At 37.4% G+C, this 144179-nt stretch overlaps 2 protein-coding genes, 2 long non-coding RNA genes and 1 pseudogene across 5 annotated transcripts in view; 4 read left to right on the forward strand and 1 right to left on the reverse strand.

Annotated features, from left to right (window-relative positions):
* The first annotated feature begins 297 nt into the window (after positions 1 to 297).
* PLAA (phospholipase A2 activating protein) lies at positions 298 to 39890 on the forward strand. Its single transcript, XM_045780819.2, has 14 exons — positions 298 to 846; positions 7025 to 7218; positions 17956 to 18056; positions 18147 to 18267; positions 20452 to 20619; positions 21082 to 21217; positions 22898 to 23067; positions 26362 to 26519; positions 27215 to 27434; positions 29619 to 29690; positions 32898 to 32966; positions 36131 to 36232; positions 37597 to 37761; positions 39154 to 39890. The coding sequence occupies exons 1-14, from the start codon at positions 698 to 700 to the stop codon at positions 39717 to 39719; spliced, it is 2391 nt and encodes a 796-aa protein (XP_045636775.2). The 5' UTR covers positions 298 to 697; the 3' UTR covers positions 39720 to 39890.
* On the reverse strand, positions 29689 to 52145 carry LOC148108597 (uncharacterized). The gene is made up of 3 exons (XR_015727450.1): positions 51950 to 52145; positions 46094 to 46153; positions 29689 to 29932 (listed from the first exon to the last, which is right to left on the reverse strand). It is a non-coding gene; the product is annotated as an uncharacterized LOC148108597 (long non-coding RNA).
* On the forward strand, positions 52144 to 115255 carry CAAP1 (caspase activity and apoptosis inhibitor 1). 2 transcript variants are annotated; one of them, XR_015727448.1, is made up of 7 exons: positions 52144 to 52449; positions 56345 to 56545; positions 57321 to 57405; positions 58719 to 58794; positions 77083 to 77156; positions 101797 to 106854; positions 107225 to 115255. XR_015727448.1 is itself a non-coding variant. In XM_045780821.2 (6 exons), the coding sequence occupies exons 1-6, from the start codon at positions 52144 to 52146 to the stop codon at positions 102141 to 102143; spliced, it is 1089 nt and encodes a 362-aa protein (XP_045636777.1). In that variant the 3' UTR covers positions 102144 to 115255. The 2 variants fall into 2 exon arrangements, 1 of the variants encoding a protein (XP_045636777.1); XM_045780821.2 differs by having other exon boundaries at positions 101797 to 115255.
* LOC148108598 (small ribosomal subunit protein uS8 pseudogene) lies at positions 64341 to 74163 on the forward strand (annotated as a pseudogene).
* Positions 115256 to 141964: 26709 nt separating the features above from the next.
* The window catches only part of LOC123781293 (uncharacterized), a 6063-nt gene continuing 3848 nt past the window's right edge, over positions 141965 to 144179 (forward strand). Inside the window, exons 1-2 of the long non-coding RNA XR_015727451.1 lie at positions 141965 to 142580; positions 143655 to 143888. This is a non-coding gene — a long non-coding RNA (uncharacterized LOC123781293). The remainder of the gene's footprint in view (positions 142581 to 143654; positions 143889 to 144179) is intronic.

Raw genomic sequence — 144179 nt, forward strand, 5'->3', positions numbered from 1 at the left:
CAGGATTTAAGGCAAATGACTGATTACAACTTGGTCCCTAGCTCTCTCGTTGTAACTAAAAAACAACGTTTAGCTTGTGAAAATCTCCAGAGACTGCAGAGTAGGCTTGGGGCAATCTGGGCTAAAATGCCCTGACACAACGACCTAAGCAATCTTTTTCAACCACAAGAGAGCGCGCAGCCCCTCGGATCAAGATTTAAAATATCCGGATTCGGCGCCCCTGCGGCTCGGGTCCCACTGGCGCGTGGCATTGTGGGACTTGTAGTCCCGGTCCACATCTTGCACTACAGTTCAGCCAGGACTCGGAGACGACTCGGGCTCGGAAAGGACCTGGATTGGGGCGATCGGGCGAAACGGCCGGACGTTAGCTTTTCCTTGGCTGGCGGTCCGAGGCGCGGGAGGGAAGCGAGCTTCAGCTCGGCGTCAGCCTCAGCAGCCGGGACGCACACGCTTTGCGTCATGGCGGGCTGAGACCGATGATGAATTCCGGCGTGTATGTCAGGGTTGCTGTGTCACTCGGCCCGTTCGGCGCTCCCCTTTCCCGTCGCCCTTCCGCACCGGCTCTCGGGCTCTTCCGGTCCTCAGCGGCCTCTCACCTGCAGGCCACTCGCCCGCCGCGCTCCGGCGCACCCCCGGCCTCCCCTGCGGACTGATCTCGCGCGGTGCCTGGGCCGCGGGAGCCGGACCGACGAGGGCCATGGCGAGCGGCGCCGCCAGGTACCGGCTAAGCTGCTCTCTCTCAGGTCACGAGCTGGATGTGCGGGGCCTGGTATGCAGCCTCTATCCGCCGGGGGCCTTTGTGTCCGTGTCCCGAGACCGCACTACCCGCCTCTGGGTCCCAGACAGGTGAGCGCTGCGAGTCCGGGGGCTCCCACCACCCACCCCCGCCTGTGTTGCAAGCTTCCTAGTGCTGATGGGAAGAGAGGGACGTTCCCTGCTGTTACTCTTCACTCTCCCCGGCCTTCACTCCAGTCCTCGTTCCCTCCCAGTTCTGAGAGCACTGGTACTCTGGGCGCACTGTGTAAGAAACCTGTGAGATATAGGTGGAAAGAGCACCGCTTTCGGGTAACAGACGTACATTCTTGTCCTAGCGGATAATAGAGACGTATGTTCTTGTCCTAACTTGACCACTAACGGGTGGGTGACCTTGGACGAACCTCTTATCTATTGGGCGATGATTTCCTGTGTTTCTTTTAGATTTGAAAATTTATTTGTGCTAGGTGCACCACCCCAAATGAGACATTGTGAAACATCTGACATGTAATTGAAGTAAATCCTCTTCTTTCCCTAGAATTTGCTCTGTAGTTTTCCCTCACATTTAATTTTTGAGAACTTTTAATTTTTGAGAACCTTAGTTCTGAAAAATTGCGTGGCAGAAAGTTGCCTTGGCTGCTCTCCTTATTGTCCAAATTAGAGTTTCTTAGTCTGGAGTGGGCCGTAGTGTGGGGTGGGCCTAGATGGAGGGAATGAAACTTTTCCCATGTTTTGTGGATGTGTAGGGATGTACTGTTTTCTTGAGAGAAAGCCCATTGCCTTCAAAAGATTGTCAGAGGGATTAACCAAAAAGATAAATTAAGGAACAGAAGGTTAAGCTCAGGTCCAAATCAGGTTCAAGGGGTCAGTTCTGATTTGGCTGGTTGTAACAGGAAATTTATGACCCAGGAGACCGCTTTCAGTTTAGAAAGAGAAAACTTCAGATGATTTGCTTTGTTCTGTAGTAAGTCTCCCATTAGTATGGGTTTCCCTCAGAGTTTGGGTAACCATGCATAAATTCAGATGATAACTGTTGGTTGGGTGCCTCCTATTTGTTTACAATCCTGAAGAAGAATAAGACAACAGACAAGTTCCCCGTTTTCATGGAGCTTTCTTATAGTCTGGGAGGGAAGGTGGATCAGAAAAATGTAAAATAATTATTCACTGGCATGTGTACTATGAAAAAAGCAAATATAGAATTGAGGGAAGGGATGTTAAAGGAAGCCCCTCCGAGGAGGGTTTTGTTTTTTAAAGCTGATAACCAAGGTGGACCTGGTCATGGGAGCAAGGAATGAGGAGGGATGAATTCAAAGAGCTTTGTAGACATTAGGAGGATCAAGCACAGAGACGCTGGATTAAGAAAGAGGCAAGTCCCTTTGTGCGGGAGGGAATGAGCTGTGAGGTGAGGGCGGGAGCCAGAGGTTGGCTGGAACCAGATGCTATGGTATGAGTGCTGTGAGGAGTAAGCAGAAGCCTTCAGTGAGTTTCATGCAGGGAGCAGCATGATTTGATTGACCTGTTGAGAAGTTCTTCTAGCTGCTGGAGGAGATTGGATTGCCAAGGAATAAATGTGGAAATCTGGAGGCTTTTGCTGTAGTGCAGCCAATACATGATGATAAAACAGACTAGAAATATTGTAGAGCATATTGAATTGGATGAGATGATCTCTAATGGTCTCTTTCTAAGATTCTGTGATATTCCAAATCACTTAGTAACACTAACACCTAACTTTTTGTGTATTCGAGTGTCATTACTGATTAAGCTTATATCTTTAAAATTGAGTTCAGTAGAAGCATATACCTAGTAGGATATAAACATTGCAGTAAGGAGTAACTAAAGTATGCCCGCTGTCATAGTCAAGTCCCGTCATTAAACTTCACGTGTTTTGTAGGACTCTGCTAACTTTTGTAGCTTAAATCACTGGAGCATTTGCATTTTCCAGGAACTTCAGGAATTTGAGGCCGAAATCATCTATTTGAAAAGTGGTGTTTTTTTTTTAAAGATTTTATTTCTTTCAGAGAGAGAGAGAGAGAATGAGCACAAGCATGAGTGGGGGGAGGGGCAGAGGGCAAAGCAGACTCCTTGCCATGTGGGTCTTGATCCCAGGATCCTGGGATCATGACCTGAGCCGAAGGCAGACATTTAACCGACTGTGCCACCCAGGTGCCCAGAAAAGTGGGGTTTTTTTTTTTAAACTCATGTTTTTGGTTTTGTGTTCGAAATCATTCATGAATTTATTCAGCTAACACTCATTGAGAGCCTGCATTGTGCCGCCCGCAGGAGTGGATAGTGGGTGATTAGCGAGATAAGATTGTTTTCTCTCCGATTTCCAAATGCTTAGAGTAGGGCATCTCATAGTCACTGGGTGATGAGTCTTTTCTACACCCATATAAAAAGTGTCCTCAAGGCTGACATCCTGACAATTTCTATTTCATGGTATGGTAATAAAGTTAATAAAGTGCTGTAAATGCGGCCAAATAGTAAATGAAAATTGTTTTCCCGTGTACATTGTTGATGGAGTTCTTGATCAGGGTAGTTAGTATACAGATGGCTTGGGACTGCTGGGGGAATTTAATTTAGTTTTAGGGAAGCAAAGTAGTTCTATTCTAGAATGCACTAAACAAGATACTGTGTCTTTCGCAAAAGCCCATTGAAAATCCAGAAATTCTCTGGGCCTTCAGAAGACCCTTCAGAATGGAGACATTATTTTTTGGTTAGACACTGAACTGAACCAGTCAACATGCCATTGTTTCAGACTGCTTCAGGCCTCTCTGTAAGCGCACTTCAAATTAAACAATTTCTCAAGTCGGTTACCAACTGTTGCATTGCCTTTTGAAAACTACCCATATTTGAAAGATGCAACTTCAGGTTTAAGGTTGTGTTTTAAATCTTCCCTGACCATGCTGAGGTTGAAATGATTTCTCCCTCATGTAAACACTCAGCACTTTGAGTCCTAAGTTCAGTTAGTTCCATGGGGTTTGTTGAGAAATCAGAGCCATTCTCTTCTCAACTCCAATTTCCCTTTCTTGGAGGCAAAATTTTTCTCTCTTTTAACTGCTTATTTTTTGTATTTTACTTGCACATCTATGTATAAAGTGCTTTATTGCTATTTCTTTTTATTTTAAAAATATTTTAGGCATTTTTGTTCATACTATGGAGTATTTAGCTCTCTTTCTGCCCCCTAACAATCCCCATCATATATGCATTTTTTCTATGCTCTAACCCTTGTAGTTAACCTTAATTTAGATGAAATCAGTATTTTATGACTGCACAGTCTATTTACACCGGAGCTGTGAAATAAACTATGATAACTTTTCCTCAACCATTTTATGATCTCCCTGTTGCTAGTAAGTGCCCTCTTTTAGGTTTTCATTTGTTTCATTTTCTATGTATTTATCACCAATTCAACTTCATATTCCTAGCTAGTTGCCTAAATCTCTTCTCAAGAGCTTTAGACACCCTGGATATTTTAGTTTCATCTTCCCGGCAATGAAAACTGGTCTGTCTACGTCTGGTGCACAACAAATCCAGCGATCTGCCTTCATTTTGCTCTCTACAGTTCCCTCTTTTGGGCCTCTTGTATTGGATTTCTGTTATCTGTGTCCTTTTACTTCTTAGTTTTCTTTCCTGGTGACTTACTGGAGCATATTCTTCAGGAACTTCCTGAAATAAAGTGCATTGGTGATAAATGTATTAGACCTTGCAAGTCTGAAAATGATTTTATTCTGCTTGCCACTTGAATAAAAATTTAAATGTTTGTACTACCGTTCTAATTCCCAAATAGTTTTCCTTCAGAATTAAGGAGCCATTGCTCCATTGTATTCTAGGCTTTAATGTTACAATTGAGAAGTCTGAAGCCAATCTGATTCTTGAGCTATTATTTTTTTCTCTCTGGAAGACAGTGTATATTCATGCATTGTTCTGGGCCATTAGAGGGCCCTTTAATGTGAAAACTCATGTCTGTAAGTTCTGGGACATTTTCTTAAATCAGTTCTTAGGTTTCTTCCTCTTGATTTTCTCTGTCCTTATTTTCTGGAACTTTTAATTCAGATATTGAACTTGTTTCTGAATTTATTTTCCCTCTCTCTCTCTCTCTGCTGTATTCTCTCAGAAATTGCCTTGACTTTTTGTGAAATTATGTTCCTGTTCCATGGTTGCAATATATCTCTAAGAATGATAGTGATGATTTTTTTAAGTTATTTTTTTCTTAGTGGTCTGTTTCCTTCAAATTGGTTTTTTCCCCTCCCTATTTATTTTGATCACTATATTTCATGGTGAAGAGTGCTTTCCCCATATGTCTGGTCATCCTTGTTTTGTGCTCATTGTTAAGAGTGGAGGACCAAAAAGCTCCTGGGAGGGTCTCCCCATGGTTGGGGCTTGCTGGCTGTGAGCTTCAGTGTAGGGTTATCTGGCTGGACCATTTCATTGGACTGATCTGCCTGGAGAATGACTGCCCTTGTGAAGGTACCGGTTCCTCATACCCCAAGTCTCAGCTATGCCTTGTGTCCTTCCAGTCAAAGATTTTCAGCTTTTCTGGGTGCAAGACGGGCAGTTGTCTGGCTGGGATATATAGCTGCTTCCCCCCCCCCCCTTAACACTGGTATTAAGTATTTTTTTCCATCAATTCAAGAAATATTTAATGCTTACCACATATAACATTGTGTTAGGAACTTGGGGGGATAAAAAGAAGAATTAGATCTGGATTTTGCCTTTCAGAACTTCATAGACCACTAAAGAAGATGCACAGAAACATCTATAGTAGGAAGTGCTAAGAGTCACAAATAAGTAGATTTAGCGGTTTATATAATATAGATTTTTAAACACATCCTATCTTTTGGATTTCTGTAGGCCTGTTGATAAAATGCTTTCTAAAAGCGTATTTAAAAAAAATAATAAAGTGGATAAGTTAAAAATAGCTACTACCAAATACCTTCCTTTGAGGGTTTTTTCATATGATTTGGCCTCCAACTGATTCTGAAGATTTTCAGTAGTCTTCCTTATTCTAGTTCCTACCCTTTTTTTGTCCCTATTCATGGGTAGTGCCGCTAATATTCTTGAGCTTTTTGGGGATTCATTGGCAGACTGGTCCTCTACTTTGCCTAATACCTACTTAGAACTCAGTTTTCTCAGGTCTCCTATAGCCTTTGCTATTTTTTAATCAGCTTTCAGTATTCCAAGTTATATTCCTGTTTCTTTTTCTTCTCATTCTCCCTGGCCTTGTGGGTTTATGCTTTTCTTTGAAATGTGTGTGTATTTATGTTTATCTGGGAGTCTTTTATATGCAATTGTCCTGTCTCCTTCCACTACATTGTAAACTTTTTGATTTAGCTTGAGTCATGGATATAATTCTTTATATTCCTCTCAGCAGCTAACTTACTGCCTTCACATAGTATATTGTAATCTGTTGTTTGACTTGTTAGGTCAGGCAGTGATGCTGAGTGACTGATGAATAAAACAAATTGATAACTAACCTAAATTCATTCCTTCCTTCCTTCCTTCCTTCCTTCCTTCCTTCCTTCCTTCCTTCCTTCCTTCCTTCCTTCCTTCCTTCCTGGTAGGCTCCATGCCCAGCGTGGAGCCCAACACAGGGGTTGAACTCATGACCCTGAGATCAAGACCTGAGCTGAGATCGAGAGTAGGACGCTTAACCAACTGAGCCACCCAGGCACCCCAGAAGCTGATAATCTTTCTAATCCCAAGACATTTATTAATATGCTGTGTCTCTAGAACAGTCGTTTTTATATCCCTGTATTCCCTTGGTTTGCATATTGAAGATGATTGATGGTCTAGCTATTTAGATATACATACTATACTAATGGGTACTAAATTAATATTTCATAGTGTGAAAATATACTCCTTGTGTTTAAGGCTTCTCGATAGTAGATTCCATTATTCCTAATTGCATGAATGTTTCACTTCACTAGGGATTTCTGAGGGTGACAGTCACAGATGAATATAAATAAAGATGGAATATGAGAAAAAGCCATTTATGATACTTGTTTCCCTCTCTTTCCTCCTTTTTCTTTCCCTTAATTAACATACTTTTCTCCGTGAAGTACAAATTAAACTTTGAATCTGATGTGAATCTCAATAGTAGCTAATAAAATTAGATATTTAATATTTAACTTAAAACAATAGATCCTTAAAGTAACATGTACTGTAAAGTTCAACCTGAACACTAAAAGAAAATGAGTACTCTGACAATTCATCTCATGTCCTATGCTAAGTCAGGGGCCACATGTATGTCTTATTAATTATCATGTCTTTCTAGTCCTAACAGGGGCTTTACAGAAATGCACTGTATGAGTGGCCACTCCAATTTTGTATCTTGTGTATGCATCATACCTTCAAGTGACATGTACCCTCATGGACTGATCGCCACTGGAGGAAATGACCACAATATTTGCATTTTCTCACTGGAAAGTCCAGCACCACTTTATATACTGAAAGGTCACAAGAATACTGGTGAGTATAATGCTTTGTTTTTTTTTCTATTTGAAGAAGTTTCATCCTTTGGAAAATAAAATTCACATATCTGCATTCCGTACTATTTATTGTTTGTTTTATCTATGGCTATAGCTTGGTAGTGAAAACCTTTTTCAATCGTCATCATTCTGTAAATTCTCTGTTACAGATTTATTGTTGTCATCAGTAAAGGTTGACATGCTTATATATGTAAAAAGTAGTGTACCATTACAAAAGGAAGAAGTCGTATAATTTTAATTCACTTTGTGGTTTTGGTTTTTCAACTATTTTGTGCAAGGAATTAACATAGGAAGACTAAAAACATTTCTCCATCTTTTGGTTGTTATATCTGTATTTATACAGCAGATCGAAGACCAAGAACAAATGTGTTTAGGGCCTTGATATCATAACTGAAGAATATTCTGAATATTGTTTTCTGTGATTTGTGTATATTTCTGATTGATGTTCCTGGATTTGTGTGTGGCTTCATGGCTCTTTGTTATAAAATGATATGCTTATTAATCAGTGCAATATGTGTACCTATTTTATGTCTGGATCTGTAAGCAAATAGTATGGCCCATCAACACTTTAAACTTAATTCCTTTAAAAAAATTTGTAAGATGTTTTGTGCGTATGTATGTGAAATCTTTAATACAGAGTGATACAGACTTTTTAAACTTTATTAAGGAAGTCTTGACATGTATATAAGAGTATAAACACAGTATTTTATAAGTAGTTATATATAAAAGAGAATAATGCTCTTTTCCACCCACGTATTTACATAGCGTTATATGTATTGTCAGCATGCGGCCTGTCTTGTTTCATCTATCCCCTCTTCCACAACATTATTTTAAAGGAGATTTCCAATATACTGTTTCATTTGTAAATACCTTAATATGTAGCTTTAAATTAGGGTTTGGCAAACCTTTTCTGTAAAGGGCCAGATAGTAAATATTTTAGGCTTTGCAGGCCATGTGGTCACTTTTACAACTTTTCAACTCTGCTGTTGTGTACAAAAGCAGCCATTGACAATAAATAAATGAATGAGCATGTCTGTATTTCAATAAATCTCTATTTATGGACACTGAAATTTGAATGTCATAATTTTCACATATCGGGAAATATCTTTCAGTTTTTTCCCTCAATCACTTAAAAATGTAAAAACTATTCCTAGTTTGTACACTGTACAAAAACGGGTGGCCCATAGGCCATAGTTTGTTGATCCCTCTAAAAGATAAGAATTTTTTTTTTAATAATCATTACGCCTAAAACAAAACCTAATTTCTTATTATCAAGTATCCCATGAAGGCTCAAATTATACTCAGTTGTCTCATAAATGTTTTTTTACAATTTGAACTGTGACTGAACTAAGGTCCACATGTCTTTTCATCTATGGGTTTCTTTCCTTTTTTTTCCCCCTCTCTATTTGAAACCAGCTAATTTATCCTGTAGGCTTTCCTGCAATCTGAACTTTGCTGATTAAAGCCTCATTGTTTACTTTTATATGTTCCTCAATCCCCTGTATGTCTTATAAGCTATTAGATCTAGAAGCTTAATTCAGATCAAGTTCTTGGCAAATACACGTTATAGGTAGTATTGCATACTTTCAGCTGTAGCACATTAAGAGGCACTTAACATCTCTGTGATGTTAAGATTAATTAGTAGGTTCAAGTGTTGTATCATTCATTCATTTTAAATTCCCATCAGTCTTTTATGTAATGGTTTTTAGCATGTATTGATGATCACACACAGATCTAGTATTTCATTAAGATTTGCAAGATCTATGTACTCTAATTCTACCATTATTTTTGCATTTATAAGCTAGCATTTTTTTAAATATAGAATTTTCTCATATCAATTCTTTGGTTACATGGGAGACTTTTATACAGGGAAGGCAGGATAAATGCTCTTTTACAGAGTTTCAGAGTGAGCAGGTTTCCTAGCATCTTTTTTTTTTTTTCTTTTTCATTCTCAAATTGTCCCATATTTGACCGTTGGAAACCTCTTTAAATTGGCCCTGGTGGACTTTTGATAAGACCTTTAGCAATCTTCCTTGCTTTTGGTACTACAGAATGTTCCAGGTTCACTTTATGCATTTCTTCTTCTAGACCTGAAATCAGCTGTTTCACCAAGAAGCCCTGTTTTTTGCTTTTGTTTTTTTAATGGGGCAATAATAACTGGAAACCTCAGTTTGGGCTGTAATGGTGTTCAACAGGAATTTTTTAAACCTTATCTTGTTCTATAATTCTATAAAATATATACAATTTCAAAGGAAAACAACAAGGTATGTTCAAAGAAGTCTAGATTTAGTCTGTGTTGCCTTCTTGCACTATCTTTTTCCTTATATTTTTTATTAAATTTGTTAGCGGATAGGTATGTATATTTATATTGCTCCTTTATATATAAAAGATAAAAAGATACTATATGAAATTTTCTGCCTTCCTCTTTTTGCTTGATAATATTACCACCTTGGAGATCTCTTTATTATGCTATATAGACATCTTCTTCATTCGTTTTTACAGTGGCATTTTTATTCACTGTTTAGCTAGCTGTGCTATGGTGATTCTAGCTTATTCAACTAGTCCCCTATTGATAGGCATCTGAGTTTGCAATCTTTTGCTAGTACAGATACTGCCATGATAAATGGCTCTGTACATATGTCATTTCTTTCTCTTGGAAGTGTCACTTAGGTATAATATCCATTTCTGGATCAAAAGATAAGTGCATATATGTTTTGTTATAAGTGCAAAGTAGTTTTTTGTTGAGTATTGTGGAGTCCCTTCATTAGTTGTAACTTTTTCTGCATTTCCAGCAGCATCATGAGTCCCTATTTTCCTTACCGATGGAGTATGATGTCAGATTTTTAGATTGTTGCCAAAATGATAAGTGAAAAGTGAAATTTGCATCTCTCTTTTTATAGAGAGGGGCATCTTCCTATATGGAAGGGATTTTTATCCTTCTTTTTCCTGTGAACTGTATTAAAAACTCTTGCCCATTTAATACAGGGTTACTGGCCATTTTTGAAATCCTTAATTAGAGTTATTAACCCGTTGATACAAATCACAGTTTTTTTCCCATTTTGTTATCTTTTTTACTTTGCAATTTTTTTTGTAGTGCAAAAGTCAATTTTTATGTAATCATGTTTGTCTTGATCTTTTACGGTGTTATGAGATCTTATAGAAATCTGTAGAGTAAAAACTACTGTTTCAGTTTTGTAGGGTGTTTTTTTCTGCCTGATTTATTTGTACTTTATTATAAGGTAATCTTTTGTTATTTTGTTAGTTTGCTTGATGTTTTAGAGGCCAAATATTATTTGTTTTTTTTCCCCTCCTTTGATACCCCATACCATGCTAGTGAATTTAGCTGAAGAAATTAATGATTGACATTCTTATATTATTTTTTGGTCAGTTTTCTAGTCCAAATCTTATTTTCTAGATAGTAGAGTAGTACTATCTTTTAGTTGATATGTATAACACTTCCCAGTTACATTATAAGTTGTGATTCTTTTTTTTTTTTTTAAGATTTTTTTATTTATTTATTTGACAGAGATAGAGACAGCCAGCGAGAGAGGGAACACAAGCAGGGGGAGTGGGAGAGGAAGAAGCAGGCTCACAGCGGAGGAGCCCGATGTGGGGCTCGATCCCACAACGCCGGGATCACGCCCCGAGCCGAAGGCAGACGCTTAACCGCTGTGCCACCCAGGCGCACCTATAAGTTGTGATTCTAAGTAATTTTATCTTACATTATATGATATCGTAAGGCTTTTCTCCCCTACCTATTCAAAGCTAAGTGCTCCCTATGCTTATTGAAAGAGATTTATTTTGTTATTCGTCCTTTCTGCCTGATCGTGAAAGAAATTTTAAGAAAGAAGTTTTCTGATCTCTCAAAATAATGTTTCTCTTGAATTATATGTTACATTGATCTCTGAGAGAATATAAAAAGCATTCCCAATTACAACTGTCAAGGTGAGACATTTAGAAAATTGGAATTGGCAGCTAATTCTTCTTATGAGAGAACCTCCTGTTCCCACAGATTTAAAAACCGAACGTTATTTTGTAAATTCAGCTTGATTCACAATTATCCGTTAGGAAATACATGGTATATATTTTTGGAGGTAAATTATTATTATCTGAGAAATAAGTTTATCCAAAAGAAAAAAGTTTTTAAAAATTAACCATTTCCTGAAAACTTATGGTTCTTTGTTTTTAGACTGGTTCATGAATAATGTATTAATATAAAATCAAATGGTTAAATTTACTACTCTTCTGGACATTTGAGTTTAAAGAACAACTGAGGATGCATAACCTTTAAGTTGATTTTTTTAAATTTTTAATTATTTGAAAAGGAACTTTTCATATAAATGGAAAATTTTACTTTGATTTCAATATTCAGATACAGTAATCATATTTTTATGTGTACAGTAATCTGTTTCGGTCTTTGTCCCTATGACTAAGCATAGGTAATACTTTACAGATCCACAGAAGGTATTTTCTGTTTCAATTACCAAGACTATTTCCTGATTATCTAATTTTTTTCATTTTAAAGATTAAAATCATTTCATTTCATTTCTCTGAACTTTAGTTTCCTCATCTGTTAAATGGGAATAACAGCAGCCCTTAGTTCCTGGGGTTCTTGTGGAATGTAATGTACTTTTTATGGTGTCTGGCACATGGTAACGACTGTGTGTCTCTTAGTATCATCTAAGCAAAGGTTTCTGCTTCTTTGCAGAAGCTCAACACCAGCACCTGTTTACAACTTCATATTTTACATACAAATCCTATTTTCCTTTTGTCCTACTTGCTTTTCTACTTGTTTTTAGTTTTATTATATTATATATATTTATGAAAGTCACTTAAGATTTTTTTGGAGTAGAGTAGGTAACAGAATTTGGGGAATGTTTGTTTAAATGTAATCAGTACATATATTGTTCTTAAATTATATTCCTATCCAGGTTAAAAATTGTTTTTTCCTAAAGTTAATGGCCCCTTTTCTTCATTTCCATATTTTTCTGCATAACTGTAGCTGATATTTTACAAGGGTTGCAGGAAGTTTCCTAAATGCCTGTTACATTTTTCAAATAGTCTAACACATAATGAATCAGAATAGGCTAAGTTATGTTATAGTAACAAACACTTCCCTGATCTCAGTGTCATCACACAAGAGTATTTCTCACTCACTGTACATAGTTATCATGGATTAGTGAAGGGAATCTGCTCCTGGAGTTTCTCAGGGACCCAGACTGATTGGGGGCTCTCTCTTACTATATGCTTCTGGAGTTTGTTGTAGCAGAGAAAGGGCAGTGTGATTAATAATGCATTGACTCTTGAAAGCATTTACCTGAAAGTGTCAGCCACCATTCATACTGTTGACTAATGTGTGCATCATTGGCTGTGCCTAACGTCATGCACAGAAAGGGCAAGCTACCACAGTCTGCCTCTGGTTATCAGTTATTCAGCTTGCTGTCCCTTATGCAGGCAGAACATACCCACCTCTCTCTCAGTGTCAGACAAGCCAAATTTCTCATCCAGTTAGAGCATCAATCCCAAAGTTAAGAATCTCTGGGTGATAGATATTGTTTTAAGCATGAGAGAGGTGGTGCTCAGGTGTTTTGACATCAGGTCCAGCCCTCTCTTGAAGTCAGAGATCTGTGGGCTAAAAACACAGGTTCTCTGTCATCCATTCACCCAGTTATACAGTTGTGGAACTGTAGGGTAATCAGAGCCAACACTGCCATTCAGAAAAGGGAATGGTGCAAGACAGCAGTTCCTAATCTGTAGTCATATTGACATCTAGACGGGCGTCTGTTTCAAGAACTTACCTACTTGGAGAGTGAAGAGATTTTTGTGATCTGGTCTCTCTGGTCTCTAAAAGGGGTTCCCCAGTCCATTATTCTTCACAGCTCTCCTTCAGCCTTCCTGAGTATTCTTTCTTTTCTGTTATTCTCCTTGGTCACCTTGATGCATACCCTCCTTGGAGACGGAACAACATTCTCAGCTTGCCTTCTGCCTATAAGATTTGGTGCATAGGGGTCATTTTAAGTCTTGAACAGTCACAGACTTTTTTTTTTAGTTCTTGGCAATGCAACTCTCTTATTAGGCTTCTTGCCTATTTGATTCCAGTCAGACCTCTGTGTCAATAGCCATACCCTCAGCTGTAGCCTGATTTGTTGTATTTCTCCTCCTCTCTCCTTTCCTCTTTTCCTACCTGCCTTTCCAGATATTACTACTGAAGCCTTGAGCCTGTCAGAGCTCATTGGGAAAGCTGCACCCTCAGGTTCTTTTCCTTGAGCCATTCACCGAGCTGAAGGCATTTATTTTCATGGTGACAGCCTAATTTCCTTTGCTTTGAATATACTTAAAATCCATTTAGAAATGTTGGCACTGTGCATGCTGGTCGTGTTTTTGATTTGTTCCTCTTGCATGGCTGAGTTTCATTTGTCCTTTGCTGCTAAATGGCCTTCTCAGGTTTGTATTTTATCATTTGGGGTTGAGAGGCAGTTGGCTCTTCTCACCCTGCAAGTCCCTAGTTTCTTTTTTTTTTTTTTTTTTTTTAAAGATTTTATTTATTCATTTGACAGAGATAGAGACAGCCAGTGAGAGAGGGAACACAAGCAGGGGGAGTGGGAGAGGAAGAAGCAGGCTCACAGCAGAGGAGCCTGACGTGGGGCTCGATCCCACAACACCGGGATCACGCCCTGAGCCGAAGGCAGATGCTTAATCGCTGTGCCACCCAGGCGCCCCAAGTCCCTAGTTTCTGAACTCCATTCCTGCGTGAGAACCAGCCACTTCTTGATCTCATTCCATTCTTTTAGTACTTAGATGTAACTGATAGCAACTGACGTCTATCACCGAAGTCCCATTTTCCAACCTCTTTCTTTTGAGCTACGAGTCTATATCTTGTCTTGGGTTATTGCCGGCAGCAGTTTCACCAGATGCTCCTCACTGCGTAAGGGTTACCCCACTTCCGTTGTCTGATGACAGTGTCCTCCTCACTACCTGCCCATTAATCTAATGCCATTTTTAGGTTTTTGTTTCAGCAGGGCCTCACTTGTGCTACCAGTTTCTGAATCAGTCAGGTAGGCTAGGTGACCTTGTAATAGACAATTCCAGAATTTCTGGAGCTTAACACAAGAAAAGTTTGCTTTGCTTCTTACAGATCTAGTGCAGTGCAGCAGGGGGCTCTGCTCCTTAAAATTATGCAGGGATCTGGGGTGACAGAGGCTTCATCTCAATACGTGCTTTCACAGACACTGTGAAAGACACTTTCACAGCAGCAGGGAGGGAACATGGATGGCTTAATCGTGTACCTGTCCTTAAAGTTTCTACTGGTGAATAACATTTCTGCTCATTATTCAATGCCAGAACAAGTCATGTGGCATGCCTAAAGCCAAAAAAAACTGGGCAAGTTCAGTATTACCATTTGTTTAGAAGGTAAAGAGCAGAAAATATCTGATGAATATCACTAATGGCTACCACACACATCACAATATTTATGTGTTCCATGTTTTTCCTGGAAACTTACCTCTTCAGGCCTGCTGTTGGATTGATGCTCTGGGCTGATGTCAACCCTGTATTCCCCTTTGCCAATATATTTCCTAGAAAAAATTCCCATATTTTTATCATTTTTAGCTTGCACTTTCGTTTTGGTGTGATAAAGCTATTGTAGCTTCTTAAGAAAGCTGCGACATAGGGCTATTTTAAATATATTTGTATATTAGAAAATGGCTTTATTCTGTCCTTACATCTGGTTGTTAAGTTGGCTAGATGTGAAATCCTGTGTTAAAATCATTTAATCATATGGGGTGCCTGGGTGGTTCAGTTGTTAAGCGTCTGCCTTTGGCTCAGGGCATGATCCTGGCGTAGTGGGATCGAGCCCCATGTCAGGCCTCTCCGCTGGGAGCCTGATTCTTCTTCTCCCACTCCCCCTGCTTGTGTTCCCTCTCTCACTGGCTGTCTCTCTCTCTGTCAAATAAATAAATACAATCTTTTTTTTTTTAATCATTTAATCTTAGAATTTTGACGGCATTGCTCTATTGGCTTTTAGTGTCTAGTGTTAACTGAAGAGTTTGATGCTGTTCTGATTTCCCATCTTCTATGAGACACACTGCTGGTCCCCTTGTAAGCTTTTAGGATCATCTCTATTTCTGATGTAACAGATTTTCACGGTACATCTCTGCCTCTGAAAGTACCTTAAATTTGGCACCTTTGTGGGTTCATTGAATTTAAACATTTGTGTCCTTCACTTTCGAGTCTTTCTTGTATTATTTCTTTGTCCCCTCTGCCCTGTCCCCTATTATCTCTTTCTGGAGTCCCTTTCATTGGATATTGAACATTCTGAAACTATTTTCTGACTTTTTACACTTTTTTCATTTTTTGCGTCTTTGACTTTTTAGTCTAATTCTCTGGGGAGACTTTTTTTTTCTAGTGCCATTTTGTTTTGGTTTGGTTCTTCTACTTTTAGCTTTTATTTTTCTTGTTCTGTCACTAGCTTTTCTTATATAATATCTTAACCTATTTGCAAATATTATAGTATTCATTTTTTGTTGTTTTTGTATGTGTTTTTACTTCCTTTTTTTTTTTTAAAGATTTATTTATTTATTAGAGAGATAGTCCTGGGGAAGAGAGAGTGGCAGAGGGAGAGAGAGTCTTAAGCAGACTCCAGACTGAGCGTGGGGCTTGATCTCATGACCCTGAGATCCTGACCTGAGCCCTGAAACCAAGAGTCGGATGCTTTAAGCAACTGTGCCACCCAGGCACCCACATCTTTTCTTTTCTTTTTTTTTTTTTTTTTTTTGGCTTCCTAAAGTTGGATTTGTCTCTTCTGGATTGCCTACCCCCTTCCGCCTTATTTTTGTGTTTCTTTGTTTTGATTTTTGTCTTTCATGTTGGAGACTTTGATTAAATGCTTGTTGATATTAAATTGGCTGCTCATATCTAAGAATAAGATATAAAGAAGTAGAATGAAAACTTTTTAGCTTGTGTAGATAGATTTTGGTGATTGGTGGGCTTCATTAGAAGGCAATCTGGTGGTGGTCTGACCTTTTAGATGGGACACCTCACACATGTCCTTATCTGAAGTTCTTTAGCATTATTCAGCCTTCTAAAGCAGAACTCTCCTGTCTCTTGCCTGGGTGGAGGGGAATATATGCATGGCTGCTGGTATTGTGGGAGAAAGGGATGTAGATTTTCCATTTATTTCCCTTGTGTTTCATGAGCTTCTTATTCCAGACCTTTATTTTGCCCAGCTGCCTGAATCTACAAATTGTGCTTCAGTTTCTCTAGAGAATAAACCTTCAGTTTTCTGCAGTGGGTGAGGATGTACTTTCCTGGCAATGTAGGCTGAAAGGAGAGATCTAGCATTTCAAGTCCTCTTCCTAGCCCCATTCTCCATCTAACGTAGTAGCTGGATATTGAGTCTCATGAGGGTTCCCTGATGGGAGTCACTCTTTCTAATCTCTCTCTGTGGGTGTTTAAATTATGATCTCCTCCATTTTGCTAAGTCAGTTATGTTATTTTCTGTTTTCTTTGTCCTTGTAGAATAATACCATTGGTAGCTTTACTGTGAACAATCTGCCAAATTTTTTTGAAAGATTTATTTACTTGAGAGAGAGAGCACGAGCGAGCAAGCAAGGGAATGACTGTGGAGAGGGGCAGAGGGAGAGAATCTCTAGCAGACTCCCCACTGAGCTCGGAGCCTGACACAGGGCTCAGTCTGAGGACCCTGAGATCATGACTTGAGCTGAAAGTGAGCCGGATGCTCAACTGACTGAGCCACCCAGGCGCCCCAACAATCTGCCATTTTTAATCAGAACTCTTTTTTGTTTGTGTTTTTTTAGATAATTTTTCACGTTTAATTTTTAGCTTGTATAATTTTATATTAAGATAATAAGACATTTAGTTACCTATTCCATTACTGTTGAATATTTAGCTGGGCTCCAGTGGTTTGTGTGTTTTTTTTGTCATTTTAATTAAATATCTTTATAAACAGCATTTTAGAATCATTTGCATTATCTTTCTATGTGGTTTTTATAACCAGAAGGCATTGTGCAACCCATTTGATCCTGTTCCCTCATTTTACAGGTGAGGAATCAGAGGTTATCCCTTGGTCAGACAGTCCATAAGTAGCACATCGCACTTGCACCCAGACATTCTGGCCCAGGGTCTGCTCTTGATCGCTGCACTCTTCTGCATCTCCATTGAGTTAAGCCTTAAGTGCCCAAGTTACTGTCAGTTCAAAAAATGTTTAAAATTGCGGTGCTTTGTGGGTGCCTGGGTGGCAGAGTCGGTTAAGCATCTGACTCTTGGCTTAGGCTTAGGTCTTGATTTCAGGGTCATGACATCGAGCCCTGCGTCAGGCTCCATGCTCAGTGTGGAGTCTGCTTCAGATTCTCTCTCTCTCTCTCAAATACATAAATCTTTTTTTTTTTTTTTAAAGATTTTATTTATTTATTCGACAGAGATAGAGACAGCCAGCAAGAGAGGGAACACAAGCAGGGGGAGTGGGAGAGGAAGAAGCAGATTCCCAGTGGAGGAGCCTGATGTGGGGCTCGATCCCACAACGCCGGGACTACACCCTGAGTCGAAGGCAGACGCTCAACTGCTGTGCCACCCAGGCGCCCCTCAAATACATAAATCTTTTTTAAAAATTAAAAAATAAAATTGCAATGCTCTAATAACTAGCAAGGTTGAATATTTTTCTATATAACATTGTATTAACTAATGCCTTTTTCCCCTTTAGTTTGTAGTCTTTCATCTGGAAAATTTGGGACATTACTTAGTGGCTCATGGGACACCACTGCTAAAGTCTGGCTGAATGACAAGTGCATGATGACCTTACAGGTACAGTAGTAGTTCTGTGTGAATGTTCTACATAATAATTAAATGTGATGATTCTGTGGCAACTTAAGTTAATTCCCATTTCACTCACAGGGTCATACAGCTGCAGTATGGGCAGTAAAGATCTTACCTGAGCAGGGCTTAATGTTAACTGGATCAGCAGACAAGACTATTAAACTGTGGAAAGCTGGAAGGTGTGAGAGGACTTTTTCAGGTAAGATCGGAGTAGACAACATTTATAGCCTCATCACTTCATATTCACTCCAATGGTGTTTTCTCAAAAGCTTAGAAGCTTGAAATGGTATTTGAAAAACATCCAGTGTATTTGAACCATTTAATTTGGGTATATGTAACTTTTCTGACAACTAATATTTAAAATCTTTTTTTTTTTTTTTTTAAAGATTTTATTTATTTATTTGACAGAGATAGAGACAGCCAGCGAGAGAGGGAACACAAGCAGGGGGAGTGGGAGAGGAAGAAGCAGGCTCATAGCGGAGGAGCCTGATGTGGGGCTCGATCCCACAACGCCGGGATCACGCCCTGAGCCGAAGGCAGACGCTTAACTGCTGTGCCACCCAGGCGCCCCTAATATTTAAAATCTTTTAAAAGACATAATGAAACCTCTCATAAAACAACTAGATGTTGACTAGTAAATGGCTAATTGATGAGCTTATAATATGGTATGCAATTTGTTTTTGGTTTAACAAGTTCAGCGTGAAACTTTCAAGCATAAACCTTATTGATGGTGGGTCACTACTGTTAATTTCATATATGGAGGAAGATACCATTAGTGCTTTTGTGAATTTTGAAGTACATTATTTAGTAATAACAAATTTCAGGCTTATGTTGGGATTTTAGGTGGGTAGTCTTTTTGAACCTCACCTATTAAATAACTCCTGCACTGTGGCATCTGCTGACTAATACTCGTATTGATGATTTATTTGTGGAGCAGTTAAATTTTTGGTGTGAATTTTTTTTGTTGTTTTTCCTCTCTTTTATTTTCTCCTTCAAAACTGATCACTAGTCTGGATAATACTTCAAGAAGTCCCTTTGTGAAGATAAAACTATCTATAGATGCACACGTTGTAACTAAGCATCACTGTGTTCCTGCTTCCATACATATAATATATGTTATCAAGTTGTTATTAATCTTCAGTAGCTAATCTAAAGCAGCAAATACTGAACATGGAATTGATTCCTGATCTCCTTTATTAGGTCGTTAGCTTCAGAAAATGTTCTCTCCTTAAAAAAAAAGTAATATCTTCTGCACTGCCTCAATTAATATTGAAAGAAATTGACTTTTATGAAGTTTTTAAAAACATTTTAAACTTTTTTATTAATGGATTATATGTATTTTTCTAGTTACATAGTTAAGAATAATGAAGTTTATTCCATAAAATCTTGCCTTATAAAAAATTGGTCATTAGTTTTTATTGTATCATTTTAATGCTTGCATTTATATATATTATGAAATGTTTCTGCTGATTTAAAGCAGTAATGTTTGGTTTTATATTTGTGTTTGGTTGAATCAGGGGAGAAGTTATGATTTGTTGGATCAGAAGAAGTGGGATTATTGGGGCGCCTGGGTGGCTCAGTTGTTAAGCATCTGCCTTCGCCTCAGGTCATAATCCCAGGGTCCTGGGATCGAGCCCCGAGTTGGGCTCCCTGCTCGGCGGGAAGCCTACTTCTCCCTCTCCCACTCCCCCTGCTTGTGTTCTCTCTCTCGCTGTGTCTCTCTCTGTCAAATAAATAAAATCTTTAGAAAAAAAAAAAAGTAGGATTATTGCAGGCAGGAAACTCGAATTCTTGTTTTAGCTTTTCCACTAGTTGTGTGGTTTCAGATAAATTAATCTCTCTTAACCGATTCTTTCATACTTTAATAAAGTTTACTTTTCTATAATAGTTTTTATTTCAAATCTTTAAATAATTGAAATCTTTTTTATAATTTAATTTTTTAAATTTTCATTAGTGCCTTATAAATATTAATTTCAGTATTATGTTTTGAGAAATTTAGGGGCTATTACTCTTTGTCATGTTTGAATGTTTTGTATGTTATGAATTACTCTTGTTATTGGGGACGAAAAGTTGAAAATGAATTGTCAGGTAAAAATGAAGAATTTTTGGGATCAGAATCTTATTTCTGGAGAGCTTCAGGAAATAATTTGGAGAAGATAAGATAAATGTAAAATAACTTCTGAAGGCTGGTGATAAAAAATATTGCCAAACCTAAAATACAAAGTTTGGTTACCAGACTTTTCTACAGAAAAAACTTAATTTCTCTGCTTTGAAAATCAGTTATTACTACTCACTGACATGTTTTATAATGTTAGTTAAATACATAGATCCATCATTGAAATCATCCATCTTACTGGTTTGTATTATTCTTCTTTTCATACAGGGCATGAAGACTGTGTAAGAGGTTTAGCAATTTTGAGTGAAACAGAATTTCTTTCCTGTGCAAATGATGCTAGTATTAGAAGGTGGCAAATCACTGGCGAGTGTCTTGAAGTATATTATGGACATACCAATTACATTTATAGCATATCTGTCTTTCCAAATTGTAAAGGTAAGATTAGCATACATTACATATTTAAAATTTTATATCGAGTATTGTTCCATTCCATTCTTGAGGTATGGGTAGGAATGCTAATTATCAGTTTACTAACTGTGATTTCAATAATGTAGTAGCTTTATCTCATTAAGGATCTTCTTGTAAAGGAGAAAATTGTGTGGTCATCTTTATATTAATTCACATTTGATGGTTATGACAAAAAGGTTTTGGGTATTTGAGGAAAGACTTTGTATAATTTATTGATGCAAAGTGCATAGTATGTAAGGTGTGAAATACAGAAAATGTGATTTTTGAAGTTGTATATGGTATAAGTGACAAATACATAAAATGTAGAACTAATTTTAAAATAGTTTGGGGTTAAAAAAAATCCTTATGCCTGCCTGGGAAGGTGATATGTAATACATGTATTTAATTTTATTTATTCAAACTAATTTTTCCTATGTTCATTAACTTTAGATTTTGTAACAACGGCAGAGGACAGATCTCTGAGAATCTGGAAACAAGGGGAATGTGCTCAAACAATCCGACTTCCGGCTCAGTCTATATGGTGCTGCTGTGTTCTAGACAATGGTGACATTGTGGTTGGTGCGAGGTATTTATATTCTAGTCAGTCAATAAATATCATGTGTCTAGGCCTTTGGTAGACTCTCTAGTGTACAGAGATAAGCCATAAGGGAACTTCAGGTGAATTGGGAGACCATATGTATATTTCTGGACTGAAAAACCAGTACTGGGCATGACAACTTTTACATTAATGATACGTGATATATAACACTGGTGTCGTACTGTAGGTTGTGCAGTCAAAACATTGAATGTAAAAGAAATTGGAGAAGATAGAGATTAGTGTGGGAAAACTTTCTGAAGAAGAAGAAATTTGAATTGAATATTGACAGATAAGGAGTAAGAAGGGAGATGATAACTTCTGTCAAAACAAGTGGTATAAAGTGTGGCATGGGCACGAGAGTGTGTGTGGGAAATGAAGGAAAATGGTGGAGGACTCATGCTGGGGAAAAGTGGGGAATATTGGTAAGGTAGTAAGGCAATAAAGCAGAGCATAACTATGGAAAACCTTGAATGCCGGGCATTTTTTAGATTCTGTGCTTGAGGTAAGGGGTTCTAGCTTTTGAAGAAGTGACATAATTAAAGCATAACCTGCGAATTATTACATTTGTAGGTTGGATTTAACTAGTGGTGACAGTGGGCAGGAGAGCAATTTAGAAAGCAGTTACAGTAATAGGGATGTGCCATTATGAAATATTATCCCCACAGTGCTAATAGATAAGAGGCCAAAATACGAGATATTACAGAGGAAGGATGATCAGAAGAAGGATGAAAGCATAAAGCTAACTTTTGATGATTGCATTAATAAAACTGGGGAAGTGAGAGGATTGGTGTGGTGCAGAGGTGAGGACCTCAGTTTTAGACTTCTGAGGTCTGAGTGGGGGTGAGCCACACTCATGCCAGTGGATCTGGTGTGGAAGGCAGAGAGAAAAAGAAAGCAGCAGCAGGGATAGAGGGTCTAATAAGGGAGGTGATTTACTTTTTGGCTGGGTCAAGTGCAGATTTGTTGGCTTCATTATTCCCCCCCACCCAAGCATATTTAAAGTTGAAGAAAAATAAACAAACTGAAAGGGTGAGGTTCCTGTTAATGGAAGGTTGAGTAAGAAACCAAGTTCTCTCTAGAATTGGGCAGGATTAATGCATTTGAAAGTGGCTAACTTGCCCCTCCTACCCAAAACTAGAGGTTGGGGTTGCTGTCTAGTCCAAGGCAAGGCTGGTTTTTTCTTGATTAGGATTACATCACTAGTTAATCAGAGTAAAGACAGACTCCGTGTTTCCCAAAAAGACAGATCATGAGCATCTTCTGTTTTCTAAGCTTTATGGTGGGTATTTGAATCCTTTGTAAAGTAAACAAACCCTCTGCCCTTCTTTATACTCTCGTAGCTATGTAATACTGACTTGAAGTGTATGTTTTGTCTCTAGATTTTTATGATGGTAAATGCTTGGAATTCAAAATTGTGTCAAATATGTATTTCTCTGTCCTTTGCCAGTGACTTTTCCCTTAAATTATCTTTTTTCTACCCTAAACATGGCTTTAGAAAGCAGCAGAGGATAATGTGTGAAGTCAGCATAGTGCTCCACTCAGCCGTAAATACATAGTAATGTGTCTCATATTCACAAACACAGATTATTTTTGCTTTGGATCATTCAGGTGTGATAATGTTCATGCACTGTGGCAGTGACTTCATATCAGTTTGTTTTTTCCTTATAGTGATGGTATTATTAGAGTGTTTACAGAATCAGAGGATCGGACAGCAAGTACTGAGGAAATCAAGGCTTTTGAAAAAGAACTCTCTCAGGCAACCATTGATTCCAAGACTGGTGATTTGGGGGATATTAATGCTGAGCAGCTTCCTGGGAGGGAACATCTGAATGAACCTGGTAAATATTTCAGTGTATATAGTAGTAAAAAATGCTACCATGTTTGCCTTTGGGAATAATTAGAATGATAAGAAAAAAGAGGTGGTTCTGCAAGTCATTAAGTGTTATTCTCATTGTCAGGGATTTTTTTTTAGAATTTTTACTGTTATACTTAACCACTGTGAGAAGCCATGTTCCTGCCTCTGTCTCACAGTTTTAAAGACTTTGAACTAAACTCCTCATAAACAGGAATCTTGTTTTTGTTTTAAATAAATGTCCTAATACTTAGCTCATGTATAGTAGGTACTCAAAATCATTTAATACTTTTTGGTTGGTTGGATTCTCTGAGAGAGGTTGTATAGACTAAAAATAAAAATGAGTTCAAAAAAAGCAATGTCTGCTTACCCAGTTGAGGATCATTTGAGTTTAAATCAGAGGGCAGTGGTTCTTTCAAATGAAATCTACATACATGCCTGATCTGTTATATCACTGGTTCTCAGAACTTCATCCATAGACCCTTGGGAATTCTGAGAGGCTTTCAGAATGTCCATAAAGTCAAACTAGTTTTATAACACTAAGCTGTTATTTGACTTTTCCATTGTGTTAACATTTGCACTTACTGTCCAAAAGCAGTGGTGGATTAAAAAAACCCCAAAACTGCTGACTCCTTAGTATACAAACAAGGCAGTGGCACCAGACTGTTCTGGTAGTTGCTGTGCTCTTCCCTGGCAGGTAGTTGTAGTTAAAAAAAATAAAAAGCCATTTGCCCATAAGAATGTCCTTGATGAAGTTAACATTAAAAATTAATTTTACTACATCTCGACCCTTTAGTACATGTGTTTGTTAATATTCTAGTTGACAAAATGTAAAGTACAGATAAAGTACTCCAGAGTACTTTGGAGTACCATGGTGTTTTGAGGATAAGTACTTGTGCATTCCTCTGAGTTTCAGGTTGAACTTTTTCCTGGAATGCCATATTTATTTCAAAGAACAACTAACTGTGGTTATTCAAGCTCGGGTTTAGGGCAGACATTTTTTTGTAAAAGAACAAAGTGACCATGTCACTTTAAGGAAAATACAGTATTTATTGCTAAAGATAAAATTCAAAACTCTCAAGTGAAAATTGAAATTTTGGAAAATTTGTATCTGCTACCAGGAGTTTGTAAGATAGACCAATGGATTTTAGTGTTTAATAGAGCATAAAAAAATGCATTGATATGATTTCAAATTCTAAAGTATAACCTTTAAAGACCTTTTATTTGTAGAATATTCACATTTTTCTGAAAAGGCTATTAAACTAGTCATTTCTCTTTGAATTATATTATCTGCATGAGGTTGGATTTTCTTTATATACTTGAAACAACAGATTGCAACAGACTGAATGCAGAGGCAGGTATGGTAATCCAGCTGTTTTCTATTAAGAGAAACAGTAAAGAGATTTATAAATACATAAAACAATGCCAGTCTTCTCAGTAAATTTCTAAAACTATTCTCATTTTTCATTAAAATATTATTTATTCAGTATGTAATATATGTTATTGTTTTCCATTAAGTGAACATATTTTACTTTTTAATTTCAAATCCAATATAAGTCAATTGATATAACCCACATTAATAAAAGTTCTTTGGGCTTCTGAATAACTTTTATGACTGTGAAGAGATCTTGAAATCAAACGTTTGAGAACTGATCCATTATGCTGTCATGTTTTTACTATTCTTAAAATTCTTTATAAAATGTAGTCTGTCATTACAGACACACAAACACACACATACAGTAAATATTTACTAAGTGCCCAGTGTGTTCCAGGCATTGTTCTAAGCTCTTGGGAATGCAGCAAATAACAAGAGGAACAATAATCTCTGTTCTCATAAATTTATGTTCTATAAAAGTAAATAAGTAGTGATGTAAGTATGTCAGATAGTGATAAGTACCATGGGAAACAAAGCAGGAGTTGCGGTGTTTTGTAATTTTAGATACAATGGTTAGGAAATATATAATATTTAGGATAGTGTTAGTTGCTGTAACTAATGTTTTAGATAAACTCTAAAAATCTCAGTGACTTAATACGGGAGAAGTTTATTTGTTGCACATTCAAAGTTCAGTTGATGGCAAGGTATGCTGAGCATGTTTGTAGAGCAGTTTTGCTCCTCGTGGCCATTCAGGGACCCAGGCTGATGAAAACCACCATCTTCAGCATGGAGCTTCCAAGGTCCTCTTGTGTAGAGACATTCAGCCATCGGACAGAATAAAAGGGGAGGGTAGAGGATGGTGGACTAGACCTAGAACTGGCTCATAACACACCCGCTCAGATTCCACTGACCACTTCTTGGTGTGTGGCATCTAGGAACTGCACCTTGCTATAGCTTCAGTCACAGCTCTCCCCTATGGAATAGAAGCGTGAATCTCTGGAGGACACCTGGCTCTCTCTGCCATGGAAGGCTTTGCTGAGAATGTGACATCAAGTCGTTAAGGAAGCAAGGGAGCAAATCTTGCCAACATCTGTGTGAAGAGTGTCATAGACAGAATTAAGAACCAGTGTAAAGACTCCATGGCTGAAGTGGGGAGATGGGTTGAGGGGAGGAGTAGTGGAAGGTGAAGTCAGAGAGGATGATATATTTGGCCTTGTACCTCATTCCAAGGACTTAGGCCTTAACCAAGAGATGGGAAGCCATTGAAGGGCCTCCAGCAGAGGAGTGGCAGGAGTGCGTTCAACTTTTGAAAGAATTTTTGTGGTTGCTGGGTTGAATGTAGACTTTAGGGAGCCCCGGGGCAAGAGTAGGAGGCCATTAGATCAGTCCAACTGAGAAATGATGGTGGCTTGTACCGTTGGGTAACGGTTTTTATTAGATTTATTAGAGATGGCAAGAAGAGATAGTTTTCTAGATCTTTTTTAAATTTGAAACAGATAGAATTTGCTGAAGGATTGGCCATGGAGGTCAGGGAAATAGGAATCAGACTCTTGTGTACTTTTTGGCCTGAGCAGCTAGAAGAATAGAGAGTCATTTACTAAAGTGAAAGTGTTGTCAGAAGATATTAAGTAATAAAACTTCTTTTATTTTTAGTGGTCTGGCTCCTTTCCAGTAGAAACATACTTTTTTAACCTTCCTCTGTTTATACAGGTTCCTTTTAAACGTTATTTTCTTTTGGGCCACTTTCCAGTAGAGTAACATTTTAAAATATTTTAATAAAATTTTCATTAAACCAAATACATACTCTATTTTATGTATAAATTTTAAAGTTAAAAAATTTTTATCTAAGTGGCTTTGAATTTTACTCGCTATTCTACCTTTGATTCTTAAATATTTTATTTTAAGGTACTAGAGAAGGACAGACTCGTCTAATCAGAGATGGGGAGAAAGTCGAAGCCTATCAGTGGAGTGTTAGTGAAGGGAGGTGGATAAAAATCGGTGATGTTGTTGGCTCATCTGGTGCTAATCAGCAAACATCTGGAAAAGTTTTATATGAAGGGAAAGTATGTCAACTTCTACTTTCTAATTACCATTTATCTTAAAGCAGTAGACAAAGGTTTTCTTTTCCCTTTTCCCCATGCTAATAACATTTTCTTTGGTGTTTGACATTGAAAAATTCATTTCTATGGAGAAGATTTCCTCTTTTCCCTGCCTTGAAATTGATTTTTAAAAAAGCTCTTTCCATGTAGGGGAGCTGCATTTGATAGATTAGCCACTGTTTGTCTTTGGGTACTTACCAAGCATAAGCTGTCCCAACCATTTTGAATTAGAAGCTTCTGTGCCACCTTTCACCTAATGCTTTATGCCTCGCTATATTTAACTTGACAAGATAGGAGGGACCCTGCAGGGCAGTGCTTATAATGCCAGCATGTTTTGCTGAGTGGGGCATGGTAACAGCTAATACCTTTTGGCCTCGAGATCAACCAATTGGAAACCCTCCTTTGGCCTTAGAATTAATGTGTAGTTGTAATACATCCCCTGCCTCCACCCCTAGTGAAATGCTAATCTTGCAGCACACGTAGATGGTCGCTATCAATCATCATATGCCAAGTGGAAGATTTTAACATTGCACTTAGGAGAAAGTTTAAGTGTTATAATAATTATTTTAAAAAGGACATATAATATCTGTGATATATATGTCATTAATATGAACAGATAAGTTAGTAATCGTTTATCTCCTTTTGTATTCCTATTGAAGGAATTTGATTATGTTTTCTCAATTGATGTCAATGAAGGTGGACCGTCATATAAATTGCCATATAACATCAGTGATGATCCCTGGTTAACTGCATATAACTTCTTACAGAAGAATGATTTGAATCCCATGTTTTTGGATCAAGTGGCTAAATTTATTATTGATAACACAAAAGGTCAAATGTTAGGACTTGGGAACACCAGTTTTTCAGATCCTTTTACAGGTAAGTTAGGAAAGTCTTCTGTACTTTCATCAGTGTTGGTTGATTTTTTTTTTTTTTGCTTTTGATGTGTTTAAACATCCATTATGATTAGCTATTTAAATAAAAACCAAGATCTAAGATCTATAGCAGGTTTTTACTTTAAATTCATATTTTTAAACCTCAAATTATATAGTAATTCTGTATTTATAGAAACAATTGTATGTCGTTCCTTTTAAAGATTTTGTTTATTAATTCATTTATTTTAGAGACAGACCATGCAGACAGAGAGAGACCATGCACACGTGGGGGGGGGGGTAGGAAGGGGCAAAGAGAGAGGAAGAGAATCTCTCTTTTTTTTTTTTTTTTCTTTTGAGAGGAAGAGAATCTCAAGTAGACTCCATGCTGAGTATGGAGCCTGACGGGCTCGATGTCACAACCCTGAGATCATGAACTGAGCTGAAATCAAGAGTCAGACGCTTACCTGGCTAAAGCACCCAGGCACCTCTTTCCCCTTTCAAAAATACAGCCACACTGTAAACTAAACAAAATTATGAAAATTTAATTTAGTCATATGAAATGAAAAGAAACTCAGAAGTTCCTTTATATAGTTACTCCTTTTAAAAATACATATTTTGGTTAATTTTAGTAAACAAATTCTTTTACGCATGAGGCTAAATTGGTTAGTTGGGCATGAAATCTAGGATTGAACTATGGGTAGTTTTAGTTTACATGTGATTTGTATTCCACATAGTGATTTTTAAGTCAGTTGTGTGTAACAATATGCAGTGTCTAAAATGTTATAAATGGGGACTCGAGGGGAGGCAGGGAAGGGCAAAAAAAAAAAAAAAATGTTAAAAATGGTATTAGATTCTCATACCAGTCCATAGATTGTAATCCTAGTAGTATTAGTCTGAGTCCTTTTTCCTAGGAAATGGATTATAATACTAGTGCTAGCCTGAGTTTTGGGTCCTAGGAACTGAGACCATGGTACAGGAGGAAATAAAATACTTCCTTTTTTCTTAGGTACAGGGCCGGCTCTAAGTAAAATTCTGAAATTAGCACTTTATTGCTAATATTTTCCTGTTGTCATTTCTCCCTCCATTTTCATGTGCTAATGCTCTTCCTTGTTTTACAAGGATTCCATATCCCTTCCTTTCTTCTTCCCTCACAGATACTTCATGCTCCTAAATTATCTCCTCTTCCTCTGTTTCAAAATTCCATTGCCCATTCACCTAGTAAAGTTAATGTCACCTGCATGTTGACTTAAACAGAATTATCAGACTGACTCACTACTGAATATAAATGATGTAACCCGTCCCAATAGTTGCACTTGACAGAAAAAAAAATGTGTTTATTATCTGGTTATTCTGTTGGTGGAATTTCAGACCATAGTACAAAAGAGTGAACATGATTATATTCTTGTGTCAGCTATTTTGGGGAGCGGAAGACAGATATTAGAGCAGCTGGCTTCATCTGGAAATCTTAACTCTCGCTGTTTTTGCTCTTCTGAATCTCTAACTTTATAAGCATCCTTTTATATATATCTTTTACATATATCTTATTGTAGATACCTCTGATTATTTCCCTAGAGGTACTAACAAAACATACATTCACACACATCACACATTTGTAAAAGTATAAATGGAAATCTCTTTCCTTTGCAGCACTCATCGCCTTTGTAATTCTTTTCTCCAGTAGGTTGTAAGCTTTAGTGGGTACAAGCAATCTTGTTCCCTGCTGGATCCCAGCACTGAACGCAGTATTTGACGCATGAGTTAATGAACTCAGGGGTTCTCTAAAAGATTAACATTTGATGCCTGTGGTTTTGATAGCAACAGCAACAGTAGGAATTCTAGTGAATTTGTCTAGGAACTGGAACTGATTATATGTGTATATTATTTAGGTCACAGACCAGCTGTAATTTCTCCTTTTTTATTTGAATTTTTAGTTATTTTAATATTTAAAAGCAGTGCTAACACCTCATAACGTAATAAAGTTGAGAAAATGGAAGAGACTCACTGAAATTTTAGTTTCTTAGTAGTTTTTCCTGCTATAAAACTGCTGACAAATTTCTGTTATTATATCATGTGACAGCTTTGCTCTACTGTTTTTTCTCCAAGCTTAGTCTTCTAATGTAAGCATTGTGCTGTTTATGAAATTCAAAATTTTGGCATACTTCAGCTTTTCCTTTGTTTGCATGCGTAGGTGGTGGTCGGTATGTTCCGGGGTCTTCATCAGGATCTTCTAACACACTGCCTGCAGCAGATCCTTTTACAGGTGGGATGCAGTTTTGATAATTAATCTTTCTTCATTTAATGTGTAGCATTTTGCCTTATATGACTTTATATTTTGGAGACATCATCTAATAATTAATAATTCCCTTATCTATATTCCGATTTTGATGGATCTCCTCTTCTTTAACTTCTAATTTTTGCTTTTTCCTGGAGTATTATGTAGTTTTTCTCATGACTTTTAAATAACATATTATTAGAACTCATCGTTTTCTCCAGTGGTCCTTCCTGCAAGGAGAGCAAGAGTCATTAAGGGCATAGTTTTTAGAGTCAGATAGATCTTGGTTCAGAATCTGGCTCTACCACTTACTTGCTATGAGAAATTGGCAAGTTGCTTAACCTGTCTGAGCGTATTTTTTTTATCTGTGAAATTAGATAATAGGGGAACCCACCAACCAAGACACAGCATGAGTGCTGTTACTGGCGAGATTCTACTGATCACAAGCAAAGAAGGAGCCATGTGAGTCCCTGATATTGGATGAAGTGGTGCAGTCAAGAAGTCTGTTCAGGCATATTTTGCCTTAGCGTGGAAAAGACACAGTCCACCCAGGATTAGTCTTCTAATCTGTGTTATTAATGGCCTTCGTGAAGCCCTGGAAGTGTTGGTGTATCTCTTCACAATGACTTTATTTACCAAGGTATGCATGCCTCAGCATCAACACTACTGGGAAAACATTGCCAAGCTTGGACTTTAATGCAGCAGCAGAAGTCTCTTTTCAGAATAGCTTTTGATGTATTTTATGATGCTGTTGTTGGATCAACAGCCAGAGTTCCTGGACAATATACCCAATTTGGGAAGAGGTTCTTGGCGCTTATGGAATCCACTGGCCTTGCCAACATAGATTCCTGTCTAAACCATAAATTGGACCAACACACAACCTTCGGTCACTATCGTGAACTTGCGACTCGCTCTCAGTGAGCTGCTTCTCTCCTGTGAATGAATTGGTGGCACACATGCCCATAGCTGCACCCTGTGCATTGGTAACCAGTATGCTACAATCACCGTCTGTCAAGATCAAGCTAAATGTTGCGATGGCACAATGGCTATTAAGGAAACCTTTGATGACATAATGCAATTTAAAAAGGTAGTAAAGATCTGAAGAGTAGATAAGGTGATGACTTACTCAAACATAGTGATGCCCTGAAACTTAGAACAATGTAGTTCTCAGATCTCATTAGCAGCTTTTTCTTGGAACACAAAGAAGCTACCAGCAAAATCAGCAAAATCAAGAGAACTCCTGGGGCCATCACCACTGGAGCATGTCTCACTGTTGCACAATGTCAGTAACTCAGAAGATTCAGTGATTATGGAGATATGCAAGATAGCATACTAAACATCCAAGAGAATTAGGGAGTTACTAGGATAACTGAACCACACTATTATAAAAAAATAGATAACAGCACCTCCCATAATAAGATGTTATGAAAATTAAATGGTATAGTACATGTGAAGTGTTTAGCAAAATGCCTGGACTGTATTTAAGCCCTCAGTATATTTTAGTATATATTCTGCCAATTTTACCAGTAGCACTGGGGCAAAGAGTTTTTCCCATTCAGCTTACAGCTAAAGGTCAATCTTAATTCTCTTTTCTTTTCCTTACTTATGTGCTTCTCATATTTCTAATGTCAGTTAGAATCATCTGGGATGCTTGTTTAACTCATCATAAGGTCCTTCCCACAGAGATATTCTGATACACTAGGTTGTTGAGGAGGTAAAAATTACTCATGCTCTGATCTCTCACCCATGGATTCTAATTAAATGTTCTTTGTTGCTTGGTTAGCTGTTAGATAATTTTAAAAGCTAAGTTTCTAAAGTAAAGCCAGTTTGGAGAACCATTAGGCTGTTACGGGTAGGCCCTGGGAATCTGAATATTGAACAGGTGACTCTCATCCATGTAGGTTGGAGAACCACATTTAGAAAAGTGTAGGATCGTACTTTGCCTCATAATTAATGTCTTGGGCAAGTTATTCAGCCTTCTTCTAAAATATTGTTAATAATAATGGTATCTAATTGATGCTTAAATGAGTATATAAATATAAAATGCTTAGCATGTGGGGCACCTGAATGGTGCAGTCCGTTAAGCAACTGGCTCTTGGTTTCAGCTCAGGTTGAGATCGCAGGGTTATGAGATCAAACCTGCCCCCGGCTCCACTCCCAGCACAGAGCTTGGGTTTCTCTCCCTCTCCCTTTGCCCCTTCCCCCTACATGCATGTGTGTGTGTACACACACACACACACACACACACACTCTCTCTCTCTCTCTCTCTCTGTCTCCTACAAATAATAAATATTTTTTAAAAAGATGCTTAGCATGCTACCTAGAATATTAGTAAAAACTCAACAAAGCTCTTATTCTGTGTTCTCCATTACTTTAATCTATTTACATCTGCAGTTTTGGGGTTTTTTTTCTTTTGTATTGTTTGCTTTTTCTGTATGTGTTACACCAGTTACACCAACTCCTAGATAATTAAATTCAGAGGGGCTGGAAAAGTAGCTCATCTTTCTTCTTCCCACAAAGGCTGATCCAGGACTCTGAACATTTCCACATCCTGCTGATTCTTTCTCTACACTGGTTTTTCATGTTCTTTTTTTTTCCATTTTCAATGAAGTATCCATAAGTAGGATCTCAAATATGAGACAGAGCTATTATCATAGTGTCCCTAAATCTCACCTACTCTCTTTTTTATTTATGTGTCAGCTAAAATCCTCTCTATTTCAATAGAATAGTGTTCACATTTATTTTTTTGTTGTTTTTAATTTTTTAAGGTTTCCTTTTTAAGTAATCTCTGTACCCAGTGTGGGACTTGAACTTACAACCCCAAGAGCAAGAATCTAATGCTCTACCGACCGTGCCAGCCAGGCACCCTGTTCACATTTCATTATGGAAAACTTTTCATTTCTTCTCTCCAATCACTAATGCTTTTTCAATTCATTAGCATCTGTAATTATAACGTATAAGGCATCTAATGTTTATTTTGTAATTTGAGAACTACTTTTAAGACTAACGTTTATTCGTCACCAACTATATGCCAGGTACTATTCTAAACAAATTTATAGCCCGTTTATTATGCATATGAAGATGCCATTCTGAAGTGTGACTCATAATGAAAATAAGTTATTCTATGGAGAGGGGAGCATTTTGAACTTTAACGTGCAGTTACCTTTGCTTACTAGATGTGTTCTTGCATTTTAGGTGGCGGTCGTTATGTGCCAGGGTCTGCCAATATGGGAACTACCATGGCTGGAGTTGACCCATTTACAGGTACACACTTTTCATTTCTTTTTCTTCTTCTTCTTTTTTTTAAAGATTTTTAAAATTCATTGAAATTTTTATTTAATGAAAGATTGAGAAAACTGGTGTCTTTTTCTTGCTAGACAACTTTTCATATAATAGATCAAGACCAAACTTCTTGATCTGGCTTTGAGAGTATTCTCAGAATTGTGTCATACTACACATTAGACTCATGTAGAAAGCCTTAAAAAACCCCATCTCCAGAGATGCTCACTGAGTCTATTGCTCTGTTTGGGGCCTTGGCAAGTATAGTTTTTATAGTCTTCCAGTTGGATTCTAATGTGTAGCCAGAATTGAAAACTGCTATTCTGGTTTTCTCATTACCTTTATAAAAACTGAGGTTTTTTGCATCTCTCCTTTGTTCATTCTTAATGTATTGAGAATGTTATTCAGGGACGCTTGGGTGGCTCTGTTGGTTAAGCATCTGCGTTTGGCTCAGGTCGTGATCCCAGGGTCCTGGGTTTGAGTCCTACATCGGGTTCCTTGGTTAGTGGGAAGCCTGCTTCTCCCTCTGCCTCTGCCACTCCCCCTGCTTATGCTCTCTTTCCCTCTGTCAAAATATATATAAAATCTTTAAAAAAGGAGAATATTATTTACCATGCTACATGTTGTTCTGTTTAAGAGGACCCAGAGAAAAATTTGCTTTTGTGATTTAGGCCTATGCTGTCTGGCCTTATCCTGAGCAATTTTTCTTTTTTATTCTTAGTATCTTGCTTAGAGTCTGACACATCTTACTTGTTCATCATTGTTGAATATAGGCAGACATGCTTCCCTCTGAATTGACTGTTCTTGCCATATGTTTTCCCTTACTTGTTACTTTTTATAAGAGCCTAATATATCTGAATATATATGTTCTTGACTATAATAAAATATATACTTATGAACCCAGCACTCTACTTAAGAACTAACTTAGTATGTGATTTTTGTAAGCTATTTTTTCATTGCAAAAGTAACATTGACTGGCAGTATTGAAGTATAACATAATGATTAAGATTGAGGACTCTGGAGTGAGAATGCTTAGATTCAAATCTCAGTTCCACTGCTTTTTACCTGTTTTGCCTTGAGCCAGTTATTCTGTTTCTGTGCCTCTATTTTTCTCATTTGTGAAGTTGAAGTAATAACTACCTCTTGGAGTTGTTAAGAGCTTAAAATTATGAAATGTATATAAAGCACTTTATACAGACTAAATGCTTAGTAATTGTTAGCTGTACCTGTTGTATTAGAAAAGAGTCTAAAGTTTACCGTGCTTCCTGCCGTTTTTCAGAAGTTACAGTTTTTAATAGTTTGGTGTATATACTGGACCTTATTATATCCCTTAGTCCAACTATTGTCATCTCTTACTTAAATGAAGTAATATCCTCCAAATTGGTCTCTCCATGGTCCATACTGCAGCCAGCAATCATTTTACAGTCGAACTTTATTATACTCCTCCCCCGATTAAAACGCTTTTAATGGTTTGCCATTGAATATTTTTTCCTGGCTTGTATCACCTTCCTCTCTGCCTTTCTTCTGCCCAGCCGTACTGGCCTGTGTCGGTTTCTTGAGCATCCCATGCGATTTTCTGCCTCAGGAGTATGGTGGATGCTGTTCTGTTTTACATTACTTGAGCCCTTTGCTTTGTTATTTAGACCACAAATTACTCTTTGGCTTTTTCCTCTGTTTTCTTTTTTTATTTAATTTTGCAATATAGTATTTATTAAATCAAATTTCCCGGACATTCACATGTGCCCTTTGCTGGATCACCTACTCTATCGTAAGCTCACATTGCCCCTTATGCTTTTCCATCTTGTTTTACTTAATTGTTTGGGCGGTATTTCATTTGCATTCTCCTTACCACAACTAGACTCTAATGACCAGGACTTCAGGCAATGTCTGTTAGCTCCTCTTTGGTGATACCAATAAATATTTTATGTTTTATAAGCAATTAAAATTAATTTTGTGTATTTATCTCATAACTTAGTCTTTACCTACCTTATTCCTATTTCTGATATATTCAGAAAATTAAAATGTTTTATACATATTTTTTGCAAAATACCATTGGAACAAATATAAATAAAGATTTGGAATGCAGGTAAAATATAAATTGGGTTTAAATTATGCTTTAATTGAAGTCGCTTTAGTCACTATGTATTGTGCTAAATTTTCATCCTGTGCCAGTTGTTTGTCAGACATTGCATTTTGGTTATTATAATAGGGACTTAGGAAGTAAAAATGTATGGAAGACTAGGACCCTTTCCCTTCAGGAAACTACATCTTGGGGGGATTTATTAAAATGGTGGAGATCATATGGTCTTAGTCTTTCTCTGACTGACTGACTTCACTTAGCATAATACGTTCTCTAGCTCCAACCATGTCATTGCAAATGGCAAGATTTCATTCTTTTTTATGGCTGAGTACAATTCTATGTATATATATACACCACATGTTCCTTAAGATTTCACTCATAATGTGGAATTTAAGAAACAAATGAGCAAAGGGGAAAAAGAGAGAGAGTCAAACCAAGAAATAGACTCTTAACTATGGAGAAGAAACTGATGTTTACCAGAGGGGAGGTGGGTGGTGGGATGGGTGAAACAGGTGATGGGGATTAAGAAATGCACTTGTGATGAGCACCAGGTGATGTATGGAGGTGATGAATCACTGTATTGTACACCTGAAACTAATATAACACTTCATGTCAACTAACTGGAATTTGAATGAAAACTTACAGAATAAATTAAATGATGGAGAAAATGACAATGCCTACTATATCATTTGGAATAAGCAGTAAAAGACATGAGAAGAAAGAGATCAGTATGCTTTAAGATGGGAATGGAAAGTTTCATAATTGTTATGTATTCTTTGGTCTTTTAAAATTTTATAATTTAGATAGAATCATAAAAGTATGAGAGATATAGAGAGTATGAAATGGAAGACTTTTGTTTTACATTTAAGCTCCCGGTCCAAAAACTAAAATTTGTTATATCAACAAATACAAACCATATATAAAATCTTAAGATTTTCTTTTTTCTGAGGTTGTTGTATTGCATGTACTGAGTAGTTACATATCTCAATAATTGTGAAAACAAAGTCATACAATTAGAAAAATCTCAGTTTTGTCTACTTCTTATGATTTTCATCATCTTCTGTTCTAGGGAATAGTGCCTACCGATCAGCTGCATCTAAGACCGTGAATATTTATTTCCCTAAAAAAGAGGCTGTCACTTTTGACCAGGCAAACCCTACACAAATATTAGGTAAGTGCATTTTAATTAAATAGTTTTCTCACATATCCATAGACTCTTTGCAGTGCACTCAAGACTGTTTCTCCTCCTCACATGAGCTAGGAACTGGGTGCTTACATGATAGAGACTTCTGTTGTGGGATTACACAACTGCGTCGACTACAAATACACAGTCTGATAATGGACCCTTAATACTTGCAAGAAGCCTTATACAAATATAAGGTAAATGCTTTATGATGATTTTAATGGAAAAAAAAACTAAAAGGGAAAAATACAAATCCCATTCCCTAAGATCTTAATGTTTTCAGGAAAAAAAAACAAATGAGTAAAGCATTTAAACAATAAAAATTTTCTCTTAAAAAAATTAGTGGCCCTTAGAAATATTGATAAAAGGCTGTTCAAATTGTCCATTAAAAATGAAACTGCTCAGTTGACTTTGAATGCTTTTTCTGTTAACTTTTACTCTCAAATCAAAATGATAGGTGTTTTTTGGACTGAGAATACTACCTCTGTTTGCCACTACTATTTCATGAGAATTGAGATAAGCTAACAACATATACACCTCAATATAAAACGTGGGATTTTTTTGGTCAGAATTAACCTTTATACCATCTTTATAAAAATCATTTGTAAGGGGTGCATGGGTAGCTCAGTCAGTTAAGCTTCTGACTCTTGGTTTTGGCTTAGGCCATGATCTCAGGATTATGAGATCGAGCCTCATGTTGGGCTCCACACTCAGCCGGAAGTCGGCTTGAGAGTCTCTCTCAAACCCAAACCCCGGTCTCTCACCGTCTGTCTAAAATAAATAAATCTTCAAAAAAAAATTGTTTCATGAAGTGTGAATATGGTGACAAAAGGCAGTATTTCCATTAAGTATGTTTTTAAAGTAATGTGATATCAAAAGTGCATATGGAAATAAGTCAAATTAAATATAAGCAGACATTTAATTATTCAAATTAATTTATTAACAATCATAGAAGTTGACATAAGTTGTCTAAAAGTTGTTATAAACTTTTTCTTTGAGAAAATAGAGGATTGACTTATACTTGGGTATAATGACATGATATTGCTTTGAAAACCAAAATGATTACAAGTATGATGTACTTTAAAACTTACTTGAAGCAGGAAGTTTCGTAAGATCTTAGAAAATAACAGGTAAAATAAAAATCATCATACCAACCTTTCTTTTTCTCTACTGTGCTCAACTAAAAATTCACAGGCCTTATCCTTATTTTACGGTGCTTGATAATTGCCATGAAAAGTCTTACCTTCCCCATGGTGTATGGTGGAATAGTATTGTTGAAAATTTTGACATTTTTATATTATATCTGGCTAATTATAGTTAGAGAATTTTGAAAGTTTGGGTTTGGGTTCTAGGTAAACTGAAGGAACTTAATGGAACTGCACCTGAAGAGAAAAAGTTAACTGAGGATGATTTGATACTTCTTGAAAAGATATTGTCTCTCATATGTAATAGTTCTTCAGAAAAACCCACAGCCCAGCAACTACAGATTTTGTGGAAAGCTATTAACTGGCCTGAAGGTATGGAAACAGTCTTTAAAATGTAATTGGAAAGCAGTAAGTATATCTTTTCATTTCTATCAGTATTACTGGTGTTTCTAGATTGAGTAAAAGTGACCCTGGGTAGTTGTAATTCATAGTCTTGATTTGGTCATGTGCCTTATGACAATCTGAAGGGAACGTAATGATCCCCATACATGTACCATTTTATGTACCATTTCAGAGCATTTGTGGATCCCCTGTAAACCACCCAAGAACGTTTTGTGACCTCTTAACCCCGGGCTACAAACATTTGCTATAATTATTTTTTTTTAACTCACTTAATTCTTTTTAAATTCCAAAAGTGTCCCCTCCTTTACTAGTTTTTTTTTTTTTTTTTTAAAGATTTTATTTATTTATTTAACACAGATAGAGACAGCCAGCGAGAGAGGGAACACAAGCAGGGGGAGTGGGAGAGGAAGAAGCAGGCTCCTAGCGGAGGAGCCTGATGCGGGGCTCGATCCCATAACGCCGGGATCACGCCCTGAGCCGAAGGCAGACACTTAACCGCTGTGCCACCCAGGCGCCCCTCCTTTACTAGTTTTTTATGCTATTGATTAGAGAAGAAAAATCATTTGTCCTGCTTAATATCCCATATTGTGAATTTGGAAGATCACTTAATGTGTTCCACTATCTCCGTAGTTCCTGCTAGACATAATTAGATTCTGGTCCAATAGATTTTTTGTTTTAGGTGAATATCCTTTATAAATGATGCTGCATACTACCTTTATATCACAGGGCACATAATTTCTGGATTCCTTACTTTTAGTGATGCTAAGATTATAGAGTGGATTCATTCAGATGATGTCTGCTCCATCCTTTGAGTGTAAAGCTTACCAACCTGTAAGCATCCTATTAGCATTTGTCAACAAGAATTCTATTAAAAAAAAAACAAACAAACCTTCCCTCTTAGGGCGCCTGGGTGGCTTAGTCGGTTAAGCGTCTGACTCCTGATTTCAGCTCAGGTCATGATCTCAGGGTTTTGAGATCTAGCCCCAAATTGGGCTCTGCACTAGGCATAGAGCTTCCTCCCTCCAACCCAGTCACGTGCACACTCTTCTCTCTCTCTTAAAAAAAAAAAAAAAAAAGCTTTCCCTCAAGGATTTATTGAATACTCAGTATGTATCAGGCTAGATAATAACCCATTTAAATTATCCTTAAAGTGTATATGATCTTGTAGCAATAAATCTCTATAAATAAATATAAAAATTTAACAAAAGTTTTAGAAATATATATAGTTTGTAAAGCAGGCACATGGTTTTTAACATTTTCTGAAATGGTTGTGTGTTAATGAAATAAGATTCTTAAAACTGAGTGACAGTCATGGGAATTTTCTGGGTTTTTATAACATTAATGAATTTTTCTTTTTGATAGATATTGTCTTTCCTGCACTTGACATTCTTCGGTTATCAATTAAACATCCCAATGTGAACGACAACTTCTGCAATGAAAAGGAAGGGGCCCAGTTCAGCAGTCATCTTATTAGTCTTCTGAACCCTAAAGGAAAGCCAGCAAACCAGCTGCTTGCTCTGAGGACTTTTTGCAATTGTTTTGTTGGCCAGGCAGGACAAAAGCTCATGATGTCCCAGAGGGAATCACTAATGTCTCATGCAATAGAACTGAAATCAGGGAGCAATAAGAACATTCACATTGCTCTGGCTACATTGACCCTGAACTATTCTGTTTGTTTTCATAAAGACCATAACATTGAAGGGAAAGCTCAGTGCTTGTCAGTAATTAGCACAGTCTTGGAAGTTGTACAAGACCTAGAAGCCACTTTTAGACTCCTTGTGGCTCTTGGGACACTTATCAGTGACGATTTAAATGCTGTACAGTTAGCCAAGTCTTTAGGTGTTGATTCTCAAATAAAAAAATATGCCTCAGTATCAGAACCAGCTAAAGTAAGTGAATGTTGTAGACTTATCCTAAATTTACTGTAACAATGGGGATGGGGCTGAGATTTTAAATTGATTAGTGTTTTTTCTCACATTTTACATGATTGATAACAGATGGTTAAAAAAAAAAAGGCTGTGGGTTAAATAAAATTTCACATCTTGTAAAGTTGGGGGTAAGAGGAGACAAAGAAGAAATAAAATTTTTGCACTGATGAACTGTGAGATTTTCCTGTGTGATGTGGATAAGTTTTCAGGAGTTTAGAAACAAATTAAGAATGAGCTAAAATCAACACCACGACAGTTGCTACGGTGGCATAATGTCCATAACTTTGCCATATAAGATAAGAACTTTTACTTATATAATCTGCTTTTACTATTATATACCCCAAACTTATTTGTCAGTGGTTGCCTTTTCTTTAAGTTCTGCTGTACTCATTTTCATCACTGATTCTTTCAATAGCACCAATATATTTCAAGGTCTTATTTTAGGATAAGTACTTCAGAATTTTCAAAAATTGTTTTGCTATAAATTATTCCATATTTATATATTCCATATATGAAAAGATATAATTTCTTCATTTAAGTTACTTGTAAATAGAAATTATATTTGTTTGATGGCTCATTTTTAGATGAAGGAAAAACGACCTACCAAGCTGCATTAGGTTGTGTATCAATTCAGACAGATGAGACCCCAAATTAACTCCAGGCTTATGATCCAGTTTCTTTTGCCCCTCCCTATTTGAGGTAACTTCATTATTCAACACTAGCTTTGATATTAGTTTATTTTTGGTCATTTCCATTGTCTCAAAGGGAATTTGGAATGTGTTGAATTTTATCAAGTGTTAAACTGTGCAAGCAATAACAATGTAATTGGCAAGTCCAGAGCCTATCATGTAAAACTAGTATTTTTGAGCTCTTAACATGGTCCAGGCAGTGGGCTAACCACTTTGATATTTAATTTCCAAAACCCCTTACATGAAGGGTGATGGTGTCTATTTTCAGAAATAAATATAATGGGAGGAATCATGACAGGAGAAAAAGAGAAAAGTGCATACCATACTATCCTTCCTAGAAAGAGGCATCACAAATTTGTCTCTGAACATCCTAGCAACTACACAAAGGAGGAACCAGCACTCTAATTACATAATTTAATGTGTCTACAAGAATTCGAGTTTCTTAAGAGAAGCATAACTATTCCTATTTCTAAAAGTGGGAAAGATCTTTTCACAAGAGGACTTTGCCTAAAATAGTGAGCAGCATTCTCAACATTTATGGTATACAGAACCATCAATTTACTGGCTTTATGACAAATTGCAAAGAAGAACAGTTCTTCCCCAATAAAGGAGGAAAGATTTTCGATCATCTGGGTTGATTTCAAGGAAAAACTTTGAATATCAAAAAAGAATGGATAAAATATAAATAGAGGGAATGTGTATTTTGCTGAGTATTAAACTGCAACTTTCTGATGTGTACTCAGACTTTAAAAATTCTGTTGGCTGGCTCCGTTAGGAACCTTTGTTTTACTTTTTGTTGAATTGAGATTTAGATGGTTACGTCAAAGTTAAATGGCAAAGTTAAGAGTTTAACCCAGGTCAGCCTGGTTCCATTACAATATACTTCTTTCTTGTTAACATGTCCAGTCTAGCATGCAGTTTTAAGTACAAACAATTTAGCTACATATTTTGAAATACTAGGTAGACTCTTTGAATGACGGGAGGACATTAAGAATGTGAGTTCACTCTTCAAAATGTAAGGGGTGGCAAATTGTAAACGCTGTTTGCTTCTTATAGTGTACAAGTCTTTATAACAACTTTTATAGTATCAGTATTTCATGTTTATTGAAGAAAAATTATACAATTTAGCTTAAAAAAAGATAATCCCACTTGAAAAATAAGTGTTATATGATGGTTTTGTGATATTTTAAAGTCTTTTTCAGTTAACCTTTTTTCCATGGTTCCCTTAATATTTTTTTGTGAATATAAAAACATATTCATCAAATAATATACACACATCAAATAAAAATCGCCTGTAATCCCACTACCCCGAGAGAACCCTTCTTAACGTCTGTGGCATATTAGTAGGTATATAAATGTGCTGTTTTTTTCTTAAAAGACTGTGTGATACACATTGTTTAATAACCTGATTTTTAAACTGGACATGATATAGTATGCATGCCTCCACCTTAATAAATACAGTACATTATATGGATATATCCATTTCCTATTATCCGATATTCTTTTCAATTTTCAGCTATTAAGCAGTGCTCAGACAAATATCCTAAGTGTCATATTAGTTCTTAGGCTACATTTTATACATGGAATTGGTGGGCCAAATTAATGTACATTCTTTAGACTTGATACATGCTGTCAAGTCAAGTCACTGTGGTAAAAGTCTTGGGGTTAATGTCCATATTGCATTTGAAACACAGTTGCCTGCAAAAGACGTGTTATTGTCTTGATTTCAGAACTATTATCCTCCATCTGGCATCACATTTTTAAAATGAGCATGATTCTGTTGTGATCCCCCCACTTCCCTGCTCTGATCCTGCTCCCTCCAGCCCCTGGGAGTTGCAGTTTATGATTAAATAGCAATTCAATGATATTTTTATCTACCTCACGTTCCTCTTAAATGATGGAAGAAACATAGCTAAAAACAGATTCTTCACAAATTCTGGGGATGAGACTGGGACTTGTCTTCCTTAGCAGTTATCACTGTGTATCTATGGTTATTTTGTTAAGAAATGATAAAATGTCTAGAGGATCATTTGTGATGCATCATATTTCCTAAAGGTCTTGAGATATAAATTACTTGAGATTAGGACGTGTTACTCAATTTTTAAAAAGTAATTAAAAATAATTTAAAATTAATTTCTAGTATATTTTTCTATAGAAAAATTATACACAGGGTGTTAGTTTATTTGGATTGCTACAACAAAAATACTATGGATTGGGTGGCTTAAAAACAAACATTAATTTCCCACCATTCTGGAGGCCAGGAAATCCAAGATGAAGGTGCCAGCATATTTGGTGTTTGATGAGGGTTCATTACATGGCAGAAGGAGGAAGGTCTCTGAGGTCTCCCCATTCCTGAGGATTCCACCCTTATGACGGAATTATCTCGGGGATTATGTTTCAACATGTTGAATTTTGGGGGGGACACATAGTACACAGTGTATTGTGATTATAAAGACAGTTTTGAAGATTTTTTCACTTAATACCATTATTCCATGTGGTTTTCTTTAGTTTTTTAATGAAAGTGTTCATACATACAGAAAACTTCAAAGAGTACAGTCAACACTCATGGACTTGCCAACTAAGTTCTACAGTTGTGAACATTTTGCCATATTAGCTTTACCTCTACTCTTGAAATTACAGATATCACACTTATCAACTAAATACATCAATATGTTTCTTCTAAGAATAAGGACATTTTAAAGAATATTCTTATAACTGTCATTGTATTTAAGAGAATCAGTAATTTCATGATATCTAATATCTAGTCCATCTCAAATTTCCTTATTGTCTCATAATACCTTTTATCACTTTTTTTAAAGGATCTAATATAAATAATCAAGGTTTATGTATTGTATTTATTTGGTTATATGTCTCTTTGGTCTCAGTCTAGAGCAGTTTCTCTATTTTTATTTTCAATATCATTGACTTTGAAGTGTCTAGGCATTCCAGAATGCAAGGTCCCCCAATTTTTTATTTGTAAAGCATTTCTGTAACTCTTCCGCATTATCTATTGCTGCTTAATAAATTACCCCACAAGTAAAGTGGCTTAAACAACACACATTTACTACCTGAAATTTTCATGAGGTGAGGAGCTCTGGCCCAGCTTAGCTGGATCCTCTGTTTCTTTGTTTCATATGAGGCTGCTATCAAGGGAACAGCCAAGGCTGAGGGCTCACTCATCTGAGGGCTGGACTGGGGAAGGATGCATTTTCGAGTTCACTAGCGTTCAGTTCTCTTCCAATTGTTGGATTGAGGACTTAAAATCCTAGTTGGCTGTTGGCTAGAGGCTGCCCTCAGTTTTTTGTTTGTTTAGTTTTGTTTTAAGAATATTTTCCAGGGGTGCTTGGGTGGCTCAGTCTGCCTTCTGGTCAGGTCAGGATCCCAGGATCCTGGGATCAGGCCATGCATTGGGCTCCCTGCTCAGTGGGGAACCTGCTTCTCCCTCTGCCTCTGCCCCTCCCCCTACTCGTGCTTCCTCTCTCTCTGAAATACGTAAAATCGTTTTTTTTAATTTTTTCATATTTTATTTATTATTTTTATAATTTATTTTTTAGAGTGGGGCGAGGGGCAGAGGAAGAGGGAGAGAGAAAACCTTAAGCATAGAGCCCTATGTGAGGCTTGATCTCAAGATGCTGGGATCATGACCTGAGCCCCAAGCAAGAGTCAGGTGCTTAACCAACTGAGTCACCCAGGCTCCTCTGCCCTCAGGTTTTGTTTTATGGGCTTCTCCATCATGGCAAATGGTTTCATCAAAGCCAGCAAGAGAGAGCATCTGCTAACGGAACCAAAGTCAGAATTTTTATAATCTAACCACAAACATGCCACCCCCTCAACATCAAGGTATTCCATTGATTGGAAGCAAGTTACTCAGAGTGGATTACACAGGCTGTGAATATCAAGAAAAGATCACTGGGAGCCTTCTTAGAATCTGCCTACCAGGGGCGCCTTGGTGGCTCATTTGTTAAGCGTTTGCCTTTGGCTCAGGGTGTGATCCCAGGGTCCTGGGATCCAGCCCCGCATCGAGCCCCACATCGAGCCCCGCATCGGGCTCCCTGCTCTGCTGGGAGCCTGCTTCTTCCTCTCCCACTCCCCCTGCTTGTGTTCTCTCTTTCGCTGGCTGTCTCTCTCTTTGTCAAATAAATAAATAAAATCTTTAAAAAAAAAAAGAAAAAGAGAATCTGCCTGCCATACCTATTTCCTATAAACTAAACGCTAAATCCAAAGACTTGGTTAGATTAAGATTAAAATATCGTAGCAAGAATACTTCATAGGTGTGTGTACTTTTTTTTTTTTTACACTTGACTGCATCATATCCGTGCTTCCTTAAAGTTTATACTCCCCTTACCATAACTAAAGGAGGTTAGGAGGACAAAACAGGTGAAATCAGCCTATTGACCATCTTTACAAATATGGGTGAATTTTTTTTTAAGTTTTTTTCATTCTCCTATATTTTATTCTAAGTGATTATCAGGTTTTACTTGTTTGATGTTTGCAATCAGGGTACTTGTTTTCTGGAGGTACTAAGGCAGGATCTTGACTTTGAGGGCAAGAAGTGAACCACTTTGGTGCCTCTCATGGAGGAAAAGTCTTTAGAATACAGTGAGTAATGAAAGCTTTAAAGAGGAGAATGCCAACTAATGCCCTTCTGTAAAGTAGGTAGGCTGATACTGGTCCTAGGCCTAATATGAGGTCTGGGACTTAAAACTTGATCTTGGGGCTCCTGGACACATTGTAATAAATCAGAAAAGTAAAACATCCAAATGGCAATGATACTTTCATCAGATGTAAAGGCATACGGTGTAGCAATACTTACACAATGGTTTGTGACTGAATTTAAAGCAAACCAGTTAAGCAACATTGAAAAAAAAATCCGGACAAATTTAAGTAAATCAGCATGCATTAAACAATTACTTTATACTAGTTTCAGGTTCATCCTCATTATCCCTATGGAGTAAGTACTGTTAATAGTTTTAGTTTTACAAATGAAGAAACTGAAACAGGTCAAGTAACAAGTCACTAGTAACAAAACAATGGAGGGGCGCCTGGGTGGCACAGCGGTTGGGCGTCTGCCTTCGGCTCAGGGCGTGATCCCGGCGTTATGGGATCGAGCCCCACATCGGGCTCCTCCGCTATGAGCCTGCTTCTTCCTCTCCCACCCCCCCTGCTTGTGTTCCCTCTCTCACTGGCTGTCTCTATCTCTGTTGAACAAATAAATAAAATCTTAAAAAAAAACAAACAAACAATGGAGACTAGTATTTAAGAAATGATGTTGGCAAAGCTGGATATCAAGATGAAAAATAACAATTTGTGGTAGTCACTTCACTTTATCATAACAGCAACTATGGTGGCTGGTAGTGACATGTATGCTTGGTATATAGAGCAGATCGCCTGAAACAAGCTCTCAGACATGTTTCTTTCATTCTTGTGTCTTCAAAGGAACTAATAAATTCAAGAAATGTTTGCTTATTTCTATGTCATTTAAAATTTTCAATAGCAAAATCCACCAGTGAAAGAGTACTAGCTTTGAGGTTAAAAAGGCATACATTTCAATGACATTTCCTCCACTTGCTACTGAATTAAGTCAAGATGCTTGATCTCAGCCTCAGTTTAATCAAAGGTACCTTAGGATTTTATAAAGTAGAAGAATAAAATACGTGAAATGTCTACCACATAATGAGTACTTACCAAGCATTGCTTCCACAGATAACACAAGGCTACCATCTTCTTTAACAATAAAAGTGACTGCTGGATACAAAGAACATTAAAAAGAGAAGAAAAGTATTTTATTTTATTGCTACTAGGAAAAAAATGCCCATGGGTGGGGGTATCCTGATGATATTTTGTAAAATTAGTTGTTTGGAACCCTCAACACAAATATCCTTACACTTCATTTAAACTTTTTTTATCAGTTAACTATAGCCACCGTAATACTGTTCAACAACTGACAACAAAAACAATGGCATTAATTTACCTAAGAAGTTACAAGCTTAGGGGTGGCTGATCCTGACTGGGCTCATTCAAGTCTGCAGGTTGGAGGAGGACTCTTGCTCTAGAGTAGGCTTGACTGGATAGTTTAGTGGGCAGCTGAGCTCTATTTGTCCCTCATCTCTCTCCTGGTACCAGTGTGCTAACCTGAGTATATCATTTTCATGGTAATGTTGGAAGCACAAGAGTGACATCACAACTGCAAGTTTTTTTGTTTGTTGTTTTTGTTGTGTTTTGTTTATTTTTTAAGTAGGCTCCAAGCCCAATGTGGGGCTTGAACTCATGACCCTGAGATCAAGAGTTGCATGCTCTACCGACTGAGCCCGGCAGGTGCCCTGTTTTTTTCTTTTTCCTTAACACTGTGCTAGCTACACATCTGCTAACACCCCATTGGCCAAATTAAGTCATATGGTCAACTTCAAAAGCAGGGAATTATGTGTCTTGCCTTAAGCGGAAGGACACTGCCAAATTACATGGCAAAGAGTATGAATACCAGGAGAGGTGAAGAAATGGGACCCTTAATGCAATTTACCAGAGTGGTGATTTGGAAAGAAGTTCTGTATGAATCCTGAACTTCTCAGTTCAGAATTTAACATTGCATCTCTAGCACGTGCCAGGCACTGTACTAGGTGGTGGCACTACAAGGATATATAACACACAGTCTCTGTTCATGAGAACTAACCATATATTGGAGAAGATACTGAACAAATATCTGCAGTCAGGAGCTCTGGATGCTCTTTAGGGAAGACAATGTCTTACAAAGGAAGAAGCATTTCATTTTAACAAGATTAAGGAAGGAAATGGTTTGGAGAGGTTTTAAATAAGAAATGATACTTTAAAAGAATTTTAGATTTAACAAGATGAGTGGAGGTGGGGTTGCTGAATAGGCCCGGAGGGCATATTTCTAGGAAAGAAATGGGGCTACAGAGGAAAATGCTGTTCAGATCATGCAAGGTCTTACATGTTGTATGTTGCATTCATCAGGAATCTAGGTTGCAAGTGAAACCAATTCAGATCAGCTTAATGAAAAGGAGACAACTGCTGGCTCACTGATATGAACATGACAGTATTAGGACTTTCTGTTTCTTGTTTCAGTAAGTGTTTTTTGTTAACCTTCACAAGACAGAGAACGTGACAACTAGAGGTAATTTCCTTATGGTGCATTTAAGTGGAAGACTGAATTTCTCACCTAGTGTCTCTATAAATTCCAAAGAGGTATTGATTGGCCCTAGCGTTAGTACATACATATCCCAGGCCGATCATTGTGATCAATGCTGAGTTGCTGAAGAGCAGTTATAAAAAGGGCATATAAATTTCAATCTCTGTCTACCTTCCAGTACAGAAAAGCAGTCCTGCATTAGTTTGCTGAGCTTTAAGTCTATAACAATGTTCAATGTTCAATGCTGGGTCTCTTCAGCTCTATAATATTATATTGAACATATGAAATGGTCAACATTCAAAGTGTTTTGATATCTCAAAAAGGCAATTTCATGTTTTTCAACCTAAATAGACAATGGCATCTCTCTGGCTTTAAGCCAACCAACCTCGTGATGTGTCTATGACATGTTCACACAACAAGTCAAAGTCCTTTCCCAGTTCTCTGCATGGCTGAGCTCCATGTAGAATTATCTAGTTTCTGTTAGAAAGCTGTTTGTAACTATTGCTCCAAAGCCTGTGTGCATGTCAGTGTCACAGTGGCAGCTGAGTCCCTGTAGCTGTCTCTCTGCCATGTGATGAAGGAGCACTGAACTATTCCCAGCAGAGCTCCTCCTGACCTCCTTTAATAAAGGAATTTCTGGCCATTAATTTCACTAGGTACTTTTACTCTCATAAAAGTAGTTCATATAATCCTGGATAAATCTGGTTCTCCATCTAAAACTATGTTTCATTCACTCATTTATGCAATAAATTTTTATTAAGAACCAACTATGTGAGAAATGTTTTATTAAGGGCACTTGGGTAGTGGGAATAGAGAAGTGAATAACACAAAGTCATTGCTTTCATGGACCTTACATTCAAGTGAAAGGAAACACACAAACAAATGCATGTGTAGTAGTATTAAGAGCACTGAAGAAAAATAAAGCAGAGTAAGAAGAATGCAGAATGCCAGAGTGAGGGTGGAAGCACTTTCTATTGTGTGTTTTTTTTTTGGTTTGCTCCTCCCTACTAGAAATATAAGCTAGTGAAGGTATGGATTTTGTGTATTTTCTACTCATACCACCAGTGGTCAAACAATGCCTTTGTATTCCGAACAAGAACATGGAAGAGTGGACAAAGACTGGGATTCATCTGCCAAATGGATAAATGCTTCAGTTATCTAGTTGGCAGTGCCCTGGCTTCTTGCTCCAGCCAAAGAAATATGAGAACTATTTGTCAGGTTGCTGTAGAATGAAGTAGAAACTGAGAGGCTTCTCAAATGAGGTGCCTGGGTGGCTTAGTCGGTTAAGCGTCTGCCTTCGGCTCAGGTCATGATCCCAGGCTCCTGGGATCAAGCCCCACATGGGGCTCCCTGCTCAGCGGGGAGCCTGCTTCTCCCTCTACCTCTGCCTGCTGCTCCCCCTGCTTGTACTCTGTGTGTGTGTGTGTGTGTGTTAAATAAATAAAATCCTTTTTTTTTAAAGGAAGCTTCTCGACTGATTTTATAAGGGAAAAATTTACAGCCAGTAATTAATATGCAACTAGTTTTAGGCTAATACATACCATTTTAGGTTTATATCAGTCATCTCAAGTTGCTGTAACAAAATACCACAGACTGGGTGGGTTAAACTACAGAAATGTATTTTCTTACAGTTCGAGAGGCTAGGAGTACAAGATCAAGGTGCTGTCAGGGTTGATCTCTGATGAGACCTCTCTTCCGGTTTGTAGACAGCTGGTTCCCTTCTCATACTAACCTTTCCTCTGTGTGCTCACAGGGGAGTGGGGTGGGGGTGGGGGTGGGGGTGGAGGGGAGAAGGGAAAGGGTAGAAGGAGACCAGGGACAGGGGAAAGAGATCTTTAGTAGCTCTTCCTCTTATAAGGACACCAGTTTTATCTGATTAGGGCCCCAACCCTCAGGACTTCATTTAACCTTAATTACATCCTTAAAGGCCCTATCTTCAAGTATGGATACATTTGGAGTTAGGGCTTCAACTTATAAATTTTGGGGGGACACAACTCACTCTGTAACAAGGTTACAAACATTACATGTTATTAATTTTATGTGCTTATTTTGTCTATGAACATAATACTTTCAATCATTTCAGGTAAGATACTTAATGAGGCCAATATAGAACTCCTTAGAGCACAATACGCTCAGCCTCAGGTTTTCCTTAAAAGCAAAACTAAGGTGGAGCCAGGGGGTAGAGACAGCTGTCTTCCCAGGGCTGGAATTACCCCTGCCATCTGGTTTGTTTTACCCATTTATTAAATAGTTGTTGAATGTCTGAGAAAGGTAGGAAATGTGGTCAAAGGGAAGTTTCTTTTTTTAATTGCTTTCTGTCCCTCAAGTGAAACATATAGGATTACTATCACTCAGCTAGTGTTGCACCAGGCCCTGTCTTTTTTCTTCTGTGGCTAAAGCCCCTGCTGAGACCACCCCTGCCACACGATGACATGCTTTTTTTTTCTTAATATGTATTCTTGATACTGATTTTAAAACTTGGCTTGTGTTTCCAAAATTCTACACAGCAGACCATAAAATCCAACACTGATAAACCTATGACACATACTCAGTTTCCAAAAACTCACTCAAGTTCTTCACCTGTCCCTCATGCACTCTATGCAAGAAATAAATAACGTCCAGAAATACTCTCTAAATTCTCTTCAGTTGTTTATTGGCTGCCCTCATGCACTCTGCTTTTTTTGTGTGTTTCTTGCCTCAAATTCTTTGTAAAAGTGGCCTGAGACTTCCTTACCAATCCTGTGCACTCCTAAACTCTTCTTTAAACTCTTATTTTCCTCTCCTTTGAAAACCAAGGAATAGTCTGAAAAGGTAATTTTTGAGGAAGGAAGAGAGAGAGAAAAGATAGGAACACTGATATGCCAATAATATTTTATCCCTGCTCCCCTCTCTCATTTCACAAACATAAATAATTTATGTACATTTATAAGGTCAACACACTGATTTCAGTAGATAAATGGTTAAACTTATTAGCACTTGATGAGGAAATAGTGTTCCAATCAATGATGAAGTATTCAAAATTGTAAATCAAAGGATATATGCACCCCAATGTTTTATACACACACACACACACACACACACACACACACACACAACGGAATATTATTCAGCCATAAAAAAGAATGAAATCTTGCCATTTGTAGCAAATGGATGGATATAGAGAGTATAATGCTAAGTGAAATAAGGGAGAGAAGGACAAAAACCATATGATTTCACTCATGTGGAATGTAAGAAACAAAGTAATTGAGCAAACAAAGGAAAGAACAGAGACAAAGAAACAGACTCTTAAATACAGAGAACAAACGTGGTTGTCAGAGCAGAGATGGATGGGGGTATAGGTGAAATAAATAAAGGGAATTAAGAATACATTTATCTTAATGAGCACTGGGAACTGTATAGAATTGTTGAATCATTATATATTATACAGCTGAAACTAATATAACACTATGTTAATTATACTTGAATTAAAAGTAAAATTAAAAACACAAGTTAAAACTCATATATTAGAAAAAAAATTAAGGTTCCAGTGTATGGGTGACATTTTAAATTAGCTTCGTCTTTCTTCAAAGGAATCTGATTAAATAGGACAAGAAAAATAAGGTGCTGTGCACCTAGGCGGCTCAGTCAAGAGTCTGCCTTGGGCTCAAGTCATGATCCCAGGGTCCTGGGATGAAGCCCCGCACCAGGCTCCCTGCTCAGCAGGGGAGTCTGCTTCTCCCTCTCACTCTCCCCCAGCTCGTGTGCTCTCTCACTCACTCTCTCAAATAAATAAAATCTTAAAAAAAAAAGAAAAGAAAAGAAAAATAAGGTGCTGATCAATTTGTTTTGGGGGGCACAAAATACCATAAGGAAAATAATGTAATTTTTTTCTTAAGCTGTTCATTGCTGCATTATTGTAAAATGTAAGATTGGTAACAACCTAAATTTTATTAAATAAATTTATTATTTAAATAAATAAAATACTAAATTAATTAAAATTAAATAAATTAAATAGAGAAAGAATAAGGTGAAATACTAGAACCAAATGCCTTTAGAAGTGAAAAGGAAACATGCCTAAAAATTTGTGTTAATGGGGAAAAACAAAGAAGCACAAGACCCTATTTCTGTATAATTACCTAAAATATTTCAAAAAATGTGCCCCGGTGATGATATTAATGAGATTTTCCCCAGGTTCTTCTAATTGTTATAACGTCTTAGTGTCATATACAAACATTGGAAAATAAATAAAACAAAACTACACCATGCCTTACTGTGTATGCGTATAGGGCAGTATCTGAAAAGAGGTATCAAAAAGGCAAAGGGCTATTGTAAAGCTCCACCTCCTGTCCTTTGTAGAGAGGCACAGAAACCTTAACGTTCGAGACAACCTGCCAGCCCTCCAGCAAATTCAAACCAACCTCCACCTCTTTCAAGGGAGCACTTTTGGGTTCCAGGCACGCCCTCCAGGAACGCCTCTCTGCCTCTGCGACGAGGCCGGAAGTGACGTACAAGCTGCGACGCCAGCTCTCGCGGTCCGTAGCGGTCGCCGCAGCGGGGAATACCTAGCTTTAGAGACGGCGGACTTTCGCCGGATGGTTGCAGCAGTGAGATCATGACGGGGAAGAAGTCTTCCCGGGAGAAGCGGCGCAAACGAAGCGGTCAGGAGGCGGCCGCGGCGCTCGCGGCGCCGGACCTGGTGCCCGCCTTAGCCAGTAGCGGTAGTGGAAGCACCAGCGGCTGCGGGAGTACCAGCGGCTGCGGGAGCGTCACCTGCTGTGGAAACACCAGCTTCAGTGGAAGTGTCACCGGCGGTGGGAGTGGAGGCAGCTGCTGGGGCGGGAGCAGCGTGGAGCGCAGCGAGCGCCGGAAGCGGAGGAGCACTGACTCATCCTCCAGCGTCTCGGGGTCCCTGCAGCAGGTGCGTGCGCGCCCTTCTCTCTGCTCACCGAGCTCCTGCGTTCTCCGACGAAGACGTGCGGGGAGCGGAATGTGGCGACGGATGGGGCTCTTATTGTAGCTCACTTAGTGATATGATTCCAAGGTTTCACCCCTCCTTGAGGTTCATGTCCCTGAGCACCAGTGAACTGCACACTCCCGTGCCTTTAACTTAAAGTTTCTGGATTAGCTGATCATCTAGCTCTTTGCTTTTGGCCCCTTGCACGCCAGTAGCAGTCTACCTGAAAAGTATGGGTCAGGAGCTAGCCTTCAGTGCCCTTGAGAGCCACGGTTTACTTCTCTCTTCATCTTCACCTTTTAGTAGATTATGATTAACTCCGCCTTACAGGATGAAAAAATTGAGGCTCAGAGAGATTAATGAAGTTTACCCACAGTCACAGTTTGTTAGTAACACCTAAATCTGAATCCAGTATCTGATTATAAAAGCCATGTTTTTTACACTCCGTCAATCTACACCAAGATACCGCCGTTAAAAAAAAAGCCGTTTGCTTATATTATAAAATGAAAGCATGACTACATAAAAGTTATACAACACAGAAATAAAGGAGAAAGCGTGAGAGTCTCTGTTTAAGCGTCCCCTTTATTTGCTACGCAGCGTCTTCATTAACTCTTGTCAAGTATGTGTATTTAAGTTCTTACACATAAGCTTTATTGTGATATTACCCCCATTGAATTAGATACTGTCTTATTTTTTAGTGACTGCGGGATATTCCATTTTATCTTTATTGATGAATATCTAGATTTTTAGTTTTCTTGCTGTTACGGAGATGATGTGAAAATGAACCCTTGTACATATATATGTTAGGATAGAATCTTAGAAGTGAAATTGCGGGGTCAAAATTTATGCATTTAAAAAGATTTGGTAGGTACCACCAAATGCTTTCCAAAAAAGATTTACTGATTTATAGTCTAAACATTCCAAAAGAATACCCATTTCTACATATAATCTCCATTTTTGAAAAATTTGTGAGCTTAGTGGGTGAAATTAATATTTCATTTGATTTATATATTCTTGATTAATAGTGAGATCGAACATTTTAATATTTTTATTTGCCACTTGATTCCTTCTTATGTAAATTGCATAAATATATTCTCTGGCCATTTTTCTTTTTGGTTGTTTTGAGCTTTTTACTGATAAGTTCTGAAGCTCTGTATATAAAGTCAAGGTTCTAAGACTCTGTGTAAGGTATATTGCAGATGTTACTGTAACTTTGTCCGTGGTGTACTGAAGTTTTTTACTTCTTTGTGGTCAAGACTAATAATATTATCTTTTGCCTTCTGGATTTTGTGTGTTTTAGAAAGATCTTTCTATACTCCCAACTTATCCTAAACATAGTCTTTGTTTTCATCTAATATTTTTAAACATTACATCTTTATTTTTATTTATTTATTAAAAGATTTTATTTATTTATTTGTCAGAGAGAGAGCGCGCGCGCAGGGGGAGCGGCAGGCAGAGGCAGAGGGAGAGGCCGACTCCCGGCTGTGTGGGGAGCCAGATGTGGCACTCCATCCCATGACCCTGGGATCATGACCCGAGTGGAAGGCAGACAGACGCTCAACTGACTGAGCCACCCAGGCTCCCCTAAACATTACATCTTTAAATTGGGAGTTGTGGAAGCACAAAAACACATTTATTTTTATGTATTTTCTTGTATTTAGCCACACTATTAATTACTAGTTTAAAACTGACTCAGAAAAATTTGCTGACAGGGGATTTTGTCTCTTTTTTTCAGAATATTTCTTGTTTTTTTGTACTTTTACATTAAGACTTTTACTGTAGTGTTGAGCAGAAGCAGTGATAGTAGGCATTTTTTTCTCATTTGTTTTTTTAATGGGAACACTTCTAATGTTCCAACCAAAAATATATTTGCCAAAGATTGTGAAAGATACTTTTTTTTTTTTTAAGATTTTATTTATTTATTCGACAGGATAGAGACAGCCAGCGAGAGAGGGAACACAAGCAGGGGGAGTGGGAGAGGAAGAAGCAGGCTCATAGCAGAGGAGCCTGATGTGGGGCTCGATCCCAGAATGCCGGGATCACGCCCTGAGCCGAAGGCAGACGCTTAACGCCTGTGCCACCCAGGCGCCCCTGTGAAAGATACTTTTGATCAAGTTAAGGCCATTTTCTTCAATTCCTAGTTCACTGAGGGCTGTAGAGTTTTATCAAATGCTTTTATGGCATTCTGTTGAGATGATCACATAATTTTCCTCCTTTAATCTGATAATGTAATTTTTAATAAATTGGTAAATTAACTCATGTTGAACTGTCTTGCAGTTTTGGGATAGTTTGTTGGTTTGGTTATTGTACTCAGCTGGAATTCAGTATTCTTACTTTTGTTTCTATGTTCCTAAGTTAAACCAGCTTATGGTTTTTATTTTTGTAGTTACCCTGTCTGGTTTTGGTATCAGATTGTGTAGCCTTATGGATTGATTTGGAAAGCTCTGCATTTTTGGGATGTGTTCCAGAATAGTTTCTTTTTCGTGAAGATTTATTAGAATTGGACTATTGGACTGTAAAGTGCTGTGGGTCTGGTGGGGTTTTTTAATTTTTTTACATTAATTAATAATATTACTATTTCACGCAGAACTGAACCCTAGTTCTAATTTGTGAAGAAAAAAGAAGTCATTATATATTAGGCATGTAGATAACTTCTCAGAATTCTGAGAGTGCATTTACATCTTGTGTATATTGTGTTTCCTGTTATTATTATTTGTTTTTGGTTAACAGCTTTATAGAGATGTAACTCATATACCATACAATTCACCTATTTCAAGTATACAGTGCACTGGTTTTGAGCATATTATTGGAGTTGTGCAACCATCACTGTAGTCCGTTTTATTTTCATCACCCCCAAAAGAAACCCGATGTATACCTTTCAGCTATCATCCCTAATACTCACCCCCACCACATTCCATCCCTAAGCAGTCACTACTTCCTGTCTCTATAGATTTATAGATTTCCCTGTTCGGGACATTTTATATGAATGGAATAATATTTCATTGTATGGCTATACCACAATTGGTTTTTCCATTTGTCATTTGATGGACATTTGGATTGTGGCTGTCTTTTGGCTATTATGAATAATGCCACTATGAACATTTGTGTACAAGTTTTTGTGCAGGTGTGTGGTTACATTTTCTCTTGGATGTATATCTAGGAATGGAATTGCTGGGTCATGTGATAACTTTTTAAGGAACTGCCAAACTGTGTTTTCAAAGCAGCTGTACCACTATTCCTACTAGCAGTGTGTGGGAGCTCCAGTTTCTCTACATCCTCACTATTATGGCAGTAGATTTGGAGAGGCTAGATAGATTTGGGAGATAGGAGGTAAAATTGACAGAAGTGTCTTAAATGACTTGAGTACTTTGAATATGATTAAATTACATAGCAGTTTTAACAAGAGTGTAGCTCCTGGTAAGCAGTAATACTTCATAATTGTGATCTTCAACATTTTTGTTGCCATCCCATTTCCTTTTATGAATTTAGGAAGAATAACAATGCATACATAAAATTTTGGGTTGAGTGGCAAGCTAGAGGAATATCCTAATTGTTCAGAAGTGTAAAATTGTAGATCATTCAATACTGAGTATATTTCCTTTTCTTTTAATATTGAGTATATTTTCACCTGTGTGTCCTGAGGTAATCTCTTCACTTTACATCAACTGATCGAGTTAATTGTAGTACAGACAATAAGATCATACTGAACAATTAAATACACTTTTTACTGGCTATTGGTAAATAATCTATGCAAACAAAGAATTTGGAAATGTTTAATAAAGAAGTAGTTATTAAATGTAAATGTATGAATCATATACATACTCCTTTATTTAATGGCTCTTTGTCTCTTTTATTTTAGGATACCAAATACCTTTTGCCAACTTTGGAAAAAGAATTATTCTTGGCAGAGCACAGTGACCTTGAAGAAGGTGGACTGGACCTGACTGTGTCATTAAAACCAGTTAGTTTCTATATATCAGACAAAAAAGAAATGCTTCAGCAGTGTTTCTGTATCATAGGGGAGAAAAAGTTACAGAAGATGCTTCCTGATGTGTTAAAGGTACTTCAGTACATATTTTATTGGATTATACACATATGTAGAAATATACAAACACCTTTTTTGTAGTAATCATTTTACTTCATGTAAATTATAATTGGATGTTTTCAACTCAAGCTACTTCAAAAAGATTAAAAAATGGGATCTTGGAGAAGTATAAATGGCCTTGTATATTTAAAAGTTTACCAAGAAAAAATGGAACAGTGTACTGTGTTTAGGTAAGGAATTTATTAACCTTTTGGAAATAATTCTATTAAATGCAGGCAATTTTAGTAACAAAATAGGGGTATAATGACTCTTTCTGGTGTCTTAAATAATATTCTGCTATGTAACAGTGCACAATATTGGTTGGTAAAAGCTTACATTTCATTAAATTCACAAATGTTTTCGTATATTTATTTATGGTATTCTAATTTTACAGTTATGGAACTAGGGCATGGAAGATCTAAGATATATAGAGCCAGCACTTGAGTATTTAAATATTTAGAGGAATTACATGACAAATAGGCTGCTATTAAGAATATCTGAGCACCTGACTTACTTTTTAGTTTGTTCTTTCATAATAAACATGACTTTATTCTCATCAAATGTCTATAAATTATAATATTTACATGTTATTGACAGTTTTTCAGATTTCATCTCATGGAAAGACATATGTAGCTTTTAATTTGTTTTATTGTAAGAGATTGCTAACCAGACTTTTTTTATGATTACTGTTTTCTGGTTTACATTGGCACTATATTACATAAATGTATTTTTTTAATGTTATTTTCTTTAGAACTGTTCAATAGAAGAAATTAAAAAACTGTGCCAGGAACAATTAGAGCTCCTATCAGAAAAAAAAATCTTGAAGATTCTCGAGGGTAAGAATACATATTTCTGCACTCTGGTAACTTATTAGTTAACATACATCTAGCATAAATCCTAAGTTACTCTTTTTCTGACTTGATTATTAGTTTAATTTCATTACTGGGTAGTCATTGAGTAATTTTACTTCTGTTTGTACTTTGAAATATAGCTTACATAGCAGAATAGCATTTCAAGACTAGACTTTTTGATGTGTATTTCATTTTCTCAAATCAAATGTAAGCAAAGGTAAGAGCATAGTTGTATACAATAATAAAATGAAATAAAAAATTTTATTCAAAATGCTGTAAAAAAGTATTAATTATTGATATGGCTTTTCCTAAAATAATTTTTTATTTTCTGCTTAACATCCCTATTACTTGTAATTGCCTGTTTCATTCAGCTTTTGCTCTAATAAGACCTGGCTGTGGAGTTGGAAGAATTTTTGCAATTTGCCTACATTTATCTCTGCCTAAAGTGTGACTCTTCTTTGTGACACTATTTCCTGTAGAATTTTAGATTTTCTTTTTTAAATTTTTTTTTTTTATTATTCATTTGAGACAGAGAAATCATGAGCAGGGTGAGAGGCAGAGGGAGAGGGAGAAACAGACTCCCCACTGAGCCGGGAGCCTGATGTGGGGCTTGATCCCAGGACCCGGAGATCATGACCTGAGCCAAAGGCTGAAGCTTAACCATCTGAGCCCCCAGGCACCCCAGAATTTTAGATTTTCAAGCTTTTTTTTTCTTTTAGAACTGTACAAGGATTTTAGCATTAGCATTACAAGAGAAGAAGCAAAAAAATGGGGACTTGGATTTCCAGAGATAATATCTTTTTTAAATGTAAAATGGTTTAATGTGCACACTTCGCTGGTTCACTTGGTAGAGCATGCGACTCTTGATCTCAGGGTTGTGAGTTTGAGCCCCATGTTGGGTGCAGAGATTACTTAAAAATAAAATCTAAAAAAAAAATGGTTTAATGGAATTTGTAACTTTGCTGATAGATGTATACCTCTGGGTGTAACCTCTGTGTGTGTGTGGGGGGGTGTATATGTTTTCAACTCATATTGATCAACTCATATATATATACACACACACGTACATTTTGTGTGTGTGTGTGTATATTTATAAAATAGATAACGGGAAGACAGTGAGAAATACCTAATAAGCCATTGAAATAACTCATTTTAAATATAAGCAATTAAAAATGTCATCTTTCAACAACTATAAAGTTCTTGAACCTGCATCACTTTTATAGATGGCACTTTGTGTAATGATTAAATTGTTCTGATGTTTTATAAGCCTGCTTTCAATAGTTTATTTTATTTATAAGGTGACAATGGTATGGACTCTGATATGGAAGAGGAGGCAGATGATGGCACTAAGATGGGATCTGATTTAGTCAGTCAGTAAGTTAAAAACTTTCATTTCCATTTCAAAATTTCTTTGTCGTTCCTTCCATGATTTCTTACCTCAAAAATGTGATTGTTTTTCTGTATTGTAATTATATAAAATGATTCAACAGTGTAGAATTGATTTGTTTACTTGTAATGATTGGTCCTTTTGGTATATATGAGAATACAGTTATTTGCTTTCAGGATTAAGATGATTTTCTTAAACTGCTACTTATACATATATGACCACAGCGATGCCAGCCTGAAGCAGAGTCACATCTCTCCTTGGGAATTTGAATTTACTACTAGTGATACTCATTATTTATTAAGTACTTACCCACCAGGTATTATGTTAGTGGTTTAGAGCACTTGAAATTCTTCTAGTATCTATTATAATGTCAGGTTAATAATTGTCTCATTTCACAGATGAGATGGTAAGGTGGCTCATTTTATATAGGTACATAAAATTTGACTATTGTGATGATAAAAAATCCCCAGAGTTTTGGGATGCTAATATAAACCTTTTTATTTTGGAAAATTTCTTATTTACATAAGAATTTAAAGAATCATAGAATCGAATCATCAACATTAACAATTTTGCTATTTTTGCTTTCTCTTTGTATTTATCATTTTTCTCCCAGAGCCATTTGCATTAGCTTTCTAGGGCTGCCATAGCAAAATAGCATAGACTGGTTGACTTAAAGAACAGAAATTAATTTTCTTACAGTTCTGGAGGCTGAAAGTTCAAGATCAAGGTACTGGCAAGGTTGGTTTCTTCTCTTCTTGGCTTGCAGATGGCCACCTTGTTGCTGCCTCTTTGGGGGAGGAAGGGCAGAGCTAGAGACTCCTCAAGCAGACTCCCTACTGAGCAGGGAGCCTGATGTGAGGGACGTGGGGTTCAATCCAAGAACCCTGAGATCATGACCTGATCTGAAACCGAGAGTTGGACGCCTAACTGACTGAGTCACCCAGGTGCCCCTTGTGGCTGCCTCTTGACTTGGCTGCCCTTATGTGTGTGCGCCCCCTGGTGTCTCTCCTTGTGTTCTAATCTCTTTTTATGAGGATACCAGTCAGACACCAGAGTCTACCATAATGGCCTCATTTTAACTTAATTACCTCTTTAAAGGTCCTATCTCCAAAATAGTCATATTCCGAGATACTGGGCTTCATAGGGCTTCAGCCTATGAATTTTTTAGGGAGGAGACATAGTTCAGCCCATAAATCATTTAAAAATGCAGATGTCATATAACATTTCATGCCTTAATAATTCAGTATGCATTTCCTAAAAATGCCAGTGTACTACATAGCCACAATACAAAATCACTTTTAAGAAAATAAACAGTAATTCAATAATGCCATCTAATATACTGCCTGTATAAAATTTTTCCAGTAACTAAAAAAAAGATTTTAGAGTGTATTTCTTCATTTTAATTAACAAACTGATTCTGATCCAGGATTTAGTTAGAGTTCATGTGTTTCATTTGATTGTTAGCTTCACAAAGCTGAGTTTAAAGGGAAGGTTTAGATATGAGAAATAATAAGCTTAATGACTAGCTCAGGAACTTAGTGCACATTTTAAAGGAATTTAAAAAATAACAAGGAAACCAAAACAAAGTTGGAAAAATGAAACAACGAATGTAAACATTAAAACTAAAGAAATAGAAATGAATAAGTCCATAAACTTGGTCTTCGTAAAGTCCAGATCATAGAGAAACTCCTTTTGGGTCTGATTAAGGAGGTAAGTGGAGAACAATTATAATTGAGATTAGGAAGAAAGGAGATATAAACAAATTTGAAGCTAGCATTGTGTAAACAAACTTGAAACTAGCAAATGGATGGTCTTTTTCAAATACAAGTAGACCAAATTGACTTTCTGCCAAAGTAGAAAACTTGGAGATTAACACAGAAGAAACTGGAAAGGTGAATAGAGACCTACTATTGAATAAAACACCAAGACAAGGTGGATTCACAGCTGAATTATTAAGTGAGTCAATGCATGTAATGTGTTTGCAGCTAATAAAATATTCATTAATACCATTTATTGTTATTGTCAAAAACATTACACCTGTGTTATTTAAATTATTCCAGGCCCTAGGAAAACATGAAAAGGCCTTCAATTTACTTTATGATTTCTGCATAGCTTTAATACCCCAAATCTCATAAATAGTGACTAAAAAACATTTTGGGGATTATAGGCGTTCTCACTTGTGAATATAGATGTAAAAATTACAAGTACATATTTGTATGTAGAATCCAGCAGTGTATCATGTGAGTAGTTATGCCACTGACCAAGTAGAATTTATTTCGGGAATCTACAGGAAATTTAATTAGAAAGTCTATTAGCATAATTCATATCAGCAAATTAAAGAAGAAAAATTATATGGTCAGATAAGTAGATACTAAAAAGGCCTTTGACATATTCAGCAGTCACTTCTAATATAAGCTATAGGTAAAAAAGGTATCGGAGAAAACTACTCAGATATGATGAGGACATTTGACCAAATTTAACTACCCACTTAGTGAATTAAAATGAGGACTAGATAGGAAGCCTGTTATGACCATTAATTTTAAACATTTTCTAAGACGTTCTAGCAAATGTAGTTAGACCAAAGAAAGATGGGTGGTGGAGAGGAATTAACTTTGATTTGATAAACTTTGGAAAAGAAGAAATAAAAATATTTCTCTTTTCAGTTTATAAGATTATAAACCTAGAATAGCTGAGAGATTCTAGGTTTTTTAAAAAAGACTAGAATTTGATAAGATAGAACAGTATATAAGCTTAAGAAAATCAACAACTGTTCTCTCTTAGAGCAGACACATCTATAAAGGGAATATATTAGGATTTTTCAGAGAAAACAGAAGCAGTAGGATATGTATAGATATATAAAAGATATTTATTGTAGGAATTGGCTCATGTGCTTATGGATGCCAAGAAGTCCCATGATCTGCTGATCTGTTGTCTGTAAGCTGGAGAGCCAGGAAAGCCAGTGGCAAAACACGGTCTTAGTCTGAAGGCCAGGGAATGTGGTTTAAGTCCTAGTCTAACTCCAAAAGCCCAGAAACCAGGAGTGCCCCTGTTCCAGGGTAGTTGGATTTCTGAACTCAAACAGGTTAATTTGCCCTTCTGCTTTTTTTTTTTTTTTTTTAAGATTTTATTTATTTGACAGAGATAGACAGCCAGCGAGAGAGGGAACACAAGCAGGGGGAGTGGGAGAAGAAGAAGCAGGCTCATAGCGGAGGAGCCTGATGTGGGGCTCGACCCCGGAACTCCGGGATCACGCCCTGAGCCGAAGGCAGACGCTTTAACCGCTGTGCCACCCAGGCGCCCCCCCCTTTTTTTTTTTTTTTTTAAAGATTTTTTACTTGAGAGAGAGAGTGAGAGCACAGGGAGTAGCCAGATGGGGAGGGACAAGCAGGCTCTGCACTGAGCACAGGGCCCGATGTGGGGTTTGATCCTAGGACCCTGAGATCGGGACCTGAGCCAAAACCAAGAATTGGTTCCTTTACCAACTGAGCCACCCAGGTGCCCTGCCCTTCTGCCTTTTTTACTCCAGCCCTCAAGGAATTAGACGTTGCCCACCCAGGGCTATATGCTTTACCCAGTTCACCAATTCAAATGCTAATCTCTTCAGGAAATATCCTCACAGACACATAGAAATAATGCTTTGCCAGCATTCTTCAGCCCAGTAACCAGAAACTAAAAAAAAATTTTCTATTAATGCTAGGTATAAAAACTATGATATGCTTTCAGATCATTTAACAGGAAACTTATGAAGAAAACCATAACATTTTACTAAAAGACAAAAAATCATGATCTGAAAAAAATAGAAAGTGTACTTTAGTTGTGTAATCTTTTGTGGTGGTTGGTGAAGTTCTTAAATAAGAATAAAAACCCAGAAACCATAAAAGAAAAAAACATTTGAATGAAATTTAAAAAAAAATTTTGGGGTATTATTTGTCTTAAATAAAGTCAGTAACCAAACAAAAGATCTGGAAGAAGTACTTGCAAGCAAGGTCTAACAATCCTAATATTAGTGAAAGTTGAATTCAGGGCAAAAAGATTCATGCAAGACAGTTGAAGGCAATTTATAGTAATGTGAAATCCACAAAGATGGTCTAACAGGAATATATGTCTTACATGTGCCATTTATCTATGTATTTCCTCTATATAGCTTTTATAAGGTAAAAACTATGGGAATCCTGATATGAAAAAAAGAAGTGCTTGAGTAGCAGGAGCTTGATTTTATCTCTCTCATCTATCTCCTGATAAATTAACTGGATGAAAAATAAGTAAAGACATTGAAGAGCTAAATGAATTGATTGATATAGACCGTACTCTGTATTCTGAAGACAGAACTTTCCTCCTGTGGAATATTCACAGAAATTGATAGTAAGTTTGGTCATAAAATGTCAATGAAGTTCTCAAAGAACTATTGTCCAGATTTTAGAGCAGTAAACTAAAATGAACAAAAAGGCTGTGGAACCTCATTATCTTCATATTCTAAAACCTAACAGCTTTTAGGTTAAAGAAGAATTATAAACGGTCTAAAAACTAACATTAAATAAAAATTTAACCAGCTCTATGGGATACAGCTAATGTACTCAGAGGAAAGTATTAGCCTTAAATATGTATTACTGATCTGTAAATAATTAAAATAAGTGTACTAAGTATTCAATTCAAGAAGTTAGAAAATAAAGAATAATAAAATGAACTTAAAAACAAATGCATACAAATAATGGCATACTTAAATGTGAAAATTTGCATCATTTCTAAGATAGGACCAAGCAAAAATACCTTTTCTCATTGCTTCTATTTAGTAATGTACTGGAAGTCCCAACAGGTTTAACAAAGCATGAAAAAGAAATGAAGTCACATAGATTAGAAGGAAAAAGTAAAACTCCTGATTTGCAGAGACAGTGTGTTAATTTGTTGGGGCTGCCGTAACAAAATACCGCAGACTAGATAGTTTATAGACAACAGAAATTTATTTAACTACCAAAAATAACAAGAAGGCAGAAGCGTTAGTTCTAAGAAATTTTTGACAGTGTGCTACTTTAAAACTTGAAATTAATGAGTGTTAACTTATAACAAATTTTATAGGAATGAGATTTAGGAATTTTAAAGATAAAACATCCATAGTTTCTAAATGCCTTCATTTTCAAAAGGTGAGGGATGGGATTGTCACTTTAGTTCACCTTAGGTAAGCAAATGAACAAATTTATATTATGTTACAGATAGTCTAAAAACCTCAGCATCTATGATTTTGCAGTGTTTTAAAACTGTTAGGTATTGTGACAAGATTTGCAAATGTTACAAATGATGACAGTTCCTTAACAAGGACAACGATTTTAAGTAAATAAGTCAATATAGGGGCCTGGAATTAGAGCGTTGTCTCCATTTGGAAATGTACTGGAAAAGAAGCTTTATAGCTAAAATAGCACTAAAAATGAGACCAGGTAATAGCTCGGTCTGTGATGTAAGATGATTATGCTCTAAAGAATATGTTTGTCAAACTGAGGGCTACAGAGGGGAGGGGGGTGGGGGAATGGGATAGGCCGGTGATGGGTAGTAAGGAGGGCACATATTGCATGGTGCACTGGGTGTTATACACAACTAATGAATCATCGAGCCTTACATCAAAAACCGGGGATGTACTGTATGGTGACTAACATAATATAATAAAAAATCATTATAAAAAAAAATAAAATAAAGAATATGTTTGTAATGATATTTAAATCTTGAATAGTAGCAATAAAATAATCAAGATTGAGGTTTTATATATAAAGAATAAAAATACAAATACTTGAGGGAGATCTTAGCAGTATTTTAGAATTGCTCTGATAAATATCTTTTCATGAATTTTAAATTAATATGCTTTTAGTGAGCGATATTGAGGGAGAATTTGGTGGAAATTGTGTTTCCCTATAGACAATAAGCATTGTTGAGATAATATCACAGTTCTAGAAGAAAGAAATTTAAAAATTCTGGTTCTCAAATGAGGTATATTGCAAAGTAGTTTCTATATGAGTGTTATGGAAATACTGTTCCTGATCATTGCTACTTTCTTAGCAGATAATAGGCGTGTTCGAAAGTAGCTATTATTAGATTCCAGTTTTAGATGATTAACTTTAAAAAAAAATTGGAGATTCCTAAATAGACTTTAGAGATTTTAGGTAACAGATATAAATTGAACCATTTTATATTCACTAGAATATTTAACTAGTGAATAAAATCCACAGGAAATTGTTTTGCAAAATGAATAATTCTTTGGCAGGAATTATTTTTAAATCTCCATTTAATCATCTGTTTTAGGAATTTCAAGTGTGAGTATTTTTGTTCAAAATGGAATACATGGGTATTAAATATAAGTGGTTGAAAAGAGAAGTTGGCATCATCTACTAGTTACTACTTAAAATGTACTGGTTACTAGTTACAGTGTACTAGGTTTTAGTACATTATAATAATTATATTTTTTAAATAGTCTACAAGCTATTCCACCCTTCAAAATAGGAGTAGCTTCCTGTTCACTGCTGTTTATAGTCACTTTAGGGTTAGGGGCTTTAGTGAAGATAGAATGAAAGAAGAGCATATTGCTTAGATGCAGGTGGGTAAATGACTACTATTCATTAAGATGTTTATTCTTGAATATACTGAGCTATTCCTCTGGCTAGATCAGTTGTCTCACTAAGAGCAACAGCTATAACTGTACCGTATGACCATTCTTTTGCTGAATCTTAGCAGTGATATGTGATAGAACTTTGATGCTGTGTGTTAGTTTAATAAAAAGCCAGAGATTAGCAGCTGCGTTAGTTTTCCTAGTTTTTAAATTGTTTGTATTGTCATTTTTCTGTCAGTCAGCTTACTGCCTCATCCTGCTGCTCGAAGACTGGGTTAGATGTTAGCGGGTATTTTTCCTTTTTTCTATTTCCTTATCACTATTTTCAAAAAGTTAAGTTTTTCTGTATCACTGTTTGTGTTATATTAATTGCCCTTTCTAGTTCATTTGAAAAATAAATTCACAGGGCTGTTGGGTGGCTCCATCAGTTGAGCGTTGGACTCTTGATTTGCCTCAGGTCATGATCTTGGGGTCATGGATTGAGCCCCACTTTAGGCTCCATGTGCAATGCTGAGTCTGTTTATCTCCCCCCCTAACTTGCGCACTCTCTCTCCCTCTCTGTCTCAAATAAATAAATAAATAAAATCTTAAAAAAAAAAAGAAAAGAAAAATAAATTCACTGATGTTTACAGTGTGTTAAAGTGGTTAATGACTATTCTCTAATACACGTGTGAACTTGTCCCACCATTTGAAGTGTTTGCTTACCAAGAGTCATTTATGTTGTTTCCAGTTCAGTTTTTGTAGTTGCATAATTTAGTTAAATATATAAACAGATGAAATATTAATATGAAAAGAGTAGTTGATTAAGTTGATTGCTTTGAAAAACTCAGAGTGGAGTTATTAAAGAGTTGTCATTTAGCTGTGGGATAACAATAAAAGTTTGGGCAACATTGTATAAAGGGTAATTTTTTTTGCACTTAGATGTTTGTATTTTAAATAAGCCAAAAGTAGACACGGTTTATGTGAGTAGGATGAAATTGAACTGTTTTCCATGGATTCATAATAAAGGTAAGACTGTGACATTGGATCCAAAGATTGGTGAAGGAAGGTCACATTTCTGTTTTATGTTTACCTAAAATGCTTAAATTACATATAACTTTTAAAGGTGTTTCCCTATGTTAATAACTTTTTTCCAGGTAAATTGACATTACTTGTCTGAGTTAGGTAGAAAGAATTTCACTGTATTATGTTAGGTAAAAGGAATTTCACTGTTTACTTTTAGTATGAAAAATGACAAGGGTATAGAAAATTAGAATAATAGTGTAACGACACTCCCATATACCTGTTGGCTGGATCTAACAATTATAGTGATTTTCATTTTTCCATTTTTCCTTCATCTTTTTTCTTAAAGTATTATAAAGTGAATTATAGATATCTTAATTCTAAATATTTGTTTGAATTTCCAGAAAATAAGGACATTTTCCCACATTACCATGAATCTAGTGTCTGTTATTTAAGAGCTTATTTATTTGAATGGTGAATACATGCACATGGTACAAAAATTCTTAAAGTATATAGTGAAAGTAAGTCTTTTTCCTGTTCCTCATTCTCCCTTCCTATAGGCAACCACAGTAAGCCAGTTTCTTGTGTATCCTCCCAGACATATTCCATAGTTTACAAATATATGTGTATGTATGTTTTTTCTTTTCACACATTATGTGTGAAGAAGCATGCTGTGCAAACTATTCCATACCTTTTCCATTTAATTTTTTCCATATAATAGTATATCTTTTCTTGGGTTTTATTCTACCTAGTACATATAAGGCTTCCTATATATATACCTGTATACTTTTCCATTATTGGATGTAGCAAAACATTAAGTCTGTTGATGGACATTTAAGCTGTTTACTCTTTTGTTACTACAAATGATATAAATATTTCTGTAAATAATCTTGTTCCTCTGTGATTATGTGTAGCATAAATACCTACAAGTTAATTGTTGAGTCAGATATTTGTGCGTTTGAAATTTTAAAAGATTTTGCCATAATTGACTTACAGAGTTCAAACTGATTTGTACCTCTGAATGTGGAGTACATGTGTTCATATACTTTACTCAATATAATATTATCTAACATTTTGATCTTTGTTCATCCAATAGGTAATAATATCTCTTTGGAATTTTAATTTGTATTCTCTTATTATGAGTGAAATTAACCATCTTTATATATATTATAGAGCTAGTGGAGTTTTCTGTGAACTCTGACATTTATTTACCCTTTGTGTGTATGTAGTTGGAGGACTTTGGTCTTTTTTTTTTTGAAGATTTTATTTATTTATTTGACAGAGAAAACAAGAAGGGGGGAGGTGCAGAGGGAGAGGGAGAAGCCCACTGAGCAGGGAGCCCCACGTGAGACTCAATCCCAGGACCCTGGGATCATGACCTGAGTCGAAGGCAGATGCTTAACCTACTGAACCACCCAGGCGCCCCAGTTTTGGTCTTTTTAATCCATTGTTGGTGATATGGGTTGCAATTATTTTTTGATTGTTGCTCTTTTTTTATACTTTAAGGCTTTTACCTTTTTTTGCATGCATAAATACTTCACGTTCATGTAGTCTAATTTGGCAATCTTTTATGTTTTCTGGGTTTTATATTTAGAAAAGGCCTTCTCTATTCTGAAGTTATAAAGTATTCTTCATGTTTTCCTTTAGTACTTTATGGATTTTTTTAGATGTTTAAATCTTTGATTCGTTTGAAATTTATTTTGGTCTAAGTTTTAAGATAGGGCTCTAAGATCCCCTTTTAATTTTCATTTTGCCATATTCTTTACAACTATCAAGAATTCACTTAGGATTTGATTTTTACAGTTCTTGATTAGACTGCTGTTATTCAGTAAATTTCTTCTGTATGTTTATTTCTTTTATTCCCCTCCTTGTTTCCTGTTACAAACTTGTGTGAATGTGTACTTCCATTAATTGTTTTTTTAAAGTTAATAGCCAAATACGTGGGCACATGTGTAAAAACCAAATAGTACTCTTTCTGCCATCTTTCTATGCTGCCATAATGGTGCGCATGAATGTTGTAGCACATGCTCTCAAGAGCATTAACAATGTCAAACAACAACAACAACAACAACAAACCCCAGAACCCCATAATGCCAGAAAGAGAGGCAAATGCCAAGTCCTTACTAGACCAGGCTCCAAAGTCATTGTTCGGTTTCTAACTGTGATGTTGAAGCATGGTTACATTGGCAAATTTGAAATTATTGATGATCACAGAGCTGGGAAAATTGTTACGAACCTCATGGGCAGGTTAAGCAAGTGTGGAGCGGTCAGCCCCAGATTTGATATACAACTCAAAGATCAAGAAAAATGGCAGAATAATCTCCTGTCCCACCAGCTTGGTCTCACTATACTGAAAACCTCAGCTGACATCAAGGACCATGAAGAAGCAAGATGAAGACACAAAGGAGGGAAAATCCTGGGATTCTTTTTCTAGAGATGTAATACATATGTGCAAATAATTTATGCCTCAGTGAGGAAAAAAAATTCAAGCAGCGCTGTTTGTACAAAATAGTACAAAAAGGTACACAGTTCAAAATGTTTCCTTTCTCCCTTTTCATTCCCATTTATCTCAGGCCCTTTCTTGAGGCTTATGGGTCTTTTGTTGTTGTTGCTTACACCCGTCTTTTCATTGAAATTTTCAACATTTAAAATAATTCTGTCTAGTTGTTTTAATAGCTAATCTTAGTTTACCCAGTAAAAAAGAAGAATTTTCCTCTGGGGCCTTGAGGTCAAATTCTGAGTGAAAACTTTCAGATATATATGGCCATATGAATATGTATATAGCTATGGCTACATGGTTTGGTTTCTTTTCTTTTCTTTCTTTCTTTCTTTCTTTCTTTCTTTCTTTCTTTCTTTCTTTCTTTCTTTCTTTCGGCAGCAAAGCAAAGTTTATTGAGTGATAGTACAGAGCTCTTGAAGAGGGAGGGGACCTGAGAGGTTTGCCTGACTACATGTAATTTCTAGGTATTACTACTTGGAGAAGTATTTCTGTAGGTAATAGAAAGTCCAAATAAATGTAAAGAGTGAAGTTTCTAGAATTAAACTGCCTGCATTTCAAATTTAATTTAAATTTAATGCCTGCCAGCATAACTCCACAGCTTGCTGTCTCTCTGATGTTTGGCAAGTTACTTAAACCCTCTTGGGCCTCAGTTTCCTCATCTGGGGCATAGGGGTAATACCAGTACATACCCTATAGGATTGCGATGATAATTATATGAGAAAAGGATAGTAAAGTGTTTAGAATAGTACCTGTAACATGGTAAGCATCAAAAAAACCCCACGTTGCTGTATTTGCTTTGGGATTTTTTTTTTTTTTTAAAGATTTTATTTATTTATTTGACAGAGATAGAGACAGCCAGCGAGAGAGGGAACACAAGCAGGGGGAGTGGGAGAGGAAGAAGCAGGCTCATAGCAGAGGAGCCTGATGTGGGGCTCGATCCCGTAACGCCGGGATCATGCCCTGAGCCGAAGGCAGGTGCTTAACCGCTGTGCCACCCAGGCGCCCCTGCTTTGGGATTTTTATTCTGAATCTGTAATATAACTATTCCTAAAATTCTACTTTATGCTGAGGAGTATTGGGGATTTTCCCCACATTTTTTTAAATGAAAGTCTGAAGAAAGTGAAGTAATTCATTGTGTTTTTTAATTATTATTCTTTACTGCTGTTGCTTTTTAAAAAACAGTTCATTGCTTACAAGGGTCTAATTTTTTCATTTATTACAAAAAATAGTTTAAGAGAAAACTATATATGTATCTTCAAGCATAGAAAGATTTTTCTCACAAATGAGATCAATTTGTTATGTTGGCATTACTCTTTATAAACTCAATTCTCAAACATATGAATTATAAAGAGCTGACTGTGCTTTTAGGCTGGTAAAGGGTAATAAACTGGTTGTCTGTATCACACTTATGTTCTTATGTCCTTTATAAATTGCTATTAGGCTATAATACTTAGGTGTAGACTATTCTATATGATAGGGTAAGTTCATCAGAAATGAAAGGATTGGTTTTTCAGAAAACCTTCACAGAAAGTATTACTAATTGTTGACAAGATTATTAATGCTCAGACTCCACAAAGTAGTAGCATGCTTACACATCCTATATGTTTGTACCTTTAAATATACTTACAGAGTGATCTCATGCTAATTCCCTGAAAACGCAGGAATATAGGGATAAAACAAAGAGGAAAATCCCTTTGTTTTCCTTTAGTCACTCTTATATAGAATAGAGCCCCCTATTTGAGGAATTGCCTGTTCATAAAAACAGAGTTGCAAAGGGGCAGTTTATATAATAAACACGAATTCTTAGAGAATCATGGATCAGAGAAAAATGAGTGTGGTAACTGATTCTTTGCATTATATTATTTGGGGAGAGGAAATGGAGATAAAAGTTTAATTTTGCTATCTTTTGCAGAAGGAAGTTGCTGAGGGACAATGGAGATGTGGATTTATTTTTAGCTCTTTGGAAAAGCCCTTTGAGAAAAATTAAGATTGTTTTGCCTCATTTCTTAGTGTTTGAAAGTTACAGTTTACCGCCATATGATTTATTTATTTATTTATTTATTTATTATTTTTTTTTTTTAAAGATTTTATTTATTTATGTGACAGAGAGACAGCCAGCGAGAGAGGGAACACAGCATGTGAGTGAGAGAGGAAGAAGCAGGCTCCCAGCGGAGGAGCCCGATGCGGGACTCGATCCCGGTACGCCGGGATCACGCCCTGAGCCGAAGGCAGACGCTTTAACGACTGTGCCACCCAGGCGCCCCTGATTTATTTATTTTTGAGTCTGCTCTAAGACTTTTGTGGTGTTTCAATTAAAAAAAAATTAAGGAATCATTTAGTTACAGTACAGTTCACTTTTTTTGCTATGTAGTTCTATAAATTTGGACAGATGGATGGTTTTTTATCTACTGCCACAATTATAATATAGAATAGTTCCATCACACTAAAAATTTCCCCCATGGCTCTTTGGAGTCCACTCCTCCCACCCCCAGTCTCTGATAATCACTGATCTGATTTCTGTCCCTATACCTTTTCTTTTTCTAGAGTGTTATATAGATGGAATAATACAGCATATAGCCTTTTGAGTCTGCTTCTTTCACTTAGCGTAGTGCATTTGAGATTCATTCATATCGTGTGTATCAATAGTTCTTCCTTTTTATTGCTATGTAATTAGTATTCCATTGTGTGGGCATACTATAGTTTATTTATCCACTCCCCACTTGAGGTAATCTTGTAAGCAAAATAATGACCCTTCAAAGGTGTTTACACTCTGATCTTCAGAACCTGAGAGTGTGTTACTTTATTTGACAAAAGGGACTTTGCAGGTTTGTTTAAGGTTACGGATTTTGAGATGGGAAGATTATCCTGGATTACCCAGGTTATCCCACTTTAATTCCATGAGTTCCTTAAAGTTGAAGAGGAAGACAGAAGAGGTCAGAGAGAACTAACATGAGACTTGACTAGAATCTGGGAATGACCCTCAGCTTATAGCCAGCAAGGAGTCAGGGACTTTGGTCCAGCAACCTCAGCGAACAGGAGCCCAAATGAACATGAAATGAATTCTCCCCTAGAGCCTCCAGAAAGGAATGCAGCCTGTGGACACTTTGATTTGGTCCAGTGAGACCCATACCAGACCCATACCAGACCTACAGAACTGTAATATGATACATTTACGCTGTTTTAAGCTGTCAAGTTGGTGGTCATTTGTTATGGCAGCAATAGAAAATTAATAAAGGGACATTTCAGTTGTGTACAGTTTATAGGTGATTTCAAATAATGCCACTATGAATGTTCACATACAAGTTTTTGATACGAACACAACGAGTTTTTATTGTCCTTGGTCAATTACCTAAGAGTGGGGGTTGCTAAAGGGCATGTCTGCATCCTTGCTGATACTGTATATGAGAGTTCCATTTGTCTCCTGTTTTGATTTTAGCCATTTTAATATATGTGTAGTGGTATGGCATTGTCGTTCCAAATTTGCATTTCCTTAATAACAAATGACGTTGACCATGTCTGTTTTTATGTTTATTTGCATCCGTACACCTTCCTTGGTCAAGTGACTTAATTTTTGGACCAGTTTTTCAAATTGGGTTCTTTATTTTTTTATTATTCTGATTTGAGAGTTCTTTATATACTCTGATATAGTCCTTTATTAGATATGTGGCTTGCAAATATTTTCTTCCAGTCTCGCTAGTCTTTCATTCTCTCAGCATTTCCTTAGAAGAGCAGATGTTTTTTATTTGGAGGAAATCCAGTTAATTATTTTTATAGACCATGTTTTTGATGAAATCTTTGGTTATTAACAAGGTCACAAAGGATTTTTTCCTGCGTCTTCTAGAGGCTTTATAGGTTTACATTTTATAGGTCTGTTATCAGTTTGAGTTAGTTTGTGTATATGGTGCAAGATATGGGTTGGAAATTATATCTGTATGGATATACAGCTGTACCGGTACCATTTGTTCTGTTCCAATGAATTGTCTCTGCACTTTGTTGAAACTCAGTTGATCACGTATATGGATTCTCTTCTGTTCCATCAAACTGTAAGTTTATCCTCTCTCCAACATCACAGTGTCTTAATTACCGTAGCTTTATAGTCATCTGATAATGTGCATCCTTCTTTTTCAAAATTGTTTTGACTACTCTGTACTTTCTTTGTTTCTTATTTCTAACAGTAGAAAGCTCAGAATGATAGGCTGGCTTCTTTTAGCCTCTGTTTTTATTCCCAGGAGAGTGAGGAGACTCAAGAGTCCTACCTTTTGTTATGCCAGTTTGCCTGATTGTCAGCTTACTTTTGCCAAAATGGGAAGATGCTGGCAATCTTCTTTATCCTTCCATTGAGGTATCTTCTCTGTATTTTTTATTTGTACAAGAAATTGACTTTCTTTCTCTTTAGAAATATATTTTAAATTTTTAGTAATTCACATGTGTAATTGTTCTTAAGTTCCGCAGATCTCCCCAGTGTATTACTCTGACTTAAAAAACAAATCCATTGAGTTCTGGAAAACAAACAAAATCCATTGAGTGTTGAGTTTTAGAAGTTCTTTGTGCATTTTGGAAACTGACTCTTTATCAGATCTGTCATTTGCAAGTATCTTCTCCCATTCCATAGGTTGCTTTTTAGTTTTGTTGTTTCCTTCACTGTGCAGAAGCTTTTTTTATTTTGATGTAGTCCTGATAGTTTATTTTTTTATTTTGTTGTAAGAAAGGATCAAGAGTGGAATCGTGTTTAGGTTGAAAGAAAGGAAGTCAGACTGATATTGGTTTGAGGACTTAAATCCCAGAGATGGGTATATGGCTCTCTTATAATTCAAAGCCAAGATCGTAAATTAAGCTGCTTTAAGGAGAAATACTGTAGATGGGAGAAGGGAATTAGAAAAACAAAAGCCGGGAGCGCCAGGGTGGCTCAGTCATTAGGTGTCTCCTTTGGCTCAGGTCATGATCCCAGGGTCCTGGGATCAAGCCCTTAGTCAGGCTCCCTGCTCAGCGGGAAGCCTGCTTCTCCTTCTCCCTCTGCTTGTGTCTCCCCTCTTGCTGTGTTTCTCTCTGTCAAATAAATAAAATCTTAAAAAAAAAAAGAAAAACGGGCTTTTTCCCCCCCTTAATGAAAGAAATTAAAAAGTCATTGCAAGATTCTTAACCCAAACCAGATTTAGCAGTGTGTTCGCTCCCTCCCCCACTTTCCTCTCTTGCCTTCTCTCTTTCCAGTTGTTATAAAATTATTTTTTATAAAAGCTTTATTTATTAGAGAGTGGGCATGCACACACACGAGCAGGGGAAGGGGGCAGAAGGGGAGAGAGGGGGGAGAGAGAGAGAGCGCACACTCTTGAGCATCTCAAGCAGACTCCCTGCTGGGCGTGGAGCCTGAAGCAGGGCCCAACTTGCAACCCGAGATCATGACCTGAGCTGAAATCAAGAGTTGGAAGCTTAACCGAGTGAGCCACCCAGAAGCCTCTACAGTTGTTATAAAATTCTTAAAGTATTTGATAGAAATATTTAAATGTCATTTAAATATAAATTATAATTGCTTTAGTTTTCCTAACTCTGACACCTAATATGTCTTATCTGGAAGTAGACATTTTTTGTTTTCATGAAGCTAGAAATAAAAAGACATTATATGTACTCATAATTTTCTTACACTTTAAGACATTTCCTTTTTTGTGTATATCTTCTCTTTCATGCTTTTTGGTGAAAATCTTTAAATTGTATTAGAGAGCTCTGTATGTATATGATAATTTTAGTTGCAAAGCCTACATCTTGGAAAAATTAGCTCATATAGATTTTAAAATTCCGAGCTATTTTCTGGAATATTTTTTCGACTTCATATACTATTGATGGAAAAGCATCTAGCATTTCATTTTTCAGCCACAAGGTGGTGTACTTGTACTGCATCTGCTGTCTGAAATTCTGTTTGGTGACTCTCTTCAACAGCTTGTTTAAACCTAACTTAAGATAAAACAGAACATTACAAAAGTTCACCTTGGGCACTAAAAGAAATTCTTTATGGCAGCAGGTAATCTTTATAGGGATGTTCAGTTTTGAAACCAAGGGGCTTTCACAGAGAAAATAAAATAATGCATACAGTAATGCATTTTACTACATTATTATTAAAATTTTTACTTGGCAATAACTTCACAGTTATTAAAATGTTATAAGAATAAGAGCAGTACAAGAAACATCCATATACCTTTTACCTATATTTACCTATTATTAACATTTTATCCCATTTGCACACCCTCTTTTTACCTCTCTTTATATAGGTGTGTGTCTATTTTAAAACATTTGAGGCTATAAATTACATACATCATGACACTTTACCTCTAAATATTATATTGTGCTTTTTTTTTTTTTAAGGATAGTGATACTCTATTTATATGGCCACAATACAGTGTCAACTTTAGTAAATGTAGCAGTAGTATGATACTTGTATCCAGTCTACCATCAGTATTTCAGTTTGTCTTGACTGAATAAGGTCCTTTATAACATTTTTCCCTTCTAGTTCAGCAGTGTCATGTCAAATATAACATTTAGTGGTCATGGCTCTTTAGCCTCCTTTAACCTGGAATATTTTCACAACCTTTTTTTGGTCTTTTATAACACTGACATTTAATTCCCCACCCCCTTTTAATAGAACATTACTTTTTTCCATTTTGGGTTTAACTGATGATTTCTTAATGATATAGGTCATACATTCTCAGCTATAAATATTGCATAGGTGATGTTGCATCCTTAGGGTATTACATATGCCCAGCCTCCCCCCGCTGAAGTTTAAGAAATCTCTCCCCCCAATGTGGGGCTTGAACTCACGACCCCGAGATCAAGAGTTGCACACTCTTTCGACTGAGCCAGCCAGGCGCCCCGCCCATGGCCCTTTTAATGGTGATGTTACATTATGTTTTTGTTCAAGTCATTTAGATATATGTATTTCGAAGAATTAGGTGCTCATTCAAGGATGTGTAAGAGCAAACAAACATTTTCTCTAAAGGAAGATACTTAGAAATAGATTAATGCTCCCAGTAGGTAAAATCTAATTTGACTGTAAAGCTTGAGGTAGCACATTTTAACTTTATTCCTTGCAAAGCTCTTAATATACTATATTGGCATTTTATCTGTCCCTGGATTGCCAAAGAATATTTGTTGATACCTTCTTTGGGATCTGCCAGTCATTCTGGTAGAAGAGTAAAATCTGAGTAGGTGATATTAGAATGAAGTGTTAAACAGATATCTCAATTTTAATTTTTTATATGTCCTAACTAATACCATATCCAAATAATTTTGTAGTCTCTATTTGAGTTTGTGCTTACATTAGTAAAATTTAATATAAAACAAACACATGAGTGCCAAATATGTTGATGGCAAAGAATATTGTAAACTCAAAGAAATGATCACAAGTCTTTATCCTTTGGTTATTTGAAGGATTTGTTATCAAGTGGATAGAAATAATTTTGTGAGTGGGAAAATTCCTGAAATATTTCTTGTATGTTAGTTTTAGGGTGTGTATAGAAATTCTCCAGAAGGTAATACTTACTAAGAAAGAAAATAGTCATTTTGGGTATTTGCAACTAATTAATTTCTTTTGCTGAAAAGTATTTGTAGCATTAATATTTAGATGGTGTAATGCCCTCTAAGAGAGAACATTAGTTTGAGGCTCTGTTGGAGAACATGGTAAATGAGAACTTTTTTTATGATCTTATACTTTAATCCATTTACTTTGATTACATATGTATATTACATATAAAATATGTATTTCGCACATACTGTAGACATCAAAGCATTTGAGGTATGAAATTAGATGAATATAAAATAATTTGAATGCCAAAGTGCCCATGAAATTTAACAGTTGAAGTTGAAAAGTTATTGGATTCCTCTGTAAGTTATGATTTCTCCCACCAACTATCCTGCAGGATATTGGAAAAGAGAAAAAGTTACTCCATATTCCTTCCAGTTTTGCTCCTTGATTTTTACAAAGATGTGTACTGCTTAAATTGGTAGTGGTTTATAGCTACTGTTTTTGACACTTGTATACGTGTTTCTGAGTTTCCAAGTGCACTAAATGGTGTCCTGGGCTCCGAAGAATTCAGTGTGTCTTCCCAAGTCTGTGACTTAATTCTGGGTACCTGAGCAGTAAGTATTATTTGATCAAATATAGTTTTAAAAATTGTTTTATTTATTTTTATTCCTCAGACAAGACATCTGTGTAGATTCTACTTCAGCTGTGAGAGAGAACAAGCAACCTGAAGGTTTAGAATTAAAACAAGGTATGAATCAAGTAGTTAATTTTTATATATCGTTTACCTGAAGATTATAAACATTTTACCAATAATAAATTTTCAGTGTTCCAGCTTGCCCACATCTTACAGATAAGGGAACAGAATAATTTATTTGGTCCAAGATTAAAAGAGTATAGAACGTACTTTTTATTTCATGACTCCTTTAGCCACTGGAGTAGTTCTGTGTTAGTGACATGTGGTTACAGTGTCATCAAAAAGCTGTCATCTTGAGTAGTTTTAATTTAGTAATCTCTACTGTGTATCATCAGCTGCAAGATATTAGAGATACGTTAACTGGTTAGCTTTGGCTTATATGTGGAAAAACAAAAGCTTTTATGGGGTGACTTTTTTTGGTCTTTTCTGCAGAGATACTTTGTTGTTACTCTCTACGTTATTTATTTTCTATAAATCAGTAGTTTTTAACACTACCAGCCAGCAGAACTGAAGTGGTAATTTGTAATTTATTCAAGCCAAGTAGATCAATAGGGTTGATCTTTCACATGTCTTTTTTTGTTTCTTCTCATTCTTGTAGGGAAAATTGAAAGTAAAATTTTTTATTAGTTACTCAAAGACCACCTCACATTTTTCCTCTGTCCTGATAAAATTACTTCAAAGCAATGAGAATCTGCTGTAGCCAAAATGATTGTTTTATTTATTATGTAAGCAACTGATCTTTGACTGGCTTAGAATAGTTTCTCTAAAACTTGAGTCATAAGAACTTATTTGATAGAGGGGCACCTGGGTGGCTCAGTCGTTAAGCGTTAGCCTTCGGCTCAGGGCGTGATACCGGCGTTCTGGGATCGAGCCCCACATCAGGCTCCTCTGCTGGGAGCCTGCTTCTTCCTCTCCCACTCCCCCTGCTTGTGTTCCCTCTCTCTCTCTCTGTCAAATAAATAAATAAAATCTTTTAAAAAAAAGAAAAAGAACTTATTTGGTAGAGAGAAGTAGGTCATCAATTTATTTAGACAGAATTTCTTTTTTTACTTGTGGTCTGTGTTATTAATGCTTAATTGAGAACGTGAAAAAAAATTGGGTAACTAATTTTGTGATTCAGTGTGTATGTAGAGAGAACAAAATCAAGATTTTTCTGTAATTCTAATTTATGGACTCTGGGGTTTTATAAATATTTCAGATGGTTTCAAAAATTCCATTGTTTTTCAGAAGTCCTACTGTGTTAAATAGACCCAAAAAAAATATATCTTTATATTCTGACTACTTTTGAGCACCCACCAAAGACACAGGTTCATATTTTCATTGATATTTATTTGTCATATATAAATAAATGCTAAGCATACATCATTTTCATATAACCCTTGTGCCCCATGGGTAATTGGACAGCTCTTCTATTCTTTGTTTCTGTTCTTTGCATCTAATGAGCAGGCATTGTGGAGGGTATGCAATTAGATCATCTATGGAGAGAAGAATGTCATGTAATTGACATGGTTGATTCCAGTTCCTAGGGAAAAAGGAATGGAGACTTCATCGTACAAATTAGCCAGTACTGCCTTCTAAGGGAAGATGTTTTTCTGCTCTCATGTTCAGGTACTTGGAGCTCTTTAGAACTTGCTTCCCAGTGTCAAAAGACTATTTTGCTGTGATTTTATATGGTAACTTTAGTCATTTAAAAACCAGCCATGGAGACAAAGAGGGAGAGAAAAAGAACTCAGAGTAGCCAGATACCACAAAGCCCAAGTCTTTTATGCTCAGGAGCCTGTATAGACCACTCTCAGGTTCTCACGTAGGCATCAGAAACAGCAAGAACACACTCATCAGTAAGTGACCGCAAGCAGAGGTGAGTAAACATAAAATCAAAGCACAGCAGTACCATCATGTAGTACAGTTCCAGTGCATGTTTCCTACTAAATCTGTAGGAAATGGTTGCACTCTTTTAAGAAAAGAGGGAAATAATAGGTAAAATCTTCTAGAAAAATGTCTGTAAAAATAGCTACATATAAAATGTTTTGTTGCGTAATGGAATGAACATAAGTTATCTAAAATATTCAATTATGTAGAACATCTTTCTAGGTAAATATTAGTATAGCTAAAATCTGAACCAGATAGTAACTTTGTTGGAGTTCCCCAAGAAGCTGAGGGACACCAGGAAATAGAAATCCCTAGTAGTCTCAATAAAGATTGGTGCCTTTTTTTCTAAATGAACTAATGTTGTCTATTTTTAATATGGAAAACTTGCAAAATTGATTTAATATTATCTCTAACTTTTCTTGCATAGCTAGCTGTTCTTGCTCACAGTGAGCTCAATAAAAACAGACTGTAATGCTCCTCATGAATGAATTGTCGTTTTGTTTAATGGCTTGACCATTTAAGAAAATTCATGGAAGCTTATTTAGAATTAAAGTAACCCTTTGTTCAGTAGACCAAAATATAAAGCAGCATTGAATTTTCTCTTTGCTCTTTCTGAATAAAGTAGGTCTTATTATATGACCTATTCATAGTGTATGATACTGACACGTTATTTAAATTACACTTTCAAATTTTTCAGCTTCTCAGCTTCTAAAATACTCAAATATTGAGAAATATTAACTGTGAATTAGTTAATTGAAATTTGCATTTTTTGCCGAGATCTCATTTCTCCCGTCTTGTTGGTAGGAAATATCATTCACGAAATAAGTGGTGCTGAAGATGAGAATCCGATTGTGAGCTAACTTCTACCACACATTAATGATGGACTAACAGCCGAAGGTCTTCCTTCACTGTGCAAACGTTAGTTAAATGTAAATACAATCTACTGGTTGATTGATTGGTACTATAGTAAGATAGGAACTCTTCTGTTGGGGTTAGTTTCCTAACTCCTTTTTAGCAAGAGGGCAGCTGTGTAATAAAAAACATCAGTTAGAGTTTTGCTTGATCTTCAGCACAGTTGTGTTTGTGTACATGAGCACATATACGTGTACAAGCCTGAGATCTTTGATTAATTTCCTGGAGGATCTCAGGGCTTGTATTATTGACAAGTTTTAGCTAACTTTTTAAAATAATTATTTTATTAAAGATTTCTTTATTTGAGAGAGCGCGCAAGAGTGTGGGAGCAGGGGGGCAGTGGGGAGAGGAGCGGAGAGAGAGGGGGAGAGAGAATCTCAAGCAGACTCTCTGCTGAGCACAGAACCTGAGGCGGGGCTGGAGCCCCCAACCTGGAGATCACGACCCAAGCCAAAATTAAGAGTCCATTGCTCAACCAGCTGAGCCACCCAGGTGCCCCTAAAATAATAATTATTTATGTAAATTTTCTAAATTGGCCATTTGTGCTATAGTTTAAAAAAATGAAAACTGCTGTTTTTAAGAGGTATTTAATTTGTAGAAAATATTTTTAAAATATCAAATCTCCGCTAACATTAATGAATTCTCTTTATGTATATGTATCTATGAATAAATTTGCTTAAGAAGTTCAGTAGTATTTAAATAATGGTCTGTGTTTAAATTGTTGCTCTGAGGTTTACAATTTTGCAATTGTATAATTTGTATGATTTTGCAAATTATTCTCCTTTGTAACTTAAGAATTTAGCTCTTAGTTTTGCATTTCTTCTTTGAAGTGATCGTGAGAAATTTTTTAAACTATACCTGAGAAATAGCTAAGTCAAATTTGGATACTTAGGTTGAAGAGGAGGTGAGGTTTTTAGCACTCACTTTAAAATATTTGAAGAGCTGTCAAGTGGAAGAGTGATTAGGCTTGTTTTATATTGTCTCTGAGAATAAAAATAGGGCCAGTAGGTAGAGTTATCATTAGATAGATTTTGGTTCAATTTATTTATCTCAAATAATCAGAATTATCAAAATGAGTGGGCTGCCTTCCTTATTGCTGAGTGGTGTTTTGAACACAGGTTACATAAACCACCACTTGGTGGCTCTGTTGTAGAGCAGATTGAAGCAGTGTTTGAATCTTCGGCCTTGATCTTGAAGTTCCTTTCTAGCTGTCAGATTTTGTAAGGACCAGTACCTAGTGCAATGTCTGTACTTTCTCTTTCTCTATATTTTTTATTAGAAAATTATTTTTCCTTTCTATTAGAGAAAGACATGCAAACACACATAAAATATACACACCAAATTTTGCTGTGGTTAGGCTCAAATTCTGCCACTGTTGTGTTTTTTTAAAAAAATAATGTAGTTGCCTCATGTAGTTAAATCTTGACCTTCCAGTTCATGAAGTAGTGTAGGATGGACAGCTGTAAGAATTGTCTTGTTAATAAGAGCTTCAAAAAGTTGAAAGGTAAACTTTAATAGGGGAAAAATGTTTATCAATGATTAAACTGTATGGTGGAAATTTAGATATTTTTTGTGGGCTTTTTTCCAGCCTTTTAGACTAGTGGTCACCGAAGGGTGATTATGCACACTTCCAGAGAATGCAAGAAAAAGAATACCAATGCTTCTGAAGTAAATAAATATATATAAACTTATGTATTTGTCTCTCCATTTTAAAATTTGGTTCCATATATCATTGTATTAGTACAAACTATAGTATTACATATGATTTTATAAGTCAGTAAAAATACATACTGGAGCAGGTACTTAAAAACATTTTCACTGATATGTTTATCTAAGTATAAGAGACTACTTTTTATTTTATTTTATTTTTTTTAATGTTTTTTTATTATATTATGTTAGTCACCAAACAGTCCATCCCTGGTTTCCGATGTAAAGCTCAATGCTTCATTAGTTGCGTATAACACCCAGTGCACCATGCAATACGTGCCCTCCTTACAACCTATCACCAGTCCATCCCATTCCCCCACCCCCCTCCCCTCTGAAGCCCTCAGTTTGTTTCTCAGAGTCCATAGTAAGAGACTACTTTTGACTATCATAAAGAATCAATTCCTGGTTATAGCTTATTCACTTATTCTAAAAATTAAATGTGATTGAAGAGATTTTTGCCATTGTTTAGTAGAAGTATTAAATATAAAATTATATGAGACCATTTGAATCCTTAAGGTGAGGGATAAATGGAAAACCTCAACTGATTTGTGCTCTTATTGCTGTTATTGTTACTGTGGTTCTAAGGTAGTACTGCACCAGGAGAAGCAGAGGTGAGTAAGTAGAGGGACTAGAATAAAACAGAATGAGGAAATGAATTGACAGTTACAAAGGAGTTGAGTTTTGCTGAAAAGAACTTCCTAACCATAGCCGAAGGAATGCATACAAGTTATAAGAAGTTAAAAAGGTAATGAGAAAAATGCCCTCAGAGACTTCTCTTGCTTTGTGAAGGAAGAGAGAATGAACATCATCAGTTAATTAAGCAGCATTCGAAGGAGTTTTATATGTACGTGTTGCTGTCGAAGCCTCTGGATTGGCAGGTGAACTTTGTGCTGCCTCTTCTTTTGAAGACCTAAATCGCAGGCATGAGTGTGGGAGAGCTGTGGGGAAACTGATAAAAAATGTTTGAGGCCGTTTGGAGTTGGAAACAGAGAAGCAGATGTACCACTGATTTGTTCTCAAAGTTTGAGTCTAATTTCTTTTTTCCTAGCCCTGGAGTATCTCCTTGACAAATAAGTATTCACAGAATGCAGCTTCTTAACAGGAGTTAACTTCTTTAAAGGATTTTTAGAAATTCATTCACTGGGGAAATGACGTCCAGTTCAGCAATTGGTGAAGTAAAAAGAGATTTATGGTGTAACCAGTGCGACTTAAGAATTTACATTTCTCTTCTCATTCCTTTGAGCTATTTCACAAGTTATTTATTACCAGCAATGACACCAAATGGGATCCTCCCGCCTTTTCATCTGTCTCTTTCTGTGTGTAGTAGTTGAACAAAAGGGTGAAAATTATATTTTGTGTGACAGATCAGCCCATACTGTTTTTTTCCTTTTGAAGACCCCTCTGTTGCATTTAATTGTACAACTTTTCTGGATTAAAAAAAAAAGTAAACTGGCAAGATTTTTGGATGCATAATGCTTTGTGTGTGTTTTATCAAGAATGACATTATGAAGAATTTGATTTAGTATATGAGGAAAATGTTGGTTTCCATGTTTCTTTAAATCATACCCATCCTGTCTTGTGATGTATTTCATAGTCTCCTAGACATAGTCTTCTTAGGGCAGCTACTTTGGAGGTTACATAGTCCAAACCTTCGACAGATGTTTGGATCCCCTTTGGATTCACTGTGCTTTTGGTAATTATGTTCTTGTCCAATTGATGAGCAAAAGTTTCTCAACATTTGCTGCAACATGGACGGGACTGGAGGAGATAATGCTAAGCGAAATAAGTCAAGCAGAGAAAGACAATTATCATATGGTTTCACTCATTTATGGAACATAAGAAGTAGGAAGATCGGTAGGAGAAGAAAGGGAAGAGGAAACAGAAGGGGGAATGAGCCTTGAGAGACTATGGACTCTGGGAAACAAACTGAGGGCTTCGGAGGGGAAATGGGATAGGCTGGTGATGGGTATTAAGGAGGCCACGTATTGCATGGTGCACTGGGTGTTATATGCAAGTAATGAATCATGGAACTTTACATCAGAAAATAAATTAATAAATAAATAAACACACATACATAGTGACCAAAAAAAAAAAAAAAAAGTTATCTCCGTATATAGAAGTACTCCTACCAAAGGAAAGATAGCAAACATTGGTCTTGAAATCAGATTTTGTTACCAGTTTTGGAACTTTTTCACATCCTGTACTACAGTCTATAATTTAATTAGAAGTTTTGGTTGCAACATCATATGTAGTATGTAGTTTTTTCGGATTGATTTCTTTCACTTAGCAGTATGCATTTGAGGTTCTTCCATGTCTTTTTGTGGCTTGATAGCTCATTTCTTTTTACTGCTGAATAATCTTCCATTGTATAGATTTACTGCAGTTTGCTTATCCATTCACCTATCAAAGGACATTTTAGTTGCTTCCAGATTTTAGCAATCATGAATAAAGCTGCTGTAATCATTTGTATGCAGGATATGTATGGATATAAGCTTTCAGCTCTGGGTAAACAGCAAGTTCAGTTTTGTAAGAAACTGCCAAGCTGTCCTTCAAAATGCTGTACCATTTTTCATCCTGCCATCAGTGAATGAGAATTTCTGTTATTCCATATCCTTGCTAGCATTTGGTGCTGTCAGTGACTTGGATTTTGACTATTCTAATAGATGTGTAAGTGGCATCATATTGTTTTACTTTGCAAAACCCTAATGGCATATGATGTTGAGCATCTTTTCAGGTGCTTCTTTGCCGTCTGTATATCTTCTTTGGTGACTTGTCTCTTCAGATCTTTTCCCGTTTTTTATTTGGGTTGTTTGTTTTCTAATTTTTGAGTTTTAAGAGTTCTTTAATATATTTTGGATACCAGTCCTTTAACCAGGTGTGTTTTGTGAATATTTTCTTCCGGTACAGACTGGAAGTACAGACTTATCTTTCCCGTCTCTTAATAATTTTTCATATTTAATACATACTTTTAGCTCCATGTCTCCTCTATATTTTATTTATTCAGGTGGGCTTAAGAGACCTACAAGAAGAAGGTAAATTCAGTCTGAATCAACGTTTTCATCCATGATGCTTCAGTGGTCATTTTGATTCTGTTAAGATCTGGGAGGCACTATAGAATATTTAAATGCATAAATTTCTGAAATATACTTGGGTTTGGATTTTGGTTCTGCCACCTCAGTTGTGTGAACTATAGGACAAGTTGCTTAAACTCTGTTCCTCAGTTTCATAATTTGTAAAATGGGGATAATATGAGTGCCTATTCCAGTATGCTGGCATAAGGATTAAATGAGTTAACACTTGTAAAGTGCTTTAGAGAAGTGAACAGTACATGGTAGATGCACAGTAAATATCAACTCTTGTTATAATTATTTCTGCCATGATTATTGTTGTCATTAGAATTTTCTGCTTCATCCCCTCAATATCAAGGATCTCTATATTGAATCATAGGCAGCTATTATGTAACTTCTGCTCATTTGTCCTTGTGTGTCCTTTGGATTATGGAAAATGAATTTTATACTTTTTCTAAATGATATTTGTTCAGATTTTGAAGCTGATCCCTTCTTCCAACAAATGAATTGTAGTTTTGTGCTAGGCATCAGAAAGATAAATAAAATATGGCCTGGCTTGGAAAGAACTTCTCTTATAAAGGAAAATAGATATGTAAATTAATTTTTCCTACCTACCTGTGTCTGACCTTAAATTATATATTCCCTGTCTCTCCTCTTAATATAGGTGAACTCTGTGTTGCTGAGACCAGCTTCTCTATTTGTATAGTGAACACATTCTCTATTGGTACCCGGAGGTGTTTTTTTCTCTGTCCCTAATTATTGCCCTCCTCTCTGGTGAACTGTTGGCAGCAGCTGTTTCACTGGTATTGCTGAGTCCTTATCTTGACCTGTCAGCCATGTGTAACTCCTCATTATTCCTCCTTCCCTGACACTTTCTTCTCAGTCTCCTTTGTGTCATGCTCTCCTCTACCTGATTTCTAAAGGCTGAGTGCCCCACCCACAACCTTCTCTTTGTACTTTTTTAAAATTTTTTTTAATTTTTAAAATATTTTAAAAATTTTTAAAATTATATTCTCTTAGTCACCATACAGTACATCCCAGGTTTTTGATGTAAAGTTCGATGATTCATTAGTTGCGTATAACACCCAGTGCACCATGCAATATGTGCCCTCCTCACTACCCATCACCAGTCTATCCCATTCCCCCACCCTCCTCCCCTCTGAAGCCCTCAGCTTGTTTCTCAGAGTCCGTAGTCTCTCATGCTTCATCCCCCCTTCTGATTACCCCCCTTTCTTTATCCCTTTCTTCTCCTACCGATCTTCCTAGTTCTTATGTTCCATAGATGAGAGAAATCCTATGATAATTGTCTTTCTCTGCTTGACTTATTTCACTTAGCATTATCTCCTCCAGTGCCATCCATGTTGCAGCAAATGTTGAGAACTCGTTCTTTCTGATAGCTGAGTAATATTCCATTGTATATATGGACCACAACTTCTTAATCCAGTCATCTGTTGAAGGGCATCTCGGTTCCTTCCATGATTTAGCTATTGTGAACAATGCTGCTATGAACATTGGGTGCATATGGCCCTTCTCTTCACTACGTCTGTATCTTTGGGATAAATACCCAGTAGTGCAATGGCTGGGTCATAGGGTAGCTCAATTTTTAACTTTTTAAGGGACCTCCACACGGTTTTCCAGAGTGGCTGTACCAACTTGCATTCCCACCAACAATGTAGGAGGGATCCCCTTTCTCCACATCCTCTCCAGCAACTGTTGTTTCTTGCCCTGTCAATTTTTGCCATTCTAACTGGCGTAAGGTGGTATCTTAGTGTGGTTTTGATTTGAGTTTCCCTGATGGCTAATGATTTTGAACATTTTTTCATGTGTCTGTTAGCCATTTGTATGTCTTCATTGGAAAAGTGTCTGTTCATATCTTCTGCCCATTTTATGATTTGTTTATTTGTTTCTCGCGTATTGAGTTTGAGAAGTTCTTTGCAGATCTTGGATACCAGTCTTTTATCTGTAGTATCATTGCAAATATATTCTCCCATTCCGTGGGCTGCCTCTTAGTTTTTTTGACTGTTTCCTTGGCTGTGCAGAAGCTTTTTATCTTGACGAAGTCCCACAAGTTCATTTTATCTTTTGTTTCTCTTGCCTTTGGGGATGTGTCATGAAAAAGGTTGCTTTGGCCGATGTCATAGAGGTTGTTGCCTATGTTCTCCTCTAGGATTTTGATGGATTCCTGTCTCACATCGAGGTATTTCATCCATTTGGAGTTTATTTTTGTGTATGGTGTGAGAGAGTGGTCAAGTTTCATTCTTTTGCATGTACCTGTCCAATTTTCCCAGCACCATTTATTGAAGAGACTGTCTTTTTTCCACAGGATGTTTTTTCCTGCTTTATCAAAGATTAGTTGCCCAAAGAGCCGAGGGTCCATTTCTGGGTTCTCTCTTCTGTTCCATTGGTCTATGTGTCTGTTTTTGTGCCAGAACCATGCTGTCTTTGTGATCACAGCTTTGTAGTACAGCTCGAAATCCGGCATTGTGATGCCCCCAGCTTTGTTTTTCCTTTTCAACAGTTCCTTGGCGATTTGGGGCCTTTTCTGGTTCCATACAAATTTAAGGACTATTTGTTCCCGTTCTTTGAAAAATGTCATTGGTATTTTGATCGGGATAGCACTGAAAGTGTAGATTGCTCTGGGTAGCATGGAATTTTTTTTTTTAAGATTTTATTTATTTATTTGACAGAGACAGCCAGTGAGAGAGGGAACACAAGCAGGGGGAGTGGGAGAGGAAGAAGCAGGCTCCTAGCAGAGGAACCTGATGTGGGGCTTGATCCCAGAACACTGGGATCACGCCCTGAGCCGAGGGCAGACGCTTAACGACTGCGCCACCCAGGCGCCCCAGCATGGACATTTTAACTATGTTAATTTTTCTGATCCGTGAGCATGGAATATTTTTCCGTCTTTTTGTGTCTTCTTCAATGTCTTTCAAGAGTGATTTATAGTTTCTAGACTATAGATCCTTTACGTCTCGGTTAAGTTAATTCCAAGGTAACGTATGGTTTTTGGTGCTGTTGTAAATGGGATGGATTCCCTAATTTCTCTTTCTTCAGTCTCATTATTCATGTATAGAAATGCAACTGATTTCTGAGCATTGGTTTTGTATCCTGCCACATTACTGAATTGCTCTATAGCTTCTAATGGTTTGGGAGTGGATTCTTTTGAGTTTTCCATATAGAGTATCATGTCATCTGCGAAGAGAGACATTTTGACTTCTTCTTTGCCGATTTGGATACCTTTGATCCCTTTTTGTTGTCTGATTGCTGTTGCAAGGACTTCTAGTACTATGTTGAATAATAGTGGCAAGAGTGGGCATCCTTGTCGTGTTCCTGATCTTAAGGGAAAGGCTTCCAGCTTTTCCCCATTGAGAATGATATTTGCTGTAGGGTTTTCATAGATGGCTTTTATGAGATTGAGGAATGTACCCTCTATCCCCACACTCTGAAGGGTTTTAATCAGGAAAGGATGCTGTATTTTGTCAGATGCTTTTTCTGCATCTGTTGAGAGAATCATATGATTTTTGAATTTTTCCTTCTGGATAAAATCTAAGACACTGATCGATTTGCAAATGTTGAACCACCCTTGCATCCCAGGGATGAATCCCACTTGGTCATGATGGATAATCCTTTTAATGTACTGTTGGATTCTATTAGCCAGGATCTTGTTGAGGATTTTGGCGTCCATATTCATTAGGGAAATCAGTCTGTAATTCTCCTTTTTGATGGGGTCTTTGCCTGGTTTGGGGATCAAGGTAATATTGGCCTCATAGAATGAGTTTGGTAGCTTTCCTTCTGTTTCTATTTTTTGAAATAGCTTTAGGAGAAGAGGTATTATTTCTTCTTTGAATGTTTGGTAGAATTCCCCAGGAAAACCATCTGGGCCTGGTGTTTTGTGTTTTGAAAGGTTGTTTATCACTGTTTCAATCTGTTCATAATTAATTGGCCTGTTTAAAAAATCAGTTTCTTCCTGTTTCAGTCTTGGTAGTTTCTAGGTTTCCAGGAAGGCCTCCATCTCTTCCTGATTGCTTAATTTATTGGCATAAAGCTGTTGATAAAAGTTTCTAATAATCCTTTCAATTTCCTTGGTATTGGTTGTGACCTCTCCTTTTTCATTCATAGTTTTATTAATTTGGGTCCTTTCTCTATTCTTTTGGATAAGTCTTGCCAGTGGTCTGTCAATTTTATTAATTCTCTCAAAGAACCAGCTTCTAGTTCTGTTGATCTGCTCTACTGTGCTCCTGGTTTCTAATTTATTGATTTCTGCTCTAATTTTGGCCAACTGCTTCCTCATGTGTGGATTAGGCCTGTCCCTCTGTTGCTGTTCCAGCTTCTTGAGGTGAGAATATAAAAACTGCATTTTAGATTTTTATATTCTTTTGAGTGAGGCTTGGAAGGCTATGTATTTTCCCCTTAGGACTGCCTTTGCAGTATCCCATAGGTTTTGGACTGTTGTGTTTTCATTCTTGTTGGTCTCCATAAATTGTTTAAAATGATTTTTGATTTCCTGGTTTATCAAATCATTCCTGAGCAGGATGGTTCTTAGTCTCCAAGTGTTTGAGTTTCTTCCAAAATTTTCCTTGTGGTTGAGTTCCAGTTTCAAAGAGTTGTGGTCTGAGAATATGCAGGGAATAATTTCAATCTTTTGGTATCGGTTGAGACCTGTTTTGTGACCCAGAACATGGTCTATTCTTGAGAATGTTCCATGGGCATTAGAATAGAATGAGTATTCTTTGGTTCTTGGGTGTAGTGTTCTATATCTGTCTATGAAGTCCAACTCGTCGAGTATGGCATTCAAAGCCCTTGTTTCTTTGTCAATTTTCTGCATGGGTGCTCTATTTCTGAGAGTGGAGTGTTGAGGTCCCCTACTATTAATGTATTTTTATCTATATGTCTCTTTATTCTGGGTAAGAGTTAGCATGTGTATCTTGCTGCTCCCCTGTTGGGGGCATATACATTTATAATTGTCATATATACTTGTTGGATACATCCTTTAAGAATAATATAGTGCCCTTCTGTGTCTCTAACTATAGTCTTTAGTTTAAAATCCAATCTGTCTGATATGAGAATTGCTACCCCAGCTTTCTTTTGAGGTCCATTGGCATGAAAGATGGTATTCCATCCCTTTACTTTCAGTCTGAATGTATCTTTAGGTTCAAAATGAGTCTCTTGTAGACAGCAAATGGATGGGTCATGTCTTTTTATCCAATCTGCAACCCTGTGGCGTTGTATGGGAGCATTTAGGCCATTTACATTGAGACTGATTATTGAGAGATATGATTTTAATGATGCCATGTTGCCAGTAAAGTCTTTGTTTGTATCGGTTGTGACTTTCTGTTCCGTATCAGTCTTGGGGCCTTTTTACCTTTATAGAACCCCCCTTAATATCTCCTGTAGGGCTGGTTTCGTGGTTACGAAATTGGTTAATGACTGGCGATTTTGGAAGGTCTTTATTTCTCCATCAATTCCGAATGACAGCCTTGCTGGATAAAGGATCCTTAGCTGCATGTTTTTCTCTGAAAGAGCTCTAAAAATGCCCCCCAACCCTTTCTGTCATTCCAGGTCTGTGTAGACAATTCTGGCGTAATTCTGATACTTTTGCCTTGGTACGTGAGAAATTTCTTTGCCCTGGCCACTTTCAATACTGTATCCGTGGATCTAATATTTGCTAATTGCACTATGATGTGACGTGGCGTAGGTTTGTCGTGGTTGAGCTTGGGAGGGGTCCTGTCTGCCTCTTGGACACGAATGTTTGTTTCCTTTGCTAGATTAGGGAAGTTTTCAGCTACAATTTGTTCAAATATCTCTTCTAGACCTCTGTTTTTCTCCACTCCCTCGGGGATGCCGATGATTCTGACATTGGAACGTTTCATTGAGTCAGTAATCTCCCGTAACCTACATTCCTGAGCGTGGATTTTTTTGAGTCCAGATTCTATTCTAGCTTTCTCTTAATCTAACCCATCCTCCAATTCGCTGATACGTTCTTCTGCCTCATTCACCCTGGCCGTTAGAGCCTCTAGTTTTGACTGCATTTGGCTCATAGAATTTTTAATTTCTGCCAGATTCGCTCTCATTTCCGCCTTTAGAGATTCTATGTTCTCATTAACATTTTCGTTAATACTTTTTTCAAGTCTACACATCATCTTGACCATTGTTACTCTGAATTCCATTTCTGATAATTTGGTTATATCCATATCCATTAGTTCTGTGGCAGAGGCCACAGACTCATTGTCTTTTCATTGCTGGGGGGGATTTCTCCTCGTCATTTTGATGAGGAGAGGTTGCGGGGTTTTCCAGAGCCCAAATTATTGACCGGGACCCAGGCAGTGCGCACTTGTTTTATAGGGATCTTAGGGATGTGGGCTTCTTGATTTTTCAGCCTGCCTTCTGGGGGAGGGGCCTGCCGCACTGATACTCAGGCAACCCTGTTTGGGTAGAGTCTCTGTGTCCCCTGGGAGGGGGAATGGGGATGGGCACACTGTGAGCTGGTATTTCCAGGCTTTTGTTCTCTGGCGGCTTTCCCTGGCAGTTTGCTATGCCTTTTCTGAGAGTCAGAGCAGCAGTAGCCGAATCTCAGCCTCTGTCTCAGAGCAGAGGGATCGCGGACCGTTCTCCACTGATGTTCTGGCCACTTTAACTCTGTTTCTGTTGGTGCTGCTCAACCCTGCAGCGTCCCGGGATGTGCGCCCCACACCTGGCGTCCCAGCCCTCACTTCCAGGGCTGGCGCTTCTCTGTCCTTTGTTTTTCTAACACCTCCAGCCACCAGCTGCCAGCCGCCCCTGCGCGCTCCCGGAGCTCCCGGTCTCAGTCTGGATCCAGTGAGCACACCAGAGTTCCGTGAGAAGTCCGGTGGCGCGCACTCCCGGCTCACGGTCTCAGTCTGCTCTCTCGCGGGTGCCGTCTGTGAGCCCGCCTGCTTCCCCATGTAGGTGGCTACCGCTTCCCTGCGCCCGAACACAGCGGCTCCCTCCCCCTTCTGTTTATCTTCCGATATCTGTGCACGGTTTCACGGCTCCCTGCTTCCTACCTCAATACTCAACGCTGGAGATGTTCATTTGTAGAGATCCAGATGTATCTTCCTGCGTCTCATGCTGATTCCGTGGATGTTCAGGCTGGTCTGGTACCTCTCCAGCTCGACTCAGGGGACCAGCTGAAAAAGGGGTCCCCTACTCCTCTGCCATCTTAATTCCCCTCCTCTAAAAGATTTTTGTTTATTTGAGAGAATGAGTAAGCACGAGTGGGGGGAGGGCAGAGGGAGAAGCAGACTTCCTACTGAGTGCAGAGCCTGATGTGGGGCTTGATCCCAGGACCCTGATATCATGACTAGAGCCAAAGGCAGATGCTTAACCAACTGAACCACCCAGGTTCCCTGGGACTTTTTCTCTTTTCTACATCTTATGTAATTCTAAGCCTAGCAACTACAAATTTATTTCTCCAATTCAAACTGCTTTCCAGCCCTTTATATCTAGCTTACTTATTGGATGTTCAGTAAGCATCTTAAAGTTAGTATGTTCCAGAGTAAATTCTAGATTGTTCCCTGACACACACTTCCCCCTCCCAAAGCAACAAAGAAGAAAACAATACCATTCCCCCTCCAAACCTTGCTTCCCCTATGCTGTTCTCCATCTCAGTGAATAGCAATTACATTCTTCTGAGTCTAGGCCAAGGGTCTGGGAATCATTCTTGAGTGCTTTCTTTCATCTGCTTCAACAATCCTGCCAGCTCTACTTTCACAATATTCAGAATCCAGCCATTTCTCACCTCTTCTTAGCTGTATTAGCTATACTGGTATTGATTCTTACAACACGCTGATCTCTCTTATTTCTGCCTATGTAGTCTCTTCCATATCGCAGTCCGAATGACTGTAAAAATTAAAATGAAAAGTGGTCACGTCACTGTTCCCTTCAAAGCCTTCCCATAGCTTCCCATCTCAAAACAGAATCTGAAGTCCTTCCTTCCTGTGGCCAGTACAGGCCTTATGTAATATGGCCTGTCACTCTCCCCCTTATTCATTCTCTTCCTCCTCACTTCCCTCTGGCACTATAAGCACTGTTGTCAGGGACTTTGCTTTTGCTGTTCCCTCTGCCTGTATGCTCCTCCCCAAGACAATCATGAGTCTTCCGCATATCATTTAGATCCTGATCAAATGTTACCTTCTCTGTCTAAACTAATTAGAACTACTTTTTTTCAGAGCTTGTTAACCCCTTAATAAACCTAGAATTTTACTGAGCGTTGATGTCAGATTTACTGTACTATAGTTTTGTAGGAGTTACCTTTTTTTGAATATAGAACTCTGATGCTCTGTCATGTGTCTAGTTCACAGCATATCTCAGAATATAAATGTGAAGGTATCATTTGTGACTACAGGTTTTAGTGCCTGTCATACAGTTTGTCCAAATCTGAGAATTAAACTCATTCACATCAGTGATGTACTCTTGTTTAAGTCAACTACTTGTTCTTTAAGATCAAACATCTCCAAATCAATGAGGCCTTCCCTAACCTACTTGTGCTCACCTCACCTCTTCTCTCTTAACTAAATATCACATAGTTCCTACCACTGTTGCCTGTTTAATTACTTATCTGATCCATTGTAAAGACTGGCAAGAGGTCCCTGTTGTGCTTTTTCTCCTAGAATGGTGATGTCTTCAGAGTCATTAATTTTGGATATCACCCTTTTATATATTCTAACATGTGTGTCTTATTCTGATAGGCTCACATACTTCTGTACTGAGTTAGCTCTAGCACCTGTCTTTCCATTCTGTCTCTTACACTTGGAATTTCTTCTTCGGTCAACATCACTGAATAGATTCTAAGATGTACTTCATATCACCTGCCTATGAGGATCTCCTTGACTTTTCCCTCTTGCCTTTTACCCTCTGAAATTCTGGCATACTTTATATTTGCACAGTTTAGTACTTTGTCATATCCATATTTTAAGCAAACGTAAGTACCATAAAAGCAAAATGTATGCCTTAATCGTGCTGCAAATATTTAGTTTACCCTACCTGTAGAATTTTGTAAGGCCTATCTCTTCTGTGGCCCTCACAGCACTATTGTGGCATAGGTAAAAGATATTGAGTGAATATTTATCGATTCTTGGATAATCTCTCAATTTGTCATTCACTGAAGTTAGGTTTACAAGCTGGTGGACACTCAGTTATCCAGAAGGTCAGTGTGTGGTTGGTAGAATACTAGACAGTTCTTCTGTATTAAATTGTTTACATTTTCTTCTTTATCTCAGTGTCATGATTAATTTCTGAATATGGTGGTTAACATGATACACTTAAATTTAAATCAGTAGTTTAAAACATTGAGTGAAAGAATAACCAAGTTCTGTCAGTTTTCCTGAGAGGAAGATTAGAGTCCTCTACAAAAATTATTTTTATATATTAAAAAACTGTTTCTTTTTCAGAAAATAAAGTTTTGGTTTCTTGAAAAGGCTAGAACTCACTAAAACTGTTATGAGTTGACTTTCTACAGTTAGAATACTGTAGAATTGTGTTCCTTATAACTTAAAATTTTGTAAAACCAAAGTTTTTTGTTGTCTCAGAAAAGAAATCCACGGAAGCATAGCATTGCTGTCCAGTGAGCTATGGACTTTGTTACTAATGTGATTCTAGCAGGTTGATAACACTAGAAGCCTTGGAGAGTTAAGATTCTAGAGGGAAGGATGGCGAAATGTGCTGTTCTGAATGACATAACCACTGAATGTGATTAACTTAAAATTAGATGAGAAGAACTAAAAGAGAAAACAAAGCAAAATAGTTTAACCCTTTTGATAACCAGCTCTATGGTTGCTTAATAGGAATATTAGATTTTGATTTTCTTGTGTTCTCCTCCAGGATATATATATTTTTTTAGATAATTTCAAAAATGTTATTTTAGGTTTCTGAATAGCAATCAACTCTCTAAAAAAAACTTTTTATCTTGGAAATTTTCAAACAAAAAAATAGCGTTAACTTCCATGTACTCCTCTCCATCTTCAATTATCCACCTATGACTTAATTTTTCATGCATTCCACTACCTGTTTCGTACTGCTAGATTATTTTAAAGCAAAATTCTAAACATCTTTTCAGGTGATCTGTAAATATTTCAATATGTTTGTATCTCAAAAATTAGAGATCTCTTTTTAAGCATGATCATAATGCCTTAAAAAGTTAACATTGCTTAATGTCAGATATTCAAAAAGTGTTCATATTTAACCTACTAATTGGTTAGTATTGTGATATTAAGATTGATGGATTGGTACAGGTGTTGTCACCCTACCACCTAATGGTTTTAGTAGCTATTAATTGTTGAGATCCAATATTTCATTAAGGGTTACAGAATAGTGATATTTTTAATCCTTAGATATCCAGTGTTCAAGTTTCTCTGGTTGTTATATATATATAATTTTTTATTTTTTTTAAGAGAGAGAGGTATGGAGGGGGGGCAGAGGGACAGAGGGAGGGGATCCCAAGAAGGCTCCATGCCCAGCATGTAGCCTGACACTGGTCTCAATTGATCTCAGGACCCTGAGATCATGACCTGAGCTGATAATCTAGAGTTGAATGCTTAACTAACTGAGCCACTCAGGCACCCCTGTCTTAGAATATTTTTTAAATTATATCTGTATGAATGGAGATCCAGATAAGTTCCCTACATTATAATTGGTTGATACTAAGTTTCTTTTTCATCTGTATGCTTGTCCTTCCCTCCCCCCCCCCCCACCCCGCCGCCTTTACCTCCCTCTCTTTGGAATTATTTTTTTGAAGAAACCAGGTTGTCAGAGTTTCTCAGTTTGAATTTTGCTGATTGCATCCCATTGTTTTATTTAATATAATTTTTCTGTAAATTGGTAGTTAGGTATAGAGGCTTAATCAGGTTCATGTTGAATTTTTTGACAATATTTTAGAAGCAATGTTGTGTCTTTGAGGCACATAATACACCATTACTTCTCTCTTTTGTGTTCATAGCCACTGTGATATCTTGTCCACAGTGGCTGATAGGAATGCTCTTGATTTCTTGAGGCTAGCTGTTGTTAGTGATCTAGTTTTTTCCCTCTGGGGATTTTTAGTAACTTTTTTTTACCCCTGAGTTCTGATTTTTTACAGGATTTATCTCAGGTATGATACACTGCACTTGGCAAGCCTTTTCAATGTGAAGACCTTCACCTCAGATTACTTTTTTATCGTATTTCTTTGTTTTCCCTCTCCACTGTCTCTTTTCTTGTTTTCTGACTTACTCTATCACTTTATTCAATTCTCTGCTCAAATGTTATCTTATCAAATCACATTGATCAATCTCTGTGAAAGCATCCTGCTACTATCTTCTTATCCTGGCTTTATTTTTCTTTATAACACCTGATATGCATTTATAGAGTCTATTATGACTTAAATATAATGCAGGGACGTTTTTTTATTCACTGCTGTCTCCTTAATGTTTAAAACAGTGTTTTCTACGGGCCCCTGTGTGGCTCAGTTGGTTAAGCGTCTGCCTTCAGCTCAGGTCATGATCCCGGGGTCCTGGGATCGAGCCCCATGTTGGGCTCTCTGTTCAGCAGGGAGTCTGCTTCTCCCTCTGCCTGTTGCTCCCACTGCTTGTGCTCTCTATCAAATAAATAAATAAAATCTTTAAAAAAAATAGAACAATGTCTTCTACATAGTAGGTGCTCAGTAATATTTGCTGAATTAATTATATTGGGTTGTTGGACTCATGGGTCATTCATCTTGATCTCTTAACTTTTATATCATATTTTAAATATGTTTTTATTTCTTCTCTACATTTAGAATGTTTTTCTTTCACTATCTTCCAGCAACCAGTGAGTGTTTGCTTTTGATAACTGTATTTTTAAATTCTGACATTCCTTTTCTCTGGTCTTCTTTCACTACACCATGTACTTACTTAATGGCTGCAGGGTCCACTTCAGTCTCTCTAAGTAGACTCCTCCACCCTTCCTTCTGCCCCATTAGATTATCTTCTGATGCCTAAATTTTCTTTATTCTTCCTTTGTTCATCTTGGTTCTTTATTTATTGTAGCTGGGTTTTTCTGGAAGCTGGTTAGGTTTTCATCAGTAGCTGTTTAGATACAGTTCTCTAGGAGAGCTCTTTTAAGTGGATGAGGTGGGCCTCCCAGTAGAGTGCTTAGGCCTGTGGCATGGCGGGGAAGGTAAGAAGGAAGGGTTCACTTGGCCCAACTATTCTGAATGGATTTAAATTAATTATCTGGCTGTGTGTTTCACACAATTGCTTCCAAAACTAAGAAAAGAATTCTACTTACTTGTGTGTTTGACTGTGGTTTTGCTTTGCTTTTATTTTTCTATCAGTTTCATCCTGCTTGCTTACATTTTGTAAAAATCTGGCAAAATGTCTTTTTAGATGATTCTAGTATTATGATTTCATTTCTTCTTTTTAGCTTTTTACAAGGTGGTGTTCTTGGAAATGGTTGAAAAAATACATATGTTCATAGAGCAAAATTGGAAAACTAATTTTCTTCTCTTCCCCTACAACTTTGACCTTCCTCTCTGGAAGTAACCACTATTAATAATTTACTTATGTTATTTTTAACATAAATATGATTATCACTCTAGCTTATTTTGTTAACTTAATCATGTCTTGGTCATTTTTCCATCTTATGAGTTTATTGAATTTTTTCCAGATGTATAAAATTCCTCTTTTTACTAATGAGTTAAAAGTAATATCTTATTGTTTTAATTTGCATTTCTTGATTAGAAATTAAGTTGAACTTTTTTTTAAAGATTTTATTTATTTATGTCAGAGAGAGAGCACAAGCAGAGAGAGGCAGGCAGAGCAGGCAGAGGGAGAAGCAGGCTCCCCGCTGAGCAAAGAGCCTAAAGTGAGACTCAGTCCCAGGACCCTGAGATCTTGACCTGAGCCGAAGGCAGATGCTTAACAGACTGAGCCACCCAGGTGTCCCAAGTTGAGCATTTTTTAATGTATTTTTTGATGCTTTGTATTTCATATTTTGTGAAATGCTTGACTTGTTTCTACCCTTTGCCCATGTTTTTAGTTATTTCTTAATGATAACTAGACATTGTGTGTATTCTTATTTTTGCCATGAAAAAATGTATTTCACTAATATTTGCTTGTGGAGTACCTCTGTCTTATTTTGTTTATGGTGGTGGTGTTTTGTTTTGTTTTTTTCCTCAGAAGTCTTACTATTTATTTAGCCAAATTTGTTGATTTTTTTTTCCTTTATGGATTTTCCATTTTATTTCGGTAGGACTGATGTTAGTGCTATCCTCAGTTACTTTACAATTTTTATGCTATTATTGTATTCTTAAGTATCTGTCTTCTGTCACTTCAGTGGGTTCTTGGTAGGGAAGGGAATTAGATACGAGTGCTCAATTTGCCATCTCCAGCAGGAATTCAGACAGATATTTAATTATTCCATGTTCTAGGGTTTGTCTCCTGGCTTAATTTAATAATTCACTATCAAGAAGTTTCAAATGCATGCAGTCACTCATAACATTAGATACGCTTCCATTTTATGCATTAAAAGTATTCTAAGTTGAATTATTAGCAAGTAGAATGTAGGCTCTATTGAGGCCTAAATACACTAGCATAACTTAAAAATCCTTTTAAAATTTTATCCCTCAAAATCTTTGTGGTTAATAATTCTTGTATGTTTGTGTACTTCCAATTGGTTATTTAAAACTTTTATTTTAACAAAAAGCAAACCTAAGATAACATACACATATTTAAAGTTTTTATTTTAACAAAAAGCAAACCTAGGATATGTGTGCACACACACATGCATGCAGAATGGAGGTGTGAAAGAACATGACAACACTGATACTCTAAGGGTTTTGAATGAGACATTTTGGGGTAAAGTTACTTTTTTAGAAAGAATGTACAAGCATCACCCCTTCCACCTTGAGGATCATAATCGATAAGAAAAAACTTTATAATTTCCTAATACTAAGGATGAAGTAAATTAGCTTTGGAAGTGTAGTCATGTATTTGCAAATGATGCTTTAAAAAACAAGTCAGGATGATGCAAATTAAGGAATAGTAAAAAGACTTGAAGTCTGACCCTTGATCTTCAAATAATTTGTCATGATACATTGTACGACTCACTTGACTTGTTTTCACATTGGTGAAATCTGTACTCACTCAGTGAAAATCTGTACTCTGGTTTTCTTATGCTAATTTATTTCAGATACAAATTGTACAAAGCTTTGGCATCCACAGTGCAGGTATAATGGGCAGATGGACTCTGTGAATACATTCACCATTACTGTGGTATGGAGAGCTCAGTCACTTAGACTTTGGATAATTTTTTTTTTAAGATTTTATTTTTAAGTAATCTCTACATCCAACACGGGGCTTGAACTTACAACTCTAAGATCAAGAGTTGTGTGCTCGACTGACTGAGCCAGCCAAGCTCCGCAACCTTCAGTAATTTTAAATGTAAACAGAGAGCGCTAAATTTATGGAGCATCATTTCTTCACTCAGAGGATATGTATAGCTGTTTAAAATAAAGAAATTAAGCAAAGCCCACCGTCCACCCACTAAAAAGTTGGAAACAAACCGATAGAAAATATAGATAAAGAAAGTTCTTGTCAAGATTTACTTCCTTTGAAACATGGGAAGTGTGTATAAACACTTTGATCCTGAATCTCTAGTGTTGGTAACTTTATAAAATAAGGATTTTATTATAAGCTCAGGGCAGAAGAGCTCTTTAGCTGTGTGGTGGCTTCATAAGCTTATAGGCTTAAAAAATTATCTGAATTAGGTGAGAATGTAGATAGCAGAGTGATTCTTAGCCATTTGAAGTGTTTGGAAAAACACACAAAAATAAGATGAATATAATATACATTCCATTAAAAAATATTTATACACATTCATATATATTCCTGTAGTCTTTTGGTAAGACATACAGGCTGATGGCATATGATAGTGATATTTAGCTAGAAGATTTGTGATGTATCTTAAGGATCTACTAGTGTAGATTCTCCACTCATTTAATAAAAATATCTCTAAAATTTGCTATTGCTTATTTACCCACATATAAATTCAAAGCAAATTTCATAAAAGTACAGCTACTTCAAAATCTGTGATTTAGCATATAAGGGATTCCATAGTTGTATCACTACATACTGAACCCTGGACCCAAGATAATAAGTGAGCTTCAGTTATCTTGCCTGGACATGGTAAATGTACTTCTTTTTTTCTGGAAAATCTGGTATCAAAAAGGTCGGGTTTGCCTGGCTGACTTAGTCGGTAGAGTATGTGACTCTTGTTCTCAGGGTTGTGAGTTTGAACCCCATGTTGGGTATAGAGATTGCTTAAAATAAAATCTTAAGTTAAAAAAGGTTGTTGAGTGAAAAAAATTAAGTAGAACGTGATTTATTGACATGTTACTTATCTTTCATTGGCTACTGCTATCAATAGGAAATTCTTTTGGATTATTATCCAAGTGATCAATGTATTAAGTGAAAGATAAGTGGTAACCATATCTTGGGAGAAAAGGAAAATAAAGTATTGCCATTTTATAAACTTTTATGTAGACTTAACTTACTGTAATACTAGACCTTGTACTTTAGAGATACCCAAGGACATTTTGCCTTAACTTTTACAGGAGAAAAATTCCGGGGAGGTAAGGGATTTGCTCAAAATTACATACTTAATAGCAGAGTAAGGTTTAGAACTCAGGTATCCCAACTTTGAGACCCCCCCCCTCCCCACCCATCGTTATATTCTTCTGCTCTTAATTCATTATTAGGCAATGACTTCTAGTTTGAAAAACAAATCACCATTTTTCAAAAATTTATGTTTTAAAATTTTTTTAACAGACTGCAGATTTTCTCTCACAATCAGTGAGTACAGATTTAGAATTTTAGATTAAAGATGGCTAAGCATGAAAATGAGCTTTTTGAGACTATGAACAACTTAGCACTTTACTTAATTTGTTTTTGTCTCAAATTGCAATACTTATTAAAGCATTATTTCTTTACACAAAAGGCTATATTCTTTTTTTTTTTTTAAAGCTGTTTGGAGATATGTGTTGCTTTGGGGGAGATATGTAAAATATTCTTTGGCATCAAATAATTAAAATTGCAACTTTTTTTTTTTTACAAGTTCTGTTTGTAGGCACAAATATAATTTATTGATTCATTTTTCCACATTAATTTTGGAATAGGGAGTAGTTTTTTAATTATTAGGATGTAGGAGGACCAGTCAGGGTCAGTAAATTGTTATTATAAAACCAGTGGGGTAGAATTGTTTATGGCCCTCCCTATACATTGTATTATCAGAATTTTCCATCTGTCAGTAAGTAAGTTTTTTCTTATATAAGACTAGCAAAGCTAACATCTGGTGGGTCATGACTTTAAAAAAATATATTAGGAATTTAAAAGATAAATAAATTGGAGCTAGAAGTGAGCACCCAAAGTTTAAATGACACCTGGACTTAAGTAATGTCCAAAGCCAAGGTAGTTGAGGGCTATAATCTATGTCTATATTCAGGGTTTTAGCATCAGTTATAGAAGTTTTATAACAAGTGCATTTTTAAAAATTATAGTGTACTAACATTATTAATTAAAATCCTCTTGATGAAAACTTATTTTATCTTAGAAAATGGCCTTAGGCATTCTCCTTTAATTTATTGATTTAGAACAAAGTGTTTGAAAAAGCATATGAAAAGATTTAGGATAATTGCAATGCACATGGTGTCCAGCTTGCCAATGATATTTTTCCTTTTTTGTAGTTTATAAAACAAAGATTTTAAACTCCTCCTAGGATGGAATTTTACTTTTTCATTAATAAGCAATGTTTTACTCAGAGTTTCCAACATCAGCTTTCATTTTGTAATGTAGAAGCTTCCCTGTGGTATAAAGTGTTGGGACATTTTAACTAGGAAAAGAGATCATGGAACTCCATGTGATGATATAAATTTTCCAGTGCTTCCATGTTCTACTAAATTGTAATGAAAAATACATTAAATTTACATTAAATTATATCTGTTTTTGAAGTTGAGGAGTCAGGGGAAAAAGGGTTGGGATAGAGATTATGGAATGTTTTTGGGACTCCATGGTGGGAGGTGGGGTCAAAGAAGCCTTTTAATCATAAATAGAAAGGAAATTTTGACCAGGGCATTTAGGTTACATGGTTCTTTCCCCTTTTGTTTGTTACAGGCAAAGGGGAAGATAGCGATGTACTCAGTATAAATGCAGATGCATATGACAGCGACATAGAAGGCCCATGCAACGAAGAAGCTGCTGCTCCTGAGGTCCCAGAAAATACAGTCCAAAGTGAAGCTGGTCCGATAGATGACCTGGAGAAGGACATTGAGAAAAGTGTGAATGAGATTCTGGGACTGGCAGAATCCAGCCCAAAGGAACCCAAAGCAGCCACCCTGACTGTTCCTCCACCAGAAGATGTTCAGCCTTCCGCACAGCAGCTGGAGCTGCTAGAACTTGAGATGAGGGCAAGAGCTATTAAAGCCCTGATGAAAGCTGGTGATATAAAAAAGCCAGCCTAGTTATTTGACTTGAATCTGAATTCAAGGTGTGTTTGAGCAAAGCCACATCATCTAATTTTGTATATGACTTTTATTTTGAGTCTTATGTGATATTTCTCATGTAATCCTTATTAGATAAACTCATTTTAGGCCTAAAATACCTGTGATTTTTTTGTTGTTGTTACATTTATATATGTGTTACTGCTTTATGAATTCATGGCAAGTATCATTGGATAACCTGGATACTTTGTTAGATGAGCATTTAGCTATGTCTGCAAATTAATATCTGAAAAGCCATTAGCAAAGAGTCACTGTATTTTTTCCTTCATTTTAAAATGTTTTGGCATCAAATCTAAAAGCTTAAGAAAGATTGACCAAGCATGTTGCTCTTAAGGCTACCTATATTTTGTGGTAGAATATTAAATTATTGCTTCTAGATTTGTTAACAATTTAAGAAATTTAGTCATGCTTATATGCACTTCTAAAATAAGTCTGTCTTGAAGACACCTTCTGGGGGTGTGAATTTACTGGTAAAAACGGAATAACATTTTTTGTTGTAAGGCCTTAGAGGTCTGAAATGGCTGAGAAAAATGTTTTTTATAAAAGAATAAAAGGACTTAATTTAAGGCCATTTTTAAAAATGTAGAAGTAATTGCCCAACTTTAATTCCAGCAGACAAGCAAATCTAACAGGTATTTGGTATTATTGGACACTTTGTTCAAGTTTTTTTTCTTCAGTAAAAAGGGAACGTATTTTCATTTACATTCCAAGCTATTAGGAAAAGAATATTTTATTGTACAGGCTTTTATCTCATGTTTTTGCTTGAAGATCTGATGTGCTATAATTCCATGAATTAAAAATAATAAAGACTATCATTCTGGATCTGAAGACTTTTGATACATTTCCAAAAGCAATATTAATTTCAGGAAGCTTTGATAAGTCAATGTTATAATTAATCTAATTTTGTATAGTTTTTGTAAATAAATTAACATCCTGCACAATAACGGATACTTTTTGCCCCCATCACTAATTGTAGTTGTTTGATACCAAAATAAATTTAGGTAGAGACTCTTAAAATAAATTAAATTTTTTTTGAAAATATAAATCTGAAACCACTGTTTTTATACTTGCTAACAAATATACTATATTTTATTTGTAAACCATGCTCTACTAATGTCGTATGAGGATTTTCCTCATACATAAAAACTTGCTGGGATTATGTTTTATTAGCTGGCTTAACTAGATGTAAATTTTAGAGAGTTTCTTGTGGAAATAGAGAGTGCTTATGAAACATTAGAGTTGCAAAGTTACAAATTCATTTTTTTGTTGTTTCTGAACATGCCTTTAAATAATCCTGTCATTTTTTCCCCCCCAGGGATCTTTCTAATGTACCACAGGCCTGTATCATTTGAAGTACTCTTAGGCTGGTAAATGTGGGTATGATTTGAATAGTGAGTTCTGCTTCACAATGGAAAAGCACTGGTTATGCCAAAATACTTTTTTATTCCAAGTGAAAGCTAAAATAATAACAAAGTAGTATGGAACAAACTCTAGTGTTGCTTACTAATTATAAAATGCAGGAGATGACGTCTATGTGATTAAACATATAGCAGTAGACAAGGCTCTGAGTGCTTTGTAGGTGCCTAGTTACCACCTTCATGAAACATTGTGTGTCTGCTCTGTTCAGTGTGCAGAATGGTCTAGGGGACATTTGACTAGAGTGGTGTGTGTGAGGTAGAATGAGCTGAACAAATTAGAAGCCACTTAGTTTCCTACCTTGGAAAAATCAGCTCTTATTCTTACTGTTTTGTTTTGTTTTGTTTTTTATTGTCGAAAGACACAAGAGCTTTTTGAAAAATGAATGGCTTTGGAGAATAGGAATATGTTTGTTTTAGGAAAGCCTAAGTAATGGGAGAATAGCATATATTGATCTAATGCTGCCATTTAAATCGTTAGCTCACAGGTATTTATTGAATACCTCTGAGGTGTTAGTTTTGTTCAGAATCTCAAACTCAGGGATGTTGCAGTATAGATTTTAGCACAAAATAGACTGAGTAATACTAAAGATACAGGTGTTACTGCTTTTTATGCTCCTCCCTTTTGCCAAGGTAAGGAGAATTTTTAAGTAGTGTGTAATTAGTAAATTAGAGCAAAAAAGATTTTGACAGCCTTATTTTTTATCCAAATTGAAGTAATCCTGGTGTTTGAGGAACTTGACCCAAACTTGAATGATAGGTGGTAACTGATAATAACAGGTCCTCTGCATTAGGCCTTGGGCCACTTTTTGATGTTCCTGCTAATTCACACGCTCAGATATAAAACCTATTACACCAAGTAGCCAGTGTAACATGCTAATTATGAAAAATTTACCGAACCCCCAAATCCTTTTGATGAATGCCATCAACTCCTTTATAAACTATCAGGCAGTGTATTTTTTCCTTATAAATCTTGTTGCCAAAATCTACTTTCAGCAAATTATTAGATTCTAGGGCATGATTAGCTGAGTAAAGGTGTTCTGAATCATTTGAACAGTAATACAAATTGCAAGAAAATAAATATTTTCAGTGACATTTTCAAGGTATTTAAAGAAGGAGTGAACCCACAATTCGGGCTAACTAAAGTTGGCAGCCTAAAAATTTCAAAAATTCTCAGTTCTATTCCATCATGAAAAGTAGGAAAATAGTTCAGTTAGAGATATTTTTCCTTTATTGTACCTGTTTAATCCTCAAGTTAAACACCAGTATGCTTTAACTTAAAACTATTAGTTTTTTTTATATTTTTCTTTCTTTCTTTTTTTTTTTTAATGGTAGGGGGCAGGTTATTTGCTTGTTTTAATGTTAGTCTTTTCCCTATCAGATGCCTTTCTTGAACATTTCTAGTCAATGGAATAAGGCATAATGGCATATGTAGCCTTGCTATGTGATGCCCTTGTTGGATTTGCAGTTGCCTTTCTATGTTTTCTTTCAAGTATATTCCCTTTTTAAAACAAAAGAAGGCTAATGAATATTATCAATAGGAATGCAAATGTATTTGCTTGATAATTAATCATTATTTAAAATGCATTGTGATGAAATGAAAAGTGTGTGAGTTGAGAGCAGAGGGTTCTGATCTGCACAAGCCAGCTATGTAACCTTGGAAAGTAACTGTAAAATGAGGAAAATAAATTGTTAGCCAATATGTAAGATTTGTTTCTGCTATAATACTCTGTGATTTCAGTACATAATACTGTACAATTTGGTAAGCTGATTTCTTACCTCTTCCCTTCCTCTTTTCCCGATTCAAAAATGAAGCAGTTTGTTTATTTTTTTTTAAAGATTTTTTTTATTTATTAGAGAAAGAGCAGTGGGGTGTGTAGGAGCAGAGGGAGAGGAAGAAGCAGGCTCCCCGCTGAGCAGGGAGCCGGATGCGGGGCTCAATCCCAAGACCCTGGGATCCTTACCTGAGCAGAAGGCAGGCATTAACCAACTGAGCCACCCCAGGCGCCCCTGAAACAGTATGTTTGATCTTTTCTACTACAGTGGTGCTGGATATGAACAACAATCCAGTTTTTGGTTTTTTACTTTTTTCATTTTGCCTGTTAGAGTCTTTATTGTCAGGATCTTTTGGTAAGTATACTCTCTGGAATTAGTCACATTAGCCCATAAATGTAAGGTAACTTTAATTTACTGTTTTATTTAATTGCAAGATAAGAAGTAGGTAATTTTAAGTTAGTAAAGGGTTTTTTTACCCCCCAAGTCTTATAATGAAAAACAGAACTTTCCTTCCCTGTTCTTTTTATACCAGCTCTTGCTACTAAGAGATAACCACTTTCAAATCTTTTAGTGATTTTTCTATTTATTTCTGTATTTCTAAGTAACATGATTATTATGCTATTTCTTGATAGTTCAATTTTAGGTTTATTGATCTATTTTAGAATATGAAGATGAAGATCTATTCCTTTTACCTCTTCCCTAAACACATACCTTCCTCCTCCTCTCAATATGGTGCAGTTACATCACACTTTTGGGTAACATTCAATATTTACACTATTTTGACTATGTAAATACTGTTCACAACGGGGTTGTGTGGTATCTGTAATTACATTTTCTTTTTTGGTCCAATTATGTTTTAAGTTTTTGGAAATTAATAATTTACCTTATTATTTCATTTGCTCAGTGTTCTATGTAACACGCATTAACTTATACGCTAACTGTCCTTCAGGATTAAAAATCTCTTCTCGATAGGTTCAAATACATTATATAATCTAACTTTTTTCCCTATTTTTCTCTAAAGACATTCCTCCTAGAACTCTGTTCTCTACTAATCTGGACTGGTTGTTCTTCACCTCTCTCATGTTGGATATCCCAATTTCCTGAATCTTCTGTCATCTTTTAGTTTATTCCCTCATTTTGCTGGTATACCTTTTCCAGCAGCTTACTGCGAAAGAATGCAGGAACAGTGAATTGTTTTGATTCATTGGTGTGACGCTGCATGGCTCGGTTCTATTTATACACTGAATTGAAAGATTATGTGAATGTTGATGTCTAGGCCGAAATCGTCCCGAATTTTATAGGATTACTCCCATGCCTTCCAACTTCCACTAAAGCTATTGTCATTTTGATTCTTGATACTTAAGTGTGGTCTTCTGTTTGTTTCTCTGCAGAAACTGTTAGGATCTTTATTCCCAATATTCTGAAATTTCTTGATGATGTGTCAGAGAATGGATCTTTTTCATCCATTGAGTTAATCACCGGTGAGCTTTTTTAGTGGGAAAATCAGTGTCATTCAGGTCTGGGAAATTTTTAAATATTACTTCTTAGAAAGTTCCTTCCCTCTTTTTTTCCCTAAAATCTATTTTTGGAACTCCTTTTATTAAGATACTGGTACCTAGCCTGATTGTTACATTTTTTTTTAACTTGTATTTTCTGTTTTTCATCTTTTTCTTCTACTTTCTTGTATATTTTCTCAGTATTCTCTTCCAGTTCTTCCACTGATTTTTTAAAAAAGTTTCTATTTTTATTATCTCAAAGATCTTTTTATTTTTTATTCTCTGAGTATTCCCCCTTTTTTTTTTTTTTTTAATATCCCCTTTTAAAAGTAGCATTATGCTCTTGTGTTTGTAGGGCAATGACTCCACCCTGGTGTCCAGGTGACCTTGCTCGATCCTAGTAGGCCATGCAGACAGAGCTTGAACCTCCGACCAGCCTACATCTTGGTGTAACAACCTGCAGTCCTCCAAGGAACATGGCCAGACAGGTAGTCCTGTGAAGAGTCTCACAAGAACATTTTATTCACCTTTCTTGAGGGAGGCTCCCTGTCTTGCAGGAAGATGTCTTGAATCCAGTTTTCCCATCTGCCTCCCTGGTTTCTTTGAAACCTGAGACTTTTTATCATGCGCCACTTTAGGGCACAGCTGCAGGCTATAAAATTGCTTAGCTGCAGCGTGGCATTAGCTCCTCAGCAGTAGGGTGTCCCATCAGTCCTCTTCCTTCCAGTCCCTTTTACTTTGGTGTCTCCCTGCACAAAGGCCATGACGACTTGGCATCTTTGACTACTGTTTTCCACTGTTTATGTAAGTAATAACCTGCCTGAATCTGAAAAGAGCTCATTGTTTTTCTTAACTGGCTAAATTTGCCAGGCCTTGATTGGCCCTTGCGTTGGCCCTTGGTGGATGTAACATTTTACTTTTCTGAGGATGTTAATTTTAGTGGTTGTTTTCAAGTTTTCTTCTGCTTTTTGTCTTCTGTTTTCTTCAAGTTAATTAATGTTTTTCTTGTTTTGTTCTCTATCTAATGTTTTCTCAGATTTCCTTGAATCTTTGCTAGTATTTGGCTGTTTTCATGTATAAGAGTAAGACACTAGAAAGCTGTTTGGAAGCTCTGTTTATGGATGAGGCGCTTTAATGGGTGCAATTCACTTTTCTCTTGTGTTGACTATTCACTCTCAAGACTTTTTACTTAATCCCCCAATTTCTATACGCTAACCCTGCTCTTAACCACTTGGTATGCCTGAGTTTACCATTTCATGCTTCAACTTTGCTCAGGTCTTCTGTGAAGTTGGTAAATGAATGGTAACCTTTTGTGAGGTGACCTACCTTCCTTCCTTCCTTCCTTCCTTTCTTTCTTTCTTTCTTTCTTTCTTTCTTTCTTTTTTTTAAGATTTATGTACTTATTTTCGAGACAGAAGGAGAAGGCGTATGAGTGGGGGGAGGGGCAGAGGGAGAGAATCTTCAAGCAGACTCCCCACTGAGTGTGGAGCCTGATGCAGGGCTCAATCCCTTGATCCATGAGATCATGATCCGAGTGGAAACCAAGAGTCAGATGCCCAACTTACTGAGCCCAAGACCAGCTTTAATGTTTCATCTGCTGTTCTCTGTCTTTGGGTCTTTGTTACGGAGCTTTACTTAAATTTGTGTTTAGAATCAAATGGCTTCTTAGTTTCATCTGTCTATAGGGCCCTTAGGTTGCAATCTTCACTGGCTAAATCCTTCCCACTCATTTATTTATACTCCGGCTTCCCAAATTTTCTTGACCCATCTCTGTCTTCTCTGCCACTGTCTATCTGAATAGGTCGGTGCTTTTAAACTCTTTACTTGCCATTTTAGTGGACTTTCTTAAAGATGCAGTGGCAAATGTGTTTAGGATGCTTTGTTTAAGCAGATACTATGGTTTTTTAATCTGTTTTTACTTTTGTCAATCGTAAATATTTTGTTTTTCTAAATTCCATGTGTAGATTAATGTAGTATCTTAATTGGTTTTAAGTGGAAAAGTGTAAGAGAATACACAAGGATGACAGCTGATTAGAAACAGTGATAGGGGCGCCTGGGTGGCTCAGTCGTTGGGCGTCTGCCTTCGGCTCAGGGCGTGATCCCAGCGTTATGGGATCGAGCCCCACATCAGGCTCCTCTGCTGGGAGCCTGCTTCTTCCTCTCCCACTCCCCCTGCTTGTGTTCCCTCTCTCGCTGGCTGTCTCTCTCTCTGTCAAATAAATAAATAAAATCTTTAAAAAAAAAAAAGAAACAGTGATAACCTGAGGCTGGCAAGGACACTGTTGCTTAAAAGTGACCATATTTACTTCTTTCTTTCACTGCAGTAATTTTTACTAGAATATATGTTGGTGTTATTCAGTGTTCATGTTCTCAGACATGCGATGTGCTCTTCCATTATGTAATTTCACATCCTTTTCTTTTTTTCTTTTCTTTTTTTTTTAAAGATTTATTTATTTGAGAGGGTGGAGAGGAAGGGGCAGAGGGACAGGGAGAGAATCTCAAGAAGACTCCCTTCTGAGCATGGAGCCTGATGCAGGGCTGGATCTAACAACCCTGACATCACGACCTGAGCCAAAAGGACGCTTAGCTGACTGAACCACCTATGCACCACTATTTTCTTTTTAATTTCAAGAATATTTCCTTGAATTATTGTTGCGTTTGTTCTTTCGCCTTGCTTTGGTTTGCTTCTGGATTTCCTATTATTTGCATTGGGTCTTCTTGTCTATCCTCAATATATGTCACTTTTTTGTCAATTATTTTTATCTTCATTTTGAGTTAAAATTTTTTCCCTTTTCACTTATTTAAGGCATTATCTGTTGTGTTTATTCACTCCTATGCTCCTTCTATTTTAGTTTTCATGGCCAGAATGTTGTTTTTTAAAAATTTCCAATTCTTCCCTGAATTCTGTCACCTCATCTCTAATTCTGATTTGTGGTTATACTTTTATGGCTTTTATCATTTTTTAAATGACTGTCCTTTTAAATGCAAGTAATAGTTTTGATATGCTCTGTGTGTCTGTCTTTCTGGTGAACTTATATTGTCTATAGGGGTCTTATTCTGCTCCTTATTCTCTTTTAATTTATAACAGTATTGCATAGGATTTGACCTTGATATTTTTGTTTCCCATTTTTTTATGTGAAGCTCATTTTTTGGAACTTTATTTAGAAGGAAGCTGGTTCAGATTAGCTTTTCTACTGTCATGGCCCTTTGACTGTTTCTTGTTCCCTAATATTCAAATTATGGTGGCTTACTTTCTGAGATTTCCTGGCTCTGTTCCCCTCTTCCACTTTTACCTGGACTTCTCTTTCCACCCTGTTGTTTTTCTCAGCTTGCTCATTTTGATTCCATAACCAGTTGATTCATTCTCCTTGGTGTGGAACTCTGTCCTAGAAGGGAGCCCTGGCTGATCAGTTTTAAGAGTTCTTAGGGGTGAGACTTTCCCAGCTTCTTCACACCTTCTTATACCTTGCATTCACCTGATATCTTCACCTTCCAGTTTTAGTTGCTGTCTCAAGTTGATTTGCCATGATTTCTACTTATTTTGAGTTTCTCCTATAATCAGGTTTATTAGATTCCCAAATGGCTTCCCTTCTCTTTCTCCACAGAAATGCTGATATTATGGTTTTATGACTTGTTAGTGGTTTGTTCTAACCTGCTTATATTTTGGTGTTGTGAGGATACCTATACGTTTCTTTTAAATGTTGTCCATGGTTTTTGTTTTCTTTCTATTGGTCAGCCTGGTATTATGTAGGGACTTGAAGAGGTTTAGAAACTCTGTATTTCATATTAAGGAGAACTAATTTATATGTAAAATAGCTTACTGAATTATTTACAAAGTATTCTTAAAATTACTTGGTAAATTTTGACAATTTTTTTAAAAAAAGTGATATGAGAGTATTTAAATTTCAATTAGTTAACATACAGTTTCAGGTGTACAATATAGTGAGTAAAAACTTTAAAAAATGAATTAAGTTTGACAACTCTTTCTTAAGTTTTTAAAGTTATGCTAAAACCAAAGCCTGTTTATCTTATTGGGTATAAGCAGTTGTTAGCCTGAAGGAAAAACAAGTTAATATTGCTCCTTAACAGGAAAGGAATTTGGCTTTATTAGGTATATTTTCAAAATTGATAGTTATTGCCAGTTGAAAGTTTTTTTTTTTAATCTATTAAGATTAAAAGTCATTTATATAAAAATAAAAAGATGACATGATAGAGTTAAAGGACCAGTATTTCAACATTTAAAATTTGGGGAATAGAAGAATTGAATTCACTGTGTCACTTTGAACAATTTATATTTATTCATTACGTTTCTGTTTTAATATATTTTCTCTTCCTGGAACATCTTTTCTCAAAGTCCAAAAGAGAACTGCAAGCTTTGACAACTGATTTTTTTTTACCTCCAAATGCATTTGATATAAGATTTTTAATAAGATTCTATCTTTGTGATATTTAAAATCACCAGATTAATGGAAATTTGGTCGTATTGCCTATCATGTTTATTAGTCTATCATAACAGGGTCACAAACAAACAAAAAACCCTCTCCCCAAGATGAGATTCAGAAAGGATCACTCTCACATAAAGTTTTTCTGTCTGTCCCTTAGTGAAAACGATAGCTTGATATAGTTGAGAGCTATAAAACAATTTTGGTATTGAACACCTGTGTGATAAATAGCTTATTTATTGTGGGATTTTTTTCTGTTAGTAAATATGGAAGAGGAGGGTATAAATCAACAACACTAAGATATCAGATTAAAATCTGATTATGCAACCCTTTGGCTTATTCATGATTATTTCAACCTTCATGTTAATTTTAGGGCAGATCTGTAGTGTGTAAAAAGAAAAAAAGTGTGTTAACGTTTGTTTATCTTATTTACAGCCAAACTTTAATGTTAAAATGCCACTTTTTTTTTTTCTGGTCAAGTTTCATGTTTTATAGGTCTTTCTTGCCATTAACATTAAAATATGTAAACTGACTACTTTCGCATTCTGAGGCCTGCAAAAAAGTTTTTGCTGCACACTAGTTAATCAGACTGGTGCTCTAGTCACAGGAGAAGGAACCAAGATGATCACTATATGTACAGCATGGTCATGAGACTGTGGAGGACAAGTAATTATCCCTGGGTTTTTGTTTTTTTTAAAAAATATCAGCTGATCTCTTTTTTTTTTAAATAAGATTTATTTATTAGAGAGAGTGTGTGGGGGAGGGGCAGAGTGAGAGGGAGAGAGAGAGAGAATCTCAAGCAGAGTCCCTACTGATGGCCAGAGCTCATTGCAGGGCTCGATCTCATGACCCTGAGATGATGACCTGAGCCAAAATCAAGAGTCAGTTGCTCAACCAGTTGAGCCACAAAGGCACCCTAGTATTTTCTTTTAAATATACCCTAAGATATCTTTTTCCACCTAATCTGTAGTCTCATTAGTCGGAACTTAATGTGAATTTTAGCTTACAGCAAAAATCAGTCTTATATAACTTAGTGTTTTCCATGCTGAGTTAAGTGAAATCAATTCCACTTGTAGAACACATTTGTATCAACATAAGACAACTATAAGAACTTGGTTTTCATACTTCTCTTTCTATATTAATTAATGTTAATTGATTTTAAAAGTCATCCAGCCTTTAGTGAAAGATAAGCATTTCATTGATATTTATTTTAATACCCAAAATGAGCCTTTATTAGGGACAGTAATTTGGAATTCAGGAGCCTTTGAACTGCAGCTCTTCCTTGAAGTATTTAAACTTCATGAGTTTTCAATCTCAAGTGCATTTTATTATGAAATTTATGAAATTATGTGCCTTTAGTAGCTAGATGGTAACAGAAAATAAGAGTTTTGGTTGGTAGAAAAATGGAGTTGACAAGCTTATGAAGAGGAAGTGGAGGGGTACAGTTTATCCGCATTAGCTTGGTTTATGTGCCAGCCTTGAACCAACCCTACCTGACCAACCTTCTTATTAAATCTTTTTTGACCTTTTTTCCCCCTTTGCTCTTCCACCTCACTTTTAACTCTTTCCTTTGCTCTTCTGCCATTTTTCTATCCTGCACTTTCTTCCTTAATCATTATTTGAGACAAAAGCTTTTTTATTCTTTGTTGTCTTCTCAACCCATACACTTTATTTTTTTTTTTAAAGATTTTATTTATTTATTTGACAGCCAGCCAGCAAGAGAGGGAGCACAAGCTAGGGGAGTGGGAGAGGAAGAAGCAGGCTCCCAGCGGAGGAGCCTGACATGGGGCTCGATCCCAGAACACCGGGATCACGCCCTGAGCCGAAGGCAGACACTTAACGACTGAGCCACCCAGGCGCCCCTCAGCCCATACACTTAAAAAAAAATAAAAATAATGTCAAAAAGCTTTGCTTAACAAAAAACTGTTTTTCATTCTTAAAGTAGGTAATTGAGAATTTTATAATCATAGAAAACCAGAGAAACAATTTCCAGTTGGATGGGGTATTAAAGATCTAGTTCAAAATACCAAGAAATTGAGGGGCACCTGGGTGGCTCAGTTGGTCAGGAGCCCAACTCTTGGTTTTGGCTTAGGTCATGATTTCAAGGTTCTGGGATTGAGCATCATGTGGGGCTCCACACTCAGCGGGGAGTCTGCTTAAGGATTCTCTCTCCCTCTCCCAAACCCCTCCCCCCAACTCTCAAAATAAATAAATATTTTTTAAAAAATACCAAGAAATTGAATGTTTATTACATATGATTGTCAAGAAAAAAAATTGTTTTTTTTTTTAGTGTTTTTCTGTTACAAAAAAGATTAAAGTTTTTGGTCATGCCACTTCCTTCCTCCACTTCCCACAATAATTTCAATGCTTATGTCACTAAAATATTAACTCTCTTCCTCCTACCTTTCTCACAATTTCAGCTTAAATCATCAAAAATACCTAAACACTTGGGGTGCCTGGCTGGCTCAGCTGGTAGAGCATGCGACTCTTGATCTTGGGGTTGTAAGTTCGAGCCCCACTTTGGGTGTAGAGATTACTTACAAATAAGATCTTTAAAAAAAAAAAAAGTACATGAACACTAGGAGATCTTGAGTTCAAGGACTTTCTTTTTTTAATTTTGTTTCCTAATTTCTTATTTCTCATTTTCAGGTTTATTGCATTTGTAGATTGATTGCAAATAGCTTACACAAAGGAAAGTATAGAGAGGAATTCTATCTAGATGCAATTTGTAATATTCTGGTTTCTCTTTAGATCGCATAAATCCTTCTAGATGTAATCTGTTAGCCATTTTGCTTTGTTCTCCAATATTTAAAATCATTTGTTGATCAAATGAGCAGTAAACACACACTACATGAGACACTCTGTGTTGGCAAGAGTATAAGGAGTTAAAAGATAAAAGGCACACAATCTGGGGGAAAGGATTTGCACAAATATGAAAGCCATAGGTTTGATATCCTTCAGCTATCAAGATCTAATACATATAATCAAGAAATCACGAAGTGTCAGTATTCTAGAATTGTGTATTAGCTATGGTTGCTGATTCGTCAAGCTCAGAGAAGGCAGAGGTGAGTGCTGGGAGGTGTGTGGAGGAAGCACATACAACGGGGGGAAAGGTGTCACCCAATGAAAGAAGGGAGAACTGAGGGAATGTGGTCTTTGGAGACCATTTGGTGCAGGGGCAGATGGTATCCCACTCCATTTTTGTGTAAGTATCACATTACAATATGATAATTGATGTTTCTAATGAATCTGAGTCTGCAAGACACAGGCTTCCTATGCAACTGTGTGCAAATAAGGTTTGGTGTAAAAACGTATAAAAAATGTTTTGGTGTGAGAACACTAGATAGGCAACTTCTTTTCTTGATTTACTGGTTAAATGCGGTGTCATCCTCAGGCAGCTATTTGAAAACACCCTATAATATCTACATACATTTGCTTTGAGTCCTATTTGCAGTCAGGCTTTTTAAGATTGCTGGAAAATAGATAATTTCTGTTCACTGGAGCAATAGAATAAAGAAAAGGTACTTGTGTACTTTGTGGTGGATGGCCAGTTAATGTCACTGGAAGCCTAAGATATGTTTATCACTGAAAGCTGAAATTAGCCCCAGAACTAGTGGGCTGTATTTGATACTTTAAAGATCTAAACTCAATGAGGAACATAATTAGGGATAACGGGCTTTTATGCTTGACAGGGGTAGGCGGCACATTTACTTAACATACATTGCCTAATGTTACTCTCCTGACAGATTCTCCAAATATTATTTTTTTTTCCCCATGGCAACATGTGCCTCTATATGTCTGGTGCTTAATATGAACAAGATTTTTTTTTTTTAATGGTTGATTGCTGTTAAATGATGAGACTCCTGTGGTACGGTCAAAGTGACATATACTTTGTATGTAACAAGTATGAGTATTATAACTTATCTGAAACAGTTCAGTTATACCACAGTCCAAAAAAAAAAAAATCGAACTTTTTATTAGTCAGGAGTTCACTGTCTTGGGCTTCCTTGCAATTCAGTGCAGGGTTGTGATGGACACGTTCTCTGGTGCGTTGTTTTAAATTTTTGTGTTTGTAATATCCTGAAAGGAGAACTTCCAAATTATATTTTCATATCTGGTCCCTGTAAGCTTTTAAATTTAACTAGCCAAAGAGATGAATAATCTTTGTTGCAGAATGTTTAATAAACAAAGCCTAAGTAAAATAATAGAAACACAATAAACTTAAAATGTTCTTTTAATGTTTTAAATCTGTGTCATTTCTTTCTTTTTTGTTTTAAAGGATGGGGGTGGGGAAGAAAAGAGAACTTCAGATTTTATATTTAATTGAACTAACAGCATGTGCTGACAAGTAATAAATAACAGCCGTTCGAAGTGACTAAATAAATTGGTTTCCACAAGCAATGATTCATCTTCTGTCTTTCATTGCCATCAGGCTAAGAGACAGCTTCTTTTTGTCAGCTTATAGGAAAAATATTTGATAGTATAACAATCCTGTTTCTATGCCTACAATAGAAGCTCATGGTTTTCTAAAGTAGTCGCATTTTAAAGTATTTAAAGACAATAATTAAGTTTACGTTGGGTAGTTCATTTACCTAAAACTCTGAAGCTATAATTGCTCAATCTTTGTGGTGTTTTACAATATTCTGGTAGGTTCATTTCCCTCTTAATTTTTTCTTTGACTCATGGGTTATTTAGAAATGTGTTACTTAGTTTGCTAATATTAGAGGATTTTCTAAAGATCTTTCTATTATTGATTTTTAACTTAATTCTGTTGTGTTCATAGGACATATTTTGTGTGGCTTGAATCCTTTGATACTTACTGAGATTTGTATTATGGCCTAAGCTATGGTCTATGTTGGTAAGTATTCCTTGCACAGTTAAAGTGCATGTTCTCCTTGTTGTATGCTGGGGTGTTATATAAATGTCAATTAGGTCAAGTTGGTTAATAGTGTTGTTCAAACCTTCTATAATCTTTTTTCCCCCAAGTTTTTATTTAAATTCCAATTAGTTAACATACAGTGTAATATTAGTTGCAGGTGTAGAATTTAGTGAGTCACACTTGCATAACAACACCCGGTGCGAAACCTTCTGTATTCTTACTGATTTTTCATCTGTATCTTCTTTACTTATTGAGAGAGGGCACGTTAGTTTTGCACTGCTGCATAACAAATTACCACAAATTGGGCTTAAGGCAGCACGCAGTTATTACCTCACAGTTTCCATGGGGCAGGAATCTGGGGGGTCGATTAGCTGGATTCTTTGCTCAGGGTCTCAAGAGATAGCCATCAAAGTGTCTTCTGCAGACGTGGTGTCATCTGAGGCTTGGGGACCTGTTCCAGAGTCATGTGGTTGTTGACAAAATTCACTTCCTTGCAGCTGTAGAGCTCACAGAAGCCTGTTTTGTCGTTGTTCTTGTTTGTTTGTTTTAAGTCCAATAGGGTAGAGGTCTCTGACTTCATCTCTAATCTCTAGACTCTACTTTAAAGGTTCTACCTGATTAGGTCAGACCCGCCCAGGATAATCTCTCCTCTAATAAACTCAAAGTTAATTAATAAGTGACCTTAATTATATCTCTTAAATCTCATCCACTGTTGCTGTATAGCATAACTTAATCATGGAATGAAATTCCATTTTATTTACAAGTGTCTGCCAGGGATTATACAGGGCATGTGTAGCAGGGGGTGGGAATCTTGGGGACGCACTTAGAATTCTGTCCACCACAGAAGGATATTAAAATCTCCAGCAGTGGATTAGTCTATTTCTCCTTGTAATTCTATAATTTTTGCTTTAAATATTTTCAAGTTCTGTTATTAGGTAGATAAGTGTTTAGGATTATTATGTCCTCTTTAAAAATTCATCTCTTTATCATTATGAAATAACATTAATGTCCCAGGTAATGCTCTTTGCTCTGAAATCTATTTTTTCTGGTAGTAGTTAACCACTTCAACCTTTTATTTATTTATTTATTTATTTATTTATTTATTTATTATTATTATTATTTTTAAAGATTTTATTTATTTATTTGACAGAGAGAGAGAGAGCCAGCCAGTGAGAGAGGGAACACAAGCCGGGGGAGTGGGAGAGGAAGAAGCAGGCTCCTAGTGGAGGAACATGATGGACTCGATCCCAGAACGCCGGGATCACGCCCTGAGCCGAAGGCAGACGCTTAACGACTGAGCCACCCAGGCGCCCCCACTTCAACCTTTTAATCTGTTAGTGTCTTTATATTCAAATTTTGTTTCTTGGAGGCAGCATACGGTTGGGTCTTTTCCAATATTGCAGTCTTTACTTTTTAATTGGGTTATTTGGGCCATTTGCATTTTTAAAAATTTGTTTACAGTTTATTTAAGCATTATATTTGTACATAGCATATCATTTGCCACACTCTCTCACCTTTTAGGTATCTTTCTGGGGATATGTATTTCTGTCATTTATTTTGACAGCTTTGTTGATATATAATTCACATACCATAAAGCTTGCCTTTTAATTTTTTCTTTTTTTTAAATTTTTTTATTTTTTCAGAGAGAGTGTTTGAGTGGGGGTGAGAGGGGCAACCTCAAGCAGGCTCCACGCTCAGTGCAGAGCCTCATGTAGGGCTCAATCCCATGACCCTGAGATCATGACCTGAGCTAAAATCAAGAGTCGAATGCTCAATCACCAAGCTCCCCAAAGCTCGCCCTTTTAAGGTATACAGCTCAGAGGTTTTTAGAATTATACATCCATTAACACTATCTTAATTCCAGAACATTTTCATCACTTCAAAAAGAAACTTCATACCCATTAGCAGTACTCCCCATGCCCACCTTTCCTCGGCCTCTGACAACCACTAATACACATTTTCTGTCTAGGGATTTGCCTGTTCTAGACATTTCATGGAAACATACAATAGGTACATTTTTGTATATGGCTTCTTTGTTTTCAGGGTTCATCCATGTTTTAGCATAGGTCAGTGCTTGATTTCTTTTTACAGCCAAATAATTTTCTTCTGAATGGATACATCACATTTTGTTCATCTCTTCATCAGCCAGTTGACTTTGGGTTGTTTCTGCTTTGGGCTATTGTGAATAATGCTGCTGTGAACACTAACGTACAAGTTTGTGTGTGGACATATGTTTTTATTTCTCTTGGATATATGCCTAGGAGTGGAATTGCTAGGTCATATGGGAACTTTATGTTTAACTTTTTGAGTAACTTGCAGACTTTTTTCCAAATGACTGCACCATTTGGCATTCCTACCAGCTATGTATGAGGATTCCAGTTTCCTTGCCAACTCTGGGTATTGTTTGCCTTTTTTTGTTTTACTATTTTAAAGATGTTGCTTCCTGGGGCGCCTGGGTGGCGCAGTCGTTAAGCGTCTGCCTTCGGCTCAGGGCGTGATCCCAGCATTCTGGGATCAAGCCCCACATCGGGCTCCTCCGCTAGGAGCCTGCTTCTTCCTCTTCCACTCCCCCTGCTGTGTTCGCTCTCTCACTGGCTGTCTCTGTCAAATAAATAAAAATAAAATCTTAAAGATGTTGCTTCACTGTGTTCTTATTTGCTTTTTTTCCACTGAGATATCTCCTGTTATCATTGTTCCTCTGTACATTCTTTCTCTGCTTTTAGGATTTTCTTTATTACTAGTTTTGAACTACTATGTGGCTTCATGTAGTTTTCTTCATGATTGGTTTTTTTTTTTTTTTGTGCATGGTGTTCATGGTATTAGATTTGTGAGTTTTTAATTTTTATCAAATTTAGAAAATTACAAGCCATCATTAGTTCAAATATTTTTTATTACTCTTTTCTTCCTTTGGGGATTCCAGTTACACATAATAGCATTCTTGAAGTTTTTACCCTAGCTCACCAAGCCTCTATTCATTTTTTTTAATTCTCCTTTTTCTCTTTCAAGTTCACTGTTCTTTTATTCTCCAATATCTAACCTGCTGTTAATCCCACCTAATACATTTCTCATGTTAGACATCATAATTTTCAACTTAAGAAGCTTGATTTGCGTCTTTTTTGTCTTCCATGTCTTTACTTAATATTTTGAACATATAGAAAATAGTTATAGTAACTTTTTAAAGTCCTTGTCCACTCATTCTGTGTCAGTTCTGGTAAGTCTTACTTGATGAGTTTTTTTCCCTAATGATGGGTTTGTATTTTCCAGCTTCTTTATAGGCCTGGCAATTTTTGATTGAATGCCAGACACATTGTGAATTCTACTTTGTTGGGGCTGGATTTTTTTATTCGTATAAATAGCCTTGAGCCTTTTTTATTGAGACACAATTAAGTTACTTGCAACCACTTTGACCCTTTCCATTTTGGCTTTTAAGATTTGTTAGATCCTAATGGAACATGCTTCTAGGGCTGCTTTTTGTTAGATCCTAATGGAACATGCTTCTAGGGCTGCTTAGTCTCCACAACTGATAAAACACCTTCGATGTTTTGACCTGAGAAGCATGAGGTTTTCCGTTCTAGTTGTTGTGAACACTACTCCTAGCCTTGTGTGGGTGCTAGGCACTGTCATCTCCTGTCCTTATGCTGATTCTTTCCCAGCCCTGGTAGTTGGCTCACGCGCCTGCCTTGTTCACTCCTCGGCTGAAGACTTGCGGAGCACCTAGCAGCTCCCCAGAGTTCCCTCCCTCTGTTGCTTTCTCATCTCTGGTTTGGAGTGTACATCAGAGTTTGTCCTCAGTACAGACTTTTCTTTGGCTGGTTTATTCTGACTACTGTTCTTTATGGTACTTCCCTAATCTTAATTTAGGTCAAAACTTACTCTGTTCAGGCGATCGTCAGCCTATATCTGCACTTCTGCTGCCCCTCTTTCCCTCTCTTCCTTGACTGTCTATTTCTCTTAGATGATGTAGTGTCTGATTCTGGAGGCATCCTCATCTCTCTGTTTTGAAGAAGGAGAGAAGGGAAATGTTAATTTGTTCATCCACGTTCTATTCTGCGAGAGGACACTTGCCTGTGCGAGAGCTTGGTTAGTGGAACTGGCAACTGCTAGTCTATCGTGTCACCCTCATTTCCCTCCACAGTGTCAGCTGTGATTTCCATTGTCATCTTTCACTCGTAACTGTTTCTTCAAAAGGCGGCAATGGATGCTGCTAGTAAATTTTTAAAAATCTCTTTAAGACCTCCTTCATTTACAGTGAAATACTGTACTTTGCTCTGTTTTTCTTAATATTGTAAGTAATGAATTTTAAGAAGAGTTGAAATGATGGTAACTTTAGGCCCTTATTACAGTGGCAAAGAATTATTGGGGAATAAACGTACGTTTCTATGAATCATTGCTTTCTGGTTGTAAAATCATGTTTACTTGTATGATGTTTAAATAATACAAAGGCAGATGGCTAATAACTCCTATATGAAGCCATAAAAGTAAAATAAGTTTGTTTAAAAAAATTTTTTTTATCAAATGGCATGTGGGCAATTAATCTGTTACTATCTTTCATTGGGAACAAATTTAAAATGGTATAAAATATTTAGAAATTTCTCAGTTGTGGAACATAGTTTCCTGTTTTGCTTCTCATCGATTCCTCTTTGTTCTTGCTGGAAATGCTGAAGTTTTCTGTAGAGGGTGGTCCTCCCTTTTATCCAGGAATAGGTTCTGTGGCAAATCATTGAGTCAGCAATTACTTGGACTCTAACTGAAAGAGATAAAGTTCCTAAGAATTTATTATATATGTGTCTTGCCACTGAGTGAGCAAGAAAAATACATACCCATCAGTGCTGACTGGTTGGTAATTTCTGAAACACGATGCCACAGCTCCTCATAAATAACAGAGTAACAGAATCACGGAGAATTTGGCAGAGATCAATCTCTAGATGGATGAGTTGGTCTATAAGCAAATAGCTACTCAACTTCTTTTGACTTTTAAGAATATTCTATGCACTTTCTGATCCAGACCCTTGAATTTCACTGGGTCCCTAGAGATCAAGTAAATTTTATAGAAACCAGCAAAGACTAACGAGTCAGCAACTGTGCATTGGTGTATGGAGGTACGTTTTTATTCCTGTGGGAGACCCCCATATGCTGCTTTTAGGAACTCTACTCCTTAACTTGATATTATGGACATATGCCGTGACTGGTCAGTGAGTTGATTTGACTCTAATGTCATGGGATGAGAAAGTAGAGATTTCATCAGTGATCAGCAAAAACCTGCCAATAAAATATTTGTGCTGCCTAGTTGTTTTATTTTTGGCATATTTGTGAAAAGACTGAGTTATTGCGCTGTATTTGCCATTTTGTCAAATGTAAATTAACTTTTTTAAAAAAGATTTTATTTATTTGAGAGAAAGAGAGCATGTGAGCATGAGCAGGGATGGGTCAGAAGGAGAGAGAGAAGCAGACTCCCCACTGAGCCAAGGAACCCACCGCCTGCAGGGCTCGGTCCCAGGACCCTGAGATCATGACCTAAGTTGAGGGCAGATGCTTAACCAACTGAGCCACCCAGGTGTCCCTCAGATGTCAATTAACTTTTATAGAAGCACAACCTTGGTAGCCAGAAACACTTCCAGCCCTTGCTACATTTCTCTAGTATCTGTGCCCAGGGACTATAAACTTGTAGCTGTCTGATAGGTCTGTTGCTTAGTAACCCCTGCTTCCCTGGTTTGAACCTGCCAACGTTCCCTACTCTATAAATGAATAAGGAGATGATCTAAAAGCAAGTGAACAAGATTTGAACGTTCAAGTGAGATATGAACCCAAGCTGTCCTTTTTCCATCTGCAGACAAGGAAAGAGGTGGCAAGAGATGTCTGGAAATGTCCGCTGAGGTGCCATCAGCTACATCGCAGGTGTTTGGGTAAGTGTGGCCAGGCAGGGTGCTTAGAAGTCCGAAAACCATTTAAAAAATTATGTCACATTTAAAATCATCTTTATACAGTGTTTGCTTTATTGTACTGCTTCTTATAGTCTTTTTACATGAGAACAAACTGAGGTATATAAATAAAAAGGGTTTTTATTCCAGTAGGTCACTTCGCAGGGACAAAACTCTTGTATGGGGAGTGTTAACTAATTTGGGGATGGATGTCCCTGGAAATAAGCCATGTGCCTTCCGGGCAACCCACGGTCTCTTTCAAAGTGCCCTTTCTGCTGAAGGAACTTATGCTATCTCTACTGGCCCCAAAGAGGGAAGAAACTCTCACACAAGGGTAGTAGGGACTTTGGGTGTTGCTTATATAAGCAGTGACATTTTAAGAGCGACCAAGGGAAATGGCAATGCGAGCAATAAAGGTTACCTACTGTGTGTGAGGCACGTGCAAGGACTTTATATACATTGTCTTCCCTCGTGAAAGCAACCTTAGGAGAAGTGATCATTATCCCCTTTGCCCACAGTCACACGGGAAAATAGCAGAGTGAGGTTCATCTGCGATGCCAAAGCCAAGCTCTTGCCTTTGGGTTCTGATTTGCTATTATGAATGGCTGATAACTGGAATTTTGGACATCCCAAGAGGACATAATTTTAGAGTAGGAACTGTTTTCAGCTTCCTCAAATTTTGGAGTGACAGAGTTCATTCTGGAGCCAGACACTCTTTCGCTCACCATGCAAATGTTTTCCTGGCTCTGAGACCATGGATAGATTCCAATGTATAATACAGCTATGAGCCAATGATGGAAAATAAACAAACTAAATACCTTGGTAGTGATAGGAGGTCTTGTCTTGTCATTGGAAAAGCACCCTGGAAAGCATGACACCCACGGGCCATTGAAGATTTTGCCCATTTGTACCTGAATGCCCTTGGTGCCTTTCTGTGAATATCAAGGGAGCGGCATCTCCCTGCTTGAGTAGCTGCAAGGAGGGGTAAGAGCGTCTTTGATCACTGAGCGAGGCAGTGTTTTCTGGCTGTTCTGGTCCAGTAGCGTAGAGGTCACTAGTCATACACTGTCCATGAGAGAGTTCCAAGTGGGTATTCTTGCTTAATTGGAAAATAAAGCAAGGGCAGGGAATTGATGGCTGTATGTAGGTCTCTTTTTAGTCACTTGTCAATTTTTATGAGGGATAGCACGTTTCTCGCATGTCAACTCCAAATAATGGTAAGGCCTGCTCTGAGCACTATGTTAAAATGGATTCTGAGACCCAAACCTGGAGAGCCATGATCTATTAACGATTCTGCCAAAGGTGCAAGAAGCAGTAGTGAGTCATGCATTTGCCACCTCTTGTTAGGTCATTAAAATACATTCCAGAAAGACCCTCAGATACTTGGTGGTTTTCTCAGAATACTGATTCTGAGAATTGAGAACTCAAATACTGATAACCAAATACTAATTCTGCTGTGACTGCTTGGGTTCCAATCCTGGCTGTGCCACTTTTGTAACATTTTGCCTCAAATTTCTCTGTGCTTTAGTTCCCTCAGCTATAAAATGGGATTGATAATAGTATTTACCTCAATGAGTTGTTAGTTTAAATAAGCTGATACATGTAAAGTTCTTAGAACAGTGCTTGGCACAGTATAAACATTCAATAAACATTAATTATGATTAATAAAAAGACAGTTTTGAGTGTGTATTATGTATAGGCTTTGGGTTTTATGCAACCCCTCTGGCCTAACCCTCTACCCAACTTAGGATAGTGTTTATTGAAAGTGCTTCTTGATTTTCACTTGATATAATTCTTTTTGCTAAAGAACAAGTGAGTTGGAATCTTCTCAAAACTAACCAGTCCTGTTTTGGTCTAATATGAAAATGTTATAACTGGGAGGGTTGTAGAGTTTATGGAATCTACTTCCTTGTTTTCTACAATTGAGGAATCTGAAGCTCAGGAAGGTTGAAGAAACATCGATTTTTGTTACTTAAACATTTCCCCTATTTGCTAATGAAAAAATCATATAGGCTGTGGTTAGCATATTAGGACTTGTGTTTTTTTAATGTGTCATAGTAAGTAATTATGTGTACAGCAATGCCTCCATAGAAGGAGATACCTAGAATAAAAGGAAAATTGGACACTAGAAGGGAATCTGGTATGGGAAGATTTGATCTTTTAGGCTGCAAAGAGAGTGTGTATGGCTAAGAGACGCAGGCCTTTTTGGAAGAGGATATGCAACGGGATGTCTCAGGACCCCACCACAAAGAGGGGGGCACTGAGGTCTAGAACATTCAGGATGTTCCACATCCCAATTGTCAAATCACGTAATGAAGGGCAGGGATTGTTTATTCTGAAGACCTGATCCCTAATCCCAACTGCTCCTAACAAAAGACTCTGACTATAATGTGCAATGATAGGGAACATGGAAATCTTAATAAAAATGTGTGTGTGTGTGTGTGTGTGTGTGTGTGTGTGTGTGTGTGTGAAGCTATATTGTCAGTAAGGAGTATCCTCTCCAAACTTAAAGGCAGCGTGAGAGAACTAAAGCCCAGACAGTCACTACAGCAGTCCAGCATGGCAGTAGCAACTGTTGACCTTGACCAAAAATTCTTTAGGCAGCTAGGCAGGTGACAGTGCACCTAAGATGTGTTTTAACAGTCAAGTACTCAAGGCATTGGGATAGGCCGGTGATGGGTATTAAGAAGGGCACGTGTTACACGGAGCACTGGGTGTTATACGCAAATAATGAATCATGGAACACTACATCAAAAACTAAGGACATACTGTATGATGACTGACATAACATAATAAAAAATCATTATAAAAAATAGTGAAGTTCTCAAGACTATTATTTTTTTGTAAGAGGAAAAAGCAGTATTCGGTTTGGGACATTCACTTGAAGAACTTTGAGGATCTGAAGTCTCGAAGTAGAGCAATGTGGGTATAGAAAGTATCCCGGAACAAAGATCTAGAGCTCTCTCTGGCTCTGTCTCCATCTCTGTCCATCTGTCTCTGTCTCTTTTTCTCTGTCAGAAGATTTTCCAGAAACTTCTTCCCTTAACTTTTGTGAAAAGGTTTGCGGTAGTGTGATAGCTTGGTAGATCCAGCTGGCTTCAGATCTTGGTTCCTCTCCTGTTAGCTATAATGAATTTGGACAAAGTCACTGAATGTTGCCTGGTCTGGATTTTCCAGGCGGTAAAGTGGAGCTATAGTGCCCACTTGAGGAGCTGTTATGCAGTCTAAATGGGAAAGTATGAACTGTATGTGGTATGGAGAAGAAGCAGAATAAGAGATATTTCCCTTGCCATCTTTTTGGAGTATCTGTTTGAAGTAGTTGACAGAAATGAACAGGATCATGGATTGTCAAACATAGGTTTGCTCTGAAATCACATGAGGACCTTTTTGAAAACTACTGAACTTCCGAGTCAGAATCTGTGAAGTGTAGCCAAGAAACCTGTATTTTTTAGGAAACTCTCAGGTAATTCTGATGCCCAACTAAAGTTTAGATAAGTGAACTACATGAACTGTTCTTTTGTGTTGCTAGTTTCATTGCTCACCACTGTTTGTTTATCTCTTCCCCATTTGATGGACACTGGGCCTGTTTCTCGTTTGAGCTGTATGAATGAAGTGTCCAGGAACATCACAAGTCTTGTGGATGTGTTTTCTTTTATATTGCATAAATTCTTGTGTGTGGCACTGCTGGCCATTGGGTAGAAGAAACCTCCAGACCTTGACCCAGTGTGGTTGTGTCATTTTACCCTGCCATCAACCACGTTCTACGAGGTCTTTCACCTCATCCTTGATTGGTGGAGTCAGTCTCTTTATAGCCATTCTGGGGGTGGTGGTGGAGGGTGGGTATAGTGGCGTCTCCTGTGGTTTTAATTTGCATTTCCTTGATGACAAATGACATTGAGTATTTTTTTCATATGCTTGTTTGTCATTCTCGTCTATATACTTTTTGACTCTTTAAATCTTTTGCCCATTTTTAATTCATGTGTTTGTCTTTCTGTTGTTAAATTGTCACAGTTCTTTGTGGATCCTGGTTAACAGTCCTTTGTCAGATAATAGGTTTTGCTGATGCTTCCTTCAACTCTATAGCTTGCTTGTTTATTTTCCTAGTGGTGTCTTTTGATGAGTAGCAGTTTTTAATTTTTTAATGAAACCTAATTTTTTTTTATGGTTATTGCTTTCTATGACCAAAGGAATCTTGGTTATCTTTAAGTCATGAACACATTCTCCTATACGTTCTCTTGAGAAAGCCTTAGAGTTTTACTTTTTATATGTGGGATATTTATTTTGCCTTTTCACAAGTTTTCAAGACTAGATCTTCTAAACAAAATAATACCCAGTTAATGTTACTTTTATACATAAATAAATGAAGCTGAATCATGTTATAAGAAACGTATTACAATGGCTTTCCTGAAAAAATATGTGCAAAGGTGGAATTATTGAAAAGATCAGACCATCTTCCACATTCATGGGTTTTTAAATAAGATTTTATTTTTAAGTAATCTCTGCACCCAGCGTGGGGCTTGAACCCACAACCCCAAGATCAAGAGTCCCATGGTCTACTGACTGAGCCAGCCAGACGCCCCTTCATGTTTTGTTTTCAAACATATAATTTAGGAAGAAGAATGGATTCTCTGATTCTAGAGCAACCTTGAATTAAAGAGGTATTCTTTTTTTTTTTTTTTTAAGATTTTATTTATTTACTTGACAGAGAGACAGCCAGCGAGAGAGGGAACACAAGCAGGGGGAGTGGGAGAGGAAGAAGCAGGCTCCCAGCAGAGGGGCCTGATGTGGGGCTCAATCCCAGAACGCCGGGATCACGCCCTGGGCTGAAGGCAGACGCTTAATGACTGAGCCACCCAGGCGCCCCTAAAGAGGTATTCTAAACATTTATTTGTTGAGTTAAAAGAAAATTGACCACTGTATGCATTCGTATGTAATGGTGAATCGTGGGGAGAGAGGAGTAGTCCTACACCCCACGTACGGAATCTGAGAAGAAGGGGAGAGCAGAAACCCTGTCCTCCTTGATTACATGGGAGAGAGAACCTTACTCTGCATGTTCCCATTTATCTCCATACTTGTTCTCTTCTGCCCACCCGTTCAGATCTGAGAGTCAGAAGACACCCCTGGCCACCCTGCTTCGGGCAGAGAATCACTTGTGTTCCTTTGCAGGGCCTGGCTCCCAGCTGTTCCATCGGTAGAGGAATCTGACACACTCATCAGTCCACGGGCCATCTGATATTCTATGCAACACGGCAGTGGCTCATTTCAACTCTCACATAACATTTGCTCCAGAAATGGATTTTCTGAAACTTTCCACTTAAATAACTGTGGATTAACTTTCAGGGAGGCCAACATAGTGGAAACTAAGCAGAGCATATTACCCCAGACTGTTGGGCAGGCACACATTGTCACGGTTCTGCCTTAATTCACTGCATATTACTTCCTTTGAAATTTGCAGCCAGACTCTATGCTATTCACCTTTTAATGTCTGGAAATACGTAAAGCATTTGGGCATTTGTTCACCTTGTTTAAGCTGCACATCTGCATAGGGTAAGAATGTATTTGCCAAAGCATAGTGTACTTTTCTAAAAGATTAGCCTGGTTCTCCTCACTTAGATAAGGCATAGAATGTTAGTGATCGTGCTTTTATGCAATCCTATGAGTGATAACATTACATGTTATCATGCTTCCCCCCAAAGTTTTTTTTTTAAGAACTTAGAAAAGTTTCTAATATAAAGGTTATATTACCAACAAATGCTAGTTTGAAAGAACCAAATAGGATTTTGAAGATTACCCTTCTTTAACAATGCCTTAAATTTTTATCTCCTTATCCATTCCTCATTGCTTTCTTTCTCAAGACATTATGGTTTATTGTGTCTCCACTAGGTACCTTGCATGTGATTTACACAGTGAATGGCCCTGCTTTCGGAGCAAGTTAATGATATAATATCCCCATTTATATTCAGAGCAGTCAACACTTTCTAGCTCTCAGAATAATAAAAGCACCTGCATTTAATATACATGGAAGAATGGGAAGGCAAATAGCAGATAAGGCACAATCAGGTAAGTGTAATCAGATAAAATATCACAATATTATAGCAGATCAGCATCTGGTAATGACTTGAATTTCGAAAGACTGACAAACAGCGTGGCCTAAAGCAGCCAGGCATACCTCATTCAGAGCAACTCTTCCCAGAACTGATTGCTCCTCTCATGTGTTTTCTGGCAGATTAAGCAGGTAGGGTTTCTTATTTTAACTCCTCTGGAACTGCTTTGTGCCACTGGAAAAACACTGGCAATCTTCCTTTTTGAGCCCAGATCAGAAACAAAAACAAATGACGTATCCAAAAGTACAGCCTTGCATCCCCTGGCAGTTATCTCAAATTGATCCAAATCAATTTTATTAAAAATAAAAATGAAGCCCGCAGTGATAGGCAGAGCTTTCATTTCCATCTCTGTACTTGCCTGCATGGTGTTGACATTTTACTCTAATTTTTTTTTTTTTTTTTTTTTTTTAAGGCAGGGGAAAGCAGTTTATTAGAGACCGATTTGTCTCTGAGAACTTCCACACTTTGGGCCACTGGCAGCTGGTAAACCTAGCTGTGTCTCTCAGCCTTGGGTGAGCCCTCATGAAACACAATCGTATGGAGTCAAACCTGGTTTGTAGAGTGGGATTTAGCAGTTTTCCTCTCCTTTTAAGTTATGCCTTGTGGGAGGCCAGTGCCCTCTTCAATGAACTCCCTTGAGCTTACTAGATACCACTGAGGAAATGTGGAGTGCAAGGTACAAGGCCTGGGGAGGGCCCAGGAGCAGAGGGCTGTTTAGCAAACAGCCTGGCCCACGCTCTACCCTGACGTGACCTCTTCAGTGACAGGGCTCCGACTCCTTCACAGACGGATCACGAAGTGCCTTTGGTCTACCTGCCGCGATTGGAGCAGGATGTCTTGTAGAAAATGGAATTAATTGCTCCATCTTCTGAGAAGAGCTGTATTCACTCTCTTGTTGCCCAATTCTGATGTTTTTGTTTGCTTTTCTAGTGTCAGCCCCGGGCACTGGTCAAAAGTGTGTTTAAATGAAAATTTCATAAATATGAGCATGAAGGAGAGGAAATAACTGTCCATTGCATTTAGAGCAACTCTGTTTTTATGGAAACGACTCTTCCCAAAATATCTCTGTCTCTTCAGCTGGTTTAGTTAGCTCAGACCGCGATAACAAAATACCGTAGACTGGGTGACTTAAAGAACTGAAACTTATTTTCTAACCGTTCTGGAGGCTGGGAGTCGAAGACCAGGGTGCCAGCGTGGTCAGGTGCTGGTGAGAGTTCGTCTGGTTTGCAGACGGTGGCCATCTCAGTGTGTGTGCATATGACCTCCTCTTTGGAGAAAGAGAAAGCAAGCTTTCTGGTTGTGTCTTCTTAAAATGACACTAATCCCATGAGCCCCTCCCCCCATGACCTCATTTAAACATGTATACCTCCCAAAGGCCCCGTCTCCAAACACCATCACATTATGGGTTAGAGCTTCACCATAGGAACTGGGGGTGGGGGGCGGGGGACACAGCTCAGTCCATAGCATCACCCAGTAGTATTACGGTGGCAGTGTTAGTAAGGCTGAGACAAAGAGCGACTGTCTGGCCAAAAAGGTTGACGTGAAGAGTATTAGTAGTTCAGTCCATGATGGAGCAAATGTCAGTTCTCATCCGTTTTTTTCACACACGCCCACACCCACATTAAAATTGAAGAGAGAGAGATATCACAGGAGAAAGCACTGTGTCAACGATTAACAACTTTCAGGATGTTTATGGGGTCAGCGTTCTCTTGTCTTTTCTACTGTACTTTTCCACGTTTACGGTTAACAGGGACTAGTCACTGATTTCAGAATGGAGCTTCATTCACCAAGGAGTTTTCAGTTATATTCTAAATACCAAAGAGAGAACTAATTTTCAGAAGATTTCTAATGACTGGAGTGAAAGTAAGGAGTTTGTGGGGAATCATGGGTTAACTACAACCCCTCTTTTCAGAGCATCCCGTTTTACATAATGTTTTCTTTTACAGAATTACTCATTATTGAATGCTTTTTGGAGGTGGGCTGAGATTTAAATTTTACAAAAGAAAAGCTGTAAGCTTCTTCAGGACATTAGAAGAGATCTGGATTATCAGTTGAAGCATGAACAGTACCATACAGAGAATTGAAAACACCTCCCCCAGAGGTTGGTTTGTTTTGGGGGGGCTGTTTTTGTTTTCTGTTTTGTTTTGTATTTTAGTTGTGGTCTAAGAGGAACAAGCAAAATAGCCTATTATTGTTTTAACTTGTCATCTTGTGAGTTTGGGCTGTGAAAAGCCATGCTAGTCATGTTAAAAGGAGATGTATCACTATCTGATCTGTGATAGAGATAGCCTTAGATAAAGCACAATTGGGGCTACTTCAGCCTCTAAATTGAAACAGTTCTGCTTCTGCCGGAAGCCTCATTAAGAGGTATTTAATAAATAGTAACGGTGATCTTGCAACCAGTCAAATTATTTTCTGGTTCCATCTGCATTTCTCACCCTTTCATCAGGCTTCTTCCTGGAGGGTGAAGATACTATGGTAAGTAATTAAGTAGTAACACAGTTATCTGAAGGATGGCGTGAGCGTTGATTCATCTCGAGCGTAGAGGAATAGATTGTGCTGTATATAATGGGGTGTGATGCATAAGCTTTCCTAACTTAAGACTGTGGTTTATACATTTTGCCACCATCATCCCATTTTGGGGGCTGATCTCTTAGAAATGATAGCGGGAATAAATTGAGGAGCATGAAAAGATGTGCGTGTGTGATGGCATCTACCGTAAAGTGGGATAAGAATCATTACCTGAAGGGGTTCCTGGGTGGCTCAGATGGTTAAGCGTCTGCCTTTGGCTCAGGTCATGATCGTGGGGTCCAGGGGTCCTGGGATCGAGTCCCATGTCGGGCTCCTAGCTCAGCGGGGAGTCTGCTTCTCCCTCTTCATCTGCCTCTCCCCCTGCTTGTGCTCTCTCTGTCTCTCTGTCTCAAATAAATAAATATTAAAAAAAAAAAAAAAAGAATCGTTACCTGAAGACAGGATTTGTGATTACTTCTTAAGGACTGAATGATTTGTTCCTTTCCTCTGTACATCATTTGTGTTGAAGGTTTTGGGTGACAAGAAAAAGATACTTCTTAGTTACCTTTGCAATTATATTTGAGTCATATGCTCTAAGGGAAGTACCTGAGTCTGCCTTTGTTAAATGCACACCCCAAATCTAAATCTCAAGCTTCGGGAATGAGAAAAGATTAGATCTTCATGCCTGTTAGTTGTTAGAAAGTCATTTAACTTTTTGCTTGAGCTTTCTCATTTCAAAAGCAGGAACATATTATTTTCTGCCAGATTTAATAATCTACTCATTTCTTAGCTGAATTCTCTAGGTATTTGTCAGAAGATTTTGTCATTATGTGATGGGGCACAATTGTTTAATAAATTGTTGCCATAAAGACATTATAAAAGTACATATATAAATACTAAGAAACAAGAGTGCATAGTTGGAGATGACAAATTGTTAAATATCAGAAGTGATTAGTGGAGAAAAACCATCTGAAACAAGAGTAACTTAGCTGAGTAATGAGTGCTATGATTAACATATTCTGCAAATCTATCAATACTAGGGCTCAGCATGTCCTTGTTACTCTCTAAAATTAATAATGACAGATACCAAGACCCTATTAATATTTTAATAGTCTAATAGGCACAGGCAAGCATGCAGCAGAGAAGAATGTAAATCGGTGGTCAGGGCTGCAGGGCCATCTCGAGTCTGCCAGGTGGGAGAGTGAGGTCCTCATGCGGCTTTCTTCTTCCTGGGTTCATTCTCATATCAGCACCCAGGTTCAGGAAATGGGCTAATCTTGAGCAGAGGTTTGTGCTAGTACAAGGCAAAAATCCACAGAGTGGTTAGCATTCTTTATGGCCACAGTGCATTTTAAGAAATACCGATGTTCGTGTCAATGTGTATTCTTCACTGCCCTGTCTTCTGAAAACTGGTAGGAACTCTTAAAAAGGATATCTATTCTGGGAGTTTGAAGAAATAGTTTTGTCTCTGATTCTGACAGTGGCAGTCTCCTTGCTCGAATCATCTCCACATTCATCCTCAGTAGAACTGATATAATGTGTACAGACTACTGGAAGAATAAATCTGAGTGAAAGAAGGAAAGAAGGAAAGGAAACCATTAAATAACACATGTGAAGGACTTGCAGTGGTGCCTCGCACAAAGGAGGTCCACAAGCAGTGTTGGCTTCCCACTCTTTTTGCTTCTGAGGGGCCCCTTTCTACAGCGACCTTTGCTTGACCTTCCTGTGTGGCTCACAACCTGTTTTGCAGCACTCATAAAAGTTTCCTCATAGCCGACTTTGGATTTGAAGATGGAATGATAGGTCCCTCTTGTAATAATATATCCCTATAATTTGACACCCATAGAGGTTGTTCTGTAGAGGAGGAGGTCTGCTGTCAATCAGCACCTCATCACTCGGTTTTGAAGGATCATTTGTTAGAGGCTATACAGAAACAGAGAGATCACATCACAGAGACTCAGTATTTTTCAGTTGAAATATCTTTTTTTTTTTTTTTTAAGATTTTATTTATTTATTCGACAGAGATAGAGACAGCCAGCGAGAGAGGGAACACAAGCAGGGGGAATGGGAGAGGAAGAAGCAGGCTCACAGCGGAGGAGCCTGATGTGGGGCTCGATCCCAGAACGCCGGGATCATGCCCTGAGCCGAAGGCAGGCGCCTAACCGCTGTGCCACCCAGGTGCCCCGAAATATCTTTTTTTTTTAATTAAAGATTTTATTTATTTATTTGTCAGAGAGAAAGAGAGCACAAGCAGGGGGAGCAGCAGGCAGGTGGATGGAGGGGGAGATGCAGGCTCCCCGCTGAGCAGGGAGCCTGATGCAGGACTCGATCCCAGGACGCTGGGATCATGACCTGAGCCAATGACAGAAGCTTAACCAACTGAGCCACCCAGGCGTCCTGAAATTTCTAATCTAAATACCACAACTGATTTCTACAGCGAGAAAGTAAAAGCCAGAAGAAAAGAAGCATAATTCCAAAAAAATAAAAAGGAAAGAAAAAGCAGTGTTTTGCCAGGAATGGGTATGCTGGCCCCAGGACTAATGCCCTCAAATGTAGGTTTGGTCACAGCTGCCAGAATCTGTCCAAGGCCAGTGTTAGTTCTGTTCCTGGAGTTTTCTTACACTTCAGCTGGTGATGATTCCCTTCTTTTTTTTTTTGCAATGATTCACTTTTAATCACCTGATCATGGTTAGAGCTCAGAGACAAGACATACATTTCTTCTCTCTCTCTCTCTTTTTAAAAATATTTCCTTACAACTTAAAAGAGGTTGGTTTTTACTTTGGTCTTGACTCTGCTGCTAGTTGCCTGACGGATTTTTCTCTGGGCAAGCCCGACCCGACTCCCACTCCTCCATTTGCTTGCTGTGTTCTCTGCTAATTCGCATGATTTCAGCCCTCCCCGTCTTTCCCTGAGCTATCGTGCTGGGCACGTCCTGGAACCGGCCACCTTCTTGTCCCTGCCTGTGGACCAACTGTTCCTGCCTCAGGGTCTCCTCCAGCATCACGTGCCAGGGAGTTTTCTTGCCCTCCCCCTCTCTCTAGGTCTGATGAGTTCTATTCCCTTTACTGCCACAGCACACTGAGCATTACAAAGTGTTCTTGGAGGGTGAAGCAAGTGTGTTTGTCCGCATGTTTGTCTTCTTCACTGCGTTGCCGGCTCCTGACCGCAGGGTCCGTGCCATTCATTTCTAGAGGCCTGGCCGTAGTAGGCGCTGCCGGAACATTTACTGAACAAATGTTCAGTACATTCTCTTTTGTTACATGCCACAAAATAATTCGAAGTTGGTAGGGAGCGTTTGATGTGAAAGAGATTCGTGAAATGAATAAGAGATTATATTTTATTGTTTGCTCTCAGACAGGGAGAGCAACATATATTTAAGAAATACGGGTAAAGGGGCACCTGGGTGGCTCAGTTGGTTAAGCGTCTGTCTTCGGCTCAGGTCATGATCCCGGGGTCCCAGGATCGCATCCCACATCCGGCTCCCTGCTCCGTGGAGAGTCTGCTGCTCTTTCTCCCTCTGCCTGCCTCTCCCCCAGCTTGTGCTCTCTCTCTCTCTGGCAAATGAATAAATAAAATCTTTAAAACAAAACAAATGTCTGCAGCTGCTTCACCATCAACACACCTCCTTTTTCTCCCTTTTCCAGAACTCCCCCCCTCTTAATATGACAGTAGTAAGTCGTTCTGCTTACAGAAGGTTTCGTGCATGCCCGGTGATTGTGATAGATACTTACTTACACTGCTGATCCTTGTCGTGTCGCCGAGGGTAGATATTTTATATTAATTTTAGAGATGAGGAAACTGATTCTCAGATTGTTTAAAGAACTCCCCCAGGTTGTCCAACTCCAAAGCCGGTGCTGTTTCTGCTGCGCTCTGTCTCATTTCAGCAGATGGAGGCCCAGGTCAATTTTTGGTGTTTTGTTCATATCAGCTCTTTACTTTTTGGAAACAATGTCTCAGTAACAAGAGAAACATTCCTCCGCACCTTATAACACATCACTTGCTACTTGATTTTTTCTTACATACTCTTCTGCTCTGCTTCACACATATTTTAAAGAGTTAAGATCATCATATGGATATAATCCTTGTTCTAAAAATAATTCCATAAGCACTTTCTTTGTTGCTCTCTTCTGTATTGTCATCTTAATGGCTGCATAATTTTTGTCAGATGGGTTTATCATAGTTTTAAGAAGTTTTTTCTTGCTGCAGAACTTTGAGGTTATTTCCATTTTGCGCTGAGATAAATTATGTTATAGGAATGACATTTATGTACTTTTTAAGATTAATGGTAATATGTTGGCTTTTAAAACCTTTTTTATTGTGGAAATTGTGACATATTCACAAGAGATTAGAAGGGACCTGCATCCACCTGTCACTTCGCTTCAACAAAAATCAACATTTTGCTCATGTTGTCTCAGCTACTCCCCCACTTTTTTCTTGAGAACATTAAAGAATATTTCCAAATATCTTATCATTGCACTTCAGGAGAGACTTGTAACTGATAGGGACTTTCCCCGGTGTCGTCTAATAGTCTGTGTTTAAATTTCCCTGATTATCACCAGAGTGACTTTTCACATTTGCTTTGTGCAAGTTAGGATCCAAGTACAGTCTACCCATTGCAGTTGGTTGTTAACATCATGAAAGTTTCATTCATTCGAAACCAGGTATACACACACACACACACACACACACACGTGCACGCACACACACACAGATGCGTGTACACACACAAACACACATGCATGTACACACACACACATACACATGCACGCACACACACACAGACGCATGTATACACACACACACCCCTATTTTTTAATGCCATCAATTTGTTGGCAAACCATGTCAGAATTTCTGCAGAATGTCCAACATTCTAAGGTTGGTGGCTTCTTCAACATAGCCTCAGCTACTGCATTTATCTACTGTTTTTGTTTTAGCTGATAGATGTGAGAGCTTAGTAAGATTGTGGTTCAGTTTCTTAAGAAAGAATACTTTGTAAGCGTGGTCCTTTTCACTTTGGGGTCGAACTTAGCATATACTTCTTATGCTATTTTACCAGATCATAAGCTTCTTTTCTTTTCTTGTTCTGCCGGAAAGCCTCTTGTGCAGTTTTTTCATATACGAGCCCATTCATGTCAGGCGCATGTAACTAGATCGCTGCCAATCCTGGCCTTTCTGTCCCATCTACTGGACCCAGTGTTAACATTAACCAATGTCCTTGTAGCCCTTTCAACCCTAGTAGAAATCTAGGAATTGCCTGAAATACTTTTCAAAGTAGTTAGTGGCCCAAAAGAAACCTGGATTTGAAAGAAAAATAATTGAGAATTGAGGAAGGATGCCTTACCTGTAGACATTGAGTGTTCTGGTGCACAGGTTAAGTTCAAGTAGATCAGGCATGGCTGTCATATTGATGCCTTTACATGGCAGAGAAGGGCCGAGACCTACCTCTGTTTTTAGGCCTCTATACTCTTTGAGCCTAGGGTAGTTTGAGGTTCCTCTTTCTTAGAGTGTTAATGTGAAAGGCCATCGTCATAAACCACTAAGTTCTAATGAGTCTGCTTCCATTGTACTGAATCCCTGGGAGCCCTGGCTAGAGCAGGGGAGTAGAGCACTTTCCTTTCTCCCTAGAACGCATGCCTCCTTATGTTTTAGATACAGTGTTTGGGGGCCTCTTCAGGGCCACACGTAATGCCCAAAGTCCCACCAAACAGAACAAAGACATGTCCAAGACGTGAGATTCCCAGGATAGTGCAGGAATTGGGAGAGGCAGAGTGAGTCTCCTGTCTTTCTGGTCCCAGGAAATTGTAAGGCATGTGTGGCTTTCCCTTTCGGTCATTAGGCAAAGTGAGATCTTCCACATCCTGTTGCCGGACTAATCATTCCAACCCACTACATCTTCACACCCTGTAGGTAAAGTCTTAGCATTCCTGTGCAAGAAAATGTAACATCCCACAGCAACCCTCCCTACCATCCCTGAAACTAGAAATGCAGGATCAAGGTGCTATTACATTTTTCAAATATAAGTGAAAGGTAGTTATGTTACTGTGTTAATGGGAACATGGGTGGAAACAGCTCATGACAATAGCTTCAGAGAGAGGAGAGCTGTGAAGTGCTTTGTTTAAGAGGGTGACTTCTCTTTGCGGACTAAATTCAAGGATCTTAATGTTTTTCTGTTATCTTACTGACTAGGCTAAGGAATGGAGACTTTGAATTTTGACTTTGGGCTGTAGGGATACAGAGACTTTCTTCATTCTTACAGCCTCTGGTTGCTCATTTGTCTTATTAATTACCATTGCATGATATAGGAGCCCTCACTGGAAGGTCAGTCACAGAAATTGAGAATCTGAAAATGGGGGGGAAGAGACTCAACATTAGGTCATCTAATCCTATAAGCCATTTTTTAAAACTATTTTTGGCTACTTGGTCTTTGCCCAGTTTAAGTGTTAACCATTTTTTCCTATTTACTTTTCTTAAGATGTGGCTTTGCTGTGTATTAGGTATTACTGAGAACCCTCGTTACTTTTCTGTTTTTTGCCAGTTGTCCCCACATATGCCTCTTTGGGCACAGTAATCAATTCTTTTCTCTCTTTCAGTTCACCTTTAAAATACTTACAGCTTTAAAAATGGACACTCATATAACCTGCTGTCTCTTAGCAGCATCTGTTCTTTGACTATATGATTCTTGTTACTCTTTGATAGTTCTATAATGTGTGTGCAAATAGTAGTGTGAGTACAATGAGTAATGTGTGTGCAATGGAGTATTGGTGAACTGCCATCAATGAGAGGAGAAAACAGTGTCCTACGTCTTTTGGTTTTGAGCAAATCACGTAAGGAATAGAAGCGAAATTGAAAGGAGGATGTTGTTTTAATCTTGAGTTTATACCTATAACTAGTATAAGGATCCCTTTAAGTGTTAGTGTTCGGTATTTCTCCGAGGTAGCAAGACCTAGGCTAGAAAGGGTAGTGTTTCTTAGATGAGCCAGTAATTTGTCAGTTAAGCACATTTGGAAGTTATGAGGATCTGTATTCCATGGAAGGCAACAGTGTCTTGGTGGGTAGAGTCAATCATAGTGGACTTCACAGCTACAGCAGGACCTACGAGATCACACTGTTTAATACTCTTACCTTGTACATGGTAAAACTGAAGCTCCAGAGTTTTTCTAGGTCACGTGGCTATTAGTTGCTGAGCCTAGTTAAGGTTTTCCCCCAGCCCCTATGCTTTGTTAAGTCTAGCCAATACTAAGCAGGAATGCCCTTAGGAACTACTAGCTTTCTTTTGCATTTTTTAAAAAAAATTTCCTAGCATGGATTATTTCTCATTTTACAGTAAGAGTTTTATATTCAACATTGTTGTCACTTAATAGCATTATTTGGAAAATACTAAAAAATCAACGCGTTAAGGCCCACCAAAATGATGCCAGACTATGTATGAGTCTTTTTGCTGGCCATTTTGAAATTGTAAAAACAGTGACTAGCTCCATTATGTTGTTTTGCCTCACTTTTCATCAGCATCGAAAATATATATGTTCAGTAATCCAGGGAGGACAAAAATCATTCAAGTAGTAAGTGAAGAATGTTGGTAGTTATTTCCAAGGTCAATGACAAAAATTTGTCCCTCATACTCCCCTGTGGAAAATATCAGTAAGTTGGCACCAAAAATGCATAATCAGCGGCGTCTGGGTGGTGCAGTCATTAAGCGTCTGCCTTCGGCTCAGGGAGTGATTCCAGGGTCCTGGGATCAAGCCCCACATCAGGCTCCCTGCTCTGCTAGGAGCCTGCTTCTTCCTCTCCCACTCCCTCTGCTTGTGTTCCCTCTCTCGCTGGCTGTCTCTCTCTGTCAAATAAATAAATAAAATCTTTTTAAAAATATACATAATCAGTTTCTGCCTTGAGATCTGGTATGGACGTAACTCTTTGCTAGAAAAAGAAAGTATCCCTTCCATTGCTCTTCTGCGTGCTTATCCAGATTTTGTCTTTTCCTTTCAGTGCCTTCCATTTATTTAATTCTGCCGTTTGTTGTTGTTGTTAAAAACCCATTTATTGAGGGATGATTGACATACAAAAACCGTACATGTTTAATGTATGCAACTTGAAGAGTTTGGAGATAAGCATACACCCATGAAACCATCACCACAGTCAATGCCATGAACCTGTCCATCACCTCCAAAAGTTTTCTGCTGCCCTCTTACTTTTTCTCATTTATTTAATTCTTGTCTTCTGGCACTTTACTTTTGAAAAGAACCTTTCTGTAATCCATGAATACCTTTCACTCTGTTTTATAATATTAACTTGCTGTATCCTCATCATTCCCTGTGAATATATACAATTGGTAATCTGGGGAATTGGAATGTACTACCCAGGAGTGTTCAGTCTGTATTCATTTCCTTCTATTGCATAAGCAGTTCTGGCCATTAAGCAAACAAAGGAGTAAATTTCTGTGTATATGGATGCAACTAAAATAAAGAAGCTTGACTATCAGACATGAATCAAATGTGCTATACAGACTAATCCATTATTCGAGTATATCTGGGACTGCATGAATTAATCTTAATCATGTTTATTCTTTTAAAAACATCAACAGTTAAAAATTGCATATCTCATTGTTAAAAATGGTTTTGGAGCTGAGATGTAATCTCCTAAATTAAGGAATAAAAATAAGAGCAGGATGATCCAGCTAACCATTTTTCTTCTTAAAACTTGAAATAAATGGAGATCAAGAACGTTAGACATCTTTAAATAAATCAGAGGTCTTATGACATTTCTAATATTTTATTAACAAAGTTTTGATTTGATTTATCTATTTAAAATAACTAGCAAGGTATTCTCTAAGTGCTGAGACATAAATTACAAACACGAAACCTTGATTTATGTTAATGGTGGATGATATGTGGGACATGGCAAGTTATCACGGATTTTACAATATTCCCCGAGTTGGGGGGTGGAATCATAGGAAAGTACTAGAATAAAGTGCTGCCGTAGGCTCCGTTTGTTGATATATAGACGATGGCTGTCTTCTGAGAAATGATATAGTCCTGATGATGTGAACTTGTACTTCTCTTCCAGGCACCTCCAGATTTTAGCGAAATCTGCTCAACATTTCCGCGTCCCTATGATGGATCAGAGGCATTCAGATCTCTGCAAAGACATCAGAGGAGGAACACAAAATGTGTCTGCGTTGGTAAATATGGGTTCTCTCCAATCTCTTACAGTATGTGAACATTTTCGTATTTCTCAAAGTACCTTCTATTTCCCCACCTCCTAGACCCTTAGGGACACCCACTGCCCAGAATTTCCAATCTGTGTCCATCCAAAGTAGGCCTTCTGTATTGTTTACCTGGGCTGCTGAGCATTTCCCGGGAGAAGCTGTCAGTTTTGCAGATCGGCACCAGGTCACACCTTCGTTCGCCAACCTCAAGAACTGTCATTGGCCTCATGCGCCGGCTCCTGTTCTTTGCCTGGCTGAGCTCTCCTCCGCCTTTGGGTCTCAGCCTGAACTTAAAGCTTCAGAGAAACCCACCCTGATCTCCCTATCTGATCAGACTCCCCCTTGGCCCGGTGTCCTATTCATTTCTTCCATGATGCTTTGCACTTTGTAATTCTTTATTTAGTCTCTGCCTGACTTACTGTTTGTCTCCACAACTCATTTCTTGTGCATGGGGACAGCATCTGTGTGATTAATGACTGTAATATAGCTCTTCCTGGCACACAGTAGACACTCAGAGAATTTTTGTATAAATGAATAAATTGTAAGATTGGGTTTGGAGAAAAAAGATTTTCTAATAACAAAAAAAAAAAGTTTAAAAAGCATCACTTTCAGTGAATATGGCCATAGCACAAGAGATATTCTTACAGATGTCCGGTTGCATATACGTGTCAAACAAACGTCTTGTGTATGGTTAAACAGACTCCTGTGTTCCGATTTCGGAACACATGGCAGTTGCTGAGCCTTTGTAAACAGTGGTTCTCAACCTCCTTTTGTCTGCAGGTGTGCACAGGCTGATGCTTTGCTAACGCGTCCTGGGTGAGCACGGCGGGCATTGTGCGTGGCCCACAGCCCTGCCTCTTCCTGCACTTCTTTCTCCCCCGCTCAAGAAAGCATTTGCAGGTGCAAGGGAGTGAGTGCGTGTGAGCGTAAGGCCATCAGAAGGATTACCTTGAATCTGTTCTCATTTACATTCAAAAGCAAAAGATAAACCAATTATAAATTTGGGGTTAAAAAAATAGTAATGAGTTACTTGCTGCATGTCTCACAAGTGATCAAGACACGTCAGTGTGTCGTGACCTGTGATTTTTGAATTGGTGGGTTTTTTTTAAGATTTTATTTATTTTTTTGAGAGAGAGCAGGAGAGAGAGAGAAAGCGTACAAGTAGGGGAGAAGGGCAGAGGGGGAGGGAGAAGCAGACTCCCTGCTGAGCAAGGAGCCGGATGTGGGGCTCAATCCCAGGACCCTGGGATCATGACCTGAGCCGAAGGCAGACGCTTAACCGACTGCGCCACCAGGCGCCCCTGAATTGGTGTTTTTGAAATTTATCTCACACCACTGGGGAGAATTTTATTGCTCATGTAACTTTGGGGGAAGAAGAAAATGCATGAGTTGAGAGTGCCACATAGCAAGCCCCGTAGGAGAGGAACTCATGGAAATAATAATTGCATTAACGTGTGCACCGTGACTTGTAAGGTATTGTCTCCGATGCCCTCCCTCGATGACTAATGTAAAATACTTATTACGTAAGTTGAACCCTGTGAATGCAGATATGAAACATCTTTAGCTAAAAATGCCGTTTCATATGATTCGAACTAATTAGTTTATTAATATTTTCTCTTGTTCATCAAAAATGCACTTGGAACTGAGCTATCAGCACTTGCGAAAATGAGAAAAAGCAGCATTAACAGTGGATTTTTTGGTGTCCCTTTACTGTCTTTTCTCAGTGCAAGTCAACTAATCAATGAATCTGTTGATCTTGGTTGCGCATCCGTAGCCAGCGCTGGTCTAAGTGCTATCGGGGGACACAGAGGAGCCCGGGATAGCACTGGCCATAGAAAGTTATAGTCCAGATGGAAGAACAAGATACATTTGGAAAACAAAACATTTTATACACGCTAAATTACGCAGTCCTAACAAATAAAGAAGAGTGGCTTGTCTGTCACTGTTGTTCCTCTTGTCTTGCTATATATATATATATATATATATATATATATTTTAAAGGCTTTTTATTTCAAAAGATAATTTTATATTTAGAAAAGAATTGCAATGATAGTACAGAGATGTACTCAGCTTTCCATAGTGTTAACATCTTACGTAATGGTGGTACAATTATCGAAGTGAGATATCGCCACTGGTACATTACTATTCACCAAGGTACAGACTTGACTGAGATTTCACAAGTTTTTCCATTAATATGCTTTTTCTGTTCCAGGATCCAATCTGCTGACAATACCACATTACATTTAGCATATATGTATTTTAATAATGATACTATATAAAAGGAAGAAGAAAAGCATTTTACCCATACTCGGATATCGTTGCTGTTAGTATTTTGGTATATTTCTAAGTGACGTGCACACATAAACACACACCACACACGTCAGGATCAAGCCGCATACCTGTTTTTGTACTCTATTTCTGTAATTTAACAAATTATAAATATTACCCTGTTATTAGTGTTTGAAAATACGTTCAACGTGTGTATAATTTTTACCGTACGGATATGATAACAAAAGCTGTGTTCAGATTACCAGGTTATTGACTGCTTGTGTCCATTTTCCCTCTTGCAGATGTCACTGTGATGATTTTCAGTGCACATGAGCTCTAGGCAGCTTTCATATTTCTGCAGGTTGATGACAAGGAAGAATATATAAGGTGAAGATCTATGGATTTTCCCCTTTTATTATTTTTTTACTGAGACATCTTTTCTTGTATTTTTAAATTCAAGAGCAACACATTTAAACTATACTGGAATCTCTCAAATTGAAAATGAAAATCTTCTCCTACTCTGGTAGACTTACTTCCCTGAGGAAAAGAAAGTATCGGGAGGTCTCTGGCCTTAGCTTGAACCTGTGCTCCTGAAATTATAAGGGGCGTTTCCAGCAATGGTGTAAAAATGCAGCTTCAAACCTGAGCTTTTTCTAAGTGTGCAAAGTTCCCGTGGGTTCTCAGGAAGAATATCCTGGCCCCGTTACCTTTTGATTTGTGGCCAAGGGTGCCATTCCTTGGACGTGTCCTGTAGGGGTGGATGGCCATTTTTATTTTCAGGATCTTGCTGCTTGCTTGTTACCGAGGAGTCAGTTTCATGACTAGGTAATAGAGAGCAACACCGGGAAAAAAGGATCCCCTGATTGCTCCTGCCTTTTAGAATAGATCATTTATCTGTTCCGAAGACACTAAGGCCTGCAGGGGTGAGGCCCGGAGCTGCCTTGCGTTGGCACTGTTGTTGGCCATGAGAGAATCAGGGGAGCATCCTGGGTCCCCGGCTCCTAAAGCCACTAGCCAGTGGCTGGACACTGGGGCACACTGTCGATGTTAGGGCTGACCACAGGCGGGGAACAGAGCCTGGGTAACGAACGTGACAGAGTGTGGCCTCTGAAGTTAGACAGGCCTGGGCTCAGGTTGGTCTTGTCCAGTGCCTACTAAGGATTCTTTGGCAAGTAACTGAGCCCCTCTGAACCTGAGCTTCTCCACTGTAAAGATGAGATTGTTATACAGGCTGTTAGATAATTTGAAGAATATGTGAAAATGGTTGGTACCGTGCACCTGGAGTGTAGTGTGCCATCAAATGAAAGTTTGTTAAATGAAGGGAAATGAAGGGATGGAGGAATGACCCATGGAGCCAGTTCAACACCCTATTTTTAAAATAGGGGTGTGGACATTTGTGATTGAAAATATAAGAAATATCAATGCCACGAGTTAAATGTCAATTTCATTTCTTCCCCACAGTTGCAGAAAACAGAAACCAACTCCAGCTAGCTAACATGAAAGGAATTTATTGATGGGACAGTCGGGTCCTGAAATCTGAGAGTTTAAATAATCAGCATTTGAATGGGCCAGATCCAGGCAACTCCAGGGACCTCAGAAAAAGAAAACCATGGACCTTTTTTCTAGAACACTGACATCCGTATTTCTCATTTTGAGTGACCTGCAGTGCCAGATGGACCAGCTCTGGCCAGGAAGGTAGGGTTGTGTGGTTTACACATGTTTGCTAGAGGCCCCTCCTCTGTATCAGGGCCAGCAAGGCAAGGGGAGTATTGGGAGCTAAGACATTTTTAAGGCTTTAATGAGGTGTCATTGTCATATAATAAACTATACATATTTAGAATGAACAAACATACATTTTGATATATATATAATTATATATAATTATGTTTATGTTATATATATATTAATCTGGAAAACTGTAACTGTGATGAAAATAATGAATATATCCATCACCCTGGAAAGTTTTTTTGTGCTCCTTTGTATTTC

Source organism: Ursus americanus, chromosome 18, assembly GCF_024610735.1.
Source record: "Ursus americanus isolate L20-20 chromosome 18, mUrsAme1.1.p, whole genome shotgun sequence".
Classification (NCBI taxonomy): Eukaryota; Metazoa; Chordata; class Mammalia; order Carnivora; family Ursidae; genus Ursus; species Ursus americanus.

Excerpts from the sequence above, each read along its gene's own strand:
- PLAA (XM_045780819.2), top strand. The coding sequence starts at position 698 with ATGGCGAGCGGCGCCGCCAGGTACCGGCTAAGCTGCTCTCTCTCAGGT. Across the intron at positions 23,068-26,361 it reads GGAACATCTGAATGAACCTG|GTACTAGAGAAGGACAGACT; the intron begins GTAAATATTTCA and ends TTTTATTTTAAG. Across the intron at positions 27,435-29,618 it reads TTTTTCAGATCCTTTTACAG|GTGGTGGTCGGTATGTTCCG; the intron begins GTAAGTTAGGAA and ends TTGCATGCGTAG.
- CAAP1 (XM_045780821.2), top strand. The coding sequence starts at position 52,144 with ATGACGGGGAAGAAGTCTTCCCGGGAGAAGCGGCGCAAACGAAGCGGT. Across the intron at positions 57,406-58,718 it reads AATCTTGAAGATTCTCGAGG|GTGACAATGGTATGGACTCT; the intron begins GTAAGAATACAT and ends TTTATTTATAAG. Across the intron at positions 58,795-77,082 it reads GGATCTGATTTAGTCAGTCA|ACAAGACATCTGTGTAGATT; the intron begins GTAAGTTAAAAA and ends TTTATTCCTCAG.